This window comes from Vanacampus margaritifer, chromosome 20 (assembly GCF_051991255.1).
Source record: "Vanacampus margaritifer isolate UIUO_Vmar chromosome 20, RoL_Vmar_1.0, whole genome shotgun sequence".
Taxonomy (NCBI): domain Eukaryota; kingdom Metazoa; phylum Chordata; class Actinopteri; order Syngnathiformes; family Syngnathidae; genus Vanacampus; species Vanacampus margaritifer.
The window spans coordinates 17,373,093-17,517,271 of NC_135451.1; the positions used below are offsets into that span (position 1 = coordinate 17,373,093).

General features: G+C 44.0%; 1 protein-coding gene across 2 annotated transcripts; it reads left to right on the top strand.

Moving 5' to 3' along the window:
• Nucleotides 1-24,195: 24,195 nt before the first annotated feature.
• LOC144040445 (cadherin-10-like) lies at nucleotides 24,196-107,435 on the top strand. Of its 2 annotated transcripts, XM_077554626.1 has the most exons (15): nucleotides 24,196-24,287; nucleotides 31,405-31,491; nucleotides 56,882-57,087; nucleotides 57,902-57,980; nucleotides 84,885-85,243; nucleotides 95,831-96,125; nucleotides 98,857-98,976; nucleotides 99,241-99,408; nucleotides 99,690-99,871; nucleotides 101,340-101,593; nucleotides 102,250-102,386; nucleotides 102,472-102,593; nucleotides 103,016-103,124; nucleotides 103,294-103,545; nucleotides 106,828-107,435. In XM_077554626.1, the coding sequence occupies exons 2-15, from the start codon at nucleotides 31,473-31,475 to the stop codon at nucleotides 107,316-107,318; spliced, it is 2,793 nt and encodes a 930-aa protein (XP_077410752.1). In that variant the 5' UTR covers nucleotides 24,196-24,287; nucleotides 31,405-31,472; the 3' UTR covers nucleotides 107,319-107,435. The 2 variants fall into 2 exon arrangements, with proteins under 2 accessions (XP_077410752.1, XP_077410753.1); XM_077554627.1 differs by lacking the exons at nucleotides 24,196-24,287; nucleotides 31,405-31,491; nucleotides 56,882-57,087; nucleotides 57,902-57,980 and adding an exon at nucleotides 77,332-77,543.
• Nucleotides 107,436-144,179: the final 36,744 nt, after the last annotated feature.

The window sequence follows — 144,179 nt, forward strand, 5'->3', positions numbered from 1 at the left end:
TTGCGGCTCCGAATATTTGCTAAACGGCGTAACTCGATTACAGTCAAAAACATGACTTGATTGTGCAGAAGTCAAATATGGTTTGTCATCATCAGGCCGTGTTATAAAACGGAAGCAGGTAAGAAAAGCCGTGTTTTGCCTCCCCAAAGACTCCAGACTGCACGTCGTTGTCGATGTTGTTGATGTCAACACGGGCGGATACAATTGCGTAACGCGGGCGTGAAATGAAAAAGCAAAAAAGATTATTTTGGACATCTTTCTGCCACAAAACAGATTGCACAACAAACAAGATATCAGTATCGTGTTCCTCTAAGCGTGATAAGAAAAGAACATTTCCCACAAGCGAGCACAGGAAGGTAGTCGGCTAAAAATATTCTTTAGCATTCGAGTGTGCGAGAGGAAGGTTGCTTTTTTTTGTGTGAGAACCCGCCAAGCTAATGTCGACTGTCATGACAACGTGGGCTACTCCACCATAGGATGAAGAATGAAGTCCATGTGAAGAGTTACGCGCAATGCGTGCGCATTAAAGATGCACTCGACTTTCAGTAATTGTGGCAAAGGCGCACGATCCGTCATTTTCAATGCCACTTGTTGTCATTGCAAACCGTAGCTTTTCCTTTCAAGCCGGTCGGTTGCTGGAAATGGAACGATTCAATATGATAGCCATTGATGTGCGGCGAGGTTCGAGACTCCTCTGGAATCGTGCATGAAAAATATGGACCCAAAATGGAAGATTGAAAAAGAAGATACATGTAAAGCATGGACCGGAGAAATGACATGAGAAATTATTTTGTGTAGTCTGTATATTTTTCGGGTTTTTTTTCTCTTTCCTCAGGGATGTGATTTTTCCGCTAATTCGCGGAATTCCGCTTTTTTTTTATCTCCCCCCCCCCCCCTGAAAAAAAAATCCGATTTTTTTTTTTTTTGTATTTCATTGTGTATGCACATGACTCCGACAGATAACATCTTCTGCTATAACAAAGACATTTGTGGTATGCTCTAATATGAGTTACTTTTCATTTGGTCATGATACAATTATTTGTTCATGAAATTTGAACTCTTCAACATTATTTATGTGTTAACTTAGTAATCACATTAGTTAGATATATCAGTGATAGTTTTTAAAAGCAAAGGCAGTCCAATGTTTTTGAATGTGACTGATTTTGAGTTGACTAAAACTGCCATTTTATATGGGATAGTTCAATATACATTGAAAATTTATGCTGTTGTTTTGTCTATTTCTTTGTCATGTGAGTGCATTGAAAGTACTTCAAAACACGGAAAACCCATGAGCTCCGGGGGGCTCCGACCCCCTTGTCCCCCCACCAGGGCACTGCCCTGGACCTAGCTGGGTGCCAGCGGCCCCCAGACCCCCGGCTACATTTTCAGATAATTTCACTTTGGTCAAATCACATCCCTGTTTTTCCTTTATTCTTCACATGTAGGAGAGGACGGCATTGCTTCCTTCCCCTGCCAGTCCTGACCGTAGGTCCGAAATTAACCATCGGGTATTATTTATACCAGATGATTAATAAAGTAAAATAAATTAAAAAACAATTGTGTGACTACAAGATCTTTAAAATGACACCGTGTTGATAAAGGCTTTAGAAAATGGACGATTGGAAGATGTTTTCATTACTAGTGATGGCAACTAAGATGAGCTCCAATTTCATGATTTATTCTATTGAGGTCATTCTAAGCGGAGACTTCAGACGGAAATTGTCTTGTGTCGAACCCAAATGAATTCGCACTCTCACGAGGATCATCACGTTGAGTTTGGAGAGCTTAATCTGTGCTTTTGCTTGATTTTGTTTGGATTCAATTTCGTATCGTCACGTTTTCCCTTTTCCCTTCTTTCCACGTCTTGTCTTCCTTATTCCATTTTGGTTTCCACCTGTCCTCTTCAGCCCTGTCCCTTGCCGTCAACCAATCAGCTCCCTCCATCTACTTGTGTCTTGTCCAGGTGTGCCTCGTCGTGTGGTCGGTTTGCTTGTATTTAGTTTCCCTGCTTTGCTTCATTTCTTTGCCGGTTTGTTGCTGCTGCCAGAGTTCGTGTCGTCTTTTAGCCGTTTGTGAAAATGCGGCCTGTCCAGTCTTACGTCCTTGCGATTTTGCGAAAGGTCATCAGTGGTGGCCGAGTCCTGTTCCAATTGAAAGGATGCATATCGCAAGAACGCACGGAATAGGAAATACGTCAGGCGACGTACACAGCAAGTCCGATTTACAAAGCGCTCTTAGGAGGAACGTTCTCGAGTACGTTCTTCGTAAAGCCGTACTTGGCGAGTTTTTTCCGAATTGTTTACATCCGGCACTCTTGCCTTTGCCGAACTGCTTCCGTGCTCTTGTGTCCAAAACCTGAACCTTGACGTCATGTTTTTCGTCAACGTCAACTGATGGGACACCAAGTCAAGGCATCTTGATTCGATTCTATACGAGTAAACTTAGTTACCAGCTCGTTGAAGGAACGAATTCAACTTGTAGGCCGAATTGCATTTGGTCACTTCCTAGCATTGGCCCAAAGTGACACGCAAAGACCACCGCGGCTTGTTTACAGCACGTTGCGGTGTCACTTATGAAAGAGATATGAAGTGGGCCGTGGCGCTGATGGATGAGAGTGTTTTTCCTGTTCCTTTGTGCCAAGAGCGAACACGCTGACGCCATCCTCGCCCCCCCGCCCCGCCGCCGTTGCGAACCATTTCCATTAAGTCGCGGCTGAACCTTTTTCATGATTATACGCGACCTTTACAAAAGGTTAGTTGTAGTGCAGCATCGCCGTTATCATTGTTCTCCCAACTGAGACGAGTCGGTATCGGCCTCACTGACGCTCTAATATCATCGAGTGCGGAACGCTAAGGGGAGGGCGAGTCAAGTGAAACGGGGTCGAGTCCACTCCAAATGTTTATTTGACAGCTATAGTGCACGCTTACTCGTCATATTTTATGGATGATGGATTCCAGCAATAGTATTAAAAGCTCAGCAATGACATCAAAATACTTGGATACAATCCACTCCGTGCTTTTTATTTCTTAAGTGTGGTTTTGCCGAGGGAAGGCGCACACCTGCAGCTTGAAGCGGCGGAACCGCAATTCGGCCATTTGGCTCTTGAGGGATCAAACTTCTGGGACGGAAGCTTTTGCTATCGCAACGGGGGGTTCAAGTTCAGGGGATGCTCATCTTAAAGGATAGAATTAGGCGAGAGCAGGACGGGCTCTCGCAGGACATTCTTAATGAGAACCCAGCTCAGGAACATGGAGTAGAAAAAACTGTTGAAAGTTGAAACTCGAACCCTTGTTTGAAACCCTCGCAAACCCAAACCATTCTTTTTAAAACCCTACTTTGAAACCCTTACACTGGTTTCAAATCTTCATTTGAAATCTGAACCTTTTGTGACCAAATGTTGGAATTCAATTAGATGTTTAATGAAACAGATGCTTGAAGATCATCAATCAAGTTGGTACGGTGTCGTCCAGTCCAGTTAAGGTGTCACAAAAGCCGTGTGCGGTCTGCAAGTCATCAAATGCGGTGGTCACATTTGCAGACGCTGATGTTCAGCATCGGTCCCTTAAGGTGTTACCTGCGTGATTAAGTAAGTCTTAGAGGAAAGGCTTTGTTTTTTTGGAAAGGTTTCAGTTCTTGTGTGGGACTTGGACCAAATACTTTTGCCTTGAGACTTGAATAAGACATGTTTGGATATTGGCTGAGTCTAGGACCGAGCTTCCTACTTGGTCAAATCACAATTGTTAGGAAAGACCTTGCAGCAAATGTTTTGGTCCTTTGAAACTGAAACGGAAACCACGTGTTTGGTCCTTGGTGGAGTCTTGGACCAATTGTTTAGACCTAGTAGAGAGTCTTGGACCAAATTATTCTGATCTTGTTCGAGTGGTGGACTAAAGATTTTAGGACTTGGTTGAGTCTTGGACCAATTGCTTAGACCTAGTAGAGTCTTGTACCAAATTATTCTGATCTTGTTCGAGTGGTGGACTAAAGATTTTAGGACTTGGTTGAGTCTTGGACCAAATGCTTCAGGTCTTTTTACAAGAGTCTGGGATCAAAAATCTGGTCCTTTATTGAGACTTGGACCAAATGTTTCAGGTCTTTTTACAAGAGTCTGGGATCAAAAATCTGGTCCTTTATTGAGACTTGGACCAAATGTTTCAGGTCTTGCTTGATTGTTGGAACAAATGTTACAGACTTTAGTTGAGTCTTGGCCAAAATCCTTCAGGTCTTTTTAGAGTATTGCCTCAAAGGTTTTGGCCTTCTTTGAGACTTAAATGAAATTTTTTTTTGCTTTTGAGTCTTGGAAAAAAATGCTTCAGGTCTTGTTCCAGTGCTGGACCAGTTGAGTCATATTTGAGTCTTTCATCAGATGTTTTGGGTATTGGTTGAGTCTTCTTGCTTCTCGACCAAACCTTTGACTCTAACAGTCGTACGTTATTGGTGAAATGATTGGTTGTGTTTTTATGCAAATCATTTTTCAATGAATGGTTGATGGGACAAATACTTGAAAACGGTCCAAGAATGAAAGATGACATTTTTTGTTCCGCGCAGTCGGTCCTGGCGTCAGCCCATGTGACGTCTGAAGACAAAAAGCTTTGCCGCGTCCGCGCGTGACAAAGCGCAGCCGGCGGTGTCACACTTGCAGACGCCGACGTCCGGCATCCGTCCCCGGAGGTGACGTCGGCGTGATCAAGAGCCGCGACAGGCGAGCCAAAAGCTAGCCGTATGAGCGACGACGCTATTGTTGCCCTCCCGCCATCTATCGCCGCGCTCCTCTTCTCCTCTTCTCCTCTTCTCCTCTTGTGCTGCCGCCACTGAGAAGCTGCCGGCATATTCATGAGGGAAGCATAATTAGCCAGTCAGGATTTGGATGGCTTCCAGATAGATGACTTATTATTGCCATTATTGATTTTTGCCTGCTATGAGCCCCGCTATCTGGGATTAATGCTGTTAGAATTTGGAAGGCCGACACCATCTTAGCACTTAGTCCCGTGATGAATGGTGTTAGGCAAAGTCGTTTGCACTGACACTCACTTACTTCCCTTCATTTTATGTACTTTGCCTCCCTTATTAAGGCTCTTACCAGCGGCTTAATTGCCTATTTAGAATTCTCCTCTTTGTGACCTAGATGTGTTTTATTTGGCGAATGTAATTAAGTTACCTGTAAATATCTTTTTTTGCCGGGCTCGGCCATCCATCTTTGTTATGCACCGGCTCCATTTTGCCTTTAATTAATTTAATGCGTCTGTGTCTGGAAACTATTAACCTCAATGAAACCGGGAGGAGAAATCGGTTTCGATTGTGCCAAAGACGACGCTTGCGTGTTGTCAACTGGCGGGAGGTGGCGGTGGCGTTTATTGCATCAAAATAAACATTTTGCTTTGAGGGTGGCGCCACCTCCCTGCCACCCGCTGCATTTAGCGCTGGTCTTCTTCACTTTTCTTCTTCCTGAGTCGGACATGCATCACCGGTACTTTCAGTTTTTTTTGGTAAGAACACTTCTTCCTCGCTCCTGGTCCCGGAGCCAGAATCCTGCATGTTTTAGACGTTTCCGTCCTCGAACGCAGCTGATTCTAAAGATCGGGATCGTTATCGGGCTTCTGCAGAGCTTGTAACTTGATTGTATGAGGACGGAAACAATTCAAACCTGCAGGACTGCGACTCTCGAGTGTCAGGACTAATGAAGCCTGCTCTAAACCCTCATAGTTTATGCTGGCCAGCATTTTTTCCCCTGGAGAAGACAGTGTGAATAAATGTCATTTGCGTGGGAATAGAGGTCAAATAAGCTAAATGTATCACAAGAAAACTAATGGTCAACTGATGTGGAATCCGATGAGTTTAGGTTAAGTAGTTAGGTTAGTTCCATCCTCCAAGTAGGGACAAGTGCGTTTGAAGAGTCCTCTGGTTAAGCAAGCCGGCGCTCGGCTCGTTCTTGGTTCACATTCATCAGCTAATAATGTATGACAGAAGGCAATTGTGGCTACTTTTTTTATCCCAAGACGACACTCCGTTCGCGAAACGCTAACGCTTAGCCTTTAGCTAACGTTTACAATTGACATTGACTGACATGTCCTCCATGGAGAAGCCATTGTGAATAAATCGTACGTTGGTAGCAGACTTGTCAAGGGTAAACTACCTTCTGAGATGGACAAGGTTTTTCTGGTAAACCAAGATGACTCTTGTCTTGTTCTTGGTCGGCGTTCATCAAATATGAAAAAGTGACGGACGGCAATTGCGGCTACTTTGTGCGCCAAGATTACTCTCCTTCTCTGAAACCTCAACACTTTAACTTTGGATAAAATGTTCTACATTGGAGAACCCAGTTGAGAATAGTTTGTAAGTTAAACTATGAACATCAACAAAACCAATGACTAGGATGTGGAATTGAACAAACGCTAAATCAAGATGACACTCGCTAAGTAGCGAGCTTGGACTTGGTTAGCGTTTGTTCATTATTAAAGTAGGACAGAAGGTAATTATGGCTTCTTTGTAGACCACAATAACATTCCTTTTGCGAACCCTTCGCAGCCGACTTAAGCCCAACATGATGTGCAGTCTTTTTCTATTCATTACGTTTTATACACTGGAGAAGCCGCTGAGAAAATGTACTTTGTGCAGCAACAGAATTGTCAGGGGTCAACGTGCACTCCCGTTTACAGCGAGTAAACAAATCATGTTCCGCTAAGAGGCGCCCCATAATGAAACATGGCGTCTTTGTTTGCGCTTTGAAAGCTGTTCGGGAGCTGGATAAATAAGTGTTGTGAAATGTTTTTTTTTATTTTTTTTAAAGGTGATATTGGCAGTAATGGCCATGACACGTGTAAACAGTCCAAAGAAGGAGGCTGAATGCTCGGGTGACGTTCTACCTATTAAAGTGGTGGCGGGGAATGCTTACTGTGATTTCCCTCAGGCTTTTGTGCTCAGCGCTGACTGAAAATGCAGGGTCAACTTAAATAAAGAAATAAATACATGCAAAATGACAAGCTAGCATTCATGCACAAATGTAGAGTATTGGCGCAATGGAAGGCAAAATCTGCGAGCAAGCAACACTCCAGCCAGTTAAAAGATCCCGTCATTAGCGCCTGACCTTGCATGAAACGTGATTGATGCGCCGCCGCAGTGCAGCGCGACAAGACGATTGATCGTGTCCGACACGCGCTTTTGTGCTCCGCGCTGCAACGCTCGCGTTTCAGTGCGGAGGTGAAACGTTATACGGCCTCATCATCGGTGGCGCGAAAGCGCTTTCATTTATCGGGAGTTGCAGTCTGGATCGCGAGCGGCCGTCCAAAGACAGCTGAAAATTTCTTTGTTGTTTTTTTTTTTTATACATTTTCCCTAACAAAAGAACGGTTTGAACCGGAAAATCGTTTTTGGAAGTTTAAGATGCGATTGCATCAAATCTCTCCACTTTGAAATATAGCAAGATACGAATAGCATTGCCTTTTAATGGCGAGATATAGTTTAGAAGTTCATTCTTATGTTTGTAAAACCACAACAAAAGTTGTCAATGCATCAAACCCTCTCAAACGGAGCTGAACCGTATTGAATCGAATCCCACTGAGTTGAAACAAATTGAATCATTCCGCTTTCAAATGGAACCGTCTTTGAATCTGTTGTAGAGAGATTCACACCCTTATTATTATTATTATTATATTATCGCTGTATTCACTGATGACTGAGTAGTTTACCCGTCAAGGGTGGTGTCCAGTTAAATTCGTAACAACCATACAATAAAATGGGCGGATACATTTGTTCCGCCCCATAGCATGATTTGAAATGAAAATGAAAATGATTTTGAAAAGCATTTTGTATTTATGTGACACGAAGAGCTGATGAGTTGTGGTGCCCAACGTGATCCTTGAATGTAATAACCGCACTATTGTTTCCATTAGTTCACCATTCACGGGTATTTCTCTACGTCATTGGTCATTTTCTACCTGTTTTTCAACTGAACATAAATTTAGATCGTGAAGCTGCTGTTAAAAGTGTAAACATAATGATTTTAAAAATACTTTATTGCTCGATGTTTGGTGTCCATGTAACAACCGTACCAATTTATTTATTTATTTCTATTTATTTATTTATTTTCATTCGATAATTTTACCGATTTGACACGTCATCATCATTGCTCTCTTTTTTTATTTTATTTTTTTTAATATATATATATTTTTTAAATACATTTTTATTTCGTATACGGGTGAGAATGTGTATGTGCATGTGCGAGTGTGTATTCATTAGTTCGCCTAAAACCTATTTAAAAAAAAAATCCCATACCGTTCACCTAAACCGAACCCCGTGTCCGTGTAACAACCGTACCAATTTATAACAACCGGGTAGACCACAACATTCAACAATCTTCTGCGAACAACGGGCTAACTGAACTATATACATATATATATATATATATATATATATATATATATATATATATATATATGTAAGATGAGTTTGAAATGATATTCAAGTGTTGTGGGATGGTGACTTGGGTTATATTTATGGTTGAAACTACAAATGTAGGCAATTATCAACATTTTATGTGGCTGTCTATTGCTTGCAAATATAATAAAATAAAACCGTCCTTTTTCTGGCTCCTGCAACAAACACAACGCGACATACTGTACGGATAATGATCTATATTTTTCCAGCGGCGCGCATGCTTTCATGTCTTTACAAGTAAGTGCGCAAAAAGAAATGATGAGATTGTCAGCACGATAGATCGTGATTTGAGATCTGCGATGCCTAATTGCACATGAGCAATGGACGCCGCCCATGCGTGGAACGAGCAGATGTGTTGAGTCGCCAGAAGCGCTTTGCTTTTGCGTGGGCGGGCGGGGGGTGGGGGGGTGGGGTGGGGTGTCGATGGTGTTTTCTGGCAATCGGTGCTCGCTGCAGGTGCCGCCAGTTGCGGGGGTCCGGAGAAAAACGGCCAATAAACGTTTCCCGCCGTCCTCATCGCACCTCAAGCTACAGGCTATTATTAATCATTTAGCAGCTCTGCCGTAGCGCACAACACCTGCCATCGGCACCGAGCGAGCAAATCTCTTTACTTTGGCCTCCAAAGGTCATTTTTGTCTGACTTTTTTTGTAACATTTGGCTACGCAAGTCACCATCTCACATTTACACACACTAATCAATTTCCGCCCAGCCGGGCGCCATGCGAGCCAGCGCCGCGTATTTTTGTCGGAGCAATTTATAGCTTTGGAACAAACGCAGGAACAATGACATGCTGGGCTCGTAATGGAGCAGTTACAGCGCCTTTATGGGCCATATCGATTACTCATGACAATCACAGCCTAAATCAGCCATTCTTGTCATTTAAGAGCCCTTTCTTTACGTTTGTTTTAATGCGCTTGATTGACATTCGGTCTTACGTGAAGCACGCAACGTGGCGGCTCGGTGGGATCCTTTCAGCTACGACGCTTGCATCACATATTGACAATATGGTGATGTAGAATATCATACTTGATGATTTCAATATGATGTGACATATTTGACTGCACTTAAGTGTCATATATTGCATGCTGAGTGAATAATATGCAGTCATGAAAATAGCACAAATAGCTTCGTGCTACTAGTTGTGATCAAACACTAAACAGTAATTGGGATTAAGTGTGCCATCACATCAATGTCTTTTATGGATCATGCAGTTAAATGGATAGATTTGGTTTACTTCCCAGATATTGTCACCCTAATCCTTAATTGGTCATATTGATATTAAGAACGGAAATGTTTTCCTTAACTCTTTGACTGCCAGACGTTTTCAGAAAAGCATTTTTGACTGATCTTTCAAGGTCCACAGAAAATGATGTGTTTGGACTATGGAAACACACATACTACCAAATGAAAGATTGGACTCTCACCTTTCATCAGAAAAAAAAGTTTGTTATTCCGTTTTTCAGTAATCAACAATAGAAAATGGTTAGTTTCACCTCTTGAAAAAAACGTCTTTTAACGTCTTTGGCACTCCTCCATAGGATTTTACTAAACGTTATTTAACGTTTTTGGCAGTCAAAGAGTTAATTGTCCAAAGAAAAACTTTCAAGGTTTTTTTTTTTCCGTCAATGCGCGTTCATTCACGCTCCGCACGCAAAGTCAACTTTACTTTGTTGGGGGATTTGTCGGACCGCGTCGTACCTCGCCGGGTGTTTTTTCCGATTCGACGGCGCTGACACGCGTGACAATTTGGCGAAGGAAAGTAGACTCGACTTTAGACCAGGTAAAAGCAGGTCTAAGTTGCGACACGGGTGGTCCAGCTGCATTCATAAATATAACGAGCCTGCATGGAACCCTCCGAATCATCGCCAAAATCAGTTTGTCGAGCACATTGTTGCTGTTATCTTTCATATATTTTTAAAAGCACCCACCGACGTCGGTACAACCGGTGGTGTCTCCATTTACTTGTTTTTCCTTCAAAATGAACTTCACACGCAGCGATCTCCTGCGTGGACACCGGCGAGTCCGCTTTGCTTCCGCCACGCAGACTGCGCTGAAAAGAAAGAGAACGAGGGCAGCCGCTCGGATTGGCCGGGAATCGAGCCAGCTGCGTTCACGCCCACAACGGTGCAAATGCTCATTTATAACGGCCGGCGTCGACGAAAATACCAAAAGGAAAGAAAACAGGGCCTAATATGTTTCTTATTGTGTCCTGTATTGTATAGAATATTCCAAAAGTATCATATTGGTAATATCACATGATTTTACGGTTTTGGCCAACCTTAACCGACGCGACCCCTCGACACTTCATGCTTAAGCACAATACAAGTGCACGAGCAAAGCAAATGGATTCTTCTCAGAAGTGAAGATGGCGAGAACCACCGCGGTTAGCTTTTTGTTCTCGAATGTGACCTCAACCTTCTCACTTGTGCACACACAACTATTATTGCAACACCTTCGGACACTGTTGTTGTCCAAATGTGTTTTTTTTTTAGTAGCGTTGGAGGTGTTTTTGAGCGCGACCACCTGCTTGGATCTTCGGCTCACAAAAAGAAGCTGGTGGCTTTTGTATTCCCTTTGAAGCCGCATCCGAGGAGCCGCTAAATAACTGAAGGAATAAACAAGACGACCAAACACGCGCGCGCGCACACACCGAGCGGGTGAGCCGAGAGTGACGCAACAACAAAGCAATCCGACGCTCGTTTGTGCGCGTGAGACATTACATGTGCTAATTAACAAGTTCGCTGGTGACAATGGGCGGCCATTTGTTTTTTTTTCCCTCGGAGACTTCCAGATGAGTTGGCGACACTTTGATCCCCGGAAGTCACCGACTAATGAATTATTGAAGGTTTTGGGCGGCAGGACTTTCTGCACCTGACGTAGCAACTGCATATGTTTGCTGGTTGTTTTCTATTTTCAAATCCTTTTGCTGTTGTGATGTGAAAGAAAGAATGTGAAGCTGACTTGCTTTTTGCTGCCACTAAACTGAAGGCAAAAACCGGACCCTCGCTGGCGCCTCGCACCGACGTGGACTTGCATCTCGTTTGAGTCTTGAACCGAATGATTTTGCTTCCTGGATTTTAAACTGAGTGCAAAGATTAAAGAATTGTGGCCAAAGATTAGCTGCATTATCATCTTTTGACCAGTTAAGGTCAAATTGTCTGAATCTGACGGATGATTGTGTGCTTTGATGTCGTGGTTTTCTCCCCGATATAATTGGTAACAGTTGATTGTCACATCTAGGATAACATTATTTAATTTTTTTTTAAATCCCTTTGTGAGTGCGGTCCGCATCAAGAAATGGTTGTTTTTCCATTTGTTGCAGTTTCCTTGAAGAGTGTCAGTGGGCGGAGTCTCATGTGTCGCACCTGCAGGCGATCATCATCGGTATTTAGTCGCAGGAGAGACAAGACGATTGTCGTCTGCTCTTTTTGCTTCCAAGTTCTCCTGTGATTTCTGTTCGTGCTTTACTCAGCTTTTAGCACGTTTTTTTGAGTTGGAAGTTTTGTCTCTATCAAGGACTTCGTCCTCATCATCCACCTTTTGTGTATTTATTATTGTTACTAATTTACATGTTGACATTTAGTCACGTTTTTTTTTGTATTGATTGACACTCGAATGATCCTTCAAAACTCAAGTTCGACTTTGATTGAGAAAAGCAAACATGCTCAATATTGACATTAAAAAAGAGAAACTGTCGAGTGCATCGCAAAAACGCACACATTTCGGAGCCACAATTTCTCTTTTTGACGCGTGGACGCTAAGGATGGTGTTTTTTTTTTTTTTTTTTTAGAAGTGTCCTCCAAGTCTTATACCAAAAGGAGAAGTGTTAGTGAAAGAGGAATAAAATTATTTGTCCTCTTTGCGTGTTCCAAAACGTGAAGACAGATTTAATGCAAGAAAAAACACCTTTGCAAAAATGAATTTAATCTAACAGAGATCTCTGGACATCATGACATGCTCCAAACATCACATAACAGGTGGAATTTCAGAGCGCCGAATGTGTCTCTTCCGCGTGCAAAATGGCTTCTTATCGTTAAAACCGACCGCCTCTCTTTCATTTGTAGACAAAACATACTCTCTGGGTTCTTTTCCATGAGCGATGGCGAAAACAGAGTCAGGTGTGGGCGTATGTTCGAGACAGACTCCGTTCAAGGACTAAATGTGTTTTCGCACAAAGTGCTGAGAAGGAACTTTTTTAGACTAAATAGTATGTCCCAGCTTAAGGTCAGATTATACCGAAATCAACACCATCTGCTCTGCACAGGATACAAAACATTTTGACAAGGTTAATATAAAGAATTAAAATGTTAACAATGTATAACAATGGTTAATATATGAAATGAAGTATTAAAAATGTTATAATATCTAACATTAGCTAACCTAGCTTCTTGTTCTTTCTCTTTACTTGAGGCCGGAAAATCTCTCAGAGGTCAGTTGAGGTACTTCACAAAAGTCGTTGGTTGAGTATATGTTGGAAACGTTCTTGCGAGAAGACTGTTTTGAGGAGGCTAAGGAAACAAAACACTGCGACTTTCAACGAACCCTGATGTGAAATCAACCTTCGTTAGCGTTGCAAATGCGCGCCCCCCCCAAACCCCCCTCCCCCCCCCCACCCCCCGTGGGTTGAAACGCGCAGCATTGACAGGATGGAATTGAGTTCATCTGAATACGATTTTCAACTGCTTGTAGTTGTCAAAATCCATTCACAAGTCCAGTTACTGAATTCTAAGAACATCTCATCCAAGTAGAAGGCAACGAGCCCCTGCAGCCCCCACTCGCTGCATGGTTTCAATTTTGGCGAAACCCCCCAAAAATCATGCAACCCCAACGCTGGTGTCTTCATTCAACGCGATTCAATCCAATCCGTCTGAGCAGGGCTCGGGTTTGAGTCTATTCGGGCTCCAAATGAAACATGACTCCCAGGAGTTCCAGATGGTTCCTCGGCGGTCATTAGTTCTCGTCATCAATCAAGAAAGGAAGAGAATTCCACTCAAGGGAAAAAAAACCTTTCTGCATGTTCCACGCGTAAAAGCAATAAATATCCCGACACGGCGCGAGAATTCACATTTATGTGAAAATGCCAGCGTGGATACGATGCGGGGACGCCGAAGAGAAATGAATCTTTCATCATCTTGAACTGCAAATACAGCACCCAAAAAAAAAGCTAATGTTGTCAAGCGTTTTATTTATTTGATTAGCACGGCACTCTGTGGAGATCCTTGTTTACTCACCTCCGGAGTTCTGCAGCAGAGAATTCATTTTATCCGTTAGCTGTCAATATGAAAAGTGTCTATTATGCAGTAGTTTACCTGCGGTGATCTCTGAAGGACGCATCGGCAGTCAATCAAAGGGAGTTTATGCAAAAAGCGCCTTTGCTTTGCACTTCCAGGCAAACGCGGCGGAATACCCAAAGAGACGAGAACGCGTCGGGGCGCCTCCGGGACATTCGCGCGGCCTCACGTCCACCCACGGGATGCAAACGCTCTCCCGCTGTCAATCACAATCGATCCAGCGTGTTTGGATCGAGTACACGCCGATACACATGCTTTGTCGCCTCATGGAGATCGTAGCATCCACGCCGCAGAGACTACAATCCGAACCGATATCTGCCAAAATATTTCTTCTTAGCAGACAAATCAGCAAATCACCTTATATATTTGTTTACATCTTTTAAAATAATCGAATATACAACTAAACTATTTACGACTAAAATGAAATTTCTCTTAAAAATACTGATGAATAAAGATAATATTTTAGAAGGAAACATTTTCTCCCATTTCCACATCAAGAAGGACTCTGGTCGGTGCTGGATTTCACTTTCCTTTCTTTCCTTTGCTCCTTCCTCGGGTCTCCTGACGGCCTCACGACTCGGGCTGGAAGTCTTCGGTTTAGGTTCGATTTTTTAATAGGTTTTAGGTGAACTAATGAATACACTCGCACGCACGCACATACACATACTCAACCACATAAAAAAAAAAAAAAAGTGAGCAATGATGTCAAATCGGTAAAATTACAGAATGAACAATACTGAGCTCTCCAGAAAAAAAAATAAATAAATAAATAAATAAAAGATGAGAATATCACATTAATGGCCCTCAAGTAACTGTTTTAAAAATGATCAGCAGTACTGCAGTTTGCTCTTGTTTTGGTTCTGATTGTGGAAATCGGATATAGGGCAGACGGCCACCCCAAAATCGGAAAAAATCCTTAACTATTTGCTTAACAGAAAGCTATTCTTTATTTAATTAACTAGACAATACGATATATAATTGCTTACTTGATTAATTTTAGTGTGCTTCATAAAAGTGGCGTCTTGCATGCTTTCATTTCTCTTTAGTCGGCCCTCAAACCTTCAAACTTTGGACCCCCCTTGTATTGGAGTCACCTAGCGAGACAAGAACATGCTGCCTTCTTTTTGCGTGGCCCGTGACCGGTACTGGTAGCGGAATCTCCGGAGGGATGAAAAGTTGCTCTCGAGTGAGTGACAGGCAGTCGCAGAAGCTGCCGGTCAATAAGAAGCAGAAAACAGCAGCCGGGATCGATGAAGCGCTCGCGGCCGACGGCTGCATCTGGAGGAAAGAAATGACAAAAGGTTGCCGGGTCTGCTCCGCTGCAGCATGAGGATAAAATCGGACCCTCGTAAAGTAACAAATCGGCTCCCAAACCAAGCATTCGAGTCAACATTATTGTCGGCTCTGTGTGAGTACAGACGGCAGTGCTTGCGTACAAGAACCTAGAACCAGACCTTTGGGACCTCAATTCTATGCACGGCATTCAAAATATGTTGTTTCAATCCACGGTATTTTATTGACTCCACAATTGACCCTTAAAACTTTGAAAACGATTATTTATTACGATTAACGCTGATTACCACGCAATACAAACCAACTGACTCGAGTAAGGATAAAGTTGCAGTACGACGAACGGAGATTTCAATGCAATGTGAGATATGAACGATTAAGAAATGACCAATTTGACATCATCACACATGAAAGAAAATTGTGTTTTAAGAAAAAGCAGTTCCCGACTGTAGAAATGAGCAGCAACGTCCTCCCATTCAAGCGAATGCACAATCGAATGGAAGCATGTGACGTGTTTCCAAAGGTGACATCAGCGAGATGGTTTGGGGGGGGGGGGGGGTGATCCTTAATTGGATTTGCACAATGTTCATTTGGAACAAACATGGCCGCTGTCGCTTGGCCGGCGTTCAATGTTAATGGCGTGATTAGCGCTTCCCTCGCCGCGGCCATTTATTGTGGCCCATTAAGCGTGCGCCGCCGCTATGCCCTGCTGACTCAGACGCACTTAGTAACAAACAGTATTATTAAAATGGCTATCAGCGCCAAAATCTATCACCAGGAATGGCCTGTGAGGTCAGAGCCGAGTGGAACCCGAGTGGATTGCCTGAAAGGGGAGGCCATAAATCCACATTCGCCGATTATTAGCCGCGAGGGCCCGCGGAGGCCGCAGATATGAACAATTCAAATAACATTTCAGATTTCTCTTTTTAATCGTTTTTCCTCCCTTGGCTTTGAAAGAAAGCAAATGGCAGCCACTTTATTCAAAACAAGTTTTGCTTTCAAACGGATTCTTCCACCCCAGCATTAACTCGACAAAAATAGAAGTCCATATATATATATATATATATATATATATACTGTATATATATATTATTTATATTTTTTTACAGATAACTCATGAAAAATCGTTTTACTATTTTCCTGTTCGTCAGAGCTTTGGTAGCATCTTGTAGCATCACAGAAAAAAACAAACCATCTCCACAATGTTCATACTTCAGTGTTACTTCGGGCTTTGCGATTAATCAAAATTCAATGACTGCAATCCACAATTACAAAAAGCGGCGTAATCGTTAAAAAAAAACAAAAAAAAAACAGTAATAATCCCTGTTTTTCGGCATGCGCACGAGCCCCGCCCACAAAGCTAGCTAGCCTGCGAGCCTTACTGTACATTCTGAACTGTTAATGCAAGCAAACCATACTTGAATTGAATTTGCATCTTTTTATTTTATTTTAAAATAACTGCTTTTATTAAAAAATGGTGCAAAAAAAACGTTGGAAAATTTCTGTCAGCGTCCGCCAATTTGGTCTACACATGCAAATTAGTGACAAACGTCATCTCTCCTCTTGAGCAGAATATTTTCCCAGGCCTGATGAATAAACAAATCAAATGAATCCAATCCAAACATTACGCGATGTTCTCCGATCAATAGACGGCCGGCGGATTCAGCAGCGTGCCCTTTCCATTTACGGCATTGTAATCGGATTAGCAAAGATTTCCATCATCTGGCCAATCAGATGGTACACGAGCGGGCGTAATGGCGTTTGATTGGACATCAGCGCGGGGCCGTCTGGCGGCGAGCCGAGCCGTAATGGAGCAGATGAGCCGAGCGGCGTTAGCGAAGCGTCTTTCCTCGCTCGCCCAACCGCAATGCAGTTTCGCCGCCGGCTCTGACGATGATGAATTGCCGGCGGCTTATCAACAAGGAGCCGGCGCGCGGCGTCGGGAGCAGCTCTTGATGGCTTGTCAGTCATCCCGTCAATGCTTTTCAATGCTCTTCTAATCCTGACGCGCTTGTGATGCGCTTTAATTCCGCGTGGGAAATATTTGGAGGCAGATTTCGCCGTCCTGACAGCCGAGCTCGGCAGCCGCTCGGCAGCCATCTGATCCTGACGGACGCGTGTCGCCTTGGAGGAGTCTTGTTTATTTCATGACCTTTTCGGTGTAATATGGAGGAGCTCTTTCGAAAAGCCGCCGCACGTCATTTTAAATAAGGTCTCTTGTTGAATGCCGACATTGCCCACGCTGTTCTGATCCGATGATCAGCTGCACACGGTTGTCGGCTAGGACTGTACTTTGTCGTAGTAACCCCCCCCCCCCCCACCAATGAGAATGTTTGACTGTGCCCCCCCCCAAGACTGTGAGTATCGTTGTACACACGTGTGTACAAAAGTTGCCTTTGCTTGAAGGTTCATAATCCCTTTTTACATCTTTGCTAACTTCTGTTAGCCCGTCAATGGCCTTTCTTATCATACGTTAGCATGAAGCTAAGATGGACGTAAACGAGGGCCTCCTGTATTTATTTAAGTTGGAAGTGAGTGTACTTTGAAGTGTGATTTTTGCTTTTGTTGTCTTTTCCAGATGGGGAGCATCTCCAGCAATTCCCGCTCCGCCTGCTGCGTTGTTCCCCTGCCTGTCAATCATCCCACCTGCGCCGTGACACGCCAGCGCTGACGGCTGACATGTGACAGGCGGATCGCTGAGTTCATACGTACGCTTTTTTTTGTTTAGTTTTGTCATGTTGGGCTTTCCTGCTTTTGAAAGCAAACTGGAGAAGAAACGAGCTGCCTTGAAACCCGACTCTGGAACCCGGATCCAGACAGTAGACACGCCCCTCTTTGTCTTGAAACACTGATTTGAAACACACGTTTGCCTGACTCTAAATTTGAAACCATAATCCCGTCTTGAAACCGTAATCGGAAGCGTGAATCCTTTTAAACCACAACCCTACCTTTAAACTCTAACCTTGGCTTCAACCAATGTTGGCTTAAAACACAAATTCTGGCTTGAGACCTTAATTGAATGTATTTTTGTAACCGGGTGGATCCGTTGAGAACCAGTCGTCATTGTCAGTGATGACAAAACCCTAATCTTATCTTGAAACCCTAACCCTGGCTTTGTGACCAAATTGAAACCGAAACACTGACTTAATACCCTAATTAAATTGTTTTACTTCACATTTCACCAATTGAGCAGTTCTCATTTAGAGCGATCCAAAATCCAAAATCAAAACCCTAACCTTATCTTGAAACCCTTAACCCTGGCTTTGTGACCAAATAGAAACCCTAACACTGACTTGATGCCTTAACGAAAAAAAAGATTTGCTTTGCCTTCATTTCACCAAATGAGAAGCAGTTGTCGCTCTTTGACTGCCAGACGTTTTCAGAAACGGGTTGTCGCCAGTGCCAGCCGATTTAAGCATTTTGACTGATCTTTCAAGGTCCACAGAAAATGATATGTTTGGACTATGGAAACACACATACTACCAAATGAAAGATTGGACTCTCATCTTTCATCAGAAAAAAAAAGTTTGTTTCTACCTTATTCCGTTTTTCAGTAATCAACAATAGAAAAGGGTTAGTTTCACCTCTGTTTTGAAACAAACGTCTTTTAACGTCTTTGGCACTCCTCCCTAGGATTTTACTAAACGCTATTTAACGTTTTTGGCAGTCAAAGAGTTAGAGTGACAACCTTTCAAAACCCTCGAACCCAGTCTTGAACCACAGTATTAAAACCCTAATTCGAGCTTGAAATCTCTCACCCTGACTTTGCGACCAAATAGAAACCCTAATAATGACTTAATACCCGAACGCAAATCATTGACTTTGCCTTCATTTCACCAAATGAGAAGCAGTTGTCATTTAGTGATAAGCTTTCAAAACCTTGTTAGTCAATATTAAAATCCTAATGCGAGCTGAGACCCGAACCCTGACTTTGTGACCAAGAATCCTTTACACCGACTCGGTGCCTTCATTGAAAGTATTTAGTTAACGTTGATTTCGCCTCGTAGGTCAACTGAGGACGAGTTGTCATCGACAGCGACGACCTGATAAAACCCTGTGCCGAGTCCTGAAGCCCAATTTGACCACCCAGACCCAATTGGGACCCTAACACTGACTTGAAACCCGAACCCCGTCTTGCACGGCTGGCAAAAATGCTGCTATTTACCCCCAAATAAGGAGCGCGTCATCAATGACGGCCACTTCTTCAAACATGCTCGCTTCTCGCTCAATGTTTTCACTTTCAGGTCAACAAATTGACATCTTAAGAAAAAAAACAACATGAAAGCGCACAAAGTTTACGACGCGGGCGCCGCTAATTGATGTAAAGATTATTGCTGGGCAGATGGGAAGCCGGCACTCAGGAAAATCAATGGATCTGTTTTGTCTTTTCCCGGGCCAGATTAAATTAGCGCCGTCGTGTCCCTTCGCTGATCGGTTTATTTGCGTCCCGTCCCGTCCTCGCCGCCGACGTCTTTTTGCCTAAAAAGCATCCCGGGGCCTCTCGCTGGGAATCGATGCGGCTGATGGAGGAGTTGCTGGCCTGGACGTGACACGGGTGACGCCCGAGTCGGGAAAAGATCCCGAGAGGACGCCGATGCTTTGCGGATGACCGTTCGTAGATGGCGCGAGAGACAATGGAAGTCGCGGCACATTGTGACTCAGCCGGCTATTAAAGCCCGAGGTCACACACTTATTGAAATATCGATCGGAGCGCAGCTTGTGTTTCTAAGGTGGACGCGCATATCGAGTGCGGACGCCGACGCAGCCGCCGACTTCCATTTACAAGCCAAAGTCCAATATTTGGAGCATGAATCTGTAATCATTGTTGCGATCTGCCCAAGGCCTTCACAATCTGTAGTGGGATTAACACATTATGGATCAAATAAATGACTCACTAAAAATGACTTTCCACCAAATATGCATTATTTATATTCCTTTATTTATTTTCACCGTCAATTTTATACATTACCCGTTTTAATAACTCTAAGTACTGCATTTGTACTTTGTTACTTGCCACCACTGAGTGCGTTGGTGGTCACATGCAAACGTTAAATGAAAATCCAATTAGTGACAATTTAGCTTTCATCAGATGCTTTTTTTTTTTTTTTTGATGTGCTCTTGAGCACGCATTTGCAGGCTCCCAACATTCCAAAGTTGTAGAACGCAGCATTCACAAATTGTGATTTGAAAAATTGCTGAGGGTGTCGGAGTGTGAGATTAAAAGTGTTCTTTTTTAATTATTACACATTTACAAGCTGGGAAATGTATTTTTTCCCTCCAAATCAATTAAAAACAACTTTAATGAGGTTGTTGTGTACATGCTTTAATTGTGATTTGTTTATAATGGCTGGCTTCCTAATTTATACTACAGCTCGTTTAAGGTTTTTTTTCAGCAATTTTTATTATATGGGTTGTAAATGGCCTTTGTTTGAACATTTTTGACGCAGGTGACTTCAGGAAATGCCTCTTTTTTTTTTCCACATAAATGTTTTTTCATGTCTTACAAAACCAAGATTTGTCCTTCAAGCTTTGCAAGAAGAAAGAGAGATTCCCGTTTTGGAACACAAACTACAAGGTCTTCTGACGAGCTCACTCAAACCAAACATGCTACAATAACAATAACAATGCATGCGCGCATTCCAGAAGGAGCAGCACAAGGTCCATTGAATTGGAGCAAAAACTGTTCCAAAAACACACGCATTCTATGTCATTGATATCTACGATTGCGTATTTGGGCTACATGAAAATGATATAATTTTTTTAGAGAGGGGGGTAACATTATTAAGAGGCAAATTTGTGAGAGAGAGAGAAAAATTCACAAATTTACGAAAAAAAAACATGACTTTTTGCGTGATTATAAAGTGGTAAATTAGCGAGGAAAAAAAAATGTCACAAATTGACAAGTAAAAAAGTTGAATATTTGCAACATTATGCAGTGGCAAATTCGCAGACGGAAAAAAACTCACACATTTTCTAAAAAAAAATTTGCGGCATTATAAAGTGGCAAATTTGCCAGAGAAAAAACGGAATATTTGCGACGTTATGAACCGAAAATTTTGCGAGAGAAAAAAAATCACAAATTCACGAGAGAGAGAACTTTAATATTTGTACAGTGGCAAATTTGCGCGCAAATAGTATATTAATAGTAAATATGTGCATCAGTAATGAGCCACATGCTGCATCACCAATGATGATCTGATCACGTCCGGCAACCTTCTCTTGTTACAAACACTGGAAGGTGTCGTCCATTTTTCACTGCAGTCAAATAAATGTGAACTTTAAAAAAAAAACAACCTGGCAGCACTCCCTGTGGAACTCCTTTTATTGGAGCAGACTTTCACAGGCTGGACCTGCGCTGTGCCTCCGGTCCGGCCCGGGGATTAATAATGTATATGTGCGCGCCCAAGGGATTAGTAAACAGGGACATTATGATGGAGGGCGAGCGGACGGGGCGATCCATCTTCCTCGCGTAATCATGCGGCGGCGCTCCGGGTACGAGGGGAGGCTGGCTTTGCACTCGCGCTCGCCGGGCCCGCGGTGGCGGCCCAGCTCGAGCTGCACGCGCGCACGCACACAACGCAAGACCCCATCACAGCGGGCCTGATGAATCGCTTTGCCTTGTTTGCACTGCGCGCCGCGCTCTCGCCGTCACAATGGCGGCGGGAATAATAAATTCCCGTTGGTCGGCGAGTGCTGTTTGGCCGGCCGAGAGCTTCCATGTCAACATTCATTAGCATTTAGACGCGCCGGCGCAAAGGTTTACTTAGCAGATGAGATGAACGAGGGCCAAGCGCTCTGCACTCGGAAACAGTCGGCGGGGATTACGGGAAAGTTTACGAGTACGCGCGGGGAAGCCTCGCGTGTCGACATCAAATTGCGCCTCCGTTTCGCTCAACTAAATCATCAACAATTTAAAACTCGATCCCTGCTTTAAAACGCTCATTTTAAGCCCTAAACTAAAATTTCAACACTCATTTAAAACCAAAACCCTTTTTTGAAACTCTAACTAACTTGAAAGCTGATTGCAACTCAGGCTTACTCTTAATCCCGTCTTGAAACCCTAACGATGTCTTTAAACCCTATTTTGAAAGCCCGAAAATCGTCTTGAGCTCAACTTTGCAAGCCAAACACTTTTTGTCAGTCCTGTTGATGCTAACGTAGTCAATGAACGTCATGGATGTCGCAGAGGAGACAATCCAAGGCGTTGTTGTTGTTGTGTCAGCGCCTTTCCAGTTATTAGCACCATCAACTCATGTGTTTCGCCCTTAATTAGTTCATCAATTAAGGCCGAGAATAAGCAGGCCGCCCCAAAATGAGGTTACAGGCGAGATCAGCAAAGTGGCGGATTTCATCAGCGAAGTCGTCTGATAATTAGTCGGACACGAGCGGACGTCGCCGCGCGTTGTTTTATTTAGCGGGCGACAATAAGCGACGGCGGCTTACGCGGTCTCCACGGCAACCCCGTCGCGGGAATTAAAGAGCATCGGTCCCGGTTAAGAGAAAACGGCGGCGTTAATGCGGCGGCGTTAATGCGGCGGCGTTATCGTCCGAGCTCTTAAATGGTTTGTTCTGTGTAAACGCTAATCCAGTTAGCGGAGCATCAAACGAGGTCTCGGCGCTTCATTAAGACTCGCACGCACGCACGCACGCACGCACGCTCATCAGCGCAAGCAAACAGACAGCCGTCGTCTCAAAAGGCAAATATTTCATTATTTCATCAGCCAAAGTGCTCTTCAAACACTCGTTTTGCTTTTAAGGAGGCGGAAACGCGCGCAAACAACAAGATGCGTTCGAAGACCAGTTTGTTTGGATTTCAAATTGTGTCAAAGATGTCGTGTCAATTAAAAAACAACAAACGACTTTAAGGAGTTACGTTGATGTTTTTCAGCAAAATAAGGTTTTGAGGGTCAATTGTTGAACCAATTTAAGATTACGAATTGAATTAAAAAAAAGTGGATGGAATTAAGTGAGTCCAAAATCAACCGTCAGCCGACTTCCTGTGTCATTTCTGGCTTGGTTTCTTGAGACTTTTTTGCAGGTCCAGTTACGACACACCTTCCTACCAAATTTCATGTTGCTCGATCAAACTGGCTTTGGGGGCTGATTTTTTTTATTATTATTTTTAAATGTCCAGCAGTGGATTATCAGGTTTAAGGACACGTCTCCCAAATTTCCTGTCACTGAGCGAAACTGGCTGCAGGGGCGAAAAGAAGCTCAGGAGATGAAGAGGGCAAGAGAGGCCTGCGGGACCCCCCCCCCCCCCAACCCCACCCCCCCCCCCCCCACCCCCCTGTGATGGAGTCACTAGCAGGGAGAGTGTAATTGTTCCTGGAGAGAAGACGCAAATGGGAAGAGCAGCGAGGAACGCCGGCTGGCGTGCGCGGCGCCCGCACGAGACACGAAGAGGCGGCGGTGGCGGCGGCGGCTTCAAAGCGGCTTCCAACAAACACGCGCTTCACTTTTGATATTTGATTTTGATTTGGTTTTGTCTCATGCCAGAACCGTCTTATTGTGAGCGCGGCCGCACAATATGGCGGCTTAATTGAAGGGCTGCAACACATTTATCTTCTATTAGATTAGAAAGCAGCGCCCTCAGGTGGAGGCATCAATTACTACAAAGGGTTGAAGGGCTTCATTGGAGTCACACGCACACGCACACGCACACACACACGCACAACATCCTGCCTGTGTGACTTGTCCATCCATTTTCACTCATGTTGTGGGTCGTGTGCGAGTGGTTGCGGGTTCCACTCTCGACTCGTCGCCAGTCAGTTAAGCTCGCAGTATATCTTCATTGAATGATTATTTCGGCGCAGTTTGTCCTTTTCCTTACTGGAGCAAAACGTGCATCGCGTTATTGTGGATTACAATCGTATTAAATACCTCTGACCTATTTTTCAATAACCACTTTGACTCACTACTGCATTTTAATGTTGGTCATGCTGCTAATACTTGGAGAGCGAAGTAAGTGTTTGTGGAAGCGTTAGTTCATGTGGAAAAAAAGAAAAAATATTCAAAACCTGAAGCTCTGAACCAAAAGGCAGATGTTGTTTTTTTAGAGCTATTTTTTTTTTTATGAAAAAAAAAAATGTTTCCATTGTGAGGACGGCGCTTAGCCAAACAAATCATCATGTCGTCCTCCACAGGAGGAACGCGAACGCAACATTCAAGGAAGACGTCCCGATTGACGGCAGGGAGACGTTTTGACGCGGAGGGTCGAAGAATCAAACGACAGCACGCCGGAAAATGGCCCACATGGTCATTTGAAGCAGGTATGGCTTCTTCATTTGTTTTTTTTGTGGGTCTGCTCATGATAAACTACCAAATTCTTTTAATCTCAAGGGCTGAATCCCCCCCCCCCAAAAAAAAAATGGGAGACAAAGTTTTGGTGCAGGACATCTGAAAATAACACTGAATTGGCTGCTTTGAACCAAAATAGGAGCCATTTTGTGTTCTTGTAATGAAAACCTTTTTGTGGGTCCACTCATAACAAAAATGTCTACCAAATGTCATGTTGCCGACTGAATTTGAATAGAAAAATTGCAAGGTGCGTTTTATGTAAATCGTCAGGTTTTCAAACCTTAATTGCAGATTTCTTGTGTCTTTCTGGGCCTGGATTTTTGTGGGTCTACTTATGATAGACCTGCCTACCAAATGTCATGTTGATAAGTCACAACAGCTTTGATGGCTGACTTTCAAGGCAAAGTTTGGTGAGATAAAACATTTCCACTTTGAAGGCTTCTTGTTTTAGGCGTGCTTCGTGAGAAGTTTTTGTGGCTCTACACATAATTGACATGTCTACTAAATTCCATCTTGCTAAATCAAACGGAATTTTCAAGGTGATGGATGCCTGGAAATTGCAAATATCACCCTAAGAGGGTTTCTTGAAACCAGAATGGCAAACTTGTCCTGTGTCTTTTCTGGAATGACTTCTCGAGACTTTTTGGTGGCTCTATTCAAGCTCGATGAGTCAACCAAATGACATGTTGCGAAGTCAAACTGGCTTTGGGGGGCTGAATTTTTCTATTTCTTCTGGTGACGGAAACCTGGAAATGGCCAACATGGCCTTCAAAACCAGAATGGCAAACTTCCTGTGTCTTTTCTGGAATGGCTTCTTAACTCTTTGACTGCCAGACGTTTTCAGAAACAGGACGTCGCCAGTGCCAGCCCATTTAAGCATTTTGACTGATCTTTCAAGGTCCACAGAAAATTTTGTGTTTGGACTATGGAAACTACTACTAAATGAAAGATTGGACTCTTATCTTTCATCAGAAAAAAAAACAGTTTCCCAAAAAAAAAAAAAAACTTGGTGAGCGTCTTTTAACGTCTTTGGCGCTCCTCCGTAGGATTTTACTAAACGTTATTTAACGTTTTTGGCAGTCAAAGAGTTAAGAATTTTTTTTGCGGCTCTGCTCATGACAGACATAATTTTGGAAAACATTGCAATATTTGGCTTTGCTGAAGAACCCTAAAAACGTCTGCTTCAAATAAAAATAGCAGACTTCATGTACGGCAATGAAGACTTTTTTTGTGTGCCAACTGCTGATAAACATTTCCGACAAATTTCATGTTTCTCAGTCAAATTTGCCTCCGGGGCTGAATTTCTGAGTAATTGTGGTCGGTATGGAGATATTGACGTGGAATATGTTTATTTTCATGTACGCAAGCCGATTAAATGATCTGCGCGTGCCGTCTTCCGGTATGCTTGTTTCGTAGCCGTCGATGTCGGCCAATGACGAGAGGTGCGTGCGTGCGTGCGCCCGTCCGTGTTTGTTTCCTGCTGTTCTGATGTACGTAATGAATTCACAGCAGCCACCGGTGAGTCAGTGCGGATCAAAGAACAGCCTCGAGTGTGCTGCCCATGTCACACACACACACACACACACACACACACACACACACACACACACATGCCAGGTGTTTCCGAGACCACCGCCCCCTCACTCTTGACCATCTCGAGCGAGCGAGGTGGGCCCAAAAATAACCCCAACAAAAAAAAATACAATCCAGCACTTTCACAATGCGCTAATGAGCGTAAGCGATGCTGGCGCGCATTCAAAGGGTTTCCATGGCGACGGCGGTGCAGTGCCAGAGTCATGACCACACGGGCTGAAAAATAAATAAATAAACGGGCGCTACTTCAGCAGCGGCGGCGGCGGATGGGAGAGAATCGGCATCGGCGTCGTTCCCTCCGTCGCCGCTCGCGATTGTGACTTAGCGGAAAACATCCGACCTGGCACTTGTTGCGTTCCAATCCATCGTTACTTTCTTGGAGAAGCTGCAGGCTGCTTCTGGCTGCTCTCCAACGGCCATTAGCTCATGCCGCATTTGCACGACGGGTGCCAGCCAGCGGTCAGATCATTCAAATGGGCCACATTTTCATCTTATTTTGGGTGTGTGATAATCCATATATGGCACATTTAAATGTCTACACGTGCACTGCACTTACGGCATCTTAAATTCATAATATGTGCCTGGGGTTGCCAGATTGGGGGGCCGCTTAGTGGCCAGGGGGGGCCTAAGCCGCTGCGTGGTCTATTTTTAGGCTGGGACGGACCTGTGTTCAACCATCTGAATGTATCTGTATTCGGAGTGGGCGTGGCTTAACAAAAATGGGTGGGGCTTACATGAATACATTATGGCATTTTTCTATTATGAAATTGAAAAAAATTGATATGGAGTTTTATAAGTTTCTATATTTTTTGTTTATTTGAAAACTTGACAAAACAGCCTGATAAAAATTTAAATCAATGATTTTGATCACAAAAGAACTGTTTTTCAAAAACCTTTTTATGAACTCAGGAAATGTATGTGTACCTAAAAATTGAGAATTATTTTTTTTTTAAATGACTCACAATAGTAAAGAAACTATTTACAGAACAAGCTTTTTTATAACCTCGGGAAAATAACGCTGAATATTATGTTGTCATAGCAACACAGATTTATTTTTCTATCGTTATTAATAAATCCTAAAATTGCAAATCAAATATATTTACTTACCTAATTTTCAAACGTATTGACATAATGTAGGCTTAATACTCAAAAAGTAGCATTTTTTTTTAACTGAGCAAGTCCTGTGGCATTATGGGAAAAAATGCTACGTTACAAGCATTTAGCCTACAAATCGGTTCGACCGCGCTTGCAAATGACATTAGAATGTAAACGGCAGCCACAAATGTTGAGTCCACATTGTTAGTTCCGCGCTTCCACTGTCGTATTCTCTTGTCTTGGCCGCCTCCCACCCAACGAAACCGCCAGTTAACACAGCAAACACGCGCTCAGTCCACATTGATTGCAAATGCAAACATCCAAGTCAAGTCGCTCATTTCTATGCGAGCGACGACGCCTTCATTCCGCTGTTGAAACAAGACCACCAGGAGGTCCTTAAAGCAAGCCGGCGCGTTGACCGCATTGCGCTCGGGTTATTCATGGGCCGCTAAAGTGCTGCTAAGGAGCCCTCCGAGGACCGCCGCGACGCTTGCGCATTCACGTGCGGCCCACTTGAACTCACAACGCCGGCCCGCCATGAATATTTCATCGGGACCCCCCGCAGCGAGATCACCCCCCCCCCCCCCCCGGATGCGACGTCACGTTTACTTTTGTTCCGTCGCTATCGACAGAGCCGGATCGTAAGCGCTCAATTTCTCGGACGATCGGGCTCGCTAAACCGCTTCAGTCGGACTTTGGCGAGTGTGAAAGCGGACAGCAAATGTTAATCGGCCTTTAGACGGACTTAAAGGCACCGAAATGTGGTCAAAGAGAAAAAACACGACAAAGATCTGCTGATCTGTTTTTCCCCAAACACGTTTTTTTTTTCTTCCCCGCTCGCATCAACTGAAGGATTGCAAAGATGTCATTTGTCGAAAAGACTACCAACAATTTGAACTGGAATCGGATCGTGGTTCAGATGGAGTCCATCCCAGCTGACTGACTTGACTGGTCACCGGCAGTGGAGCAATCACAGATAGAAAAGAGAATGAGAGCTTTTGAATTTGCCGTACCAAATTTTAAATTCGATTTTTTTTTTCTTAAAGTATCGATCCATCTGCGCATTGTTAACTCATTCACTGCCATTGACGGCTATAAAACTCAACAATTAATTTTAACTATTTCTATTAATTTAAAAAAATGTTATTTTATATTTATATAAATATATATTTTGTACAAAAGTATGAAAACCTAGATTTTTTTTAATTGTACATTTAGAACAGATATAACATGTGTGATTAATTGTGACTTAACTAGTGAAGTCATGGAATTAATTACAATTAAAAATTAAAATTTTTAATTGTAATTAATCGCATGACTTCAATAGTTAACTCATGATTAATCACACATGTTATAGCTGCTCTAAATGTACAATATTTTTTTTTTTAGGTTTTCATACTCTTGTTAACAAAAGTGGATTTTTTTTTTTTTTACTTATAGAAATAGTTCAAATGAATTTTTGACGTGTATAGCCGTCAATGGCAGTGAATGAGTTAAAGTCTCGTCATACTTTGGAGTCGATACGTCACGCTGACCTACCTGGAAAATGCGCATTTAACTAATGAGAACCACCGCCGCCGCCATTAGAAAAACCGTCCCACCGTCACGCCTCAGAAAAAGCCACAAAGAAAACGATGGGATGTTTCTTTTAATCGGGAGAAGGCAAGACGAAACGTATGAATTTTACAAGCGCTCTCGTCCCCAAGCCAGTTATTTTTAGAGATTTTTTTTTTATTTTCGGGGGCAGCTGCAGCCGAGCGCCAGCAGACAGAGGTTTCCAATTACGCCGCAGTGGAGGATGAAACAGGTGGCGCCTTTAATTGCTTTCTGCTAGCCCACCAACGCTAGCCTTAGCCGGGAGCCGAGAGACGCTCGGCGGCCAACGACGGCGTCCAAACTCAGCCCTGAGAACGTCCGGCGGCCAATCCGAGCCAGTTTTTGCATCAAAGGCGCAAAAATAACAAGCGCTGTTTCGTGAATTAGCTCGGCGTCCTTTCGGGATTGCGGAGAACGGAAGCCGTTTCATCTCCAAGGCTCGGCCGGACGTGTGGGACGCTTTCTATACTTTTGGGGATTTTGAAGGAGACGCAATTTGCTGCGCTGCGCCGGCGTCCAAGGCCGGCGCAGCGCAGCATGAATATTCAAACGCATCCATGAAAATGGATGCAAACGGAAGTTTGCACAACCTTAACAATTCCTCATCAGCTGCAGCAAAAGCACATTCTGCATGACAATATGCGTTAACTTGGACGTGTGTGTGTGAGGGCGTGTTTATATCACATCATGGGGACCATTTTCTGGCTTTTTACTATCATTGTGGGGACCACGTGTCCTTGTGGGGCACTGTGTTTTTTTTCCCCCCCTGGTTTAACTGCAACTTGTTGGTCAAGACTTGGTTTTAGAGTTTGGGTTTTAATTTGGGGTTAGGGTAAGAGTTAGAACTCATTTGCTCCCAAAAACGTATCAAAATGTTCTATTTTAAATATTACCATGGTCCCAAAATGTTTTTTTTTTAATTCTAGAGCATACAGAAGGCTTTGATGCAGCCTCTGACCTGAAGAGGTTGCTTAATACAAAGGTAGTTATTACAAAAACGGCCAGCAGGTGGCAGCAGAGTATAAGAGATCAACCAGGGCCGTGTTACAAATAGTCCTTTCCCTAATTGTTTTCAACAGGTTTGTGAATAAAGAATGAAACTTAGCTGTATTCTAATGCTAATTGCTGCAAAACCGAAACCTGATGAAAGAAGACACAAATGTTTTTGGGGTGGGAGAAAATTGACAAGGTTTCGTAATACAAGTCCTAACATCAGGACCCTATTTTGCTAGACAGGCGCATGCAAGTAGCGTAAAAACTGGCACATCTTTATTTAGTCAAATTTGGGGAAATTTGCCAGACTTGCTGGCCATTTTTTTATTAAACAATCCTAGCGCACCTGACAATTTGGTGACAGAAAGTAGATGAGAACTTAGCTAAAAGATGAAAGCTATTTTCTTGTGATAAAATATCTGACAATGTATTTTAACAAGTCAGAATTCAAGAACAACTCTTTTTGCAATATTGCGCCTTTCATTCTGGGGAAAAGTGCCTTTTATCCCCCCCCCCCAAAAAAAAAAAAACGAAATGTGAGTGTTTGTGTGTCCATACTTGTCGGCTGTGCAAGTGGTGGCAGTGATTGCCCCGTGTTCCCATTTGGCCTGCAGCTAATCACTGGAGTCCAGCCGCTAATCTTCAGTATCGCGTGGGCATCAGCAGAAGGGCCGGCAAGCGGCGGGGGGGCGGCGGGGGGGCGGCGGGGAGGCGGCGGGGAGGCGGCGGGGAGGCCGTTTCTTCCAAGAGACTCGCAAACTGCAAACTTCTCCAATTGTTAACCGTGTGGCAGCAAAGCCGATCTGGCGTCAAGACTTTCTGTTTTATCACTATCTAAAAACCTTTTTTTTTTTTTATGTTGCGGTCTGCAGTGAAAGGTGTAACGTTTGAACGTGTATTCCAAAGCTTGTTTAGGGTTTGGAAATGGAAATGGAAATGGAAATGGGAACCTCCGTGCTAGTCGAGCTGGCAGAAAAAGCAAAATGACGCTTTACCCACATGTCCATTATCGGCCAACGAAGTCGGAATCGAAATCTACGAGCTGGACCACCATGAAAGGTCGGCAAGCTGGCACGAGACGCGTCGGCGCTCAGCGGCGCCAGCAGCTGGCCCAGCGGGGCGTCTGCTCCGTGGGGGGGGGCGCTGATTGGAGGGGCGCGATCGACGGGCAACTCTTGATTTTCAGCTCGCTCATTAACGTCCCTTCGGAGGTGATGATGATGTCACAACTGCCTCCGCTTGGCCAACGCGGTCGAAAGTCAAGAGGGACGCTTTCAAAGTATGCTAGGACTTAGATTTCAACAAAAGGTAGAATTTTAAATGAAGGTTTCAAGCCTGGTTGAGTGTTTCTAGGCACAGTGAGGATTTCAAATTCATTTGTAGGCGTTTGAAGCCAGGGTTAGTAACCATGTCTTGAAACCTAAATTAGAAAGCGGAACCCAATCCTAATCCTTGAATCCTAACCATGTCTTCAAAGTCCATTTCAAAACTCTAACCCCAACTTGAAACCCAAAACCCTGTCTTGAAACCTTCATTTAAAATCCTAACCATGTTTTCAACCAAATTTAGAAACCCCCAATCTTGAAACCTAACTTGAAACTGCAACTGGATTTGAAAAGACTAACCCTGACTTCAAATCTTAACTTGAAACCCCAAACCCGGTCTTGAAACTTCACTTGCAAATCTTAACGCTACTTTAAAACGTCCGTCTAAATTTGCATAATTATCCAGACTTGACGCTTGATTTTGAAACCCGAATCTGTGATTGAAAACTTTCTTCTTGTGCCTTTCATTGTCGCTGACACTGATTAGCGAGCAGCAGGCGCGTTGGCCTCGGCACCACCAGATGGTCGCCGGTTCGACTTCCCTTCCAGCTCTCAATGTCGCCGCATCCTTCAGGTAACGACTCACCTCGGCCTGCGCTCGCTAACCTGATTTTTTCTTCTTCTTTTTTTTGGTCGGCCATGACACCGCGTGATGATGGCTGCGCGAGGCCATGTTTTAAATATATATATATAAAAAAAACGCACAAAGATACTGCGGCACCGTCTTCTTGGAGACTGATCGTCCTTTTTGCGTTCGTTCACAATTTATTTCACCTCATCAGAAAGCTTAACCTGACGAGAAACCCTAACATTTGTTTGAAACTCTAATCTTAATTAGAAGCAATAATCCTGTTTTAACAACCTTTATTTGAAACTCTAATTCAGTCTTTAAATCAAATTTCTAGCGATAAAACTAATTTTAGTGTATGATTTTTATTTTTATTTTTTTTACTTTCCTTTTTTGTTTACAGACATTTGAATGAACTTAATATAAAATATATATTTAAGACTTGGGGCTGTGCAATGAATCGAAATTCAATTACAATTTCAATTATTACAATCCACAATTACAAAATCAGCATAATCGTAAAAAAATATTATTAATACTAATATATATATATATATATATATACACGGTTTCCAAAATTGCCCATCTTCGCGTCCTTTGGAAATGTATTGTAAACTTTGCTGAGATTGAGGAGAAATGTTGCACCCGTTGCAAGTGTGAAGAGGACGCGAGGACGCGAGGACACGCGGCGAGGACGTCCTTCCTGCAATGCGGGTTTGTCCTCCCGTCAAGTGTGCAGCCGCCGGATCCGCGGATACGCCGGCTGTGTGTTGGGATTTGGGCCAGGATTGAGCAGTAATGGTTTGCGGTCCCGGAGGATTGTTCTGATGAGGCGCAATTGGACTCATCTGCTCCTTCCATCGATTTGTTTTTGGCCGCGCTTCACTTTTCTCAATTTTTAACGACTTGTGAAGACCATAATTCTATCGAACACGGCCGGGCCGCTTCTTATCCCGGCTTTGTTTTGATCGCAGCCTGAAAGTCGTTTGGGTCCGAGCAAGAAGCAAGAAGACGAGAAGAAAAAAAAAAACAGCGCTGATGGAATTCAACCCATTTGAGGCGGCAAACGCGTCCATGCGGATCGTCGGGCTAATTGATTTTCATGCTGTCACTTTGCGGATGAACCGCGCGGGTCCGCCGCGGTTATTGGAATAATTTTGTGGATTGTTGCATGAAACACAAATGACGTCTCTGAGGGGCATTTTCTCGGACTGCGCAATCTAATCGGATCGATACAAAAATTGCAGCATTGTGCCATCGCAACTGCACACAATTATCTTTTCGATACGCACCCTGCGTTTCAACGGTCCAAAAATGAAAAGAAAATAACATTAAAGCGCAGTATTGAAAAGCGCATTTCGATGTCTGTTAAGCAAACACTACACTTCTTATTATGCTCGGAAATGTTGTTATTGTTTACGGCTATTATCTTTTCTAAACTATATTGATAATGAATCTTATTTTTTTTTATATTTTAAACATCATTTTGGTAATGTTCTCCGTCTTATTTGACTGTTATCGTGTACCGTTTGAGTGTCAGGTCAACTTTTGGCTCCTGGTTTTTGTGATTAAACAGCCACAAGACACAAGAAGCTGCTGTTGTTTTTAGGCGGCAAAGTATTTGAAAGACTTCCCACCGGGGGAAGGCGGAGTACAGCCCAGCTGACGACACCCTGGACTTCCATTTTTGAGACCTAATAGAACAAAAAAGTAGCAGTTGACTTTTTCCTCTTCGGCCGAAGTTCATTAAAGCAACATTAAGTCACGGAGGAAAAGAGCAGCACAAGCGGGGTTCATCCACATTTTCTGCCGCCGCCGCCGAATCCTTGAGGAGGGAATCGAGCGGGGGCCCACAAACCAGGCCGAATGGCGTGGAATCCCCCGCGGACGAGGATTGGTCGTCCGCTCACTTGGTGCACGCGACCACCGATCGCCGTTAAAGACGGGGCCGGTTCTTGTCGGAAGCCGAGCGAGCGCCTCGTCTCCGTCGCCGCCATTTGACAAACAAGACCGAAGGGACGTTTTGGTGTAACGAACGGCGCAGATGTGAAGACGGGCAACCCACATCGACTTGGACTTTCCCTGGAAAACATGAAATGTGTTCTGTATCGGAGGGAAACCGAGGACTAAAATGCTAATCCCGCAGATACGCACTTGAAAAAAGAAATTTGGGCTTTTGAATTAATAACATCGTTTTTTTGCTTTAAGATGACTTTGCCACAAATTTGCATGCGTATCAGATTTGATTTGCATTCCTGTGATCCGGAGAATGTATTATCTGCCCGCGATTCAGCATCTCTTATCTGGAGCGCTCCCAATCAATGGAGAGCGCCGCTGAATATGGATTAAGGATGGATATCTGAGGCGGCTCAACTTACATGAACTGCTTTACCCGCCAACTCTTTTATTCATATTTGCCTTCGTTAGACGGACCGAGCGGCCTCGCAACGAGCCCTTCCCTATCGGAGGGCGCCGTCGTTCCCAACCTTTCCTGAGCTCGGCCCGGGCGCATCTTTTACATGAGCAGAATCTGATGGCACGCCACCAAACAAAAAGTCACATCAAAACCTTTCCGCAGTCTTTTAGTTCAGTTGACTTTGTGGAATGTTTTATCGGCGGCGTTTCACACACGGTCCGGCAGCGCTTTCATAGCGTTCCAATCGGGACTTTGCAGGGTTTGGCGGCAGCGTGTCAGTGGAGTGTTTTGACTAAAAACTAAAACGGTATCAACTCAAATGAACATCTTTCTTTTAGGGCTAAAAAGAAAAATTCTGAAAAACTGATGAAATACTGCTAAAATAATACAGAAGAACTGTTGCCTCACTAAGAGTATTGAATTGTTCTGATTGGTACGCAGTCCCATTTTTTCGATATCGCTCGTCCCGATTTGCGTCGAGTTCATCCTCGCTGACTTGGCTCGAAGTGCCGTACACTTTGGACTTGATGCTTTATAGTAAGGGGTACCAGAATTTCAAAATGGAAAAAACTGCTACATACTACAGTTTAGCTGGAAATTGAACACATGGCAAAAAAAAACAGCGGGACATCGGAACGGAACTTGCGTAATATTGGGACAAATCGGGTTGACGAAATTTGCCGTGAGTTGGAATGCGAGCCGCTACATCGTGATAACTTACATTGATGTTTCTGCATTTGGCAATTTATTATTATATTATATTATTAGTATGGGATTTTTTTTAATGGGCTTTAGGTGAACTGATGAATACACACACGCTCGCACGCACGCACGCACACACACATACACACGCACATACACTTACTCACCCACATACAAAAAAAATATATATATATATATATATATATATATATATATATGTGTGTATATGTATATATATATATGTATATATATTTAAAAAAAAAATTTTAATTGATTTGTTTGTTTTTAAAAAAAAAAAAAAAAAAAAGGAATGCAAGGCTCAAAAAACAGGGAAGTCCCAGACCAAACGAGATGTCGGGTCACTCAAATAAACCCCGAAAAGAATCCTTAAGTCTGCAAAAAGCAGAAGTCGAAAATCGATCGAGAGTCACATTTCCGCATTTTTTTTATTCACTTAGAATGATCCGTTTTATTTTCCTGAGAAATCTTGGAATGAGGTCATTTCACCCCCAACAACTCTGAACATTAGGATTCCAAGTTGCGTGTGGACTTCCAAACCGTCAAACCAACAAGCGTCTCCGTCACCGCGAGGACGCCGCGCCGATTCCAAAATATGCCGTTTCTCTGACAAAAGGCAGACGGGGATATCGCGCCGGCTGATAAATGATCCGCAAGTCAGGAGGATCTCGGAAGAGATCGCTTCCATTCTGCGGGGCGGCAAAAGCGGCAAAAGCGGCAAAGGCGGGAGTGTCAGCCTTTTCGCAGGCTGACTGATTTGGACTGCCAGCGCCGAGAAGCGATGAGGACCTTGCAGATTTATGATACTTTTTGCCACCGCGTTAAATATAGACTTTGAAACATGGCGCTCACAAAGAAGCACTTTGAAAAGCCTTATCGGCCGCAAAAAGGATTCATGGAGGAGGCAAACCGCAGTCCCAACTTGGTCATTTATTCTTACGGGAGCCGACGCGAGGCTGAAAGTCAAATGAAATGCATCGAAAAGTGGACGACTGGAAATTGTGTGTGAAGGCGGAACCGCTGACTAAAAAAAAAAAAAACATTCAAGCATGTGGAATCATTTGGAATGATTTGCAATGATACTGAATGACATGAAATGAGCTGAATATGTTGACGTTGGAATTTCTTAAAGTAAAAAAAAATAAAAAATGGCATATTGAAAATTGTTCATAGGGTAAATTTGAATAATCAGAATAATTTAAACTCTCGGAATCTCTTATTTTGAATGTGCCAAAGGAAATGAATGGTACATAATGGGGACATTTGGGCCTCGATTGGAATGGATGCTTGAATTTTCAGGTGAAAACGTTTGAATTATGGGAAAACTTTTGGAATACAAAAAAATTGTTGAAATTGGAATGATGCGAATCAGATGAATGATGTGGAAGGAGAAGTGTGAGGAATACAAAATATGTACTCCCCTAACTTGTGGAAAAATAACAAAACATGAATGAAACGCAGCAGAAGTGAAACATGACTGAAAGACTCTTTAAAACATTTCTTAAACGCAGCTTAAGACCACTGAAAAACTAAAACCTACCCAAGAAGTGGCCTGGTGTCTCGTGTTGACACCGAAAGCCCCTCGCATGATTTGTTTGACAGTTTTTGCACCGCAAACCTTAAACGATCTGAAACACTGGCCAAAAAAAAAAGCCGAAATAAAGATGAAAGAAAGCCTGCTAAAACATCAATGAAACAAATCGAAAATAAACCTGAGACGCGACAAAATCCCTCTTCAACCACAAAAACATCTGCGAAAGTGGTCAAACATGGCCGCAAGACGACGTCAACACGCCGGGAACGGTCCAAGCTTCGTTGCCGCTCGTTGGCTTCGTGATGAGTCGTCCTCGCTTTCTGCTGACTCGTGGCGGTCTGAGACACAACGTCGCCGATGATGCTGAAGACCGCCAATGTTGCAACGTACCGGATCCCCCCCCCCCCCCCCCGAGCCCGCCATATTTCTTGGATTTGGATCACGCTTTGACATTTGAATCTCTGCTTTGCATTATTTATCAAGACTGAGACGTGCAAGCGGAGTCTGCGCATCCTCAAGTTCAATTCTTTGAAAATCCCCCTCATTAACCCCCACCCCCACCCCCACCCCCCCTCTAGGACTCTATTTCAAGCATTCCCTGCGTTAGAATGGTGAAAACTATTTCTGTGTTCATGGAAGTAACATTTCTAAAATGACATTTTCATCTTGCAATAGTCTGGATTAAACAAAAACGTCTTTTGTCCGACAGAATGAGATGATTTTTTTTTTTCTCATACAACTATTATTCAAGTGTGTTGACGTATGTTTGGGTTCGTCCAAATGAGCTCCAACATTCGGATCCGTGGCCCAATCGACTCAAAGTGGACCAACAAAATGAGGCTGTGTTTATTTCCCAACTTGTGACCTCGCTCGCGTTTCTACGTTGAGTGGATTTGCGGCTTTGTCCCCTGATTTTCTTCAGGACAAGACTGTCATGTGTCCGCCAAACTTTTGAAGAACTTTCACTCCGTTCGTCCCTGGCCCGATAATGGGAAGCTCATCGGTTCCCACGTCCAGTTAACCTGCAGATTACGAGACAAACGGTCCGGCTGAAGGTGGACTGCAGCAGGTGATTCCGCCCTTGCATCCCCTCAAAGGTGCGTCCGTGCGCTCGGCCCCGCGCACGCTTGACTTTGATCTTCAAAGCCGACCTCCCTCCCCGCCGCTGATTGATGGATGGCCGCAGCATTGGCGCCCGCTTATCCGCCGGGCGGGCGGGCGGGGGGGGGGGGGCTGGATGAATGAAAATGTCCTTTATCACGCGCGCATCGGCGTCGTGAGGAATCGTCCTCTCGCGGCCAACGCATTTCTCCCCACGCCAACGCTATTGATTAAGCCCCGGCTGATTTGGGCGGCAATTATGACCTCATCGCTAATCAATCTGGTCCCGGGAGACGGCGCACAAACACGTGCGAGTGTCAGTTATCAGCGAGGCTCAGGGATCATGAGAAAGTTTGGAGGCGCGCTAATGGTGTCATTGGGGACGGACGGTATTGGCGTCTCGTGTTGTGTCCCGGCTGTGATCGGGCAGATTAACGCGACAAAGATTAAAGACGGTCAACGAGCAGGTCCGCCCTCCTTGATGACTTTTTTATTGGCCCGCCTTCATTTAAACGTGCCACTCAACTCGGACTTGGGATTCCTTCTCATTCTCGTCTTGTCCGCACTTGCAGCCTCGTCTCAGAGTGAGATTTGACAAAGACTGAATTGATCAGGGTGACGGTTTACAAGACAAGATTCTTGAGGCATTTTTCCCCGCCGGCGTTTCCGCTTGGTCCGATGCCGCTCTCGCAATTGTTTGTAAAGTTTACTGTTGGCGGTTTTGCTCATCGATTGTTTGTCGCTCGTGTCCCGTCACCGCAAGGACTGAAAGTCCTCGCGATATTAGCAGACACGATATATCGTCGGAAGGCCAAGACTAGGAAAAGACTGATCCAAAACACCAAAGGATCGACATCACAGGAGCAGGATGCGACTCCAGTAAAACTCCAAAAGGCTCAATTCAACCATTGTGGTCCTCAACTATAGAATAGTCTGCAAAAGGTCCGCAGAGTCTCTAGAGACACTTTTTTGCACCTTGTTTGGGGGCCAACCATGGTCAATCCCAGTCACTGTCTGTGGGTTGTCATCCCGCTCAGTGTGGATGAGCTCCCTTTGGGTGCTTTTCCTCACATGGTTTCTCTGTGCCCCACCATGCCTTTTGACATAGTTCTCAGGTTGTGTGTGTGTGTGTGTGTGTAGGCGTACTCATGGCGATGTTGGCGGCAGCGGCTGGGCTTTTTTTATATATTTTATTTATTTTTTTATTTAAATAAAAATAAAAAAATATTTTAAGTTTTTATTTATTTTTCATTTTTTTCTTTTATATTGTACAGTTGCATTTTTATGTATAAAAAGTGCTCTATAAATAATTTTTGATTTGATTTGATTTCAAACTTCTTTCTAACTTTTTAGTCTGAATTTTTTGGAAGCATTTCTCACAACAGCGGTATATTTATCATGAATGCCCACATGCCTTTTACGTTTTTATTTTCTCCAGTACCGTGTACATGCTACGTTTTGTTTATCAGTTTGATGTCTTCTTATTTGTTCTTTTCCTTTTTGTACGCCTAGAAAAATCCAAACGTGTCCGTTTGCCACCTCATTTCAAGTTGGCAGGAAATTGATCCCCGATCTCAGCTGGTTTTGCAGCACACGGCGGGCGACGCCACAAAAGTTTATTCAAGACTTTTACGCGTGACTGAACGACGTCCGTTTAAGCACGAGCAGTTCTTAACGCCCGTGTTGTGTTTTTACGCAGCAGCAACGGCGTTAATAATATCATCGCCATGGAAACAGACATTTTTTGCTTGAGCCAGCGTTGCCGTGTGTTCCTCATGCCGGCGTAAGGTTGCGCGCATTTGTTTGTTCTTTTCAAAGGTATTTCTATATGTGGACTGTTTTTTTTTTTTTTTTTTTTGGTCTGCGTCCTTGCGGGACGTGAATCCACGCAGTCATTATCCGAGGAAGAGAAAGCTCCGTGCGTCATTGCTATTAGGCGTCTTGGAGTTGGGGGGGCTTGTTGAAAGCAGAGGGCAAAGCTGGGCGGGTGCATTTGCCGGAATAAATCCATTCATTAAGGAGGGTTGGTGTGGGGGGGGGGGGGCTCCAGTTGGGAGGCTTTCAAGTGCCAGGGCTGCTTATAAATATACATTTCAACAAAGTAACCTCCTTAACAATGAACTTGTGTATCATCATCATCATCATCACTTTAATAAACACCTTGCCTGCGCGCACACACATCCACGCGTGGCCTTGTTAGCGCAGCAGCACATTATTATTAATACATGTTAATTCATGCTTTGTTTATTTGACTTGGGAACTCTTGGAAGCGCGTTTCGTCACAACACTGGCCATGAAGTCAGATGTTCCCAAAATATCAACAGTCCCGAAATCCCTCATCCAACTTGAGGGAGGAATGAAGTGCAAATACTTGATTACTCAACCGAAATGGATTTTTGAGGTATCGCTACTTAAGTATTTATTTTTCAGACAACTTTTTTACTCCCTACATTTGAAAGCTGATATGTCATTTCTATTCCTTGTCCAAATAGGCTCGTTACTTTCGTCTTTGTACCGCGGTCGTGATTTTTGGTTGGTTTTGATGGATTGAGGTCTTCAGGACTTACAAGGAATGTCAAACGGGCGCGGCAGTGACATGGAGGGGTTCGGGTTTGCCGTAGGAAAATAATTGAAATGCACGCATACCGTAATCAGCAAGGCCAGGATGGAAACTGAAATCTGGCAGTCCACGATTACACTTTCCATGGTTCCAAATCTTGGAGATCTGCGTCCAAGGTCTCAGGATCGAACCACCGTCCCCGGGCATGGAGTCCCTAAGCACAGCCGGGGGTTTTGGCCGTCTCGGTTTTTTGCTACTTTACGGCGGAAACGGACAAATTTGGAATTTTGGACCAAACCTTGGAAAGTTGGATTTTAATTTTTATGATTTATTTATTTTAGTTGTTTGTTTGTCAGTTCACAACATTAGCAAAGCTATGGGAACAAGTCATTCAGAGTCATTAGTCAGGTTTCCATCCAATTGTTTAGAATTTGTAAAGCGAGTTTACTGAAAATGTGCAAATCGGACGTGCGACTTCTGCCCGTTTGCATCTGTTCTTCTTGTGCAAATATTGAGAGGTGACTCCGCCGCTGTAGGTGGCGCTATACACCTTAGAGATGTGATCCACCAGTCATTTAAGAAGACCAGGAAGTGACTGCGCCGTGCAATGACATTGTAGGAGTTTGCTTTTGTGATTCTTGATCAACTTTAGTGTTTTTTTTTGCTGTAATCCAAAATGACATATTTGCTTCTTTAATGAATTCCAAAAAGATTTCTGTATCGTCGTCGTTTGTCGTCCGCCTTTGCTTTGTGACCACAAACGTATGTGTGACGTCATGTCCGGTCAAGACCTGCGTTTCTTGGCAAAATCTGTTTTCATAGCCCAATATTTGCATTTTCTTTGCGAATTTTAGGCCCTTTTTCGAATTTCTAGCGTTTCCATTCCGTTTTATTTCCGCATTTCTTGAAAATTCGATTAAAAACGTGTGGATGGAAACCCCACTATTTTGTGAGTATAAACATATGCAGAAAATCAAATAATAATAATAATCAGTTAAAGTTGTCAAAACAGGTGTATAATGAACAGCAAAAAATATAATTTCAGGGTGTGTACTTTATTACATTTATGAAAGGAGTACAAATCAGTACTTGCTTATACCCAAGTACAGAGTTTGCGTACTTCTGCCAGCCCCACCGGGATTCCCGCCAACACCCCCTGGGGAAGAAAAAAAAATCAATATCATGGCCGGGAGTACGAGTTGGAGCAAAGCCGTTGAAGTTAATGAAGGCGCTGAGATGTCCGGAATGTTTACTTGCCGTGTTCTCCCAAAAGACACTTTGAGGGATTTTGTGCGCGATTGCGGGTGTAAATGAGGTCCGGATTTGGACGGCGCGGCTGATGTATCACCGCGCTCAGCCCAAGCGACACGCTCACCTCGCCTCGCTCCGCTCTTTCAACACTTTTAATAAATTGGCCCGCTCGCACTCCACCTTGTTGATGGATGGAGCCGGGTCGGGATCTTTATCGGACCGCGTTTACTTCGGCGGGACGGACGAGCCGATGCGGACGTGACGCTTTTTAAAGGGCCAAACGTTTGCCTGCGGTCCGATCGTCGGCATCCGGTTTTTATGACGCGCGTGTTGATTGTCGTTTTCTGCGCTTATGCGACAAAAAAACATCTCGTGGGTTGAAGGCCGCCAATTTCAATGTCGACATTTGCAAAAAGTTTCAAATCATCAAATGACTTGAATGAGATTGTGAAGTCATTTGGCCGTTGTTGGCAGTGCGGTGAAGGTCACATCCGAGCGGCGGCGGCGGCGGCGGCGGCGTTACTAATTGAGGGGACATCAAATCTAAAAATGAGATTCAACGTGTTGCACCTCAAGCGTCGGGTTTGATTGGACCGCCGGCGTCGCAGATGATTTTTGTCAGCCGTCAGCTGCTGCGTGGCAGATGTCACAGCATCGGTTGTCATGGCGATGTATTGCTTTTCCGAGGGGAGCGCCAGGCCTCAACTTGCCCGACTGCTTCCTTTGGGATCGGAATGCTGCTCCCGTTTCCTTTTGCTCTTTCGTCTGCTTTGTCTTGACTCGTATTTCAGATGTTTAAAATAATTGTGTTGGGGTCACCAAACTTTTTGATTCCACGGCAACTGATTGGCGCAAAGGGCTACCAGTTGCATACACACTTCTTAAACAACAAGTTGGATCACGTTGCATTTAATAACATGTTTATTTTGTTGTTTTTATGTAGTTGTTTGTGTGTTATTTTTATTTATTTTTTGGTTACCATGTTGAAGTTGTGGGAGGGAAATGTCAACTCGAGCAAAGTTGGCTACAAAAATTGGTTGAAAAAAAAATCTCGAAATGGGGGGCGGGGTCTGAGTTACCCGAGTAATCGATTGGATAATCAATTCTAAAAAGATTTGTTCGGGACAGCCCAAGTTCCGGATGAATACCAATATGCAGCACTCAATTATTTTCATACATCCATTGTTGGCATTTTCCAATTTCCTCGAAAATCACAATGCTCCATCACTGGCGAGCCGGTTTTGGAACAGTTGGTGACGCCTGACGTGTTCATATTATGTTCTTATAGCAGCCTAGCATTTTTTTTTAAGCCCCCAATATCGCTCGTGCTGAGGAAGCAGATCACGACCAATCAGGGCTCAGTTTGCTGACCAAACCCAGAGAACAGGTGAGCCATGATTGGTCGTTACCTGCTTCCTCAGCACGAGCGATGTCGTCTTCAGTCGACAGCAAGTGGAACTTTTGACTGCTGAAAACGTCTCAATGAGTCGAGTATCCCTTTCGGATGTTGGCCCGACTTTCCTTTTCGGTCCCCAGTTTTTTTTATTGTTTTTTGGTAGATTTTGACCTTTTTTGTTGTCTGGCGTTCATTTTTTATTCGTTGCGGTCTCTGAGGCCATACTTGGGGGCTCGTCCGGGATTTGTTTTATGACCCCCATGATTGATTTTTGATTGAATCTAAAAAGTCGAGCAGCAACCGAATGATCAGCCAGGTGCGCTTTCATTATGCATGAAAGTGAATAAAAGCTTCCCATTGCACGGCCGTTGCAGCATCGCGGGGATTTCTCCTTCGCATTGAAAGGGTCCGCGTGAATGATAATCAACGACACCAAAGGCCTCGCCGCCACTCCCGCCGCGTCTCGGTGAGTGATGGCGGCGGCGGCGGCGGCCCGAGCGCGCCGCTGATGTTTCACCTTCAAGGCTGACCTTGTGATGTCGATTCGCCCCAGATAAAAAAAAGCTACAAGCCCTTCTGGACACCCGGCTAAAACCCGCGCCCTCCTGCCCCTCCCCTCCACCACCCTCCCGCCCCTCCCCCTTCCCACTCGCCAAGGACGCGTACATCATGTCTTTACTGGCCAGGTGATGCATGGCTCCTATAGCAGCTTCCATTTATTCTGAAAGTGTTGAGAGGCAGTCGCCGCCGCTGTGAGCGCCAGCGCACGCAAACATGACGTCAACAATACTTATCGTTACCGCTAATGATGATGACTTATTGATTTGGTGGAAAACGTTCATATCAAGCCTGAGACTCGGCTGTCTTCATGACTAATAAAAAAAAAAAAAAATGGAGTCGGTTCTGTGATAACCAAGACAATCGTTAATCATTAAGAAATAAGAACGTTGATTTCCATTTACAGCCATCAATAGAGTAGTAGATGATTATTAGTGTTGTTCCGATATCGATACTGGTATCGGCAGAGGCCCCGATACCACATTAAAACAGTGATATCGCTGAGCACTAACGAGTAACTCATTCTGACGCTAAAGTAGCTTGACTTTGGATGCAGCATCTTCGTGCCGAGCGAAGAGATCCTATTGGCCCTTGAAGGCTCTCAACCAATGGCAGGACGGCTTTTTCATGTTGAGAAAACAGCGGCCGAAACCGCAAAGCTGGGTTTGGGAAAAAATTGATTTCTCGGAATCAATTATTATCACCTGTTTTTTTTTTCGAACCCGTGCTAATGCAAATGTAATCAAACGTCCTCAGGGGGGAGTTTTGCTCTTATTTTTATTTCCAACTCCTGCTAGATGTAATATTAGTCTACACACATCAAACTGTCGCCGTTGGCTCTTGTGGCCACTCTTGGCCAATTAAAACACGTGAAATATTTTTGTTGTCAAATGGCTTTCATTCAAGATTCAACACTTAAAAAAAAAAAAAATCCAAATGACATTTGTTGTTTGTTTTTTTTGTACAAGGGAGTCATTTCTTGTAAGCTGCTTAGTTTCCAAAAGAGGCCGTAAATGGCTTACCGCACTCTAATGAGGTAAATGAAGGAGACGATTGCAAAGCACAGCACTGAGAATACAGCAAAAATAAAAAATAAAATGATATAAAAATGTCTAGGGTTGTTTTACTACTTTCATATTGAGCAAACTGCAATCTGAAAGGTTCAACCAAATAAATATGACATCATTTCTAGACAAACACCACAAGAGAACTCAAAATCAAACAAGGTCTGAGGTGTAATTTGTATTTCTACGGTTAGAGTCGTAAGCGTAAACTTTCCAACAGTGAATTCCAACGATGAATCGATTATCAATCCGTCCGTCCGTTTCCTGAACCGCTTATTCCTCACAAGCGTGCCGGAGCATATCCCAGTTTTCTTTGAGCAGTACGCGGGGTCCACCCTTCAACTGCTTGTAATTGATTATCAATCTAAAAAAATTTTTTGGGCCATCGATTACATTGTTTCCATACCTTGTCCAAATGCTCGGAATCGGAATCATTTGCAAATGATTCCAGACTAAATCACAAATTGAAGGCGCCAACACGGAAAGTTTGTTTATCGTACAAAGACAACAGGAAAAAAGACGTATGGCTCGGTGTCAGGGGAGGAGGCGGCGCTGTCGGGGTCGTGATGGTGTGTGGGTGCCGTGGGTGCCGTGGCGGGGAGGGATGCTGTACCGCTGCAAAGACACACTCAATGCTTGAAATTCATTAGATATCCGCGGGAGACAAAGCACTGACAGGTGTTTATGCAAATCAGCCGCCAATGGATTCATCTCGCTAATGGTGAGAAGCGGCGGCGGCGGCGGCGGCCACAGAATGATGCGGGCGAGGAGACGCCGGCCCACTTGTGTCGTCGGGGAGTACATTGTGCCACTTCGCGCACACACAAACACACAGTAATTGTTGAAGGATATCTGTTGTTGCGAGAACATATGGCGCATCTTTTAAAATTCAATCCTATGCATATTTTCTTCTCGTTTTGACACTTTAATGCATTTTAATGGCAGGTGGCGCTCATTTGCATATTTTTTTTGCTCGCCTGAAATGAACGTGACATTTGTAAGTGCTTCAATTATCTTGGCCCCTTATTAAATATTAAAGTTATGTAAGCTGACTAGCTGGCTTTGCATCATTCATCATTCATATCAGTTCAGACGGAAAACAAACAAAAGGTCAATCTAAGACTGATACCGACACGGTTGCTATAAAAAAAAAAAAAACATCCTTGAATACAAAATGGAGCGCACATGAAGGGATAAATCGAAAGCGCGCTGAACACTGAGGCGGGAACGGACAAAAAGGAAAACTAGATGGTTTGGAACAGATTCTGATTCAAGGTTTGAAATTGAGGTAAGGATTTACAGGGATTAGGATTAGATCTAGGGCAGCGATTCTTAACCTGGGTTCGATTGAACGCCGTGGGTTCGGTGGAGGTCAAGACACACACCTTTAGATTCCTAAAACCATGAATAGATTCATTTATATATCTCTTTTCCCCATAAATTCTTAAGAAAATAAAAATGTAAAAGCAATTTTTTTTTTTTTAATCTTACTGTTTTCTTGAAATGTACTGTTCACATGAATTTAAAAGTATTTTTCTCACATTTATGAAAGACCTGACTTATTATTATTTTATTACTATATCAGATTTTTTTTTTTTTAAGAATTGATTATTAAATATATCTTTTTTCCCCCATTAATTCTTTAAAAAATAGCATTTTAAAATAGATATATTTGTCTTACTATTTTCTTGGAACTTACTGTTCACGTTCTTACGTTTAAGGGATTATAACACGTGTTACTTTCATTAATAAACTAAATCATTTGACCAGTTACTTAATATTTGTGGGGTTTTTATCATGTCCTTGACATTTAAGAAGAATTGATGTGCCGTAATTAATCAATATTGGATTGAATCGGAAGTGAATCGAATCAAATGGGGGGAAAAAAAAATCGAAATCGAAATTGAATCGATTGAACTGCACTTTGCACTTTGAATGCAGTCAACGGCATGTTATCTCATCTCTTTTTTTTTGAGTCATTATCAAAGGATCCGAGCAGACGACTGGAATAATGACATCATTTTAGTAACAACAATACACCATTAAAAGGCGGCCATATTGCCGATACTTTTGAAAAGCAGAGAGAAAGTGACAGAGTTTGAGAAGTTCCCCCGTCACGGTGACATCAATTAACAGCAGGAGCCTGATGAATATTCAGCCGCGCTTTCATTTCCTGTCACATGGGAGCAAAGTGGCGGCCGTGCGTGCGTCTTCCATCTTATTAAGGACTCATTGACTTTGATCTTCGCGCGACTGTATTTGTTGCTCTCTCTTTTTTTTTTTTTCACGTTCACAAAACAACAAGTGCAACGGGGAAGCCATGTCAAGCGAGTCGAAGTCGGAGAGAAAAATTCACAGCCGTGTTGCAACGTATCAGCGTCAAACTCGCAAGAATATTATCTTAATTAGAAACGTCAACGTCGGCTCCTTGAGGGGAACTTTGCTGGAATTCATTTGTCGAAGAATAAAGCGCTTATTCATCAGTGTTGAACGGAAGGTGGACGGCGCGATGGTGGGACGGCGCGATGGTGGGACGGCGGGACGGCGCTCCATTAGTCATGCTTAAATCCTCTTCCTGTCTGGCAGCAGAAAATCAATCCAATATTTTTGAAAATTGCGCCCCTGAAGCCAGATTCATTTGGTCTCCAGAAGAAAAGACACCCAGCAGGTGCTGGATTTCACTTTCCTTTCCTTTCTTTGGTCCTTCCTCGGGTCTCCTGACGGCCTCACGACTCTGGCTGGAAGTGTTCGGTTTAGGGAAACGGTATGGGATTTTTTTTTTTTATATATATAGGTTTTAGGTGAACTAACTAACACATTTTCACCCACATACAAAAAAAAATAAAAATACAAAAAATATATATATATATATAAAAAAAGGAGAGCAATGATGATGACATGTCAAATCGGTAAAATTACGAATGAACAATACTGAGCTCTCCAGAGAAAAAAAAAAAAAAAGAAAAGAAGAAAAGACACAGGAAGTCGGCCATTTTGGTCAGCATTTCCGCTTCCCTTTGACAAGCTTTTCAGAGAGATCTTGAATCTGGAAAAGTTTGCGGAAGTCCTAACCTTGCTGTTTGTTTACTGAGCGATGGAATGCAGTCACCTTCATCCTGTTCTCAGCTAGTGAGACTTTTGGAGGTCAAAACAAACACTAGGCCAAAACTGTATACAATCAATGTCTAATGGCCGATTTCTTTTTGTCAACGTTGACACAAGGAAGGGCCGTACCATCGAATCAATCATATAAAAAAGAAGTGAACACAAAGTTATCTCCAAGTATCTTCGGCCGTTCCTACTTTCAGCAAACACCTTCTTTTTTTTCTTTTTTGTTCTCCTGGCGATGTAGCGCTAACGAGCTACATGCCGTTCCCGCGCTGCAGCGAGAGCAATGGCCGGGAAGGCAGCACAGACGCGAGGCGGCGTCCGAAGGGTTAAAACGTTAAGGAGGAGCACATGGCTGCCGGTTGACTTCACTCTGACCCGCCATCGATCCGCCCTCTGCCAGTTAGCCGGGCCGCGCCGGTCCAGGGTGAGGCCATGCCGAGGAGGCAATTACGGCGAAGAAATACCTTTTTCGTCATGTTTAGCCGGCTTGCACGCCAATTATTTTTGCGCTGTAAGCATTTTAGGTGTCATGAGGTACGCGTGCTGATGAGATTCAATACAACAAAAGCGTTGGTCTTTATAATGTATCATCATTTCTTTGTCCTTATTCTTCATCACACGAGGACCAAAAACAAATGACAATCTTCCCCTGAAGCTAGTTTCGCTTAGCATGAAAATTAGCCGGCATGTCGAGCAAGATTTGGAAAACACGCAGGCAATCTGCAATTGAGATTTAAAACAGACGTGTCCGTCAAACATCGGCCTCGCGATTCCCTTTCAAATTCAGCCCTTCAGGCATGTTTATGATTAGCAACGGCAAATTTGGCAGGCGTGTTTAGAATAGATTTGGATTCAAATTGACATCTCGGCAAAATGTTGTCAAATTTGGCAAATGGTGAAAAATATTCATTACAAAAATAGATTCAGATCAGTTTGCCATGACAACAAGAAATTTGGTAGATTCTTTGTCAATCATGAGGTGACCCACCAAAAAGTTTCAAGAATCCAAGACTGAAAAGGAAGTCGGCCATTTTGGTTTGAAGTGGCCATGTTACTATTCTTGAATATTTTGTTGTTGTTGTGAAACTTGTGCGACTTAATCCATTCCATTTATCGTTTTTGACTTTGGACGGCGATTTAAAGCGTGGCCTTAAATGATCGATTTGCGCCCCCAAAATCTAACCATTATCCTGGGTTTCAAAAAAAATAATAATTAAAAAAAGACTAGAGGTTTTCATTGGGGGGGGATTTTGTCCGATTGCAATGCGTAATTATGAGCCGTTGAGTCGTTTATATTTTTCATGAAAAAGTTTTCTGAAGGCTTCATTCCCGAGAGCTTTTCATCTTAAGACCGTTTATTTCTGATAAAATGTCAAAAGATGTATAAAAGACTATATTAGCCGCTAATGCTTTTAGCAAAGGAAGCCAATCAAAGCCGCTGTCCGATCGTGTCACAATCGGTAAATAAACGACAGCGACGCCACCAAAGGCTTATTTACGTCCGACGTGGCGCGCCGGAGCTCAAAGGAGACGCGTCGGCGTGGCGCTGACAACGGCGGGCTGATGAAAGCGGCGAGAAGAGGCGCTGGCGACATATCGGATGGCCACGTTGCGGAAAAATAATGACAGCCGTGAATAAATATAGACGCGCTTGTCACTTGGGGGAGGTCATCGCGTTTGTCGGGAGAGAAGACGTCATTCGATTGTTGGTCTGCGGAGAACGTCAACAAAGGGATGGAGGAGGCGTGAGCGCCCACGGCGCGCGGCGTGCAGAAATCAACACGTCGTCTCCTTCTTCTTGATTCCCGGGAGTTTGCGTCCAGCCGCTCTCCTCACGCGGCTTCCGTCGGGCCTGCGAAGAAGCCGCGTGACGGCAAACAGCGGCGCTTTCACTCCTTCAAAATAAACCGCAGTCGTGTTCTTGCTTTGTTTTGGCGGCTTCGTCAGACGTTTCCTGATGAGCGATCTCCACTCGCAAACGGCTCGTACATTTAAATGCTGTGGCCCGGTGGCTCGGGTTCCAAAAATGTTGCGCAACCTTTTGTTGTTTGGAAGTCGGGTTACAAGCCAGGACTGGGGTTCAAGTTCAAACTAGGGTTTCAAGTCGGGGTTATGGTTTCAAACGAGTCAGCTTCGAGGTTCAAATCAGCGTCAAGGTTTCAAGTCCATGTTTCGAGTTTTAAAACAGCATCAGGGTTTTAAGACATGAAAGTGGGGTTCAAGTCTGGGTTACGGTTTCAAAGAAGGGTGACGACGACAAGTCCGCCGTAAGGTGTCAAGCCTGTGTTTGGGTTTTAAACCAGCATTGGGGGTTCGAGTCAATATTAAGGTTACAAGCCTAGGTTAGGGTTCGAGTGTGAAGTATGGTTTCAAACAAAGGTTTGAAATCAACGTGAAGGTTTCAAGCCTGAGTTACGGGTTAAGTCTGGGAAAAAGTCTCAAATAAAAGCTTGGAATCAGCATTGACGTTTCAAAACTGTGTTAGAGTTTTAAACCAGCTTTGGGGTTTCAAGTCAGTATAAAGGTTGCAAGCCTTGGTTAGGGTTCGAGTCTGGGCAACAAAGGTTTCAAATCAGCATTATGTGTTTTGAATTTGAGTTAGACTTTCAAATTAGGGCTTTGGGCTGGATTTTTTTCCCCTCCGAGTGAGGCTAGTTGAAGTTTCCCGCGGCTGCAAAGTTGCTTGTTGAACTTGGTGGGTGACGTGGGTGACGTGCCTGACGGCCGATTAACTGCAGTTGAGGCGCATTCTAGAAAGAATGGCGCACGTACCGTGAGGTGGCGCTGACGGCCCCCTACCGCCTTTTGTTATTTTTGGGGCTGCTAATATTTGACGGTGGCAAATGTTGAGCTTGACAAACTCCCGTCGCTCGCAGGCGCCGCTCGCAGCGGGAACGTCAATGCTAAAAAAAATGCTGCAAAAGGACCAACAGCACGCCAGCGAAACCATCTGTTGTAACAGCAGGATCGGGAGACGGCGCATCAAGGTTTCATGACGGGATTCGGGTTTCAACTCGAACGTGAAAGATGTGGTTCAAGGCAAGGCAGCTTCATGTAGCGCATTTTCATAAACAAGCTAACGTCACAGAACATTTACAGGCAAACCAAGACGAGATATTTAACAGCCAGGAAGGGAAATAAAAAGTCGCTTACTAAAATGACTAAAAGAACGAATAGAGAAATCAATTAAGAGTCTGCTGCTGCGACAAAATCAGAAATCTCGCAGCCAGTGAAGAAAGGCCCAAAGCCTCGTGGCTAGCAATTAGCATCAAGAACAACAATGGCCGTTATCTTGCGTGATGTCGGCTTCCTGGAGGCCGCGTGCTAATGAAGGCGGCGCTAAACGGCGCTGATGTTTTTGGCCGGCAGTTCACACTTCCTTGCCACAAAGACGACGACGAATCCTGAAGGAACGTCGTCGCGCTGATGCAAATCGCGTTAATCTTCTGTTAGCCGTCTTGCTCTCTCGTCTTTGTTGGCGGCGGCTGACGGAACGGCGGCGCCTTCGCGGAGATAGCGGCCCGCTGTCTTCTGTGACGGCGCTGCTAGGTTGGCCACCAGGTGGCGTTATGACAAATTTCTGACAATAAATGCTTGCAGCTTTAATTATTATTCTTTTTGTTCATATGCATAAGGTATTGTTTTTTTTTTACACATATTGGATTTTAATTATTCATCAATTTTATTGGAGTAATAATTAACTCTTCATCATGTCTCTATATAATAAAAAAAAATAATGGGTGTTTTTTCTTATCAATAGTTCAATCACATTCGTTCCTACGCCTCCCACTAATTACTTTATTATTATTATTATTATTATTATTATTAAAATCACCTTTCAACTCTAATAATAATTTTTCATGGACACACTCATTGTCTAATAAAACACGACGTACAATCCCACGTTAGACTTTGAGAAAAACAGTCATGCAAAACAGTGCGAGGGATTGAACACAATCAATGTCAATTCTAAACTGCCGTCTGTATGCATGAATGTGCCCGCTGTCCGCGCCCGCTGTCCGTGCCCGCGCTCCGTGCCACACGCGCATACGCACTGCTTAGCTGAGATGGGAAATAATATAGATCGGTAATACAGCAGATGTGGCCAATCCCACGTCTCACTTATTTTCTCTCACGCGGCACTCGAGGATGAAAAAAAAAAAAGAATCATAAATGGCGTCGAAGCATCGAACCATCGCACGGAATGAGAGTACATATGTACATCGTGAAAATCGTCGCGCAAACGTCACCAAGTTCATAAAGTGGACTTACAAAGATGACGCAACATTTCAACCACACAAGGGAATGAACCCAAATTTGAATATAAAGGTAATTCCTAATATAGCCATTGTTTTAGTCATATGTTTTTATATCTGGCTAACATGAGCCAAAATGAAGTAAACATTGGGCTAACACCAACATTGGAACATTGAGAAACTATTGGACTAACTTTGGCTAAAATCTGGTTAAAACTATTCTAAAAGGGCTAATATTAAGCTAAAATTAGCCCAAGGCTAGAAGCATTTTAAAATGAGGCGAATATTGGTTGACCATGAGTAAGAGATGAAACATTAGTGTAACACTGTTTTAACATCAGGATAACGTTTAGGATCATGTAAAGCAAATATTGGGATAGCATCTGGCTAATGTCAGGCTAACGCCGGCCTAACATTGAGCTAATACTCGATCAAATTAAGGCCACTAGGCTAACAATCAGGCTAACAATGCTAATCCACACAATCTTAATGTTGCGCTAATTCCAGCCAACGTTGGTCTTAATATGTGGCTCACATTTATTAAAAAAAATAAAAAATTATAGTTAATGTTTGGATAATATGGGGCTCATATTTATAAATAAGAATCCGTTAAAAGAAAAAGTTTGTCTTCCATAAAAGTGAAGTGAAAGTTGTAAACAAATAATTGCTGGCCTTCACCTCATCAGCGACTGGAAATACTCGCTAGACGGCCGAGGTTGAAGGTGGCCTCGGCGCGTGGGCGTCGTCTGACAGCATTTGACAGCTGTCAGTCTTCGTCAGGCTTTGGCGCAATTCCACCCGTGCGAAACCTCAGCTGCTTGGCCGGCGTTTTTATTTTCACCGGCAAATTGATGGATTCGCGCCTCACCTGTTCCCTTCCTTCGCCTGGTTAGCGCCCTAATATGATTGGCCGCCTGCAACGATGCACCGTGACGACTTCTTTAGCCGCTCATTAGCGCTAACCAATGTTGAGCTGTAACCATTGTTAGGGTTTGGGCCGACTCTCTCGTAGTTCCAACATAATGCATGATATTAAAGTCAATCTCTATCGGAAATATGACATATTTTGTGGGGATAAATAAAAAGTCATAATTCTTCAAGAAAGTTGTGTTTTTCTTCTCTAAGATAAACACATTTACAAGGGAAGAATTTCTTATTTTTTAAAAAAGTTTAAAGGAGAAAAAAGACAAGGCAAGTAAATAAAAGAAAATGAACATGTTTGAAAATGCCAGATGTTGGAAGAAAGTAAAAAAAAAAAAAAAAAGTGCAAAGGTTCTGTCTTGATGGCCCGTTTGCGCTAGCAAAAATATTGACATTTGAACAAGAACAACTACTGACATTTCTGTCATTTCTCTCGCAAGTTAACCTTTTCTAGTGTGTTTCCTCACATTAGCGAGTTTCTTAGCCAGCTTGCTAACCTTAAAGCCGCTTTCAAAGTGGACAAACTATGAGAAGAAATGCACTTGGAATTTCACAAGAAGTCCCAGCAGTCCACATGTTGTGGCGTCACAACATTAGTGAAATACTTTTATCAACTCAAACTCCGCATGCAACTTAACCTCGTGGCAATGTGCCCAAAATACTCATGTTGCTATCTTGCTGTGTGTTAGCAACCACACTGTTAGCATGGTACCATCTGCTTCTCTCTTTTCCGGTCATTAAAAATCAACACGATTTGCAAAATTGAATATACGAAGAAAGCGCTTTGTTGTGACGGTTACCGTACGTGTAACAACAACAACAACAAAAAATCGTTCAATTGGATATCCGTCTTGTAATAATAATAATTATACCTTGATTTACAAGATCATTTAAGCCAAGCCTTACCTCGTAAACCAAAGTATGACTATTCAAAAGCGTCTCTGCTAATAGTGATGTTGTCGTCGGGTAGATTTGTCTCGTCTTGCCCTCCCACTTGATGTGTTAATTCGCCGCCTGTCTGTCAAACTAATCTGCATGCTGACCTTTACTTTTGGCGCTTGTCATGTGACACCAGTTGACGTCAGATAGGAGCACTATAGCGCTATATTATCTGTTTATATGAAATTATATTACGTTTCATGGCCGCGTGTGAGCGTCCTGCTGCGTCCTGCATTTCCATTCAGCGGTCATAACGCAGATATCATCTTTTGGTTATTGGGATATTCGGCCATCGATTATTTGTCAGCTTGTCTCAGGATGCAAAGCCTGAAAGGCAATTTCATTAGCTCTAAGCTCACTTTGCCACGTTTAGAAACGAGACATGCAGGAAGCTAATAAGACGTCAAACTATGACGCAGTTTAATTGCCGGGAAATCTGCTGCCGAGACGGAATAGTCGCCTGAAAACGAAGCCGAGCCTCATCGGAAACAAGGGTGCTACTCTTAAATAGCATGAGGCTAACATTTAGCCACAATCAGGCTAAAAAGAGCAAATATCTGGCAAACACAAAGCTTAACCCGACCTACTTTGTTTACTTAAGAACTTTTAAAATACAAAGTAACTCATACCTGTTAGCTAAAGTGCGGCTAACGCTAGGCTAACATTAGTACAAATGAAGCAAACATCCGGCTAACATAGCTAGCTACATTTATTATTATTCCTGTGATGTAGATTATATACAGTATGTTCACGCTAATACACTCATATAGATTATGAGAACAACCAACAACAAAAAATAACAAAGTTAACGCCAGACTGACATTGTGCTAATATTATCCTAAAACTGGACTCCAAGTCAAGCCACTTTAAAATCAAAAAAGTCTTTATAAACTTTTGCTTGGTAGAGTGCCATGAGATTTTTTTTTTCTAGTGTCAAATATGTATCGTATCTGTCTTGGATTGTCGATGGGAAAGAAATCCGGGAAAGCTGAAATAGTGAAGGCGATGTCCTCAAATTCCCACTTTTGCGAATGACAATCTTATTACACTTACAATCCCGTACGCTATTATTTTAAATGTAATAGTGTGTGTTTGCGAAATGACTTGTTGCTCCATTCGATTTCGTTGATGGAGCGCGTGTCAAAAAGTGCGGCAGGCATGTGCTCGTCTTCGTCAGCCGCTAACTGGCTTCCTTCATTAGCGACGTGACAGCGTCGCCGCTCGCTCGGCTAAATTGCATTCCAAATAAATGTCAGCTTGATGTGGAAAAATAGAACTTTGCCGTCAGGTGAGGGTGCGACACGTTATTTTATTAGATTTTTTTTTTTTTTTTTACATATTTCCTGCCGCCGTAACGTCAAATGAATTTAGACGCGCGCTTCCATAACCACGGTTGACATTTCAGGAAAATACAGATTGTGTGGGGGGGGTCAAGATGACCTGTCAAAGTGAAAATAGGTGTGTAGGCTGTGTCTTAATGAGCAAACAAAAGTGACATGGATGTAATGTCTGCATTGTGTGAAAGGTCCATGGCATGAAAGTTCTCATGCATTTACAAAATGTGATTTATAGCGACGACAGCGTAGTTTAAATGTGTTTGAATTATACAGTGACCCCTTGACCTATCATTTTAAGTTTGCAACTAGTCAAATATTTAATTGGGGTACGTATTTATATGTGTTTTGGTCTGCAATGTTTATTATTGATATATTTTGGTAATGGAGGTTTGGATTGCCCCTCATGCAAAAAAAACAAAACAAAAATAGGCATTGAAGTATATTGACCCCCCCCAAAAAAATTTTTTTTTTAAATCTGCTAATATGTAAATTCGTGGGAGCCAAACCACAAGTATGTGGTCCACTGTAGTAGAGGAAACATGTTTCTAATAACTTTTTTTTTTATTAATCAGGGCCTTTGGGCCGCCATTTGCCCATAAGGTTGTCGTTTGCTAGTCTGCTGTTAACTTGATTTCTTTCTTTATTTTATTGTCAGTATCGTACAAAACCCGAACCAAAACCGAGCACTCCATGTAGTCTTTTTCTACTTTCCAATGAACACCAATTAGGCTGCTTTTGGCAGACCGCGCGTACCCCTGGACATGCCCGGTAGCGGCGGGATAATTAGGCTAGCGAGTCCAGGCTCGTTCGCACGTTGCACCGCCGGCCAGGAGGAATTGCCGGCGACCTTTTAAGGAGGAATAAGAAGCAGGTATGAGATTGGTAAAAGAGAGGGAGCGAATGAGGAAGAGGAGAGAGGAGGGGGAAAAGTTTCCAAAAGGGCAAAATAGCCACAGGCATCAGACGCTAGTGGCAGGATGCTTTTAAGAAGAAATGGTAATACTTGTGCTCTAAAAGTCCATCGGCCTCCTGGAAGAATCTCTTACGGTAAATGGGATCGCAGCTGGAGCTTCCGTGGGGGAAAAAAAAAAAAGAGACCACAGATGATAGAGAAGCAGTGTAGAATAAGAGCACACACACTTGCCAGCAAGGTGCATATTGCTGCGGATTCCCACATTTAGATCATTTGATCGTTCCAATTCGACATCTCGGAAGCTGTCACGCACACCGGCAAGATGGCGAAAAAAACGGCAAGAAAAAGGCAGCTTTGACAGGCCGTTTAGAAGAAGCGCAACACAACGGCAGCCTGCCGCTCCTTCGGGACCCGCCGCCAGCCCTCCTTCGTGGTCAGTAGTCAACGTGCGGGTCCGAAGGGGCGGGCCCTGCCGCTGTCAGATAAGCGGGCCGGCGGACAGACGGGCCGCTGGGATGTGAGCAAGATGGCGGCTGTTCTTGTTCTTGTTGTTGGGGGTCCAAACGTGATTACCAGTATTTTCACAAGAAAAAAAGGAAAAAAGGTCATTCTCATCAGATGCATTTTTTTTTACATGAAAAAACTATTTAATTTAAAAAAAAAAAAAAAATTATTGACATTTTTTTCTCAATGACTTCTTACCAGGTGACTTATTTCACAGCAAGATATTTCAAAATAGCACCGAGTTTCCGCCAAGTCATTAAAAAGCATTAAAAGTCATTAAATGGATTTGGCTAAAATAAAAAAAACATTCAACAAAATTGTGAATTACCGTTGATGAAAAAAATGTTTGATCAGCTCATCAGAAAGCTCTGCATGAACGTGCTAACGATCCTGTTGATTGGAATCAGCTGCGTTGGAGCTCGCAAACAACCTGCAGGACTCTTGAGGACCGAGTGGAGTTTGCCTACAACTGGTTTCAACTCTTAAAAATGAAAACTCCCCAAAAAGGATGACTTGCTTTTCATGCAGTATAATTAAGACAAAATTCAGCTTCCTTCTTGCGTTAGTTTTTTTTAATTTTATTTTTTACTTCTCAAAAACATCGCGAGAAGGGTCCCAAGGGGCGGACCCTGGTTGTCTCAGATAAGCGTGGCGTCGGAACCTTGGGGACGCCAGCAAGATGGCGAGCGTTATTGTTATTGTTTTTGGAAACATGAGTGAGAGTCAGCTGGATAACAAGCAGCCCGCTTGATTCAAGTACTATATATATTTTATTTTAAAAAGCCGACTAATTGGCAGTGTGATGTTCTTCACAGACGACACGGCGGCGAGACTCGCGCGGCATTATCGAGGCGCCCAGGCGGACGTCGGCGGCAAACATGGGCCACGCCATCAAAGGCCGAGTCGGCGGACTGGGAAAGGTCCCCGCGGCCGCCTTATCTCCCGCAGCCACTTGGAGGCCGCGCCAGGCTGCAGCCGCTGGCCAAGCTCTGATGTCAAGACAAGCCAGCTGCGTGCCAAGGTGGGCAGCACAAGAAAGTCAAGCCACTCGCAAAAGGGGGTCACGGGCGGGAGTGGGGGGGCGAGTGCGTCTTTACCCGATTAGCACCCCTTGCGATGTCCTTTCGCAGGTTTACGGTCGCCACGGCAACCAAAGACGAGCGCTAGCAATTCAGTGCATTTTCATCCAATACATGTTTAATTAAAACTAAATGTTTGCAACAAAAAAAATCGGATTTCTTTATAATATGAAAATTGGTGATTGATTGGTGACATGGAACTAAGTTGAAGTGAGAAGGAGGAGCTTATTTTGCCGCCATTTTGTGGCATCAAAAGGCAATTGGCCCATTCCTTCCTCTGTGGCAGTGCAGGTGCGCTGGGAGGTGTTGTTTGGTTGTTGTTTTTTTCCAAACTCATACTGTGCTCCTCCCCAGGTCCCCCTCTCTTTTTCATTGGTTTTTGGATGGGATGTTACTGTGTTCAATTTTGCTGTACCTTGTGGTACAATGACAACAATTCTGACATCATTTTACACAGCCGCTAATTGCACGCACATTTTTGTTATTTTTCAAGATTTTTTTTTCTAAACAACAAAAAAATATCTTACCACTTAAGCGGTTTTGGGGAAAAAGATAAACATTTTCTGAAAATAGTCATGCAATTATATTCTCCAAAAGAAAATATCAATTAATTCTAGTAATATTTTCCCCTTCTAAGATTGCAAAAAAAAAAAAAATCTCTAAGGAAATATCTTCTTTTTTTTTTTACAAGATTCTGACATTATTTCCTTAAAAAACACAAATTGATATGAAGAAATGTGCTTTATTTCAACAAAGCTTCCCCGTCCCGCATTGTGTGTCTGCTGCGGCCTCATCATCATCGCCATCTTCATCATCCTCACTGCATCCAGCGGGGGTAAGTTATTTTTGAAAACGTATTTGCTTGATTATGCAGTACGGCGGTAACCCTTGAGAGCGCGAGCTGATTAAAAGAGGAGACGTCGGGAAAAAGACAACAAAAACAAGAACAAGAGAAGAGGAGGTGCGACACTTAACGCTGAAAAATTTCAAATGTATTTAGTTGAACCCACACAATTACCTGGTTTAAATAATGCTAACAGCCCGACGTGCAACATGAACTGGCAAGGAAATGCGATTAGGCTCGTTATGATGCCGCGTAAGCCAATGCGGGACCTTTTGATTTTAGCCTAATTAATCAACTACATAAATGTCAAAAATGTCATGTTCTTATCAGACTTTTCTCATCTGCCGTCAATTAGCATTCGCTCAGTATGCTAATGAGCGCGCACGTTTTGAAGCTATCCTACGATTAGGCCTCCTTTAAAGCTTGGCTTAGCCGCCGTTTGACTTTAAACCGAATGAAACGTGCATGCGGGGTGCTCTCTTTCCTGATTATACGCCACGGCTAGGAATGGCGCGTCGTCGAGGCCAAACAAACACAATTTGGCCCATTTTTACACAACCGATGGGGAAAATGCTAAAATGTACTATTTTAAAATGTGGCTACATTATTCAATTTTGTTTAATTAACCCGCCTTTAAGGCAAATGCTGAGTGGGCTTCAGACAGCAGAGTAAAACAAAAAAAGCAACTGTGATCTGTGATGACATCATCTGCAATCTTGCACTTCCTGACAAACGTACTTTGCAGCTATTCTTTCAGTCCAGAATTTTTTTTTATTTTTCTTCTTCATTATTCTGACAACATCTGTAATCGTCCCAATGAATTCCACATCAAAGAATTCCCCTTTAGTTTTTTTGTATTGGTATCGTTATTTATTTGTATTAGCCTTGTTATAGTGATAAAACTTTATCTTATTTAATGATTAATTTTAGTATGATTATCAATTTACCACATGCGGTCAGATGTGGCAAATCCAGGTTTAGAAATTAAAAACCCTGCCACAGTTTAGCTTTGGTCCCTGGTGCTAGCCAGCTAGCTAGCTAGCTAGCAGGTAAACAAGCACCATAGGAGCTAGCTAGGTAGCTAGCTAGCTAGCACCTGGGGTTAAAGCCAAACTGTGGCAGGGTTTTTACTTTCATGACCTGGATTTGCCACCTCTGATCCAGTATCTGGTGAAATCTGTGCTCCACACTTCAGGATGTAACTGACTGCAAAGGATTAAATTATACTATTAAAGTAAATAAAAAATATGATCAGACAAACCAAAAATCATTGAAAAGATGTGGTTTCAATGCAAGAAGTCTTTAGCACATTGCATGTTAATTAGTGACAGACTTGTTACCCCGTCGGGCCTGAGGTTCACATAGCATGTGTTGCTATTCGGCCTTGGTCGCCGTGACAACCCGCCCGTCTGAGGATTAGCGCGTCCAAGGTCATGTGTGATGAACCTGCTACGACGGATTAGAAGACCAAGAAGTCCAGTGCGAGGCTCAGTTTGCGGGATTACAGTCACACTTCTGAGGCGGCTCGTCATTAGAAAGAAAAAAGGAAAAAAAAAGCTCTTAATGCGCGCCACCCGCTGCGTTCGTTAAAATCATCATGACCAAATATGGTCAGAGTCCCTTTGAAGTCGGGAGACGACTTCACCGACGCACTCAACTTTTATCAGGCGGATCAGAGTTTGTGTCGGAGTGATGAGCGTAGTGTGACGCCCGCCCGCTGTTATCGTCCCGTATGACACATTATCAGCGCCTTAGCGCAAGATTTGAAATGATGACATTAAAAAAAATACAAAATAAATCTGACAGCAACATCTTCTTTACTTTCATGTCCATAGAAGTTCTAAATGAAGCACACTTGCTTATTTCGATTCACAACATTAAAGCACTATATTTATACACGTCTATTTTATTTACAAAAAAAATGGCAGAAAAAGCCTACTAGAACATCTGAACTTTATTTTGTGTTCATTAATCAGAGGCACTTGCTGACTTGTTACCATGAGTTTAAATGTTTCATTGGTTCACACAGCCTCAACCCCAGTTTGAAGAGGGTGTGCACATTTATGCAACCCCACCTCAGTTGCTTATTTTTCCATCTCCTCTTGCAAAGAATGAATTTCTTTCCACCAGTTGAGTAGCTAACGAGCGTGTTTAGTATGTGCTTTTGCCCCATCTGCGGCAGATTGTCGTTTAATGTGTCAGCGCAAAGCGCTTGTGTCGTTATTTACGAGCGCGAGCGTCACAGCCTGCGTACACAAAACATCAAAACCAAAACGTTTTCTCTTCAAATCTCCCAAACAGAGACAGGCTGCCGCTCGGCAAACAAACTCAAGGAAGGAACAAATGAAGTGACGAGGAGTGAGATTAGTGCAGCACGCATGATGGATGACGGCCATTTTCATTCTTTTCTTTCACGAACGTTCAAGGTGCTTCTGACAAATGCATTCCGCATACTCGTTAAAGTACATTCATCACATTAGTACAATATTACAAAAGCATCGTTTGAATTCATACAACTAAATTTTTGATATTAACAAAACCAAGTTCATCATATAATTATTAATTTTGAGTTCATTTAAAGTTTCTTTAACGCCGCTAAGTCGCAACGCAGCAGACACGTCCACGCTAGCTAGCTAGCTCCCTAGCCGTCAACCAAGCACCCGGGGAGCTAGCTAGGTAGCTCACTAGCTAGCACCCGGGGCTAAAGCTGTTTTTTACTTTCTGGACCTGGGTTTGCCACCTCTGCACTGGATTTCATCCTCTGCCTTTTTTTCAGTAAGCTTCAGGTTATTGTCCATCTGCACTGTAAAACACTGTCCAACGTGTTCTGCCGCATTTTGCCTGAAACGCTTCAGATTTCATCAGATTTCGACATCATAAAGCTTAGCATAGTTCAAGAGGAGTTCAAGAGTGGCTTGGCCTCAAGATCCTTCAGTTTCTTGGCTACTGGTTGAAAAGTCCACATTTCAGATCCCTCAAAAGGTTTTCTGCATGCCCTGCTTGCCCTGGCTGATGTTTCGGGTCATTGTGGTGCTGGACGACCCACTTTCAGTTTTCCTTTTACACCCGATGGCTTTGTTCGCCGGCATGTCAATGCAGTGACGTCGCCCTTTGCAGCAAATAACTGCTGGTGTCATCATGTCTGACCTGCAAAGGTGCCTGCCACATTTGTCACACCTGTGTGCGCAAGGCGTGCAGCCGCCGCCGCACAGCCTTTGTCACATGCTAAATAACACAAGCCTTTCTCACGCCGCAAAAATGACGGCTTTGGCTGGCATAAAGCTGGATAAACACAATCTTAATGTCAGCGTTTCGTTCACAGCTCTTCCGTTAAATATAGGACAATCTTTTCATTGCTACTGGCTGGAAATGGGTCAGGGCGGCAAGCAAACGTAATCATGTAAAAAATGATAAGGCTCGGAAATAGATGAGGCGGACAAATAAAAAGACTTTCTGCAAAAGGCCATTTTCCTCACGCAGCCCGCATAGGAAACACCTTCGCCTTCATTTAAAACACAAAAACACAAAAGTTCAATACACAACTAAATCCAACCACTAATTCTCACTGTGTAAAAAAATCAATCAATGTGAAACTTAAAATCCTTGTAACTTTTCCCACATGGGCCTTGGACACGTGTTGAAATGCGAAGCACAAGGAGCGTTGGTTGAAAATATTGAAATGGACACTTCCTTTCATAGAAGCGGACCTTTTGTTTCCTCACGTCTTTTCTCTTCTTTTTTTTTCTGTGACAATCTAAAGAGGAAGGCTCGAGTCTACACAATTAAAAGTAATAATAAATAAGCTCAGACCTGGGATTCCTGGAAATTGCAAAATTGATGATAAACATGTTGCTTCTTCTCAGGCGTCGCTTCTTGAGGCTTTTTTTTTTATTGGTCTACACAAGGTAGACATGTTATGTCTAAGTAAAACTAGCTTTGGGGGATGAATTTGCAAACCTTTTATGTGTTACGGCCAATTTGTGTACATATCAATGTCTGCCCCCATACCATGAAAAAAAAACGACATAGAAGTTGAAGTTTGCTTTTGAAGGACATCTGAAATGAGCCCAAAATGGCCGACTTCCTGAAGATTGTGTCATGGCTTCTCAAGACAGTTTTGTAGACGAATGATAGACATACTGACCACACTTCATGTTGGAAAGTCAAGCAGGCTTCATTTGTAGGACAGCTAGACAACATGACCCTAAAAACTGCTCATGGTGGACATTCTGTATCTTTTTAGGTCTGGCTTTTTGAGACTTTTTTGTCGGTCTACTTATGGTAGACATTCCTAGCAAATGTCATGTTGCTGAGTTCAACTGGCTTCAGGGGCTGAATTTTCAATTCATTTGAAAGACCGCTGCAAATGGCCAACATGACCCTAAAATGGCCGTTTCAAACCCAAATAGTGGACATTCTGTATCTTTTTAGGTCTGGCTTTTTGAGACTTTTTTGTCGGTCTACTAATGGTAGACATTCCTACCAAATTTCATGGAGCTCAGTTGAACAGGCTTCAGGGGCTGAATTTTCAATTCATTTGAAAGACCGCTGCAAATGGCCAACATGACCCTAAAATGGCCGTTTCAAACCCAAATAGTGGACATTCTGTATCTTTTTAGGTCTGGCTTCTTGAGACTTTTCCGTTGGTCTACTTATGGTAGACATTCCTACCAAATTTCATGGAGCTCAGTTGAACAGGCTTCAGGGGCTGAATTTTCAATTCATTTGAAAGACTGCTGCAAATGGCCAACATGACCCTATAAAATGGCCGTTTCAAACCCAAATAGTGGACATTTTGTATCTTTTTAGGTCTGGCTTCTTGAGACTTTTCCGTTGGTCTACTAATGGTAGACATTCCTACCAAATTTCATGCAGCTCAGTTGAACAGGCTTCAGGGGCTGAATTTTCAATTCATTTGAAAGACCGCTGCAAATGGCCAACATGACCCTAAAATGGCCGTTTCAAACCCAAATAGTGGACATTTTGTGTCTTTTTAGGTCTGGCTTCTTGAGACTTTTCCGTTGGTCTACTAATGGTAGACATTCCTACCAAATTTCATGCAGCTCAGTTGAACTGGCTTCAGGGGCTGAATTTTCAATTCATTTGAAAGACCGCTGCAAATGGCCAACATGACCCTAAAATGGCCGTTTCAAACCCAAATAGTGGACATTCTGTATCTTTTTAGGTCTGGCTTTTTGAGACCTTTTTGTCGGTCTACTAATGGTAGACATTCCTACCAAATTTCATGGAGCTCAGTTGAACAGGCTTCAGGGGCTGAATTTTCAATTCATTTGAAAGACCGCTGCAAATGGCCAACATGACCCTAAAATGGCCGTTTCAAACCCAAATAGTGGACATTTTTAATCTTTTTAGGTCTGGCTTCTTGAGACTTTTCCGTTGGTCTATTAATGGTAGACATTCCTACCAAATTTCATGGAGCTCAGTTGAACAGGCTTCAGGGGCTGAATTTTCAATTCATTTGAAGGGCAGCTGGAGAAGGAATGGCCGCTTCAAACCAACATGGCGGACATTCTGTGTCCTTTCAGGTACAGCTTCTTAAGACTTCTTTTTTGTAGGTCTAGACATTCCTAGCAACATGAAATTTGCCGAGTTAAACTGGCTTCAGGGGCTGAATTTGAAAACATTTTATTTGTATTTTCTTGCAAACTGGAAAGCCTTGAACACGGAGCTTTTCTCGGCCCATGAATACGAAACGATGAAGGAAATCCAATTCCAATTGGGCTAATACACGGTGACAGCGCAGAGTGCGGCGTAATCGCGCAAGTTGCTGCTAAATAGCAGTCATTTCAGTACACGGAGCCACATTGACCTTGCCAATCATCCGCGTCATGTGCACTCTTTGGGGTCTGCCGCATGCGCTCCATCACATTTTGATTACTGACATTAAAAGTGGGACTCAAATGTGAAGCCGCGTTCGCCTTCTCAACTTCAAAGTCACTTCATCAACACGATAAAACTCCCGCATCCAATCTTTGTCATTACGTCCGAGTACATCCAGTGCGGAAAGTTTCCAATGATCCATTTATAGATTAATTCAACTTGCCAAGGCCTTTGTTATCAAAGTCTAATTGACTCATTAGAACATTAATTGCATAAATTAATGGTGTGGAGATAGTCGTTAAATGATGAGCCGGAGTTTAAACAAAGAGATTCGTTTTCAGTGCGCGTTGAAGACAACAACAACCGCAGTCTGGTGGAACCTTATTGCCACAGACGCTCATTTCCATACAAACAATGTTACACCCTTTGACACTCTTCAATGTTTCATAAATTGATGGCGCTGATGAGTCGCTGACAGCGTCAAAAACAAATGAGCGCCCGCAAACAGGAAATGGAGGGAGGGAGCCGCTCTTAAAAAAATGGAGCGTAACGTTAAAAACCTGAGGGAGCCAGATCACTGATGACGGCCATTAGCTAACCCCCCCCCCCACAAAAAACAAACGACAACCATGTCAGCATTTTTGCAGACATAACTGTCATTTGTGCAGATGGATGACTCGCTCGCGTTCTTTGTGAACAAAAAAAAAAAAAAGGCTAGCGTGTGACATTAAATAACAAGTACAGTGCAATAAATGGATTGCTGTGCATAATATTAAATAATACAGCGGTGTAACACATCCATGACCCTTGTGAGTGTTTTCATTCCGCATTTGCGTATTTAGCTGCTTCTTCTGTTCAACAAACAGCTGAAGGAGCAAAAGTGAGGGTCGGGTTTAATTAGGCCTCTTTGGCACTTAAGTAGGTCGGTAATGAGTGTTACTGTGACCTTCCTCCTGATTCTTCATCTTCATCTTCCACATCGACCAATTGAAGCAAGTTAAGAGCATCACGTCACACATTGTCACGTGGACTCGGCAGAGCCAAGACAGTATTAGAGTAGGAACCATTTTGGACAGATTAGGCCTTCTTCCGCATCAAAGTTAAAACATTTAACTGTAAATATACAAATTTATGAATTGGCGATTTTCAGTTATTTTTATTTTTTTCATGTGAATGTGCTTTTTTGGTCCTAAAATGAGATATCATGGTTAAGAATATGAGAAATTTCCAAGGGTGTGAATCATCGAAAACATGCTAAACGCTAAGCTAAGCGCTAAGCGCTAAGCTAAGCTCTTTGAAATCACAAACAAAGATCGTACAGAGTCAATTAACAATTAACTACATTTTAGTGTTTAACTTCCCATAGCATTGCTTTTCTAAATGAACGAGACAAAAAGTGTCACGGACGGAGCGAGCTATTGAACTCACACCTTGAGCTTATTACAGCACAAACTGTCATTTACTCTTCTCCATTCCAAGTTAATAAGCTTACACATTAGGGCCCTATATTAACATATAATAGGCTGCTGTGTGTGAATGAAATGATTTTCATTTATGCCGACAGATTATTGTTCCTTTCTGAGCGCGTCACAAGCGTGTGAGCTTCCAGTGCAGTCAACATCACAAATTTGTCGACACCATTTTCAAACGTAAATGCTTCTATTTTTTGAAAATATTATATGATAATATTGTATTAAAATATTATAAGTAAACACTAGTTGGGTTTCCATCCACCCATTTGCATTAGAATTTTCAAGAAATGCGAAAATAAAACTAAATGAAAACGCTAGAAATTCGAAAAAGGGCCCAAAATTCGCAAACAAGTTTTTCGGCTTCGAGGGGGTGGATTTTGAAGCGCATCGGAAAAAAGGAAAATGCGAATTTTGTCTATGGAAACCGATTTTGCGAATAATGGCTGGCAAGACCGGATGCGCGTTGCACATTTTAACCGGATATGACGTCACGCGTACGTTTGCAGTCCCAAAGAAATGGCAGACGATAAAGCGAGGCATGTTTGGGGGACGACCAAACAGAAATCATTTTGGAATTAATCAAAGAAGCGAACATTAATGCGATTTTAGATGGAAAACGGCAAACAAACGCTACGCAAACGACATACGAGCATACGACGTCCTCGCGCGCCGCTTCCTGGTGACACGTCCGTTTTGCGCATTTTCAGTAAATTCGCTTAAAAAAATCAAAACAGTCGGATAGAAACCTGAATTCTGCTAGTGGTAATTGTAATCCATAACAAGTGACACCGATTATTAGCCCACTTGCCGTCACTGTCCATGAATAGCGGCTAACAATTTAGCCGCTTAGCAGCCAGGCAATCATCATTTGCTCTCCTCCATGTTAGTCAACAGGCCAGACCTGCTTTTAAAGGGAAACACACATTCAACTTCACAGATACTACAGTGTGGAATGGAACGATGGCGACACCAAAGCTTTGGGGGGAAAAATGTCACAAAATAAATATGATGTCGCTGCTTAGAATTTAGCGATCATTGCACAGTACGGTCGCCGTATCGTAGCTTTATAGAATATAAACCGGAGATTTACAGTAAATGTGCAATAAAAGAATAGTCAATGTCAGTTTATAGCAGGAGATGACAAAGTGTAGCCACCATAAATAGCTGCTTCCCTTTAATATATAAACAAAATAAACGAACTCATCTCGCTTCAGCGGGGATTGACGACAATGATGATGATGATGAAGAAGAATGTTTATTCCCAGACTCCTCCCCTGCCGTCCACCGGTCTAAATCACGACGTGCCTTAGATCACCGCCGGCTTGGCAATAATTGATATGCAAATGAGATGCCATCCATTAGCCTGTGGCGGGCGACGTTGAGATTATTGGAGAAAACACAAGCGCCGCGCTCGCACCTGCTCTTCCTGGAAAGGTTCCCCCCTGAAGACGTACGCCCGTGGCCGCACATCCGGGCTTTTACGCGCCACCTGGAGATGTTTTCACAGATTGAGCCGCACGTGCGGCGCAACCCGACGCTGCGGTCGTTGGCTTCGCTGCCGTCAGCGCTTCAATTTCATTGAGCAAAGCGGAAAATCCGTCTTCGGGCGCACGACAAAGCCGAGGTGGCCTCCGCGGGGCGTGCGCTTGCTTGGCTAAAATGAAACTTCTGTGACCACAAAATATCTTCTGTCAGACGTCTGATTGACATGAAATGTGGCAGGCCTGACAGGAGGCACAAAACTTGAATAGAAACCTCAGAGGAAGGCGGCCATTTTGGTTTGAAGAGGACATTTTAGGGTCATGTCGTCGTATAGGGCAGCATAAGACCCGCTGCAAGCGCATCTAAAACATGTCTGCCATCTAGGGATGATTGGTGATATTGCAACTACAGTCCCCTATTGTATATTCGCAGTTTGGCACACTCAAAGTTTTGTTTTCATTTATTTATTTATTTTAAGAATATTCTGGGTTTGCGAAAATGTAATTTCCCCCAAATTGTTTTTTTTTTTTTAATGAATCAAAAGGCCACTCGGAGTGTGGTCATCGCACCGATTGCTGCGAAATTTGAAGTGAATTTGAATCGTTCAATTTAGTTGTGGGCGGGGCTTGATGGCAAAGTTGGATCAGTGGCCATAAAACACAAAGCTGTTGATATTAGCTGCAATTACATATAAAACCTTTAATTGAGTGCTTTAAACACTTTGTTTACAAATTCTGCTCAAATTTGAAGTCTTATTAACGTTTGCAACATTGAATAATTCAACAGTTTTCCATGGTTATTAAAAAAAATGATGATGAGGTGCTTTTCAAATAAAGTTGAGTTGACTTAATTATCCTTTAAAATTGACGCTAAATCCGCTGCACAGAGCCCAAAACAATACTGCTTTATTATTTTCACTAAAAATAAAATAATAAAAAAGAAGATACATTTGTTTGTGAAGAAACATATTGTAAATTGTCCAGCATTGGGACATTTTGCTGACTCATCTTGGTCACATTTAATCAAGCGAGGTCTTTAATTTGCCTTCTTTCGGCGGCGTTTTCATAGATTTCGCGACTTGGGCAATTGTCGCCATTGACAACTTATTGATCGACTCGGGAGCTGATCAATGGTCGTGAAGCGGAACGATCATCTCCGGTATTGATCCAACAGGAAACCCGTCTACCTTTCATCAGCCGTCTGCGACGCTCTCGAAAGGGTTTGCCGTGCGGTGACATCATCCTCCGACTCTTGCATCGTCGCCACCTTTGACAAATAAGCATTTGATTGAAATACGTTGGAGACTTTCTTGGCAAATCCCCCGAAGTTCTAAAATGACTGTAATAAATCTGTGTACCAGGAAAATATCCGATAATCAGGACTGCTGCTGGTTTTGATTGGAAGGCGGCGATGCCTGATTATCAATATGGACAATATGTGTACCAGGTCATAGAGACGTCCAATAATCTGGATTTTTGCCGAGTCATCCGATAATCAGGTTTTTGCTGACTTTGTCAGTATGGGGGTATCAGACCAAAATCGATATGTTTGTAGCAGACTGGAGAGAATCTGATAATCGGACCTTTTTTGATTTTGGCCGTAAAGCGTAATTAGGCTAGCCGGATTATTGGTACGTGTTTACCAAGCCAATGAGACAATCGGGTTTTTGCTGACTTTGACTGTGATCAACATACAACCAACAATGGGTATGTTTGAAGCAGGCTCTTAAGAGACAGACAATATTTGGGCTTTTGCTGACTGAGGATGCAATGTGGGGAAGCGGCTTTAAAGTCAGACCGATTATTGGTATCTTTACTGTACAAGGTTTATGACTTGAGAATCTGATCTAACCTTTTCTGATTTGAATCGGGTAAACCTCGCTAAAAATGGGACTCGATGATCGGGATCTGTGTACCAGGTTAGAGAGGTCAGATCATAGTCTGAAAATGGGCCTGATGATTGCTATGCCAAGAGCAAGATAACAAGCAAATGTTTGTCATGAGTCCTATTTGGGCTCAAATGTTCAGTAGTCACATCCGTGCTACGTGTCAAAGTCGTCCTCCAAATGATGTATATTTTCCTATTCTTCTTGTTAGCAGCAGCAGGAGAAAAGACACACACACAAAAAAAAGGTGTCTTGAACTATCTCCTCATTCGCAGCGATTCATTGGAAAAAAAAATCAATTTTCCAGCTTAAACACCCTCTTAGTGCGGCGGGGACAGGAAGTGGAGCAGCTATCCATAACGCTGATTAAAAAGCCCGAGTAAGACGAGCGAGCGTTGCCTCGGTTGTCTTTATTTCAAGTCAGACGGACGCACAAAAGCACAAAAAGCACAAAAGCCAGCCGCTCGCCCGCCGCCGCTTTGTCATCATAAAGTGCGCTTGCTTATTATGCCGCCGTCTTTCTTCTTTGGCTTTTTTTTCGTTCCCTTCCCAGCATCGTGTTTGGCCCCTTTGCTAATTGGCGAAGAATTAATGAAGCCGAGCGAGCGCTTCCTCCCTTGCAGTACGCCGACGTTTGACTGAGGATCATTTGCGCGTAAGCTTGAAAAAGGCTGGAATGAATCACGTGCGGCTCATTGAGCGCGTCCGCAACGCATCCGTGGCGACGCTGGCGAGCGGCTTTGCCCACTTTCACGCAGTTCGACTACCCGGAGCGGCACACAATCAGAAAGCAGGAATCAGTTGATACAACTTTCTGATTTTTCTTTTTTTTTTTTTAGAAAATAAAAGATTGTGCTGGGCTCTTTTTTTCTTGGCCATAAAAGTCCTGAACAAATCAAATAAAAAGTATATTTCGTGACTGAGAAGAAAGAGCTCGGTCTTGAAGCGGCACACGGCTGGTCAATAATTTCTCACCGATTTAATATTTGAGGCTTGGGATTATGAGAATTTAATATTTCAGGTGTTCCCTGCCTTCTTCTTATTCTTTCTGTGTGATCACGTTTATTCAAAGCGCACACTCAATACAGTAAAGAAAGTTTCAATGAATGCGCATAGAAATCTGTCGACCTTCAGTACCTCCAACAAGGTTAAGAAAACCACTCAGGTATTTCGTTCTTGGTGTCGTGACAGTAAGTTAAATATCACTTGAGCAATTATGCTATGAGGATCACATTATAGTGTGTACGGAACATTAAATATAGTGTAAATGACAGCAAACTATTTGCGACATTACATTAGATGTGCATTTTCGATTCAAAATGGCCGTCCTCCTCAATCAATTTGGAGTCACTCCAAAGCCAACTAAACACTATTATCATGTTAAATATTGCTATATTTATGTATTATGATTGCAGTTTTACATGTGAAATTGTTGCAGCAACGCAAATGGGAATTGCAACGTTTGATCCAGCCTGAGAAAATAAATGTAGGTGTGCCTAATATTGTGGCGGGAAGCGAGCATGCTGGGATTTTTTTTTTTTTTTTTCTTCATCCAACGCAATCAGCGTGTCAAGCCGTTTATCAGCATCGCTTGTTGATGAAAACATGGCCCGCCTATTGGAAAAAAGCATCCTGGTTTTCTATGTGTGTGTGTGTGTGTGTGTGTGATAGAAGAATGGAGTTGTTGAGTGTTTGGATGAAAGGTTGTGATCAGTGGAAAGTCTCCAGCTATTACTTGTCTGCCTCTCAGTAATGATTGGTCATGTCTGCTTGTTGTGAGTCCGTCACGAATAACAACGCCGTCTAGTTTGACAGATTTGATTTATATCGCAATATTTGATTTATTATTTTTTTTTTTTTTATGTGCATGCGATAGTCAGGATGCATGTCGGCGCTCATTTTCCTTCCCACAGATACTTTTTTTTTTTTTTTTTGCAGTCATTTGAGCGTGTTGCATTTTGTGCTCTTGGACAAAATGCCCCAAACAAGCATCGAAAGAGGAAAGCGGAATCCATAATCATTTGATTTCATGGCCTGCAACCTCTATCAATTTTGCCATAGCAACGCATTTTCCATATAATGCTCCGGGGGCGAAGCACGCGACCGCCCGTGAATAAAAAAACAGCAGAAAAGACGTGTCAGACTGAATATTCAAACGCGATCAAAGTAGCTTGTGTCTTATTTTGTTGACACGCTGCGGATGACGTTTAGAATCAAAATAGTGTCATTTTTCTTTGAGTGACAGTTCTCTCACATTAACGAGCCCTTGTTCCATGTGGTGTTCCCCAGGGGTCCGTTCTTTGCCCTCTACTGTTTAATTTATCATTTAGACCGTGCATGCTCCCACTTGGCGGAATTATGCAACATGGAACGTGCAATACAAATCAAATTGACATCGACTGGGATAGAAAAAAATATCCAGTTGAGTCGTTAACGTCGACACTGAGCCTCCTTCACCAACAACTGCAATAAATAAATACCATTAAAAATGCAATTCATGCACTTTTCAGAGGAAATTGTGTCATTTTTTTTCATAAGCACTCAGCAAAATGCTTATGCAGCTTTCGACATGGTTGACCAAAAATAATCAGTTGTTGCATTTTTGTGTATTGCTTGGACAGAAGCCTCCTCCAGGCCTTCAAAAAAAAAAAAGAAAAGAAGATATTTTATCTTTTGGAATCCTCATGCAGCGCTTTTCTTCTGCTCACAAATGTCACAGAAGGCTATTGGGGACTTGCGAGTACAAATCATGCTGTAGGCGTGTCCTGAAAGTCCACTCAAATAAAAGCTGCTAATGCTGCATTTGTATCGTGACATTGTCACGATCTGATTCTTGTTTGCTTTGGTTTTGGTTGGATTTTGTCAGGTTTCCCATTTGCTAATGTCTCGTCAAGGTTTATCATGTCCACCTGTGCGTCTCATCCGTCCCTCGCGTCATCCAATCAGCTCCCTCCGTCAGGTGTGTCTTGTCCAGGTGTCTCTCGTTGTCTCGTCACTTTGCGTGTATTTATGCTGCAATCGAGGATGCCCGGAAGTCCAATATATCTGAGATGTTTTTTTCCCAGTTCCGACCTGAAAGCATTCGAGGCGAAAGTAAACAACCAAAATGGGTGGATAGTGATCAATAGTTTTTATTGTGGCGGTTGTGGCTCAGGGTGTAGAGACAGTCATAACCGGAAGGTTGGCAAAAGCTCAACTATATTCTTTCTGTAGGTCTTGAGAGACGTTAAAATGCGCTAAAATGGTTGGCAATGAGGAGAACTCTGCACATGACACCAAACGGGCTTCAGAGTTCAATCAAGAACTTCCAAACAACTGCAAAGAAAAACTGGCTGGGATCCAAGAACGCCAAAGTCAAAACACTGAAAAACTAGCAAATGGTAGAAGAAAATGGCTGAATTACCAAAGTTATACAATAACATTCTGACGCAAACCGAAAGATCAAGTTCAAAATCAGTTTTTGAAAATAAACACTGGCCTCAGGTTGGACTCTGAAACGGCGCCACTTGACAGCCGCTATAGCTGCAATTCCAAGTGTAGTCAGACAAATGGATGGTTGGCTTAGAAGCTCCGCCCATTTTCTACCAAACTCATACTGGAGTCTAGACGGGAAATGTTTGTTAACATTCTCGACTGGTGTTGCACCAAATCAACAGCAAACTTGACCCATCCCAAAATGGAGGAACGAGACCACACCATTCAAAGAAAGACGTTTCAAATCCGCGTGTGCATCCGGCAGCCTCGCTACGTCGAAAGCTAATACTTTGGTGCTTAAGTGAAGGCAGCAGGAGGTGAAAAAGACACGAGATATCGTAGGAAAGGCCCACATTTGCATTCTAACGACTCAGCACTCAAGCCCGGCCAAAAATGTTGGAAACGATGGAGCTCCATCAAACGCTCGGCATCATCATTAATTCACGCAGAGCAGAGACTCGCTGGGAATCCTCAAGAGAGCCACGCCAAAAACCCGGGTTCCACCAGTAAACTGCCGCTCTCAGACAAATAAGACCTCAAATGATATGAGAGGGAAAACTGCTGTTTCGGCTTTTTCTATCAAAGTTTGTTTTGTTTTTTTATATTAAAGTGAAGAAAGTTCAAGAGCTTGCCAAAACCAAGTCGAACGTCATCAGTTCTTTCTTTCCACATTTAACTGTCCAATTACATTTTGTGTGATGGCACCGTATTTATTATTCATGTTCAAATCAAGTCAATCGTTATTCTTGTTAACTTTCTGCTCAGGGCCAGTTCCAAGATGGCTGGCTAACTAATGGCCCAATTTTAGTCGCTTCTTCTTCTCCTTTTAAACTAATGGTGACTTACATCTCTATGGTGTATAGCGCCACCTACAGCGGCGGAGTCCCCTCTCAATGGTCGCAAAAGAAGAATAGATGGAAACAAGCATGAGTCGCATGTCCCTTTTGCACATTTTCAGTACATTTGCTTAAAAAAATGATTGGATGGAAACCAGACTAATGTCACGTGTGACTGCAATCAAAAGTTCCCAAACGCCATTAAACATGAAAACAGAGACCGGAGTTGCCGGTACACTCTTAAATGTCCATTAACGTCCACCATCTCCACACTCCGCATGTCGTCACTGTTTACATTCCAATCAGGCCTCATTCAGATTGAAGCCAGCGTTCGATGACACGGCGGCGTCTTCCTATCAGAATGTTGATTTCCTGCAAACGAAGCCGCTGCCAGATGAACAAAAGCGAGACGTGATCAATTACCTCCCAGCTGTTGTGTCTCCGGATCCTTCGTGACCGGCTGCTTAAGAGACACTCCCATGCTTGTCGCACATCAATAACCCAAATGCTGACACCGACATTGTTCTGGTGTGGCAAACAGTGGGGGTTCGGGGGTGTGCTGGGGGCCTTTGGCGGGCCGTGAGCGGGGAATCAGGGAGTTAATCAACGGGCGGAGTGACTACGGAGGTGAAAAGCAGGTGACGCTGATGGGAGCTGACGCACAGAATTGGGAGAGGATCAGGAGACGGCGGCACTTAAGGAAGCTTTTTCCTCAGCCTGGAAAACTTTGATTTCATTTAATGGAGTCCTCATTAGGACGAGGGGATGTGGGGGTGCGTGGTAGCAGAAATGAGAGCCACTGGAAATCAGATGAGACCCTTGGAATTTACTGTCATGATGTGAGAGTATTTCCTCAAACACAAAGTGTGTTACTGCTTGTTTGTCTCTGTGTAATTAACGTCCCGCGGCCTGAAATTGCAGGCGAATTTAAACCAATTCCACCAAGAGATACGCAGAAAACACTCACGCAATCACACAAACGCCAATTAGAAACCCTAACCTGAATTTTAAAAACCACACTCATTTGAAAGCCTAAATCTAGTTTGAAAACCTCATTTGCAAGGCTTGCCCTAGCTAGAAACACCAAATGTTGAGTTTGAAACTTCAACCCAGACTTGGAATCCCTAATATGAAAGCCTAACTCCAGTTTAACACTCAAACGGAGGCTCGAGACCCCAAAGTGAAATCGGACTTGTAGAAACCCTTTTTTGAAAACGTTATACTCTTTCTAAACCATAACTCTCTCTTGAAAGCTCATTTAAAACTCTAAAACTGGTTTGAATCTTAATCCTGGTTTGCAAAAACCTGGTTTTCTAACCCTAGTTTGAAATTTTAACCCAGATTTCAAATCCCTCATTTTAAAGCCTAAATTTAACTTAAAACCCAAATTGAGGGTTGAGACCCCAAAGTGAAACCCTATCTCTGGCTTGAAACCCTTATTTGAAACCTCAACCCTGCCTTAAAATTGTCTTGCAACTGTAGTTTCTTTTAAATGGAGTCCTCATTGGACTTAAGTGGGGACGAGGTAACAGGAATGAACTTCACTGGAAATCAGAGGATGATCAGAATTCACGTCGGCTATGTGAGCGCATTTCCTCAAACACAAAGCTTGTTGCAGTTTGTTTGTCTCGGCGTAATTAACGTCCCACGGGCCCAAATCGCAGGTAAATTAATACTAATTCCACCAAGAGATACACAGATGATATCAGATTCACACGCACATGTGGATGTCGGTAAACACGGCGTGCCCCCGTTACTAGCACATCCCAGCACCCTCCCAACACCAACATGCCAGCTCATTGAGGCCCCGCCTTCTTAATCTGAGCGCGAGGGAGAGAATGATGAAGCGCGAGCACTTGGCTGCCTATCAGATGGCGGCTACCTCGCTGCTGCTTCCCATGTTAATTACTTTGGCCTGTTTGCATTTTTTATTTATCTGCCGCAGCTGATAATCATGAGCGAAGAACAGACATTTGCCTCGCTTAATTACGTGGTGGCCCAAAGCCCCCCTCCCCCCTCCCCTCCCCCGAAGAGTGAAACCTCAACCGTACTCAAGGCCAAACACCTCACTGAAATTGAAAGAGTCCACATTAAAGCTCTTCATGTTGGATGATGTCAGTGGGAACTAGTGCGGGACTAATACATCCGTCAAGATCCATATTTATATACAGTACAGTATATGATATATGCGTGTGTGTGCGCTTGTTTGTTGTGTAAATCGGCTCACAGTCAAGAGCGCGACCATCACATATGACAGCGAGGCACTCTTTAAAATGCTGGATCAGCACCGCACTGTGTGCGTGTGGTGCCGGTAAGCATCCAACATGGAGCTGAGTGTGTGTGAGAAGATGATGAAGAGTGCCAAGCAGGTTCCTCATCGCACGGCCGATTCCAACACGGCGGCCTTCGGTCAAAGGAAGCAGATTAGACGAGGGCTGCCGAGGGTTTCGAGAGGAGTGGCCCGGCGGCCCGGCAGCCCGTTTCATGCAAGAGTCCATCCCAGACTCAAAACCTTAACGCTAGTCTAAAATCCCAAGCGAGCCTTGAAACCTCAACCCCAGTTGGAATCCCTAACCAAAACACCTTCCTTAGTCTTAAAACCGGAACCGTAGATTAAAATCCTAACCAAGGCTTGAAGCCTTCATTTGAAACCTCAACATTATCTCCAGCTGTGTGGTTGCGAATTGGCTTAAAATATTCACCATGATATGCAGACATTAAGTTCATCTACTGGTAAGAAACAACGTTTTCAAAAGCTCCCCAAAAACCTGGACTATATCTTGGGCGTATGATATACTACAGATCAGGACTTTTTTCATGTCATATCTCTATTAATAAAAATCAAACATAACTTACAACCTTCCTTTTGGTGAATTCAAGCTAGCGTCCAAAGCATACATACGAGGGTCTCCTTAAATCCCAACTGGCATAAATCCACAGAATCTACCTGGAGCATGTGGAGGAGACCACCCATACTCTATCATGCCTTGCGCGTCCGGAATTACCCGAGGCGCTTCCTTTGAAAGGTCAAGGCGGAGGTCAGCAGCACATTTCAAAATGTAAATATTGCTCTGCAATCATCTGACTTTTGGCTCGTCCCTCTGGCAATGACGGATGCTGACAGCACCAAAACACTCATCACAGGTCTCAGTCGTGATATGCTGGAATGAGCCGTCTATTGTACAAATCAAAACTGAAAGACCCAATAGTAGACCACATCAGTCTGTCTGCCTATTGTACGGATGAAAAAAAAATCCATCTCTGCTGAAAGCCTAACTTGAACATGGTAACGTAAAGTCCGCCACGCTGCAAGACTTCTTTTAAATGTATCCAAGATTGCCTGAAGTTAACATGTCATTGAAAGAATCCTGACATCCAGACTGAGGTTCTCTTGTAGACTACTTTGAGAAACTTCTCAAGATTGTGGCGCAACTAGCTGCAAAGTAGGACTACCCTAACAATCCGTTCCAATATTTGACCGAACCCCCTCTTAAATATAAATCTGACTCCGGTGCTCCAGGGGGACGGGACTTTGTAACCGGGTATAGAGGGTCATGGTTGGATAAGGGAGGCTGACGGAGACCTTTGCCTGACCTCCATAAATTGGAACTTGGAATCCTGGAACTTGGAATTCTAACTCCCAGGGCCAGATCGAGCAATGCTTGGAACCGGGGGTCGAACTGTGCTGCGGTGGAATTTACGTTCATTCCCAATAGATAAACCAACCCCTAACCTGAACCCTCAGCCTACAAGTAGTGGCTTGGATGTGCTACATTTGAACCTTGGTAAACCAAAGGCCAATGGGCCGTAACGCCTCAAACTGCCGAGCCTTGTGACAGTGGCAGTAGAGACAACTGAAGGTTTTGGTAGAGGTTCTGAGTGTTGCTTGTGAATCATCAGAGGCCAAGGAAGCGGTTTTTCAGGCTGTGATAGAGGATGGACCAGGAAAAAACAGAAATGGACACAGCTACCACTGATTCCGCCAATTCCAAGAAATCACTTGGATTCAGAAGGGCCGATCCAAACCGTAACTCCGTCGCTGCTCCCTGGCATGTAGGGCACCGCGCTCCGCTCTGCTCCCCACCTCCACTTCTCCCTTCCCTTCCTCCCTCTGTGCTTTATTTACTCCCACCCCCCCGTTTGCTTTTCTTTATCGCCAACTAGTGAATGGCAGCCAATCAGGAGCGGAGTCGCCTCGGCTTCAGCCTCTGTGACATCTCGAGCCAAAAGTGATGCGCCGCTATACAGAAAGACAGAAGGAGGGGGGAAGAGAAGAAAGTACAAGGGAGGGGGAAAAAGGGGGAGAGGCCACAGTGAGGGAGGGATGGAGGGAGGAACAACGCACAAGGAGCTCACTCTCTCTCTCTCCCTCTCTTTTTCTCTGTGCGCACATCCATACACACAAACACTCGCGCACGCACGCACACGCTCCCGGCAGCTGAGCCGTTGTCAGTCTTGGAATGTCGTCGCTGCCGGTGGGAGTCAGATGCTCGGCTGCTAAGTAAGCACCGCTGAGGAGGAGGAGAGAGAAGCATCGCCTCATCCCTAAGGCAGGCTAGCGCAAGTAAGAACTATACTTGTTGTTGTTTTTCTTGTTGACGCTGAATCGTTTCCATCCTTGCATCGTCGCAACTTCAAAAGAGCCAGACTGGCAGAATTATGAAGTCATACGATAGATTTAGGAATTTTGCGGTGCGCTCGCCTGACTTCGGCGCAGGGAGCTTCAGTTCAGTGATTGTTTGTCCTCTTCTTCATGTGCCTTGCGATTGACTGGCGACCAGTCCGGGGTGTAGTCTGCCATTTTCCCAGGGTCAGCTGGGATAGGCTCAAATTCCCTGCGAGCCGGAATAGAATAAGTGGTCGGGAAAATGGATGGTCTCGGACCGGATGGTGCGATGGCACAGTCAGCTGGCTTGGGCTCAGTTCACGTTTGGCGACAATGTGAATGGTCGTCCGTCTCTATACGTGCCCTGAGATTGACGGGCAATCAGTCCGCCTTAAGTCATCTGGGATCGACTCCGGCAGATCGGAAACAGACAACTGGATAAATCTCTCTTTGACTAACTTTGCATGCTGCACAGGTTGAATGGCTTAGTTTGTACGGTTGTTTATCTGTGATAGTGTGATTGTACCGCCACAAGATCAACCCCCCCCACCCACCCACCCCCGACCCCCACCTCCACCCTGGCCAAAGTGATGCGCATGAGGTTCGTTAAGCCAGCCTACATAGCGGCATGCATGTGAATATCTCCCAGGAAAGCCTATCACTCACTCATCTTCCATGAGAAATCATCTTCCTTGCGGAGGGAGACGGATGATGCATCCTTTCAGAAGGAACAAGTGCGCTCTGGTGCAGCTTTTTCTTCTAATAATAAGTGGAGTGGATTTTTTTTGCGGATCTCGACAAGAAAACGTGCTCGGTGTCACAATATGGCTTTGGAAGCACGAGCACGGCTCAGTGAGCTCCGGCGGAGGCGGCAGTCGGCCAAGCAGCCTCTCTCGGCCGGCCGGGGTGCAAAGGCAGAGAGGAAGACGCCGGAAGGTCGAGGGCTCCACCAAGTGGAGAAGAGGAGCCGCGTCATCCCTCATCATGCGGGGACTTCTACTTAGGTGGTCTTCACCGAGCCCTTCCGTGCTCTCATTGCACCAATCACTAAAAACTCATCAATGAGGTTTTTGTCAACAAGTTGATCTGCTTTTTGTCCATCGTGTATGTAGTACCTGATTATACTTGTTACAGTAACTGAACTAGATTAATTGGCTTCTATTGTTGGTCATGTTAGGTTGCCATGTAAAAAATTAATTGGAAAGGGGGGGGGGCAAAATTAATCAAACACTGATATTCCATTGTCCTCATGATGTAGTTTTACGTTATGTACAGTAGTCTTTGTTCAAGCAAGCGTTTTTGTTTCTAACATGATGAAATGTGTAAAGATCACTTGATTGTCTTCCACCATTTGCGTTTTGCTCGCTGTTGTCTTTTATTTTAGGACAAAGTCGGCCATTGTTAGTTATAAGAACGTTTCGTTTCTGCCCATAATGCACTTTTACAAACGTGCCAATTTAGGACATGAACAAGATTTGATCTCTTTGATGTATTTAGTCAATGTCAGACACAAGAGGGTTATGTTTTTCTTTTGCCCTTAATGCAGTATTACATACATGGAACCACGAGCATGATTTTTTAAAAAATAAGATTGCCATAAATACATTGTGAGAAATGAAACATTTTCATTTTCGCTAGCTTTTCTAGTCTTACATACAATTAAACCTTTTATATGGTACCTTTCAAATCCTTTCTAATTATTTGCATGTGAGACACTTCTACTTTTTGTTGTTGTTGTCATGGACCGATAGATCAAATACTGACGTGTATCAATGATTTTTTTTTTTATCTCAGCATCTTTTAATATTTCCAAATTTTGGGGCCTAAATGCAAATGACAGGCTTCCAAATGAAGGATTTGGGCGGCCTTGGTGGAGGTCAGCTGCTTGCTGTTGAGTGCATGAAACATCAAGCAAGATGCATTTTAATTCTAAGATCCTCCCTGAATTGGTTGGCTTTCATGTATAATCATGAACACACGGCATCTCGAATGATGTATCTTTTTTTTTTCTCTCTTCTTCATACGCCGTTCACGCGGAGGAAACGTCCGCTCACACACTAACGCACTTTGGACAATTTATTAGCATTCATAAACCATAAAGTGCGCACTTAACTTTCATGGCATAATCAATTAAAGAGTGCGCTGGCAGCCTTTAAAGGCCGTCTTCGGCAAAGTTACTCACATGTTGAGGAGCGGCTCCTCGGATGCAACGTCGAGTCCATAATTTGGAATATTTAACTCAAAGACTTCCTGGTGATGATCACAGGGGAAGAACACGGTGATGTTTTTAGGGCTAATTACTGCTTAATGAGGCTGTTCGCCACTATAATAGCTAATTATGCCGGAGTGTTAATCGTTTATTAAGCAGTTATAAGCATCTCTAGAGGAGTTAACAGTGTTATTAATGTATCATCATTCATGTACGTGTGATTTATTTATGATAGTTATTAAAAAAAAAAAAAGTGAAATTGGATAAAGTTCCCTACATTTTGTATGCATTTTGAGCCTGCCCAATATATTGAGCTCAAAAAGCAGCGATATTGATGTTACAACATGTATGTGATACATGTGGGCGGGGTCTTCTTGATTCTAGATGGTTCTAGAGGAAAATGTTCCGTTTGATTGGAATTCGATTGCATTCAGTCTCTGGCTACAATGTTGGGTACGCTCTGGCCAATCCAACGGCAAGGCTGAGATGTTCATTAACATGTCACATACATGTTACTTGTCTTGGAATAGCCTAGTCAACTGATCACATGACCTTGTGTCTATGTTTATAGGTATTTAGTTGCCTAATATTAGTTCAAGACGATCCTAGAGAGTACTGGAATTTCACAATGGGAATATGCCTCAGATTATAAAATATGGATCTAAATAGTAAATACATTTTGATTTGATCATGATTTTTGCTGTCACTAAACCACTTTTTCTACAACCACTATAATAAACATATATATATATATATATATATATATATATATATATATATCCAAAAGCAGTAATTTTGTGGATGTTAGTGTGCCTTTATTTTTGTCCTTTAACTACTTCTGCATTTCTTGACCGAATCAAACCATTCCAACTTCAACATGTTCCAAAAATTCATGCTTCGCGGGCTATTACTTTTCTCATTCCTAACATTCAACGTTCTACAATTTCCCATTCTACATTCAAAATGTTCAGTTCACCTTGGGAATGAGTTTTAACATTCCCACAATTCCCACGTGCCAAAAATTCTATATTTTTCACTCACATATTGCACATTTTCACCAAATTGCATATAATGAAATCTCATTCAATATCATTCCACATCATTCAATGCTTGTATTTTTTCACCACTACCTTTCAAGAACATTATACATTTTTCATTATATACCATTTGACATAAGTCCATATTTTTCAGCATTTCACCTCATTCATAATGTTTTTATTCATTCAGCTTTTCAGCATTCACATGCAATTTCTCCAGAAAATGCTTCATCGAGTTAAAACTCAGCTTTACCATCTCTGTTCCGGCAGAATTTGCCGATTGTGGCGAACCCCATGTGGCTGGCGAGTGGCGTCACAATTCCCCGCCCTACAGTGCTGAGTGACGTTTCTAAAAGTGCTTAGTGTCTTAAAGTTTGGCGTTGCGGCTGAAAGCGAGCGTGTTCAATTACGAGAAGCATACAAATGCCCGGCGAGGCGTCTTTCTCCCCCCTACCCCACCCCCCCCCCCCCCACCTCATGATGAGCAGCTAGTTTACGTCTGATCAAAGAGCTTCTTATTCAGCAAAACAAGAATGTATAATTCTGCAGATTACACAAATGGAGCGGAGCCGAGCGCCTGCCAAGATGCGTCTTAGCACAAGATTAAGGATAACAAGCGCAGGACGCCACTTTAAGAGTGCACTCGCTCTCATTTGGTCCCTTCACATCCCAAGTTTTTCTTTTCCTGCCTTTGACTTAATCTAGTCATAAACAACTTTTTAATACTCCCGCTGATTTTAATAGGCTGAATAAGTTAATGCAGCTTGAGTCTATAGGATCTGGCAAGGCTTCCGCATGCTCGCTCATCCCTTAATAGGGTGTTTGGAAGAATCCCGACGCGTGATGGCCGCACCCCATCAAGGATTCATATCCAGAATGCTATTAAAGCCCAAGGACGGGCGGGAATGTTAATTAGAAAATGCAATAACAAGCGTCAGGCCAGATTAATTGCCAGGCGGCGTTTTCCTGATCTGGAGAAGGCGTGCGTCACACTCGCCCGTCCGCATAATGGAGAAAATAAAATTAGAAATAGAGACAGGATCATCAAGCCGCAGATAATGTCAGCTCTCGACGGGAAAACGTGTTTACCTTGCGAAACCCGCACGGCCGTCCGTCTCATCGAGACTCCTCGGTTGACCTCGAAAACACGTACGTGTGCTACTTCTGGATTCTTCAGAAGTTCAACTCTAGGAAGTTATTTGAGGCTTTCAGGATTCTTCAGAAGTTTGGAATCGTGCTTACACGCAGTTCCACAAAATTCCACCCCTCACTATGGATGGTGGCTCCTTCAAATTCGGTTTCCTTCAGCCATCTGTTATTTTTATACAGTTTATCCTGCCAGGGTCACATCAGGTGCTAAAGATTGCTTGCAGGTCCGTTTTATGCACACCGTTACCATTGCCCCTTTGTTGTTCTGGGAAGAGTCCTCAGGATTTCATCTCCTCTGTTATTTTCCATTGTTTGTCCTGCTCAGGGACACATTATGACTTGCAGCCTATTCTGAGACGTGAAAGACTGGCCTCATGTCAATCATAGACCATGAGTCTGATCCTGATACTGTAGGAGTACTACAATGCCACCAATAGTCCTTACTAAGGTAGAGGTTTGAAAGAGTCCTCAGAATTCTGCAGAACTCCACCCTGTTTTTGTTTTTTTCGGATCTGTGAATCAGAACAGTACCAGTGGCCCTTCTTTAGACTTAAAGTGTTAAAAAGGCCATCAGTTCTACCCTTGCTACACCTGATCCTGTTCAGAGTCAGAGCAGGGACAGGATCCCCTTCCGCATGGTGAATTATACCCTGGATTGGTTCCCAGTCAATCTCAGGCTGATTGTGGACGAAGCCGTGAGTGGGACTGTTCCCACATCGAAGGCTTCCATGTCAACCATCTTTAGACGGATACAGAAAAACCTCAGAGTGGCAACATTCCATCCCGTTCTTATGACGTCTTCACATTCTTACAAGTTCCTACAGTATGAATATTTTTTTTTCAGAACCCCCAAGATTTTATTTATAGTTCTGGTCAAATTCAATATGTACATTCTCCATGCGGATTATTCCAAAGTCTTGTGAAAAAGAGCAACGTGGAATGGGTAGTCAACTTGGACTCTTGATTTTCCTGGCCTAACTGCATGAAAATCATGAGTGGCAAGATGTGACCAGGATGAGAAGTTAGACATCCAAGCCTCCTCCCTCTGTTGAAAGCTTTTGCCACTGTCCGATAATATCAACAGACTTCGGCGGCATTAATCCTGGAAATATTCACTCTTACTGTCGTGTGTAAAATATTTTTGATTCTACGGAGGGAGTGGAAAGGATTGCGCTCCGAAAAAGTGTTCCCGGTATTCCAATTGTGGGCCAAGTGGTCCAGTGACCTTTGAGTCCTCGCTGAAGAGCTTAAGTCACAGACAAGTGAGCACCCCTGAAGTACGTACTGCGGTCTGGAGATGTGGCGAACAGACTTAATGGGCTCTTTTAGAAAGAGAGATTTATTACAATTAACTTCCTAAAAGACCATTAATTATTCAAGTGCGGCCAAATTACCTATCAGGTCCAAGTCCTGGTGGGGATTCAGAGAGGAAGAAGATTGCCAATATTAGGAAATACTTTTCATAAGTCAGGCAGGGTGATTTGTCTTGGATTGCATCGTAGTGTCAAAGGAGCGAAAAAGGAATCGAAGGGATTGACTGAAAGTAATGAACGCAAGACCAAATTAGCTGGAAAATTCCACCGGTGAGCGACGCGATTAATCTCAGAGTTGCTGACAGAGGAGCTGCGGTGGGATAGTTTGAGGCCAAGAAAGCAAACTCAACTCACAGACGGATGAATTAGGCCCGTCGCTCGTCTGCTCGCAGGCCCGCTTTGCATCTGGGGACGCATTAGGCCAGCGTGGTTGACTTTGCTAAGTAAATACAAGCATCATGTGTGATGAATGCGTCTGACTCAACGTGCAAGGTATCGATGGGCGGGCGCGGTCCGGGATTGGGTCGCATCCCGCCAGCCGCAGCAACACTTAATTAACCTTCTTAATGAATTTACACAAGACGGGAAATTGCTGCATTAATAAGACATTATTTTACATGGAAATGACTTTTTCTGTCACGCTTAATGATATTTGCAATTTAACAACAACTCATTACGTGTACCTACGCTCAAAAGTGTGAGGAACATTTCAGCTCTTGATAAAATGCAATGCAGTTGTAACAACTGCAAACCAGAATAACAATAATATATTCATCCATCCATTTTTTTTTTTTATAGTGCTCATCCTACAGTGAGCTGTCGTCTACTGCAGCTGAATTTGGGAGAGGAGCAGGTTACACTTTGAACTGGTTGGCAGCCAATCTCAGGGCAGACCATTTTTTTTCCCGCCAAATCCCCGCACTGCCTACAACAATAGATTTTGCGAAAATGAATACTTCCATTTTGATTGTCTACAAGTGTGCATTGGCAGTTGTCTGGTTTATGTATTCAAATGCACTGTATTTACAATTTGTTAAAAAAAAAAAAAAAAAATAGATTTTTTTATATTAGAATCAAAATTGGAGAGTCAAAATCAAAACACAGTTGACTACTGGACAAGAATGCTTGAATTTGACAATTTAGTACTACTGCAGAAAAAAAAAAATCTTCATATATGTGTATATTTTATATGTATAAAATCTACATATATATGAATATGGATCAGATTTTCACCTAATATAGGTGTTTCTGGAGCATAACTCCCAAGATGAATGGGCCCGATAATCCACGTTTTCCGAAGCATACCTGCACATCTAACTGTACATTGACCTAAGATGATGCTGTAGTAAAGTCAAAATGACAAAAAAATATCTTTATACAAAGCATTTCTAGGCCGCAAATATCAAAAAATACAATAGAAAGAAGAAAAAAAAACAGTAAGATGCTATCTGAGCGTGAAGTTCATTGCACGGTCCTTAACCTTGAAATGTCAGAGATGTAAACTGAGCGCCCCCATCGTGTATTCTCTTCTCCTCGATAACGTCCCCACACATTTGTAACTCAAGTTTGTCGTTTGTTTCCCCCCCCGCAGGCGTCTGGTGTTTGGGATCGCCGCGAGGAATACAATGTGTGTTGTTCTCACGCTATCTTGCAGCCGTCGTCAAGTCCCGACTTCCTCTCCGTAATTCCCGAGTCGTCGTTCCAGAAGCGTCCGCCACCCCCCCCCCCGCCGACTCGGATACGATGCTCATCGGCCGGCTGGTCCTGACGCTGTGCACCCTGTGGCCCGCCACCGCTCTGCCCCTCGCCGAGCCTGGGAATACTGGGAATGTGTTTGCGATGCAAGAGAGCGACGGCAGGATTCTGCAGCGCTCCAAGCGAGGATGGATGTGGAATCAATTCTTTCTGATGGAGGAATACATGGGAAATGATCATCAGTACGTCGGCAAGGTAACGTGCGCCAGTAGATCGGGTGCGACCTCATTTCCGAACGCCGCGACTCCATGCCGAGGACTTTGATTGGCTGAAACAGGAATGGACCGACACAATGCTATCAGTTGCCAAAGAAACTTACTGAAGTCTATTTTTTCATCAGGTTGAGACGAGTCACAAGTCAAAGTCTCGTTTGGGCTTTTTTATTGAATATGAGCATTTTGGAGCCAACAAAGATAATTAGCTATTTATTGATCAACTCATTGAGTTCAAGCAGGCTAGTGTCTCTCGGCCGAGCCTAACGACTATGACATGTTTTTGCCATGAAGAGCTTGTGCTCCAGGAGCCATATTTGTACAGACAATGTTAAAAATGTCCTAATTTAGCAATCGGCTCGAGATCCGCCCTCAGACTCGAGATAGACGAACCCGTTGACGTCACCTCCAACACTCATGAGACACGAACCAAGTCAAATTTGGCTAGTACTCAAATCGAGACCCGACCCAATCCTTGGCAATCCTGAGGGTGTTGATTTGATAAGTATCCAGACGCTCCCCGCCTTACGAACGAGTTACGTTCCGGACGATCGTTCGTAAGGTGAATTTGTTCGTAAGTTGCTTCAGTGCTATATTTTGTATTATAATTTATGTTTAAAGCCTATATAAGTATATTGAAGGTTTATATAAGTATGTTTAAGGCTTGTACAATTAACCTGCATTGGTTTGTACTGAAAAAAACTTTTAATAAAATGGAGAGAATTCGTACAGTACTGTACTACGTATGTTAGAGAGAGAGAGCGAGAGACACACACACAGTATGTACATGTACGTAATAAGATAAATAAAATGAAGTTGAACTTACTTTTGGAAGATGTACTCGATGCTTAAGGAGATGATGGAGGAGGAGGAAGAGGAGGATTTTATACCATGAGAGATTCTTCGTCGTCGCTGGAATCGGCTTCAAAAGTTATTTCCTGCTTCATGGGGACCGGCGTTTTCTTCCTCCTCCTCCTCCTCCTCCTCCTCGCCACGTTGCTCAGCCTCCAATGAGCTCTCACGGCGCCAATCGTCGGTATTAGCGGCGGAGAGAAGCACTACGCGCAATACAAAATCGAACTTACAGCATCTCTTTCCGAACATTTTTCGACATACTGTACACGCAGACATGTTGGTATGTACCGTTGTTCGTAACTCGAATGTTCGTAAGTAGGGGAGCGTCTGTATATGTATACTTATCATATGATCCTTGCCCAGATGATAAATTGGGGAAAATGCTTTATATCACACCTTATCATTATTTTTCGGTATTTATGATTCTTTTGGTGCAAAGAATCATCGTTTCCTAATGAAGTCTAATTGGCTTTAACTTAAAGCTCCAAGGTGATTTATCGGGGGCTTCCAACAAAGAAGTAAACCTCACCAAAAGGTCTTAGGAACCCGGCACAGAATTGAACATGGAGTGTGGTGACCTTAAGCAAGCCCTTGGAGGATATTGGCCAAAACGAGAAGCTGCTATGTGAGAGCGCATGCTTCCTAGGCTACACCAGAGAACTCGGACAGACACGTTGATCTTGATTCCGTCTAAACAGATCTGGCTGAGGTCTTTTATTTGATAAAAGGCTGCCCAGGACCTTGACATTTGTGACGACGCCATCTGGCAGTAGCTGCGGAGTTATTTCTACTTGTTCTAATAATGTGCAACCCCTTTCCGTTCTGATGGTTGAGTTGACTGGCAGCTGCTGAGTGGAAGTGTTTTATTGAACATTGCTGACTGCAGAGGTATTAAAAGACTTTTGTTTGACATGAGAAAGTTAAGAGCGAGCGCAACAATGGAGCAACTAATCAATCACTTGTGACCTATCGATTTCTCAAAAATAAGACTTGTCTGCCGAGGCCCTGAAAAGCTCCTCGAGCTGGAGGAGATCTGGTGGAGGGCAGCTCGCGTTCGATTTTCAGAGTTTGTTAGCTAGCGCGGCTGAGCATCAGACACAGCGAGGTCTCGGGCCAATTGCGGTGGTCTTAAGGATCCCGAGATTGATTCCACCCAGCAGCTCGCGGCTCCGCATGGAAATATGAGTCAGACAAATCTCGCCACTTCCTAAACTGCGGTTCGGCGCATTTCCCGCTAGCGACCCCCCCCCCCCCCCACCACCTCCAAAAATGATGAGCTGTGAGACGCGTGTGCTCCTGCCGGATCAGAGACGGGGGCTGCTGTCAGCCGGGCCGGGCCTGGCGCAATAAAGACAGGTGTGATGAGGAAGGAAACGCTACACTTATCAACTCCGGCGAGGCAAATGCGGTGACTGTCGACAGGCAATTTTCTCGGAGGAGGCTGCCTTTCATCACGCACCTCATCCTCGGCGGTAAACAAGTGTGCCGGGGTGAGCCCGCGGGGGGGCTCTGACAACTTCTTCTTTGCTGCTGCTGCAGCTATCACACTGGAAGCACACACACAAATGGATTGGCGGGGAGGAGGAAGAAGAAAGCGTATCAATCAAGCGGGCGGATGAAATGCGCCTTGTTGTGTTATGTGATGCGGCGGCAAAGTAAATGCCAAGTGTGAGGCGGGTTATCGGTTGATGCGGCGGCTGCCACGCGCCTCGCCTTGATGTTCCCCGCAGCCGCATGACAGCACGGGCTTCATTTCTGCTGTCCAATATCCTTCATTATTCCGCTGTCAGAAAAAACACGAGACTGTAATGAATTGCTGAGGGTGCGGCGCGGGGGGGGGGGGGGTCTTGGGGGTTGTGTTGGGCGCCGCTGCATACGTATCACTAATTTCGGCTCTTCGAGGCGGAAGCGAAAAGGACGCAGAAAGCACTTAATGGCGCCGTCTTGATGGTCTAACTCGTAAAATGATCATTTTGGGGTATTGGCGACGGGAGGGCCTTGTTTGTTTCTTGTTCAATCAAACCCCGAGCGACGGCACCCGCACGCTCGCTTAAAAGGTTGATTTCATGATTGCGGCAATCAAATGCCACGCAAAGAAAAGGCAAAGACAAAGCTCATTCTTTTGGAATGGGAATGAATGCGCTGGTGAGACGACAACATGGAGCAGTTTTGTCGGCAGTTTTTCCTGAAAACGTGAAAAACTGAATCAAATACGGATTAGAATAGAATTGATTTGTTGAACTAAGACTGTAGCCAATTGTTAGCAGCAATGTTTAAGGCGAAAAAAAAAATTGGGGGTGTCAAAATATGGTTGAGGCCATTGTTTTAAGGGGACAACAGTTACTTGATGGTTTCCATTTAGCGTAAATGCAAGTTTACTCAATGAAATAAATGGAACTGCCATTATACTCCAAAATGTTTTTGTTTTTTTTAATATATAGAAATAAAATGATTTCACTTTATGTTCGTCCGTCCGTCCGTCTTCTTCCGCTTATCCGGGGTCGGGTCGCGGGGGCAGCAGCTTTAGCAGGGAAGCCCAGACTTCCCTCTCCCCAGCCACTTCAGCCAGCTCCTCCGACGGGACCCCAAGGCGTTCCCAGGACAGCCGAGAGACATAGTCTCTCCAGCGTGTCCTGGGTCGTCCCCGGGGCCTCCTGCCGGTAGGACATGCCCGGAACACCTCCCCAGGGAGGCGTCCAGGAGGCATCCGAACCAGATGCCCGAGCCACCTCAACTGGTTCCTCTCAACGTGGAGGAGCAGCGACTCGACGCTGAGTCCCTCTCGGATGACCGAGCTTCTCACCCGATTTCACTTTATGTTCACTCAACTTATATCTTTTCACCACTTTCCTCCCTACAAATTTCCGTGGACATTCAGTAGGTCGCTGCAGTTAAGAAATGAATTCATCCCCCTTGGCTGGCATCATAATCTTTATCAATTGAGTATCGTCACGTGAACCATGCACAAACCTCGTTCATGTTTTTCCATGATGACGTTTTATTTCAATGGGCATAATTCATTTGGCCGCCTCATTCTTTACTTTCTTTGGACTTGCCACAACTCCTTAAATTGCGAGAGATAAAAGCACGACAATAAAAAGAAGATGAAGCCAGAGTTGGTGTGAGCTTATGAGAACAAAATGTTTTGTAGAGCAACAGAAAATTGCTCACGCAGGAACATGATAGTGGAGAATCGAGCGTGGGATGAGGCGCTTGTGCCCAATGGACTGAAAAACATACAATAAAACTTGACCTAATCTGACGTTGAACCGTAACGCAAACAAAAACCTGACTCGCGTTTACTGTACGCACAGAGGAGCATTTAGAAAGCGGTTCCAAGAATATTGTGTTCTCTGACAATATCAGCAATGAACCGACCCGGAAAGATTCGACTCTTTGACTACAAAAAACTGTTTCTATCTTATTTTGTTTTTTAGTACGAGTACACGGATTTCTGACCAAAAAGCAGAGAAAATGAGCCAAGCAGATTGATGGAAATCATCTATTTACGGATATACGACGATTAAATGTGCCCTCGGTGACACTGACTCGCCGCATGACTCCATTGAAGAGCAAAATGGTGTCATCTTTTCTCATTATCGTGCGCGCACTTTCGACTCCCTACCGCGACGCATACTTCATTCGCTGTTTAGCCAAGGGCTCTCAAACTTGTGACCCGGGGCCTCTTGTGGCTCACAGGATGATAGTTTGACATCAAATGTTCATCTTTTGTCACTGCCATGGGTGTGTTGCTGTTTTTTTTAAATCACTTATAGGTTGTAGGGCTGGAACAGTTTTTGAAAACCGTTAAATCCAATTGGTTGAGTAGTTTCGTTTCAGTCCGTCCCAGATCCGTTCCAGATCCGTCCCAGATCCGTCCTAGATCCGTCCCAGATCCGTTCGGTCCTTTCACGCAGCTCTTTTTTTCCTCCCTTTATGAGCGCTAATCCATTATGGCGCCGTCCACGACTACGGCGGCGCCTCATGTGCGTCATATCCTTCCAGCGACGCTGCAGCCAATCATATTGCAGCGGGGCGGGTAGAGCGAGTTCTCGGGTTTCATGACGCGAGTGTACGCTACGGCGCTAACAGCGTTTAGCGTCCTGAACCATCGCTCATCGCTGCCAAGTCTTTATTAATCCAACACAAGATTTGTGGTACATGAAACGGACGTCGGAAATCGCCATGTTCACGACTGAGGTGTTTTATTTCAAACGGGAGTTTGGTTAAAACCGAGGTCCAAGGATAATCGATGATAGCATAGCACACAGCTAACCGACACTCGTAAGCCTCGAGGACCATAACGAGCACATACGTCCGGACACTTTCCGACTTGCATTTGTTATGCCTGCCACTATATTCTACTAGCATGAATAGATTAATAATTGCATAATATACGCTCGTTTTACGTTTTACTCCAATACATAATTCTTTTTTCTAAAACTGCATACAGAACTGAACCGAAAACTGTGAGCACATAGCTGAAACCCGAACCAAACCGGGGAATTTGTGAACCGTTACACCCATAATAGGCTGCCATAGCTCAAGCTCATAACAGCTTTCGCAAAATGTAATTCTGAAGTGGAAAGGAAAGGTTTCCTGTCACACAGTCCCAGTCTTGTCTTTTTCAAAACCTGCCTTGAAGAGAAAGGTTGGCGATGAGAACCTCCAATTTCAAGAAGAAAAAAAAAAAAAGTAACGGAATGTTTAATTTGTTGAGAACGGGCAACCCGACACGTCTTGAATGCACAGAGGAAGTCGCGAAGCGCAAGAAATCAGACATCATTAATCAACGGGACATGCTGAGGAGGATGCAAAGTAGCAGGGAGATGAGAGAGGAGCGGGTCACCAATCTTGTCCTGAAGAACCGTTAATGTTCTGAACTGCGATTAATAACGACTGAGAAAATTGGACTAGTTGTACTTTTTTTTTTGGAGGACTTGAATACGGACTTGAATATGCTGGTCAAGCAGCCCAGAGACACCGAGACTCTTTTGCAGCAGCAGCATCCGCATAAATGGAGTTTAAGACCCTTGGGTTATACAATACGGAAGCTGCGTCCAAATTTGTAGGCTGCGTCAACCAAGGGTCGAATTCGAAGGTCGCATGATGCGACTCCGACCGCATGCCATTGTCCGAATTTACGCGGCCTTCGAATCTAGCCTTCGTTTCCATGGTGACAGGACCTGAGCGAAGGCTCCTTTGTGGACGCCAATAGCGAGGCAGTACCTTCAGTAAAGTCCCTCCCCCGGCCTGACGCTGGCTGTCGATTGGCCGTTTGCGAAGATTCGCAACCGGCTGCATTTCTGTTTCCGCTCCCAGAGGACACACGCGCTGCTGAGCATAAATTAACTGAAGGCCCGTCCGCGTTCAACACGGTTAAGGCGAGCCAGCCTGTGAAGAGTCCTACAGAAGACACAGACGGACATACTCGTAATCGATGTCGACGTGTGAGATTCATCCCCTCGTTCTGTTCAAAAACTGCGTTTATCTCTAATCCAAAGCGGTGCAATGCCCCCATCTTCAGAGATTTGTTAGTCATTACAATTGTTTACAAACCTCAATTTCATAGACAAGCTGAGCAAAACCGTCTTTCACGTCTGCCCATTGACAAACATACTTATACTTAGTTATAGTCGGTGGCAATAAACGTTTGGATTTCAGTTCAACGGCAGTGAATGATTTGAGCGGAGTAACAAAAATATTTCTACTCGGTTCCTCGCCGGCAGCTCCTGGATGGAAAGCGTAAACCCATTCAATCCCATTTGAAGTGACTTTGGCAGGGCGGCTAATAAGTGCGATGGCTGACTGTGTGCAGCTGCGGCAGCCCACTTCTAAAGCCGGCGAACACTTGCAATGCTGAGCAATACATCCACAAACTTGACGCGAGCGGGGGCGAGCGGGGAGCAAAATCCCATTAAGGCGCTGGCACCTTCCATTGTGCCCTGCCTCATAAAACCCTTGCCTTCATAAGAATTATTACTATTTCATTTTAGCTGTGTTCATATTTTTTTGCCAGCCTTGAGATGCGGCGCCGGCCTCGCTCACCACTTGAAAGAAATATAATATAAAGAAAGCAGCCTACAGCGACAGCGAGGTCCAAGTCGGACCTGCGGAGAACGCACTATACGCCGCACTGTTTTAACGGTAAAGACACAGCGAGAGTAATTATTCCGTCTCCATTCTGCGCCGCTATCTCCTCGCTGCAGCAGCGAGCGACACGGAGCGGAGGGCTGACAAGAATTGCCAATGATTTCCTCGCTTTGCAGACAATTCCTCAGTGTTTGTGCGAAGCAATTTCACTCATCAAGGCTCTCCTCTGTGCTTGTGTTGTACGGCCATGAAAAGGTGTTTTTTTTTTCTCTTTCTTTTTCAAGCGGAGCCAGCGAATGTACGCAAATACGCCGCTGCCATGCTAACATTGAAATTTCCTGAAGCCGCGTGAAAAACGCTTCATGTAAGAGGATGCAACGTGTTTCTTGCGCTGGAAGGTTTCGTCCCTTCGGTTGCCTGCTTGCGACGCGCAACTGAGCTTGGCTAATGTGGCATTAACGCAATTCGTTTTTGATTTCCTGTCACGCTTCCTCTTTGTGCAATATACACGGCCACTGGGGGTAAAAAAAAAGAAAAAAAAAAGAAAACGTGTTGGTTGACATTCAGTAATTAGCACAAATGTAAAAAATGAGCGTCCGCGGTAAACGGAGTTTGAAGGAAATCTAAACTGGATCTTATTTCAAATTCAGGCAAGGAATGCAATCACACAAGACATTTGGTCAAGCTCTGATCTTGTAGATCTGACTTACCAGAGTTTCCAGTTCTCTAAACAGCATCTTCCACCAACATGCAAAGGCAGGAACTTCAAATTTTTGCTATCTGAAACATGTCTTTGTAAGATACATTAAAAACTACCAACAAAAATAGCCGACTTTCTGCATCTTTTTGGGTCGTAGTTAGTTTACACTTTCAAGAAATGCGGTTTTGGAAAATGGATGGTTGGATCCATACGAAAGTCAAACTGGTTCAAATTTCGCAAATTAGCCTCTTTCGTTTTTAGCATTTGTATAGCACAAGAGGTTCCAATTTGGTAGCAATCGAATAAAAGGACAAATTCCTCTTTGTAGTTTGTGTGTATATGTTCAAATCAGACCTAAAATGGTGGTTCAAACCAAAATGGCAGACTTCCAGAGACTTTGTTGCGGGTCTATTTATTATTATTATTATTTTATTTTTTATTTTTTTTCCAGGAGAGCTCAGTATTGTTCATTCGATTTGACATCATCATTGCTCTCCTTTTTTTAAAAAAAACAAAACAAACAAATAAATTTAAAAAAATTAATAAATGTTTTTTTTTTTTTTTTTAATATATATACATATATATATACATATACACACATATATATATATTTTTTTTTTTGTATGTGGGTGAGTATGTGTATGTGCGTGTGTGTGTGCGTGCGTGCGTGCGAGCGTGTGTGTATTCATCAGTTCACCTAAAGCCCATTAAAAAAAATCCCATACTAATAATATAATATAATAATAAATTGCCAAATGCAGAAACATCAATGTAAGTTATCACGGGTTGCGGGTCTATTTATGATAGACATCAGTCAACACAATTTTCAAAAAGTCATTCGGTTGAGTTTGGTGTTTGATCACGAGACATCAAACTTTGCAGCGATGCTTCGATGACAAGAACGGTTTGTTTTGCTATTTAGCATCTTCCAGCTGTCTATTAAATGTGGTTCAAATTGGGTTGCAATTGGCAAGAATCTTGAGTCCATCATTGAAGGAAGCCAAAAATAACCAAGTTGGAACGGAAAAAATGCTTCTTCCTTCTCTTCAGCCATGGCCTCTTGAGACCGTTTTTTTTTTTTTGTTTTGTTTGCCTACTAAATTCCGTGTTGGTAAAGATACAGAACATTAGGCTGTAAACAGCCTGGCGGCATAGCTTCCCATTATGGAAATAAGCCCATGACAGCTGATGGAAAATGCTACCAGCTCCTGTCGACAATAACGGTAAAAATGTTGTCCTGGGAGTTGATTGTTGCGCGGCGGCCTGCAGGTCGTAACAAGGTGCGGGCGCTTCGTGGCAAGCGCACGCGTGGAAGCCCATTTAGATGCAAACAAATTCCTGCCAACAGCTCACCGCTGTAAAGCTGTCACTCACAGGCCCCGCCTTCGCGTCTCCAAGACCTCGTAAATCCCACGTCCTTCCAAACTCGCAAATAAGGCCAGTGGAAGATCCGCCTGGCAACAATATTTTTTTAAACCCATTTTTATGCGAGTAACTGAATCTTTTTTTTCCCCGGGAAGTTTACGAATGCATTCCGCATGTCCAAACCCAACTTGAGCTGTTGACCTCAGTCTTCTCGGCAGCTAACAAATAATTAGCTTCCTCGCAGCGTGGCGACATTAATATTAACAAGACACATGGTGACGTACGACGACACGTCATTAAACGCACTCGACGAGCCGTCTAAAAAAAGCCGCTAACAGATCCACGAGTATAATGAGCTTGAATCAAGCATCTGTCACCGTCTCCTAGGAGGTGATGGATAGGTCAGAGGTGACTAATTTTAGCCGCCGCTGCAGCCGCAGGTCAGCTTCTAGTCGTTTCTCAACCGCGCAATTCGGAAGATAAATCCAACACTGCGATTTGTGAAATATGTCACAGGAGCTGCTGGGACACTTTAGCGTGTCTTGGCGGTTTTGGGGAAGAAAAATTGAACGTTGTGACTTGACTTCTGTCATGACAAAACGCATGGAAATGAGAGCTTGAAGCAATCAAAGCTACATATAAGAAGTTCAATCGCTTAATTTTGCTCAAGTTGACAAAAGGATGCTGGTGGTGGCAAGAAATCCGCGTTGGAAGCCACAAGGATTTGTGGATATGTTGCGAGTGTTGATGGGATGTTTAGTGTGTCTCGGGTTGTCAAACGTCTCCTGTTGAATTTGGTGGGGAGGAGAGACACACACAGCAAAGGCTATGCAGGAAGTTGGCCATTTTGGGTGAATTCCAGGAACCTTTATTTAAACAAACTCCATCAAAATAATTTGACCAAACGTGAGGAATTTGTAAGCAGTGTACGGGGGTCTACGGTTTGATGAAGGAGTTCTGTTACGAGAGGGACTTACGCCAAATGTGTTGCCAATACCGCCGAAAAAGTTTCAACTCAAGGTTAGCGTTTCAAATTAGGACTTCATCCCATTTAATTCCCAATGATTGTGTTGTTAACTTATAATACGAATACTTTACAGCCTCGACTTCGGTCATAAACAAGCACCGAGAAGAAGTGTTCCATGTCCTTTAGCAACATGTGCTAATGTGACAAAATGCGAGATGCATTTGAGCTTTGCTACGGAACAAAAAGAAGAAAGGAGAAGCGAAGCATAAAAAGCTCTTCTGTGGGATTTTATGGGACGTAAAGTGCGCTTAAAGTGCAACCGCCGCTGCCCCCAAATTGCCGTTGCATCGATTGGGTCCGATGCGGCCGTCCGATACAAAAGGATAAATGACTCGAATGGTTGACTGCTGCAAATAAGTGTGGGGAAATGCACTTAAAAACGCCGTTGAGTGTGGCTTTGGAGTGCAAGTTATGTTCTGCGGTCTGACTGCTTCGGTGAAATCATCACACAAAAGATAACAAAAAAAGGGCCAAGGCTGCAATCGTCGTATTCACGTCTATATCTAAAGTCGTCTGTGTGTCATTCCCAGCTGCACTCCAACATGGACAAAGACGACGGCACCGTCAAGTACGTCCTGACGGGAGAGGGCGCCGGCACGCTGTTTCTGATCGATGAAAAGTCCGGCGACATCCACGCCACCAAGAAGCTGGACCGCGAGGAGAGGGCCATGTACACGCTGCACGCCAAAGTGCTGGATCGAAACACCAACGAGGAAATGGAGCCCGACACCGAGTTCAACATCAAGATCCACGACATCAACGACAACGCGCCCAAGTTTGAGCGCGACATCTACTTTGCCAGCGTCCCCGAGATGTCGGACGTCGGTGAGTGGATGTTGACTTGGTGTCAAGATTTGGTGTCAATGAGTTGGGCCAAAAATAGATCGCTGCAATGCGTACTCTACACGCTCGAGACAACGTCAACAAAGTAGAGTAGCAGTTGCTGAAGTCGATAAAGAACCAGAATTGGTTTGGGCCAAGAAGACACAATCAAAGTGTCATACAGATTAGCAAAGCAGCTGGCAAGGAAAATCACTTGCTTAAAGTTGACAATAAAATCAACCTAAATAAATCTGAGCAACACGTTGGTGAAGTCCAGTGGAAGTTGATTTGACTTTGCTTGAGTCAATAAAAGTTGCAAAAAGAGAAATAAGCTATCCTAATATTGCGGTCGCTGATGTGACTCGACACAAGCTGAGCTTTCTCGTGCCACATTTTGCTACACTGGGGGGATCGTTGCCAAGCTAGCATTTAGCCTTTGTTAAAGCAATAGCGTAACACAACAGGATTCAGCGTACATAATCCGCCCTTTTATGAAATGATTGTAGCCTATATTTGTTTTTCAGCGAAATTGTAGCGTCCCGTGTTTTATTTTGAAAATCTGGTCACCTGAAATTGTTTTAAACCAAAAGTAGAAACAATCAGATTCTAATCCTTACAAGCGAAAAGAAACACTTATTGCTAATGTCAAAAGGAATTCAGCTAAGCTAAATCCGATGTGTTGAGTGAGCGTCTGCTTTTCTTTCATTCGTCTTTTGGTCTTTGCTCCCTGAGCAAATACTTGTTCAATGTGTTCAATTTGCTCTGCTTTAACAGACTCAAAGTGCAAACAAAATGTACCAGTGTTAAAAGTTGCTAGTTATCGTCACACACGGTGAATAGCGCATGAATGAGCATTTTAGTGTTTCTTCTTTCAGACTTTACTCCCTGATGAAAATCATATACTCTGTGAATGAAATTCATTTCACTTCAACAAGCGGCAAGTTTCTGAAAAGCAAATCAATATTTAACGTACTTTCCAGTGAACTAGGACGAGGCAACGCAGCCCAATCGTTTTTGTGCTCAGTCATTAAACGGTGACGATAAACAGAACACAAAGCGCTGGAGCTCGTTTAGTCGTCATGTGATGTTCTATTCAAGTTATTTGTGTTTGGTCAGCCTCATTAAACATTCACAACAAGCCCTGTCATTTGCCTTTTTTTTTTTTTTAATAGGCCTTCCACGCCGCGCGCTTTATGTTCTGATTGTCACTCTTTCCAATTAAGGATTTGCTTGGTCGCATTGATTTCATTCCGTTTCGAGTATAAATAAACCAAATGGCCCGAACGTAAGCGCTATGCCTATAAAACATAATGCGGTGTCAGATGGAAAAAACATTCTCAATTATGCGGCCGCAAATGAATACAATTGAGCAATCAGGAGGTCAATCAAAAGCCAATTATCTGCGCGGCAAATAACAAAAAGCCTTGTTTGGGGGATTCATGACGCTGGCTAAAGATGGGTCAATGTCGCCGTTAGTCATCGGGCCGACTAATAAAAGCGCTTGGAATGAACACGGCGCTTCATCAAGTCAGCCGGCCATGAAGAGGCGGCAGCCATCAGTTCTGGCACTAAGTGGGACAGATGTTCAAGGCTTCATTAGTATGCGGCGAGACTCGGCGACCCCAACGCTACGCGGCGGCGGCGGCGGCGGAGGAGGTCTCCGGAATGCCAAGGACGGCATTAGCCACGCGGCCTTGTGGAGGATATGGAGCCGCAAAAGGACACCTCTCTCTCTCTCTCTCTCTCACTGGCTTTTATTTGTATTATTTTTTTCCCTCTCTGCAATAGACAACCTTCATTACCGCTCCGACCGTGACATTTCACCGCAATAAGCCCTATAAAACGGTCTTACCATTAAACTGCAATGTTATGCGTAGCCGACATTTAGCAGCCTGTTAATGAGGTTGTTTAAGGGCAACATATTGCAAGGTGGAGTCTGCCGGACTTGAGGGTCACGTTTTTTTTTTTTTAAACTTTACTCTCGAAACAAACACTTACACTTCTTAATAGACTTCTTAATAGATATGCAAAACGATCCCGCTTCCACCCCACAACCTTTGCACATTTATCCTTTCTTTGTATTTTCCGCCAGACAAAGAAATCAGACAGTCACGCACTCTGTGTGTCTTTATCACTTTGCTAAGCTCTAAGCAACAAAAGTCTATCTCAGGTTTGACTTGACAGGTTCGACTTCTTGTCACCCGGGTCTCTCCGAAAAGTACGACGGCGTATTGGGGCCGCGTATGAAAAAATATTTTTTTAGAGGGTGCGGAGGAAACCCCCCACAAATTTGTCACTTTTTAATTTGCGACTTTGTAAACACGCAAATTTGCAATTTTATCAACTTCATAAACTCGCAACTCATACATTTATGTTTCCAGAATTATTATTTAGCATTACACATACATTTTGGTATTTTTTTCCGCTAAAGTCGCTAAGTTGCTGCTCTCCGTCATTCACTTGCATTGACCTAAAGTATGCTAGCTTCTGATTGGTTCGTGTTAGTCAGCTGATCAGGAAGTGCTGTCGCTCGAAGCTGCCGCGTATGACGAGTAAAGTTGAAATAATCCGCTTTAAATGATGTGTTGGAAAGTTAACTATGTGGTTGGCCTGTATTTGGTTTGAAAGAGTTCGGTGGGCCAAGCTGCAAATGACTTACAAATCGTAATTGATTCACGTCACAGTATAATAAATATCACTTGTAATACACCACAGCGCTTGTGTTCTTCAACAGGTACTTCTGTGGCCACCGTGACGGCAACTGATGCCGACGACCAAACGTACGGCAACAGCGCCAAGCTGGTCTACAGCATTCTGCAGGGCCAGCCTTACTTCTCTGTGGATTCTGAGAACGGTACGAGGAGCAGCGCAACCGCCGCCTTCTGCTCGTATGCGGTCTATAAAAAGGCTTCGTTGGAGTGTGACGGAACATTAAGCTGCATCCCGCAGAATGAGGATTTCTTCCTCCCGTCCTTAAGCACCGCTAAAGACACGTTTTACGGCACTAACCTTGCAAATCCGTCTCTTAAAACACTAAGCTAATTAGGAGGAAGACGACGTCAAGTCGGGAAGAGAATGTGGCAAAGACGACGTTTTTTTTTCTGCTTCTTCTTCTCAGGCACCATCAAGACGGCACTACCCGGCATGGACCGCGAGGTGAAGGAGAATTACCAGGTGGTGATCCAGGCCAAGGACATGGCCGGACAGATGGGGGGCCTCTCGGGGACCACCACGGTCAGCATTACCCTGTCCGACGTCAATGACAGTCCGCCCCGCTTTGCCAACCGTAAGCATCTTCTTCCAAAGTGTTACATACGTGAAAGTATTTTCAAAATGTACCGTATTAAGTGCTTGATTAACTTTAATAAATGAGTCATCATACGTAGAGAAATCATTGTGGGTGCAGATCTGGCGTCAGTGTCGAGGAACCCTCTGACTTCAGTATAGCGTCCGCTCCTGATATTTAGCATGACCATTCTTGACTGTTCTACCTTTTTTGGGAGATTCCGCCAAGCCCCTTCAAACATCAACGAGTTAATGTCGGCAATGATGTGAAAACTGTTTCAGACTCCTTCCGCATCACCGCCATGGAATCCACAGAGGTCGGCGGCGCCATCGGCCGCATCAAAGCCGACGACCCCGACGTGGGCCGCAACGCCGAGATGGAGTACAGCGTTGTGGGAGGCCACGACAACTTCAACATCGTCACGGACAAAACCACGCAAGAGGGCATCGTCGTCATCAAAAGGGTGATTTGGGCTTTTTTATGGCTCGTGTGAAATCCAATTAAGGCTCGGGCCCGGACCCCATCAGATCAAAATTGCAATTTTTTTTACAGAAATCCCTTTTTAAAGCTTTAAAGCTTCTTCTCGAAAAGTAGAAGCCAAACGTCTGTTTGTCAGTTTTTGTCAAATGGACCATCCTAACAGCTCTCCTGCTAAAGTCTAAAAATGGGGAGTGATAATTACTTGAAAAAGCCTAGTAAAGGTTGATACACTCAGAAATTCTAAGTACATTTTACAAGTAAATCCCGCCATTTGATATATCAAATATGAAATATCAAATGGTATATAAAATGTCGGGAACGTGCGAGCTCATCTTCATCCGTCTCTGCGGTCTCCGCCCCACTTATGACGGATGTCCTGTTGCGGTTGTCAGCCATTTTGGCCGCTTGCGGTGAGCTCCGTGGAGCTGCAACGATGAATGTTTGAAGCCAATGCTCAGCGACGACATGCGACAAACGCTCGACGTCGTTACGGCACATTGATTGGCGGCATCGAGAACCAATCGTTAAGATAATCCAACCGAGAGACGCGGCGGCAACACATCGTTGAATACACTAGTGTTGAATACACTATTTGAAACTCACTATTTTCAACTTACTTTATTGTTATAATAACCGTAAATGCAGCGGCAGTTGTGTATACGTAACAATCCGATGAGGCGACTCCGGATTTGTGATTTCCAGTCATGACAGCGCCGCGCGGTTCACCCGAACCGCGATACGGCCCGCCACGAAAATGAGTTTGACGTCCCTGTTTTATGCCATTTGAGAGCTGCTATGATCTGCACCGAGGACGCCTTCCATCCGCGAGGAAAGTCTGGCGCGACGCGTGCGGCGGCACGCGGGAGATTAATGTGCCTGAGACGCTTTAAACCCCACAAGAAGATCTGCTTAATTCACACTTTCTCCCCCGAACGAATCCTGAAGCGCTGCCCAGGTTTTAAGAATCTGCTGGCGTTATCACGCTTTTCTCGCTGCAATATTACCTTGTCGCTTTTTAAGTTCCTGGATGGCATGAAACTGAGCGTCTTGCCTGTGTGCTTTCATTTAGCTGAACTTTTATCAGCTTTCAGGTCTCCAAGTGAGTAAGTTCCAACGCACAATCGCAGCGTTTTGGATTAGAGAGAGCTGCCTGATAACATTCATTCGCATGAGAAAGGATAAATGACAGAATTTGCTTTAGAAAGTGACATTTAAAAGCAGCTATATCCTGGGCCTTTCAACCAAATCATATAAAAGGAGTCTTTTGCCAGAAACTCATGGTTTTCCCTCCAGATCTTCCCGATTAGCATTCCTCACTCTGACTTGTGACTTCCAATTGAGAGCGCGGCTGAGATAAAGGCCGACAAATGGAAACGCCGAAGTGCTTATTACAAGTCCTGCGGCGAGATTCCTGACGCCGATCCCTGACGCCGATCCCTCTCATCCCGCAGGCGCTCGATTATGAAAGCAAGCGAGACTACGAGTTTCGGGTGGAGGTGAGGAACACGTACCTGGACGCCAGGTACATCCAGGGTCTGCAGTTCAAGGACTTTGCCACCATCAAGGTCACGGTGGAGGACGTGAACGAGCCGCCCGTTTTTGCCCGCAACCCTTACGTCATTGAGGTGCACGAGGACACGGCCGCCGGCAGCTTTGTGGGGATGGTGGCGGCCCGGGACCCCGACGCCGAAAACCAAATGGTCAAGTACGCGACACACTCAAAAACGAAGCAACATTAAACAGATGCCGTATGTAAATTTCATTTTACTGTGGTGCCTTGAGATAAGACATGAATTCACAACATAGATGTTAATTAGCATTAGCATTATGCTAGTTAACTTCAAGTTCTTGAGCTTAGCTTAGCAGTAAACTTCAACTGTGAGTAGCATTAAACAGCATGTAACATCTTTTTTGGAGCGCTGTTCACCAAGAGATCCGGACGTGGTCGTCATGCGTCCCAAACTGGGCGTTGGCATCGAAAACACGTCTGCTACTTTGAGGAAACAGCAAACGCCACACTTTAGCAATCATTGACAGCTTTTGCGTATGGATGAAGTCAGCTCAGCACGTGCCATGCGCTACCGTCGGCTCAACCTTCACGATCTGAACAGTAAAAAGAACGGAAGGGCATGCATTGCAAAAAGCGGCAGAAATGTAAAGCTGAGCGGCAAAGCAGCCATCGCAGCCCCGCGGCTGTTTCCTGTTTGGCAACGTGACACAAAAGCAATGGCAGTAGATGATGCTCAGACGCTCGCGGCGTCCAATGACAAAATCTTTGTCCCTTGGAAACGAAAGATGTGGCATGTATTAGTGGTCGAAAAGTTTGGTGGCACTAACGAGTTTCTGGCTGACTTGGCGCAGATACTCCATCGATCGTCACACCGACCTCGAGAGGCTCTTCAACATCGATTCGTCAAACGGCACCATCACGACCCGCAAAGCTTTGGACAGGGAAACGTCCAAATGGCACAACATCTCCGTGATGGCTTCGGAAATGAGTGCGTCTTCTCACTTCTGCCTGTCGCTTATTTCTGTGTGCTACTAACGAGCCCTGACCATCTAAACCGCTTGGTTTGCCGCCAGACAACCCGCGTCAGGTGGCCCGCGTGCCGGTATTCATCAAAGTGCTGGACGTGAACGACAACGCCCCCGAGTTTGCCATGTCTTACGACACCTTTGTCTGCGAGAACGTCAAAGCGGGACAGGTACGTTGTTAACGAGTGACAAATGTTGAGCAGAAGCTCAGCATTGCACATTTTAGCAGCTCAAAGACAAATTTCACACCGAATGCGCAAGTCTCGTGCCCGGCGGGGAAAAAGTAAAGTCGAGAGAACAAACAGCAGTCCTGACTGTCATTGGGCAAAGCACCAAAGCGGTTGGCAGCGAAAGCGGTCGCTCGCTGACTTTGAGAGAGGAAGAAGGTTGCTGTTAGCACGTTAGCGCGGCGCACAGTCGCCGGCCGTGTCGCCGTCCAAGAGTTGTTGTTGTTCGCAGCGGAGCCAAACGAGAGGCGGCTCATTCTTTAATGAGCTCGTTTGCAGATCGTCGCGCTTGCTGTCATCTTTGGATTTTTAATTCCCCAAACTAGCTTTGCGTTGCTAATACTTGTTTGGTTTCTTTCAAACAGTTGATTCAGACCATCAGCGCAGTGGATACGGACGAGCCCCTGGTCGGACACAATTTTGTCTTCAGTATAAAGGCAGACAATCCAAACTTCACCATAAGTGACCAGGAAGGTTAGAAACTTTTGTGACTTTTACTCTGGATTCTGTCTCAGCGTCAATAAAACTCCAGTCATGTGGTGACTTTAACAAAAAAATATTAGCAGTCCAGCTTGGCCGCGGCTTATGACGAGGTTATCAAAGGTTCGATAGCAATTCCGTGCTCTCCATCCTCATCCCGCAGATAACACCGCCAATATCCTCACCCGGCGGGGAGGCTTCAGCCGGCGCGAGATGAGCGTCTACTTTCTGCCCGTGGTCATCTCGGACAACGACTACCCCATCCAGAGCAGCACCAGCACGCTGATCGTGCGCGTGTGCGCCTGCGACAGCCGCGGCAACATGCAGTCGTGCAACCCGGAGGTGCTGCCCTTCTCCGACGGACTCACCACCGGCGCCCTGGTGGCCATCCTGCTCTGCGTCGTCATTCTGCTCAGTGAGTTCGGCCGTGACAGACTTTTGCAACCATGAAAAGCTCTGTCGTCACAAATATGACGCTTGGCATGCCAGCGTCAGATGATAGAAACAAAATCGATTTTTCTTTTCGATCAAAATGTTTCACAAAATCAAAGACAACCATTCGACGTAGTCTGTTTGTGGTCAGTCGCACGCTTGTGTCTTTCGAAGCGACTGGATTTGCCACAAGTGGACTTCTATTAAGCTGTAGAAGCGTCTTAACTCTTTGACTGCCAGACGTTTTCAGAAAAGGGATGCCGTGGGTGCCAGCCGATTTAAGCATTTTTGACTGATCTTTCAAGGTCCACAGAAAATTATGTGTTTGGACTATGGAAACGCACATACTACCAAATGGAAGATTGGACTCTCATCTTTCATCAGAAAAAAAAAGTTGTTTCTACCTTATTCCGTTTTTGAGTAATCAACAATAGAAAATGGCTAGTTTCACCTCTGTTTTGAAACAAACGTCTTTTAACGTCTTTGGCACTCCTCCATAGGATTTTACTAAACGTTATTTAACGTTTTTGGCAGTCAAAGAATGATCAGTGGAAACCAGATGGACCTGATTTCATTCATGGCAAACACGAGTCAGGTTTCCATCCAATTGTTTTGAATTTTTTTAAGCAAATTTACTGAAAATGCGCAAAACGGACACGCGACTTATGCCCGTTTCCATCTGTTCTTCTTTTGCGACTATCGAGAGGGGACTCCGCCGCTGTAGGTGGCGCTATACACCATATGACGTCGTATGAGGTTTTTTTTTTGTAATTCTTGATAATTCTTTGCTGTTTTCCATCTTCAATTGCATTCATATTTGCTTCTTTAATTCATTCCAAAAAGATTTCTGTTTCTGTGCGACGTGTATCCGATCTTGCCAGCGGTTATTTCGCAAAGTCGTTTCCATAGCCCAAATTCGATTTTTCTTTTTTTTTTTCCCCGATACGCTTTAAATCCTCTCCCTCTAAGCGTAAAAACTTGTTTGCAAATTTTGGGCCCTTTTGAATTTCGAGCATTTCCATTGAGTTTTATTTTTGCATTTCTTGAAAATGCAAATAAAAATGGGTGGATGGACACCAAACTACTGTGAACACTGATGTGGTTTCTTAAAAAAAGACTATTTTTATGTTGTCATTGCAAGGCGTTGTTTGAACAAAGAATGCATGAAATCCATTTTGGAATAAGGTTGTAACGTGGTAAAAATGGAAACTGCTTGGTGGGCCAAAAGCATGGAAGAATTTACTGGTCATTAGGATCAGAGTACACAAAAGTTGATTGGGGGCCAGTGAATATGCGAGGGGTGGGGCTGATGTCCTGCCAAGGCTTTGAGCGGGTGAGAATTCTGGCAGCAGAGTTCTGGACATACTGGACTTGCAAGGCACCCTGCTTGCAAGATGAGTTATCGGGGCACGGGTGAGGGTCTCGGCGACAATGATGGATCGAGTCTCGGATTGTTTTTAGGGAAGAAGGATTTAAGAGAATGGTGAAAGGGGGTTGATGTGAAAGGAGAGGTCTCCAACCTACAGGTGCTAACTGGTAGCCTAGAAGCTAACTATTCTATCAATTTTCCTTCTCTTGATTTTCGCATTTCCGTGAGTTCTGTTTTTTCCAAAAAGAACCCAACTATGAGTAAAAGAGTCAAGAAATTAGTCTTTTAGTGTAAAACAACTCATAAATATTGGTCAGATCCTTTACTTGGATGAAGAAACGGTGTCATTTTGTATCAAATAACCCAGAAAGTTGAGTCGAATTGACCCATAAAGTGGATCGGTCCATTTTTGATCCGTAATTGGGTTATTTTTGACCCAACTGATACAAGCTAATTATTTGACCAATGTTCCTTGACTTTATTTCCCAAATGTGTCTGTTTGCATACCAATGTCCAGCTTCCACACACCTGGGAGAACTTTCCATGAGAAATTGGTATCGGTTTGGAACAACAACTATTATTCAGGGTTAACCTTTTGCCAACGAGCGACTTTGGTGTACTGCCAGTTGAACCCGACCACTCTCCCCAGCAAACGGGTTTCGCGCTTAGCAAAATATCCCGCAGGCCTCAGCATGGGTCCGCCCGTTGGACATGAGAACTGCGTGTGTCCTCCTCACTATGTCCCCTTCTGTCGCGTCGGAGAACGCGGCGGCCAACCCGTCAAAAATGATCGCAAGGCGCCGCTCAAAGCAGCCACCTTGCACCCCCGTATGACCCGGCGCGCGCCGCCTTGTAATTAGCACCCTGGCGGGGAGGCGAGTGGGCAACCGCGCCGCCCGCAGTGAGGACATAAAAGGTGAAGGACTCGAAAATTCAGAGATTGTTTTCCAGTCTGACTCAGTAACCGCTGACTGCGTCGCTGCTGCCAGAAAACCGAAAGGCGATTTGAGAGGTTGCGTGTCGGCCGGCATTAAAAGTATCCTCCGAGCGAGGAGCATCTTATACAATCGCCGAGCCATTCGAGGGAAAATAAATTAAAAAGCTTTCTCACTGAATCTTTAATAATAAGAGGCAAAAGCCTCAGGCGGTGCTGAGGATTCATCAATGGCAGCAAATGTGTTTTCTGCTCTGCACTTTAGCTCACTGCCGCTCGCTAATGCCCTGCTACACCGTAGCATGGATGCCATTTACCCTTTCTCTCCTTTCATGATTTATTTAAGCATGTATGCACACCTTTCAGGACAATTAGACTAGTGTTGAGCAGACACATTGAGGGTCACCAGAAACGTATAAATATGTTCTATTTTAAATATTACCAGTGTCCCAAAGAAATATTCATGCCATTTTTATGTTTTACATATACAGAAGGCTCTAATGCATCCTCTGAACTGCAGAGAGGTTGAAGCAATGGTAGTAATTACAAAAACGGCCAGCGGGGGGCAGCAAAGTATAAGAGATCAACCGGGCCCATGTTGCAAACAAGCTGTTTTTCCCCAAAGATTTGTGAATAAAGATGAAACCTAGCTATATTCTAATGCTAATTGCTGATAGAAATATAGTGTTTATTCCTGATGATAGAAGAGACTCTAATCTTTCTTTCAGTAGGTTCCATGTTTTTATAGCAATGTGTGGAAATAGTAGGGAAATGTAGCATCAGCTATGTTAGAGTGATGATGATTTAATCCCTCCATAGACTTGTCTAATCGAAAAAGGTGCTTTGCTGCCCTCTAAGGGCATTTATAGGCAATATAATATCAGCCAGTTTTGTTTGTAACTTTGTTGGGCCTCAATTGGAATTGTTCTTCCCACTTAGCCTTTCCTATCGCTTCTGTGCAGTGATCGTGGTTCTCTTCGCCGCCCTGAAGAGGCAGAGGAAGAAAGAGCCTCTGATCATCTCCAAAGACGACGTCCGGGACAACGTGGTCAGCTACAACGACGAAGGCGGCGGCGAGGAGGACACGCAGGCCTTCGACATCGGGACGCTGCGCAATCCAGAGGTGATGGATGCTAACAAGCTACGCAGGGACATCATCCCCGAAATGCTCTTTTCCTTTCGGAGGACGTCGCCCATAAAGGGTAACACGGACGTCAGAGACTTCATTAACGGGAGGCTCCAAGAGAACGATTCCGACCCCACCGCTCCCCCTTATGACTCGCTGGCCACGTACGCTTACGAAGGCAGCGGCTCGCTGGCGGAATCGCTCAGTTCGCTGGAGTCCGCCGCCACCGAGGGGGACCACGAGTACGATTACCTCAGCAGCTGGGGACCGCCGTTCAAGAAGCTGGCGGAAATGTACATCGGGAAAAGCCCGGATCGGCAGACCTAGAAGGAGCCCGACCCAGGGTTGGGATGTTCGTTAGCAAGCTAGTCAGACGCATCCTTTGTCCTGCTAGCCTGTGAGCTAGCAAGTCTACCGTCAGCCAGAGGTGGCAAATCCAGGTCCAGAAAGTAACAAGTAAAAAGCCTGCCACAGTTTGGCTTTAGCCCCAGGTGCTAGCTAGCGATCTACCTAGCTAGCGATCTCCCTAGCTAGCTCCCTAGCCCGGGTGCTAGGGAACTCGCTAGCTAGCACCTGGGGCTAAAGCCAAACTGTGGCAGGCTTTTTACTTTGTGGACCCGGATTTGCCACCTCTGCCGTCAGCCTATATGTATCAAGTTAATTATCTGTTTATGACTGATGCGCTAGCTAGTGCGCTAGTCCACTAGTTGTCTGTTTGACTCTCACACGTGCACGTGCGTGCGCACACACGGCCAACGGGGGAAACAAACTCAACAGTTGACTGTCCTGTTCTTAAAGTTGTACTGTTTTCGGTCATGATAAGTAAAGATGCCTTTTGACTTTTAGGACTTTTTTTGTGAAGCTGGCGTGGAGATGTGTTTTGTAACCGAGCAGAGCGATAGCAGTATTGTATACACTCGATGTTTAATGGCGCCGGATTGTGTTTGGGAGCCTGATGGAAAAGTGTACATGTACAAAGTGTTTTTAAACATTCTCTACTATAATCTTTGCTATTATTTGTCTGATGAGAAACGGTCGGTGCAGTTACTTTGTCAAACTGGAGTCATTTCATTATGTAGGCGTAACATGTAACCAGAAAGTGTACGTTGTAGGAAAACACTGGATTCATGCTGCTTGAATGCCGAGTCATATTGTTTTATATTTATATTTTTATATTTATTTTCATAATAAAATGAAGACAGAGTTGCTTCTTTCTAGGGTTCTTTAGGGCTGTTCATTTCCACGATTTTCAGTCGAAGAAGTAAAACACGGCGCGTGAGAATCAAGATTGATCCAAGTGCCATAAATAAGGTCCAAGAAATGTTGCAACTAATTGGACCTCGGTGGCCACCGCTGAGCTTTAAAAAGAGAAGGGGGAAAAGGCGCCTGCCTCTCCTCGGGGTTTCGATCTGGACGCACCATGTGAGTGCATGATTAAGCAGAACATGTCGCGTTTGATGTGAGAAATCCATTTGCATGTCACATGGAATAAAACATGACACGTGACCCCCAGTGGCGAAGCAGCTGAGGGATGTCGGAGCGAGCGGCGCTGGCCCACATTAGCAAGAACTTCACTTGATGAGATCAAGAATCTTCTTCAACCATCTCGAACCTTACATCAGGCATTTACAGTTGCATTTGCTTACGCGAGAGGCCTCAAAGGTTCGACTTCAGCCTAGCAAATATCTCCGTTGCTCAAGCGTCGTACCGGCAGCGGCAGCCGCCTCAAAGCCTCAAATGTTTTTGGGCCGCCTGCGGACTCACCGGAAACAAGCTCGCGCTTGGTTATTTGCTGCTCGTTTCACGCTACTAAAATATGCAAAGTGAAATGTCGCGACGCGGCCCACCTGCGGCGCTCGCTCGTGTCTCGTACCTCGGCTATTTTAAAAGGCCAAGACAACATTTGCCCGCGAGATTTCATCTGATGTCAAATTGGAAGCATCGTGAGGTCGCAGCTGGGTTTAGCATACGAAAGGTCGATCCTCAAAAACGGAAATTGCGTCACATCAGGTGAGCACGGGTTCAATTCGACTTTGGGGCATGCGTAAGACCAGGAAGCGTCGACTTCTGTTTGGTGTTTGCATGTTGTCAGAATGACCCGTTTCCACATACAAAAAAAATATATATATATTTATATATATATATATATATATATATATATGTGTGTATATGTATATATATGTATATATATTTTAAAAAAATAATAATAATAAAAAAAAACATTTATTAAATTTTTTTAATTTATTTGTTTTTTTAAAAAAAGGAGAGCAATGATGATGTCAAATCGAATGAACAATACTGAGCTCTCCTGGGAAAAAAAAAAAAAAAGAATGACCCGTTTCCAAAACCTTTCCAATTCTGTGTCTCAAGGCTGGAATGAATTGCTTTCTATTTGTGTCCATTCCTCCACGAAGGTCCTGACATAAGATGTGGATCCATGACATGTTTGTTGCCTCTCAGTGACGGGTTCAATCCAGAGAACTTCAAGTACCTCTGCCTCGAACCCATGGCCTTCCAAGACTACAAAAATACAAATTATTTGCAAAATTGATGGTCTGATCCCCAAATGCATTCAAGATTCCACTGAAGAACATCAAGAACAAGTTCTCTGAGAAATTCCTTTCCAACCTCATGCCGGTCTCTCTTCCAAGTGGCAAAAGGATGCAAAGCGACAGCAAACGGCGACTCATTCGGCACATCCTTTAGTCGGTGGTCCGGATCTTTTGGCTGGTGGGCATCTGCTCCATCTGCGAGTCAGCGAGCGTCCCGACACCTTCCTACCGCACGTCGCGTCAAGGTTTTCAGGAGGTGGGAGTCCCGTGCGGGACGTCCGCAGACGGCGTTTGCCTTCGCACCTGCACATGCGTTGCCGACGGCGGCCATGTGCTCGCCCCGAGATTTGGGACTTCCCGCTGGCGCCGAGCGGAAGAAGCCAAACATGTACTGAATGTGTTTGTTGTTGAATTTCTAGCTGTGCGTCATCTTGAATAGGCTTACAGTTAGCAGATCGGCCATCCTGTGCTCCGCTTGAGCAACTGTTGCGGAGAGAGGGGCGATGGACCGAAGCCGAGACGGTGGCTTAGCGGAATCCTGGAGGGTCAAAGTGTAAGGGATCTGCAATGCGCCTCTCGCACTCACATCTCACATTCACCTTTAATTCAAGTATAAATCAAAAGAACGACATTTTGGAGAATGCTGATGAGATGATCATTTGAATCAACTGTGTTGGAGGAGGGAAAGAAGAACCAAAGAATGAAAACGCGTCCTCTATTTACATGACTTCAAGATGGCAGCCCCCATTGAAGGTATCAACGATTTTAGTTTTAGATCAGGGGTCACCAACTCGGGTCCTGGAGGGCCGCAGTCCTGCATGTTTTAGACGTGTCCCCAAATGATCATTTGAATCAGGTGTGTTGGACGAGAGAATTAACAGACAGGATGGGGGGGTCCTCAAGGACTAGAGTTGGTGGCCCCTGTTTTAGAGAATAAATATGTGGCCAGGTGATATCTTCTTATCGGTAAATACAAATCTTGTAAATAAAAAACAAAACAAGGATGAGTTCCAGCAGGAATTTGAAGGGCAAAAATATCATTTCCATCAGAAATGAAGCCCACACTATCGACTGAGCAAACGATGGTGCGTCAGGCTTGAGATGGCCTGGTGTCCCAATACTTTTGTCCCACATTGGCACGCATGTTCTGGACATCACAGGTGCAGCGCGCAGTCGGGAAGCAGAACGGCGCGCAAGGGAGTAAATCCGAAGGGTCCAGATGGCCTTGCAGGGTGTGACTTCAAACCGCATGAAGAGCAAACCTGCCCGCAGCCCAGGTCAGCGTCCCCAAATGGCCCCGCGCCAGGATGATCATCACGCCGCAACTTATATTTTGCTCGCCTTCGCGCTCGCTCTCGGCTTGAAAGCAATTTCGGTGCGCAGACGTGGCATGAACATGAAAATCAATGAGAAAGGCGAGACGGCCTGTTCCCTCGCAAATGACTTGGGAAGCACAAAGGCATCAATGGCGACGATATGTACCGACGACTTCGTTATAATTGCCAGCAAAAGCAATTGAGAATCGCCATCTTGACGAGCAAACAAATTGTTGCATGTTCACGGCCCTTCTGGATTTTTTTCTGTGGGGAAATCGAAGTGCCGAGATGAAATGGGCAACAACAAAAAACATTGGATGCATACTGCCCGCGCTCGGCTATTACTCTGTCAGAGTGAATCAAATCCGAAGAACGTACGGCCGTTTGCGCCTCCGTGTGGGGTGTGATGGACAATAAAAGCTTTGACCGAGAGAGCATTTTTGCTTCTCTTGTACGTGTAAGCCTTCAGGGCCTGGTTTTGTTTTGTCAAGTATACAAAACGTTGCCGTGCCAGCAATCTTCTTCTTTGACTATCTGGCGCCACCTCCTGGATGATTGAAAGCACAACATGTTTGTTTGGCCCTGAAACCCTAAGCACGGTGAAACCCTCCCTAACCTAACTTAAAAAGCCTAACATTGCCCAGTAGCCCCAATTTGAAGTCCAAACACGCTCTTTGAAACCCTAATTCCAAACCAAATCCTGACTTGAAACCCTCATTTTTATTTCCTGATCAAGACTCAAAACCCTCATGGTCTGGAATTGTTTCAATACACGTTTTTTTAAGTTAGGGTTTCAAATGAGGTTAAATTCTGTGTTACTGTATGCCTTGTTTAGGATTTCAAATTAGGGTTTCAAGACAGGACTTGGTTTGGAATCCTAAGCAAGGCTTGAAACCCTAATTTAAAAAAAAAAAAAAAACAGAACACAAAATGTTAACCTTATTTGAAAACTTAACACAGACTCGAAACCCTAACTTCAAAACAGAACCTTGACCTGAAACCATAATTGCAATTCAAACCATGGAACACCTCATTTAAATCCCTATCAAAAAAATAGAAACCTTATTTGAAACCCTAATGTCTACATTAAAATGTCTATTAAAGTCTATGATTATGATCACATCAAGTATGTGCATGTTTCCGCCCCTTATTGCAACAAACACCAAGTCTTTGCACCCTAAGCCTGAATTTGAAGCCCGAACATGGACTGCCTGCCTGCCAGTTATTTTTCATCGTGTTAACAGTTGTACGTTGACCAGCAGAGGGCAGCAAAGCTCTTTGTTCATTTTGCTTCTTGATGCTCGCAAGCACAAACCTCAACTCGTCGACGCTCGTTTGGCTTTAATAAGTAAAATGTGATGCAGTAATATGAAGATGACAGTAAACAGCACTCAATGTCCTCCATTATGCAGCTTTGACTTTAAATGGGACAAACTATAAAGTCACCTTTTAATAAGGAAAAGGGGGGAAAAAAACAAGGCTTTATTTTCTTCCTGTGCCCGATTTACAACTCACATGACTGGAGATGATCTCATCTGTCTTGGAAGGTTAAAAGAACGGCAAATACATTTGGAAAAGTACCGGGCCCACACAGGCCCCATAAGACGACCTTGGGGCCTCATCAAGTGTTTTAACCGCAGCGGCGAGAAGCAGCTTCAAAAGATTTACAAGAAGCGCAAATGAGACGATGAGAATGTTGGTCGTGAAAGGAAGAACATGTTGGACGCGTCCTAAACGCAGCCTGGCAGGCTGCTTTACACTTGCACGGAAGTCTTGTGAGACCTTGTGGTCAGCAAAATTAAGAATTGTAGGCCACTGTTGCATTATGTATCGTTTTCACATTCACACTGGACATAGAAAATAGTGTGATTTAGTACCGGCAACAAGATTAAGAAGTACTGCAAAACACTGTAAAACAAGTGAAAACAGACAATTTCTTTCATGAGGACTTCTCAGCTGGTGTGCTGTCGTATCATTTTGAAATACTCTCAATGGACATGTCTGCAGTTCGACTTGTTGTGTGTTTTGGTTGACTTTGTTCGGATTCCATTTAGTTTTGTGTGCTCGTTTGTTTTTCATCTCCACCTGTTCTCATCAGCCGCCGCCCTTGTGTCAACCAATCAGCCACTTGCGTCTTGTTCAGGTGGGGCTCTTGTCTCGTCAGTTTGCTGTGTGTTTAGTTGCCTGGGCGGGTGCACTTAGTTAGCCAGCAACACCTGTTCTCACGGTTCCTCAAAAGAATCTTGTTCATACAGAAACGTATCAAGAAACGCGTGTGTCCAAAAGAAGACGCTGTTTAACAGCTGCAATGTATATGCCAAGTCTGGAGTGGCGCTGTTGCGCGCAGCCACAGGGAGGAAAGCATAAAAGAAGAATCAGCGAAGAAGACAAACCACTGTTCCAAAAGAAGACGCTGTTTAACAGCTGCAATGTATATGCCAAGTCTGGAGTGGCGCTGTTGCGCAGCCACAGGGAGGAAAGCATAAAAAAAGAATCAGCGAAGAAGACAAACCGCTGATCTGAATAGACTTTTGAAGCCGCGAGGCCGCCATATTACTTCTCCTAAGAAAGTTTTCTCGGCATATGATCTTATACATTTATTGACATATAAAGACATACAGTATACTACTGTTATCCGCCATTGTTGACAGACTGGCGGTTCGCGCGCACTCACGCGACAATTGGAGCTTACGTCATCAAACTGGAGGAGTATTCACATTGGAACGTATGGAGCTCGTCTTGGAAAGCCCGGTTCCAAACGTGATCGGGTTCAAGCTCCGAAGCGGCGCCGCCGTGTGGACGTTTGAACTGCTCAAACGGTAAGAAACTTGTGCGGATACATTGAAACGGGCTTTTGCGTGGATGCTTGTGGAAGTTGGGGTTGTTGTTGGCTCCCATGACGTCAAGTTTTCCTTGTACTTTGTTGTGGTTAGTGTTTGTTTGCCTCTAATATGGTTTCCCATCCAAATGTTTGGACTTTTCTGAGTGAATTGAGTGAAAATGTGCAAAACGAACATGCGACATCTTAAGCCCATTTTCATTTGTTATTATTTTAGAAATGTTGTTTGTGTGAGGAGAGAGCGCCATGAGATGACATCATGAGTTTCTCTGGTAAAGATTCATGTTGGGGTCATTTATGTGACGTGGTTTCTGGTCCTGTCATTGTTTATTCGCAAAACCTGTTTCCATATCCAAAATGTGCATTTTCCTTTTATCAATACACTTCCAAATCCACACCCTCCAAACGTAAAAACTTTTTTAGCACATTTTTGGGTCTTTTTTTGTTTTGTTTTTATTATTTCATGCCTTTGCAGTCAGGTTTATTTTCGCAATTCTTGAAAATAAAAATAAAACTAGGTATATGGAAATCCACAGTGTTGCTTTGTATTGTACTGTTTTTGGTAGCATTAATTAGGTCTTTTTCTTTTCCTGAATACCTGGGTTGCCTTTTTATTATTATGTTTCTTTAGATACAGTCTTGTCTCATTGCAAATAAGATTTGGCTTACTCGCCAAAACCATGTTAAAGTCAGGATTATCTAATATTAAACTGTTTTTCTGCCATCTTGTAAATGGTACTTTTATCGCTCGTTTCCACCTTTGAAGGCCCTCAAAGCGCTTTTCATCCGTTTACTCATTCACCTTCTGCAACTGGGGGCTTTCTGCATCACATCAATATCATACCGGTTCGGAAATTTTTCGATTATCTTCCAGAGGTCAGTCACCGGCTCATCACCCATCCAGCGCTTCGGTTAAGCGCCATTCTACTAAGTGTGTCCAAATAGGGTAATTCCATGTTCAATTAGGCAGGGCAGGCACAGGACATTCAACACAATGTCAATGAGGCGCCGCTACGGGCGCACCATCCAGTTGACAGGCAGTCAAAGAGGCACCAGATAAGCTGCTGTACGCGTGGCGACCGAGGCCACGGCGGCCATTGAATTGCGGCGGCGTCTTGGTGCGTCACAGCTGATCGCTCGCTGACAGACAAGAACGGCTCGTGTAATTGAGCGTCTATCGCCAATCCCGGATGAGGACGCCCACTGGGCCCGGCGAAGCGCCGCAGTTTTCCTCGGGCAAGAGGCCAGCCACTGCAATACGGTGAGGGATGAAAGGAGGGCAAATAAAAGGGGTGATCGGGCGCCGCGCGGAGAGCCAAATATCTTTCCAAAAGGACGCCGTGCCAGGAGGCCGACTTCAGGCCAGGTTGCGCACGCTGATAAAAAGCTCGGCGGCTCTCCTGTGGCGCCACGTAGACGACCCACAATGCAACAGTGGCTTCAGGTCCTTCCATTGACACGCGCAGGATGATTCTCCAGTCATTCCGAAATTGGGCGACTTAGACTTTCAGGCACCAAAATAACAACAAAAATCCCCAAAAGTTTAAACCGCGCTTTACACGATGAGGATTTTTCGGCCAATCAACGAGTTTGGAAAATAAAGATCAGCAATTCGATCAGAAGATTGAGCACTATATCTATTTTAAAAACTTTTATAACGTCGTTGAGCCAAAACATTCAAATTGCTCACTTTTCAGGAGACACCAAAAATCGGCATGTTTGTGTAATCATTAAAATTGCATCATCAAAGACACCAAGCTATTTTCATGTGTGGACTGACCAAAGTAGAGATTTTTGGAAAAACATGAACTTTGCCAAATTGTGACTTAGGAGGTTTGGCCCGATGATATTTACTAATACAGTCGACTGCCGCCATTCGCGGGGTTTAGCGACTAGCGCGGCCCACAAAATTAGCAAAATCGGCGTCAATTGAAATCCATTGAAAAGAAAAAAAAATCTTCAAAAAATACTGATAAACAAACAACATGTAATGTACTTCGTGAAGCCAATAAATGATGTCATTGATTGATTGGGCAAATGAAAACACTACAGCCGATCCCCGATTTTGCATAAAATGCTAAATAAATAGCATCCGATTCCGATCGGTGTACAGCCGAGTCAAAACAAATGATTTTCTTTCAAATGTTTTGTTAAAAATCACTTTTAGGAAATTGCGTGACGTGCACACAGTTAAACGCTTTTTTTTTTTTTTAAGCAAACCAAAGTGGACACAATTGACCAGCGCGGAGCCCACAAAAACGAAAATGGCCTCGGCCAATCACGCGGCTCCTCCGCCGGCCTTCACCTCCACTGGGCCGAGCCCTTTCCATAAACACGTCAACAGATTGACCCAAAAGCCGTTTGGAGCTCGTGTCCTTTGGTTAACATTAACGCTTCATGAATGTTTCATGGCGGGCGTGTTTGGCGCAGTCGGGGGGGACGTTCCAGTCGAGCAAAATAACCTTCAAGTGTCACATCTGACGACCTGTCAATAGAACATCTGGATCAGCACTTTGGAACGAGCGGCACCGCCTCCCTCTGTTTATATCAGCGGCGGGACACGATAAGCGCGTGTCGATACCAGATTTATTGAGGCGCCGCCGTGCGCTGGACATCATGTCGCGCTTATCTGGGGAAAGCGAGGAGGCGTTTTGGGAGGAGTGCGGATATTGTAGGCTTGACCTTGGCGGGCTTTTTCGCATGCGCCGTGTTATTTCCCGCCGGGATCAAGAGGCGAGCGCCGTCGTCACCTTTTGTATCCAAACGTCCACACGCTGTGCTTCGTTTCCAACCGAGTGACGCCGAGACAGAGCGCTAATGCTAATGGGCTTTGCGTGACGTTTTAACAACCGCCCCAAACGATAAATCGGCGGTGGAAATCCTTTGTTTGCTTCTCGTCCCACCGTTCAAAGCAGCTCTCAATCCAACCTGGTGAATAATTAAGGACAAGAGTCAATATATCACACAATGGGACAAATTGCTTAGCGCCAAAAAGAGGACGGACGTAAAGAAATGTGATTGGGCGGTAAGACGCGTCCGTTCGGATGCCGCCGGCCGCCCAAACAAAACGAAACGCGCCAAAAACAACAGACGTCCTCTCAGCGCGCCGCAATCCAAGCAATAACATCTGCTGTCTTGAGCGCCACCTTGACGGCAGCTGTGTTGATGCCTTGCAAACCCCCAAAGAATATCAAGCGTCAAAGCGCTTTCATTAAGACGGGACCGAGGTTTGCTCGGGCTCGGACGACTTCACGCGTGCTTTGTCGACTAACTTGCTGGAAGCTTTGTCATCACGCTCCACTCGCTGTGATCGCATGAGAATGTCTTGGTGAAGCAGCATGTGGCGCATTGTTCAAAGTTATTTTTTTAATGCCCACTGTACATGCTTTTGTATCTTTTTTTTCTTTTCTTCATAAAAATAAACAAGAGCGTTAAAGTGGAAGTCAACCTTAACTCTTTGACTGCCAAAAACGTTAAATGACGTTTAGTAAAATCCTATGGAGGAGTGCCAAAGACGTTAAAAGACGTTTTTTTCAAAACAGAGGTGAAACTAACCATTTTCTATTGTTGATTACTGAAAAACGGAATAACGTAGAAACAAACTTTTTTTTCTGATGAAAGATGAGAGTCCAATCTTTCATTTGGTAGTATGTGTGTTTCCATAGTCCAAACACATAATTTTCTGTGGACCTTGAAAGATCAGTCAAAAATGCTTAAATCGGCTGGCACCCACGGCATCCCTTTTCTGAAAACGTCTGGCAGTCAAAGAGTTAAACATTTCTTGAGAAGAATATGTTTTACGTGACCTCACGAGTTTAAACATGACATTCTGATTCATATTACATTTATGGAATATGAGTTATGAAGCAAAATCTGCCGTTTTTATCCATCTCAGGAGGCGGCCATTTTGCCACTCGCTGTCGACTGAAGATGACATCATGGTTGCTCAGGTAACAAGTTGCAACCAATCACAGCTCAGCTTTAAAACACAGGTGAGCTGTGATTGGTCATTGGCTAATGCCGCGTTCGAGGACGGTCAGAAGTCAAAGTTTTTCAAAGAGTTCAAACCAGGAAGTGTGTACGGGAACGCCCCCTTGAACTCGGAAGCTCCGCTTGCGACGGACGACAAGTGACGTCGCTCTACAATGGCGGCAGACCGGGAATGGTCAAACACAATTTACTCGAGTATTAAACTAAAGAGCTTTCTTCATTCATGAATATTCAACATACGTTCGCGTAACACAACGTACGTGACCGTATGCCGCTGATGAAATAAGATTAAAAAAATAATAATAATAAAAGCAAAATTGCAAGAAGGCAAGTTTGCTGGAGGTCAAAATGAGTTTTGAGGACCAAAATAACAAACTATTTATCACTATCCGCCATTTTGGTTGTTTACTTTCGCCTCAAACGCGTTCAGGCCTGAACTGGGGAAAAAAACAACTCAGATTGAGCAACTGTGATGTCATCTTTAGTCGACAGCAAGTGACAAAATGGCCGCCCCCTGAGATGATTAAAAACGGCTGGATTTTGCTGCTTAGCTCATTTGAATCAAAAATGTTTCCTTCACATTCGCAGGTTCACGCTGGCGTAGTTGAGTCTATAAAGTGTGAAAAATGTGCAGTGTAGTTGTCCCTAAAAAGACACATCTGGACTGTTTATTGCAGCCGTCCATTTTGTGTGTCACTTGGCCATCAGCGAGAGTACAAACCGTTCTGCTCACCGACCGACGGCTGTGCGGCGTCAATCAAAAGTCAACGTTTTTATCTTTGTCAAGTCAAGATTCTGATCTTGGATCTCATTCGATCGCGTACCGTATGGACTCCCTATCACAGACTTCATTTTCGAACTCGCGATGGCGGCCATGTACATCCGCGTCGGACGGCGGACGTCTCCCATTTGTCCGTCTCGGCAGCGAGTCGGCCTTTTGCTCGTTAAGCGTGATCCGATATCAGGATCGGGGATTGGCCGCAACTTTTCTTTGCAAAAAGTGTATTTTTGCGCTGATTGCGCCCGCAGCCGGCAGCACCCGGCAGCCCCGCCCCCCCCGCCCTCTTGAGGTCCCGGGGCACTCTTGTAAATTGGACAATCAGCGCTGCTATTTTACGGCTTTAAGAGCGCAGATGAAAGGAAGGACACTTGAGTTATCATCGGGATAATGGAGCCGCCGCCTTGCACTTTGCAGCCAATGAAATGGGACCGCGTTAATTAGGCCTCCCATTAATTAGGCCATCAAGGAGAAAAGGGTTACGCCTCAGCGACACAAGATTGAATTATCGGCTTCCAGAAACAAAAGGCTTTTGTGTTTTTGGCTCTTTTCGTGCAAGCGCCGCGGGACGACGGGCTTTTTTCAATGTCCTGACAAATATTCAGCCCAACAAAATATGACGGCACGCAGAATGAGAATCGCTCCTCTTGTATGATCCATTCCGTTTAAAAACGCACTTTCTGATCCCGGACCGCAACCTTTCGTCGCGTTGGACAAAATCAAAGAATACTTTGTCTTAATAAGATGAAAACAGAAAATTTGACAAGGCTTCAGAAAAGAACATTTTGTTGGAGGTTCAAGTGCTCTAACAAGCTCTTGAACGTCTTTCCTTGGAAACACAAAGTTCAGGAAAAAACATTTTTCATTTAGGTCTGTTTTTTTTTTTTGATTGGCCAATTAGATTTCAGAAGGTTTAAAATGAAAATTAATCGATTATGTGACACGTAATCAATGATTAAATTAATCGACAGTTATTTTAACAATCGAGGAATCCTTTGGAGGTGTTTTCTAATTGAAAATTGACCTCTGATCTTCGGATTTCAGCATATCAGCAGCAATTGTTCACTGATTTCATGAAAGAAGACGGATCATCTTCTGCGTTTCATCTAAATAAGACATTTGCAAATATTCGTTTTTTACTTTAGAGAACAAGAACCAAACTGCTAACATGGTACATCAGGCCACCTTTTTTTAATCACAAAGTATGAAATAAACAGCGATCACCGGTTAATAAACAGTAATCAGGGTGAGAAATATGCTTTTGTAATACATTTGAATGCAAAATGAAAATGAATCGGATTAGTCAATTAATTGAATCATCGATATATGAATCAATTCTAAAAAAAAATATGCCATAGTGACAGCACTAATTATAACGATTCCAAAATATTCACAGCAACAGTCCATTTTCCAAATCACTTGCCTATAGAAATCAAGGCTCATTATTGATTTAGTAATCTCGAAATCCAAATTGTATAAATGTTCCATCAGCTGCCAGCAAAGTACGGCTAACGATGACAATCGAGAACGTTCCTCATATTAAAACGTCACATAAAACATGTTCATGCTTCCATGTTAATGATCTTTTTTTTTGGGGGGGGGGGGGTGGAGATAATCCAACGTGACAGTCCGAATAGTGAGAGGCCTGGCGTGCATGTACACGCATGCCGGGTGGGTGGGGGTTGGGTGGGGGGGGGGGGGGGTCGTCACGGGAGGATGCTGTGTTTATTTGATGGGAGGCCTAAAGGGTCCACTAAAGGCTGGCCGCTCCCTTTATGTCTTTGCTTTACGAGGCCGCAGGCAGACGCTTTATGGCCAACACGTCAATGAGCACGGGAGAGTGTGCGTGCGTGCGTGCGTGCGCGCGCGACCCAGCCTGCAAACTTTCCAGTGCGCCCAGCAGCGGGAGTGGGCGTGGCCTCATTACAACGTGCGTCTCCAAGCGTTCCGCTGCCGCTTTGATCGCGTTGCAGGACACAAGAACGCGCTTGGCAAATCCCTTTTCCCCCTGCAATTGCATATATGTAAATATATAGTCTCCTTTTTTTAATTATTATTTTTTTAAAGATGCGCTAGGGGATGCAATTATACATTAATAAATAGTCTAATTTCTGCCTTGTGTGGTTCAGACTGGAAACACATTAACATGAGCTCATTAAGATCCTTAGAAAGGAAACGTCTCATTAAAAAAAAAGAAATCCTAAATATTAAAATATTCCTCTTAAATTGCAGTGCTGGTTGCACGAGGTCTCTTTCCACACAAATAAGTCCAAGCCTTTAAAACATCCACGTTGCACAACTTGTGATTTTCGAAATATCATTTGGGGCAAAAGTGGAGATTTTCCTTTTGTAAAACAAAGCTTATTATTGTCACGTGTTGCTACGGTGCCGATCCAACAACTGACCTGCCGTGAGGGACCGCCTGTTGCTTTGTTCAAATGTGCTTTGATGCAAAACACAAACACAAAAAAAATCACTCGGAATCAGTGGGTTCGGTTCGGGTTCGGGTTAGGATTGAGGAAAATGACTATTCTGGATTATCCTCTTCCATGAACCAAGAACTGGTCATAAGGTAAAAGCAATGACGTAAAAGTGAGGACTAGGTAAGCCGGGCCGTATTTCTGGTGAAGGTGACGTCATGGGTTAGTAAGGTTGAGATTACTGGTTCGGGTGAGAGTGTATGCGTGGACGGTACGAAACTTGTGAGGATACATCGAAAGTGGCTTTCGTGTCAAGATGAGGATTCCTGGCGATTCAAACAAATGTCAAGCTGGCGCTTGATATTTTGACAGAATCCTCCAGGGATCGCACCTTAACCGCACCAAACTCCGCCTTTCTCTCGTTGCCACGTGACAGCGCGCGATGAGTGCGCGGCGCGCGGCAGGCACACGTGATCGTTTGCTCGTGATGGTAATTAATGAGCCTGTTTATGTGAAGGTGATCTGCGCCGCTCTCGGCCAGCTGATCGGCGACTTTAATTTGTTCTCGGGGGAGAGAAGGCGGCGACGGGCGGCCGACGTGAGCGGCGACGCTAATGTCATCCAATCGACGGCTGCGAGTGGAGAGTCAAAATGTGAACTGTGTGGAAAGGAAACGATGTTGTCAGGACTTCCCTCGCCTTCATGGACGTTTTACCGCTCGGAATCTCAAAATTACAACCGATTTCTGTTCATGTGCTTTTGTTGTTGTGGTTAAAAAAAGCTGATGTACTCTTTGCTCGTAAAACCCGACGATGATGGCAAATAATGAGTTGTAAAGGACAGAATATTGAATTGTGTATGCTACGTGATTGTGTCGATTCTAAAACAAAGCCGCCTTTCACGAATCCTTTCGGCGCTCTCCGCCATGTTGAAACCTGAAAAGCTCTCGTGGCTCGGAAACTCGGCTATCAAAATAAATTCCCAGTTGTCCAGTGGCAAATACGACACCAGGGGGCGTTCACGTGCCATTTTCTACTCGTCATGTGCTATTTACTAGTGATGGCAAAATGAAGCTTCATGAAGCATTTGCGATACTTTTTGACTGCTCTAGATGGTGCTCTTGGTTTAAAGATAAAGGCAAGTGCAATAAAAATTGATTACATTTGCATTGCATCTTTGACTCATGAGTGCCTTCTTGAGGAGTCAAAAAGTATCGCAAGTGCTTCATGAAGCTTCATTTTCCCATCACTACTATTTACCATCTTTTCCACAGCACACGAAGGCAGCGTTACTCTTCTTAATCCACCACGTCAAAATTGACTTGTTTTGTTTTGTCGAACGTGATCAGAAGAATCGGAGAGACGGAGAAATGCTAGCCGGGCCTCTGAAGCAAATTTGGAATCTGAGAAGTGAAAGAAGCAGACCGATTGCTTATATCTGAACAAAAATAATTCGCAGCAGCCATAAAAATGCATTTTGGCCATTTCCTGTTGTTCTTCAAATGCAAACTTGTCCTGAAGATTTTGTCCAATTGCTGCAACTCTGCTTCTTTCACTTCGGTTGTTTCTATTTCCGTCACATAGTCGGAACTCTGCTGGAAAAGCTCTCCTGGATGTTGTGCGCACTTTGCTCTCTCACGCCCACTCCTTCTACTCTCGTTAGTGATGGCGAAGAAGGTGAAAACTCGTATCATACACACCCCGGCACCATTTGTACAAAAATAACAATAAGAGTTGGATGCAAAATCTATTCCAGCATGACGAGAGGTGCGTTACAATCTCACGGGGTGGACCAAATCCTCCAAATGTGTGACCCCAAACTTTCGCCCGCGTCCTTCCCGGCGGCCCGTCCAATGTTGCAGCAACTTTGGCGTCCTCGTCCTGCGCTGCTATTGATTGCGGCGGAGAGAAGAAGGGCATCTTTAATTGTGCTCCAAATAAAGCTCCCTGGACTTTGCGCTCGTCCCTCAGCTCGTTGCCGGAGAGCCAAGGATTAATTAAGTGCATCTACAAGCGGCGGCGTCGAGTGCGCCGCCAGTCAATGATTATCTGTGACGGGCCCTCGCACCCGAGAGGGCCACGCCGCCCCGTTGACACCGCGCAGCCGGCAGACGCTGCTCTTTGTTTTACTTTTCAATAAAAGTAGACTGGAGTGTGATGGGAAGATTTGTTTCGCTTTGCTTACATTTGGTGCTTCTCGGTCATTAAAGGGAAACCCCAAAATGTTTGTACTGTAAGAAACCTGGGAAGAACGCTGCTGTGTTTGTGTTAACCAAAACAAATGTCGAAAAAAAGTGAAAAATGTTTCGAAGAAGCAACTTTGTGGGTGGGATGGGAAACGTCTTGACCGAAGACTTCAGACATTTAAACGTCTCTCAGACACAACATACAGTGACAACTTGGAAATAAAGCCTCATAATAAAGTCTCAGGTATACAGAAAATAGAACCAAACTCGGTCATTTTCACTCAAAATGCAGTTCTAGGGTCTCCCATGCCAGCATGCAATGAACAATTTTCCATTCGTTTGAACGAGAAACTTTGTCATTAAGACCAGAAATTCTCTCGTTAGAAAGAGAAAATGTTCTCATCCTAATGAGAAACATATTTCATTTTTTTCCCCCTGTGGGCTCCATAGGGGCTTTGTACATCCATTTTCAATCGAAAACCTAAAATTTGAAAAAAAAAAAATCATGCATGAAATTATAGTCTGTCCTTCCTTCCTTTCCTCAGTCTCTCCTTTGGTCTCTTGAGGTCTCCCTGATTTGTTGGAATTTCGATGTCTCTGGGGTTGCTGAAGGACTGAAGGTTGGTGGCCTGCTGGGTGGCGTCTGGTCGGTGCTGGATTTCACTTTCCTTTCCTTTCTTTGGTCCTTCCTCGGGTCTCCTGATGGCCTCACGACTCTGGCTGGAAGTGTTCGGTTTAGGGAAACGGTGTGGGATTTTTCTTTTTTAAATATAGGTTTTAGGTGAACTAATGAATGCACGCACGCACATACACATATTCACCCACATACAAAAAAAAAAAAAATACAAAAAATATATAAATAAAAAAAAATTTAAAAAAAGAGAGCAATGATGATGACATGTCAAATCGGTAAAATTACCAAATGAACAATACTGAGCTCTCCAGAAAAAAAAAATAAAATGCATGAAATTATTATCTTATGCATTTCTCTTATTTTCCTTCAAGATCTGTGGACAGTTCAACAATACTTGTATTAGATTGATGAATGGTCCGTCCGTCCGTCTTCTTCCGCTTATCCGGGGTCGGGTCCCGGGGGCAGCAGCTTTAGCAGGGAAGCCCAGACTTCCCTCTCCCCAGCCACTTCAGCCAGCTCCTCCGACGGGACCCCAAGGCGTTCCCAGGACAGCCGAGAGACATAGTCTCTCCAGCGTGTCCTGGGTCGTCCCCGGGGGGGCCGATGAATGGTTGGTTTGAGTTTTTTTTCTTTCCATATTGCACACAATAAATCCACCAAATAAAAAAGAAAAAAAAACTAATACTAAAACTAATTTCAAATGAAGCATTTGGAACAAAAACACAAAACAAAAATCGAATAAAAACGGACAAATCCGCTCTGAAAACCAATTCCCTGTACTACTCTCGACAAACTGAGGACAAACACGAAAGAAATTGGACGGACAAAGAAAGTAGTACGGCCTTTTGATAACTTGACAGCTGCTGCCTGGCGTTAACTAAACACCGAATCGCCTCGTGACGGCAAACATGCAATTTGTTGACAGTTACCTGGAAGGGAGACGAGCCACCTGCTTTTCAACACGCCTAAAGACAAATACAAACTTGATCATCACCAACTTTGAAGAGAGAGTGCAAAATAAGCTTGGCCAATGAGCCACGTGCTGCTTCACCAAGACGAAAGAAAGCGACGTCATCCGATCACATGTAGCAGCTGCGCTGGTGAGTTTCCATGAGAAAAAAAAAACACCCTCATCAGACAGCTTTTAATATTTACGGTCGCGTAAAGTCTTGAGTGTGACCATCACTGCAAATATTTTCATCCCGTCGCTGCTCGTGTGTCAATTCGTGTTTCCCGCGCGATGCATCATCCTGGCGTTGGCAGCAGGAGCGGAAAAGACACGGCCTTAAAACCGCAGCCGAGCAGTAATTCAAACCTCTGCATTAGCTAATGATGTTTGACAAGCTGTGCGATAAGATTCACTTTATTTCATTCTCCCGAATCGCCCCCCCAAACCCCGCCCCCCCGCGCCACAACCCCTCCCCCCCTCCTCGTTTTAATCTGGGAACATTATGCCTGAAGCGCGAGCATCATATTTCACCTTGAGAGCGGCCTCATCAACCGCAGGAAAATGAAATTTCACAAGATGGACGATTTGGGCCCGGAAACCAACTCGCCGTCGCATACCTTAACGCGGGGGAAAATGAGCGGAGGGATATCGGCGGCGGGTGAGTGATGGCGGCGAGGCGGCCTATAGACAATCTGTCCCGTCGTGTAATATCTGTGCAAATGGTAATGTTAAAGGTTATTGTCACGCTCGGCTGCTGGCGGCAAACACAACGTGGCTGGCTGATGGTTAAGTCAAGGTGTTGGGAGATGCGGTCTTGCTCGGTGGCGTTCTCCCAAACCGAAAAGCTCTTCTGTGCCCTTCCCAGCACGCCAAGCAAGGAAAAAAAGGATGCCCCCAGTTACCTGCGGAATATCAACCTCGACGCTGAATCATTTATTTCTTTTTTTTAAACCTTGAGAAGATGGTTTTGTCTCCTGGCATCTTCCATTTTTGTGGTCATAACGCCGCCGACGTCGCGGGTGCAAACATTGCTGTAATTCTTTATGGCAACACTAATCAACCTCCAAAATGTATTTGTCAAAATCCCAGGCAAGAAAGGGAACACAGTAGAACGATCCGGCGACGTGTAATTACACAGCGACAACGTAGCTTTGAGTTTGACCTTACGCGGGGGTGATGAATGGCGCCGGTCGCGTCCGTGACATAAAAGCGCCGTGCCGTCAATGTTTGCGGACAACTGCGAGCCACGGGGTGATTAATCATGCAACATGCGGCCGGCACAGCTTTTAATTAAACAGAAAAAAAAAAAAGCCCACGTTCTTGCGCCTGTCCTAGGGCACGGGAGCGAGGACCGGACCGAGCCGCAGCGCTTGGCATCGATCATCGCAAGCCTCGCTTTTGTGAGACGACCGGTCTGAACTTTATCAGTGGGGAAAATGCGATCTTCGTTTTTGTCACGAAAACATCGCTCTATGGATTCATTCGGTCATTTCTCCATGTTTGCCATTTTCATCAAGTAATCAAAAGTCGTGAAAATGTCAGTGAGAAACATTTTCCGGCGCGCTATTGATTGGTTTGCGGCTCCATTTGTTTACGCCTTAAAAACACAAATCACCAGAAAATGTAGTCAATATTAGGAAGCCTTGCGTCTTTAACAATAATTGAACTGACTTTTACCTCGATTCTTGCTGCACTCAACTGACTCATCTGTTCAAATAAGTTACAATGTTTTCCTAAATTGAACCAAGCTGAAAAACACGCTCAATGGCAAATACTTTTGTCAGGTGCGTATAGATTTTCAATATCAGGCTGAAAAATGAAATACATTTGTGAGAAGGGCTTGTCTTTTCATACCACTGGTTGTTTTAACCCAACCAGTTTCCTATGCACATTCACCGAACCCGTCTTCAATTGCAAAATATTTTGTTTCTCAAATTGAAGACAAAAGTTTGGGGTTTACTGGTGAACACAACGAACAGGAAGAGTAGCCTTTTCATCCAATCCAAAGAAAGTATTGCGTTCTTGTCTTCCCCATCTTCATGCATGTTCCTTTAGTGTTGGACTCGATTTTCACTCAACTCAACTCCATATTTATAGAGCACCTTAAAACAACCACCGCCGTTGAATCCTGTGGAGCACCGAACGTCCCGTTGTGCATGTCAATTTCGTCCAATCGCTTTTTGCTTTTTAGTATGAAGTGATTCAAAACGTAAACAAATCACACGATGTACCATCACAACGGTCACAGTTGACAACCGAGTGCACCAAATTCTCAGCATTTACGAATTATATGACTCTGGTGTGGGTCTTGACCCCCACGAACCCTTTTTGAGGTTGACTCACCGAACCCCGGGTTCGACTTAACCCAGGTTTAAGAACCACTGTTTTCGACCGAACCTTGAGATGCTATCATTAATGTTACATTCACCCATTCATAGCAATACATCACTGTAGTCATTTTTTTTTTTCCTTTATGAAAAAGATAATTCTAAAATGCGGTGGAGGAAGATCAACCCCTTGGCGCGTCGCTCCTTTTCTGTCGACTGCAAAGCACTCCAGTAAAGAGAAGCCGTTAAATCCATCGATTTATCCCATCAGCGCTTCACCTTTCGGCACGGCGGAGGGTCAACTCATCTCACGGAGATGATCACTCATGTCAAAGTGTTCCGACGAGGGCAGCCGGCATTCCTGGAAGAGGCGGGAAAGCTCCCGGCCATGTTGTAGGTTAAGTTACCGAGCCGAGGGGCGTAATTGCATCAAGCCGAGCGCTGTGCTGTTCCTGCCGTTGCTAGCATGACACCTGTCGGAGCGGCGGGCGGGCCGGCCGGCAGCTGCGGGAACAGACGGCCTCGCTATGAAGAGAAAGTACGAGCTCCTCGCTTTGGGTGACCCTCCAAACCTTGAGGCAAATTATTTACAATCAAAGCGCCGTGTCATATCTGCTTAACATTCCGAGTCGAGCGTTGGACGCCAAAGCGGCGCTGAATGTCAACTGGAAAGACATCGGGCGCTGACGGGAGGAGCATCCGGCAAAGATGCTGGCTGCAATATAAAAGTAGTGCAAGGCAGCAGCTGCAAGCGTCTCTCGGGGAATTACAAGATGGCAGAATTAAACGTGTTGACTTTTGTTGTCAGGAAGCAGCAAATGCGCCTTTTTTTAAACACGAGCAAAGAGAATGAACATCAACCTTGAAGAAGTTGGCTTATCAGACATGCATCCGAGTACACAATCACGCATACAAGCGCCGGCATGAAAAGCCCCTCCGGCGCCGCCTTATTTGCTTCATTCACTAAACTCTCACATCCAAGCTTCATGCATATATTAATAACGGCGAGATATACGAGCGATGGCGGGGCGAGACCGGCGTGATAGCGAGTTCCTCGCAGCCAAACAAGCCGAGCAGCACGGAAACGGGTCCCACGATAACGGAAAGATTGATGAACCCGACGGGCTTTAAAGCTGCCGGCCCGTGCCCTCCTGACTTCAATCACAGGAAGACAAACACGCCGTGTACTCGGGTGCCGGCCCGAATCTGTTACCACCGAGTCATGGAAGTTCCGCGGGTGGGAGACCAGCTCAGATTAAGACCAGCGGGATGCGAAGTGTGACGATGGCAAGATTGTAACGCAAGTCACGGATGGTGCGAGATTTCACTGATTGGGACGGATGACAACGGTTGGTTAGGGTTCAAGTACGGGATTAGAGGTTAGGATATAGCGGTTTGGCTAGGTTTGGGTTTAGAGCCCCTAGGGTTCGGATTAGGGGTTTAGGGTTCGGATTATACCCCAAACCCTAAATTTAGGGGTTAGGTTAGAGGGGGTTAGGCTACAGCAACAAGTGTACGCTTGGGTTTAGGGAATAGCGGTTAGGGAAGGCGCTCGATTGGGTAAAAACGGGTCTTATTTTTAGTGACAAATGTGTTTTCCAGAAAAATATTCAGGTAGAAAAATCATTGAAAATAAATTGATAAAAAGGAAGTGGAATGAGGCAAGATAGGAAACTGCCTTCCGTCGCTTCTTTTTGCCTCCACTTTAAAATTAAGTGCTATATAAATTTAATTCAATCGATGGGCATAACACAGAGACACGCTTATGGTGAATAAAATAAGTGCTTTAAAAACAAGTGCTCCAATTCACAGTAAGTGCTATAAGACAAATAGTTGTAATAAATAAAGTCCAACATGATTAAAAATGCACACAGTAAAATGGATGATTAGTAATTACAATACGTTTGTGTTGTCGTGCCGTTAGTAAGATCAAACGTGACTACATGTTTTTAAAAATAGAAATTTAATTAAAATAGAGCAGGAGGGGAAAATTAAAATTGATTAAGTTTCAATGATTTGTGTCGGAGTTGCTCGCAGGTTCCGGCTGAGTTATTTTGTTGTTTGTAAAACATGTTAAAAATCAACAAGTTGCTGATATAAAATGATAAAGAGAAAATAAGATAGCGGACATACTCTAAAGTAAAATTACAGCTGCAACACTTTTCTTTTTGCGGCCATTTTTCATGAGCTGAACTCAAAATCCAAGACATTTTCAATGCACACAAAAATCCCATTTCTCACAAATATTGTTCACAAATCTGTGTTGGTTGGTAAACACTTGCCACTGGCTGTGGTATAGCAAGAATCTCATTAGACAGCATAAACGTGGCACAGGTGGGCCTTAGGCTGCCCCACAATAAAAACGTGCGGTTTTACTGGGTTGGGATTTGGTTTTGGGATTCGGATCGGAGGTGGTTCGGGCAATAGTTGGGGTTTGTGTTGGTAAAGTTGTGAGTGGCGGTTCCTCCAGAGCTAAGAAAAACAAAGAAGACACCACATTATACCAAGCTTTCTTTTTTGGACCATCAAGTTGTTGCCCAAAAAATAAACAGTAAGAAAGGGGTAGGGATGTGGTTAGGGAATAGAGGTAGAGCGCCGATAGACAAACTGCTGCCTTTTTTCCTCCATCTACCACCAGTGTCTGCAATACAATATTATTATAAAACAATGGTGTTCTTCCAGACGCATAATGATCACTAAAACTGTCAGGAATGCTCGGAAACTGTGACGGGTAGGCTGATAAAAAAAAAAAAAAAAAAAAGAACTTGTGTTCATTCATTTTCCAACGGATGCAAGCAAAAGGTTCTTAGCGAGAAATAAAAAAGAATGTGAGGTCAATTAGTTGAAAAGGGTGAAGAGAGCGTGTAATGCAGGGATGTGATTTTTCCGCTAATTCGCGGAATTCCACTTTTTTTTATCCCCCCCCAAAAAAAAAAATTTAGATTTTTTATTTATTTTATTTTTTTTTAGTAGTAGTTCATTGTGTATGCACATGACTCCGACAGATAACATCTTCTGCTATAACAAAGACATTTGTGGTATGCTCTAATATGAGTTACTTTTCATTTGGTCATGATACAATTATTTGTTCATGAAATTTGAACTCTTCAACATTATTTATGTGTTAACTTAGTAATCACATGAGTTAGATATGATGATATTCTCAGTGATAGTTTTTAAAAGCAAAGGCAGTCCAATGTTTTTGAATGTGACTGATTTTGAGTTGACTAAAACTGCCATTTTATATGGGATAGTTCAATATACATTGAAAATTTATGCTGTTGTTTTGTCTATTTCTTTGTCATGTGAGTGCATTGAAAGTACTTCAAAACACGGAAAACCCATGAGCTCCGGGGGGCTCCGCCCCCCTTGTCTCCCCACCAGGGCACTGCCCTGGACCTAGCTGGGTGCCAGCGGCCCCCAGATACCCCGGCTAAATTTTCAGATAATTTCACTTTGGTCAAATCACATCCCTGGTAATGACATTGTTTTAATCGTCTGATTTCGAGACGCTGAGAAATGTGTCGCGCTCTTTGCCGCGGTTGAAACCCTCCAGCAGTGGCGAGCTGACGGGAAGCTCCTCAGGCACGCGGGATGCCAAATGTAGTCCTGTTGTTTGCTGGAACAATAAGCAGCCGACTGGCCCCGCAGCTAATGAATCCGCTAATGACGCCACAGAACGGAAAAAGTGTCAACGCTGTTTTTTTTTTTCTTCTGAAAGCCATTTGCTGATTTCATGCTTGCACCCACGACACATTTCCAAATGGACGAATTGTCACACTGACTATAATAAAGTTGATAATTGGGCCGACATGGCGCAGTCGCCACTGCGGGACGACCCATTTGGCTGTTCCGGTTAGCCTTTGTCAAATTTAGCCATTAGCCGCAACCACAACTCATTCCGAGGAACATCCCCAAAAAAGCTGCAGCGCTTTATTAGCATAATATGGACCGCCATCGAGCATCAATCTGCGCTCATTAACCCCCGCCCCGCTTAAAGGCCGGCCTCGCAACACTCAGACCCGCCTCTCGACAATAAAGCCACCAATTGCGAGGACAAATAGGACTTCTCTGCTCATCCAGCTTGAGGTGGGAACGTTACGGCAGATGGTGGAGCGGGCCGGAGGCGCGTGACCCGGCATACTGATGCACCGCTAACAAGCGGAGGCGTGAGATCGCCAGCGTCGCAGCGAAGGCGGCGTCCGCGAGCTCCACTGCGCCGTGCTCGGATTTAAACACGATCTGATGATTGCGTTTGCTAATTCGCTGCTATCGCTTACATCCCGCTCACATCTGGCTGCAATCAGGGATGGGCGGCACACGTGAAATGCAATAATGGCATGTTAGGGCTTGAGTGGGATCTCATTTCATGCAAGGCCACTCGGCAAATTGTTGCACAAGTAATCGCAATCAGCAAAGTGCTTTTATCCCTTTGACGGACACGAGCTGCCTCCCATAAAAATCGCAGTTTATTGTCGCTTTTCATTGACAATCTTTGTCGCAAGCTCGTACTCGATGCTCTCTGAAAGGGTGGCACAATGTCCCAAATCTCTGAGACATGTCATTTTTTTTAACATGAACCAAACAAAATCATTTCACAGTTGGTTTAAACATATAATTATGGCACTGGGACTCAAACGAGGTACACTTATCTGCACTTAAGAAAGTCAGACATCTCTTTACACTTTGCATAAATTTAGTGTAATGATAGTAAACACTTTGATTGTAAGGCACAAAGAAAAATGCCAGAAATCGTAGCTAAGCATGCTCACTGAAAATAAATAATGCTGGGGAACAATTTGAAGAAATAAAAATCTGTTGAGTTAGATTTGTATATTGATTTAAACTGGAATTGGCATGCTGATTCCAAATGTGGTCTTTTTTTTTGGGGGGGGGGGGTACCCCACATTAGCTATAGTAAGACTGTAGTAAGACGAGATGATTACCTTTGGACTCATCTCCAGCTACATGGCTACTTGTTTCAGCAGTCACAATTGTGTCATTGATATGCGTGGCTGAAAAACTTGATGTGATGGAGAACAACTGAGGCCAGTTTTGGATTCCATACTCAAAAATGAGGTGAAAATAAAAATGGTGTTCTCCAGTGTAAAATAAAATCATATACTAGCCTAAATGTATCCTCAACTTGAAAATATGTCACAGTTTCAACTAGTAGCGCCGAGAGTACGGGTACAATTTAAATATATTCGGAAAATAAAACTCAGCATATGTTTGAAACTTTTACGAGGTTCTCCAGTTGTCCTGATTTGCGACAACCAAATGAAGCGGGAATCTTATCATTCCGGATAAAAACACTTTTGAATGTCACCACTCCTGACAAACAGTCGTGAGCCCGAAAGGCGATCTTCTGTGGCCAAGTGACCGTCTAGAAATGACGTCCAGTTGGCCTTTCTGCTGCCTAAAAGTCTGAGCTCGCCTTTACTTTATTTGCAGGCTGGAGTAAAAAATGACCTTGCCGTTGTTAAGATAAACAAATAAATGTAGCAGCTGACCCTGAACAGGAAGTGGCACACATCACCCAGGGTGCCCTCTGCTTGGGCGGTTATGAGCAGCGTGACAAGTTGGCCGTGCCACAACGTGCCCTGGTGTCCCTGCTGCCACTTCCACTTCATGACATAAGGCCGCTAATCAAATTGGAGACACCGTGTAGTCACCGGGAACCATACGGACACTTGCAAGGACGCAAAAGTCTTGGCCTCAATGAGCTCGCCGCACAATAAGTGTTGGGACACGAGCTTTCATCAATGAAAGAATCCATCAGTGGTTATTTGTACCTGTGTTAAGGCAGTTTGGAAGTTAATCTAGACATTTTGGACAATCCCAACATTGTGGGAACAGTTTGGCGACACTCCTGTAAAAAGAATACAATAGAATGTATTTTTCCATACAGTTTTTGTCCATGCAGTGTATTCGCAGGAGATTTGATGTCTAAATTGTTTTCCCGACATCCACCAACAGCCATTAAAGATTCACCCGTGTGCTGTCATTCGACACAATTGCCAGCCAAAAGTGCAGGAGTAAGCACTCGTTTCCTTGTGTAGGATCCAAACGTCAGCAATCAACATTGCAGCATACGCGGACCTTAAAAGCTAGCGTTCCTCCTTTTACCACTTTCTTTTGTTCTTGTGGAAAATGCAAAAGGGAAAATGTCCCAATTCTAATAAATGCAAGCTTGAGATTGAAATTGGACTAATTCACATTGACAATAATAATGCTTTGATTACGAGTCAATCATCTGAGCATGATGAAAATGGGGTAGGCGGAAAAGATCCTCAAACTCTCACAAAGCTCGGCTGTATTTTCCCTCCAAATAATCCAACACGGAGTCTTCAGAGGTGTCAATAGCGAGCCGGCTGCGGCGTCGTCAACATCATTAAGGGGAACTCGTGTAAGCGACCCTGAGCAGCAGTTTAGCGTGACCTTGGCTTGGTCGGCTAATCAACAACCTCAGCGTAAATAGGAGTTCTGGGGGTCAACCTAAACGTATTAATAGTTGGCCCCTCCGATTGTTGTTAACATTTGTTGTGTTATGCGTGTGTACACGCGTGACGCCGGCCTCGGAATGACGCCTCCGCAAGGCTTACACTGATAAGATGTCTCTTGGGTGTCTCTTGGGGCTTGTGCGTGTTGGGGGCTTGGTCCACCTTTTGAGGAGATATCGCACTCCGATCTGTCCTATCAGCAATCACCGCCGCCAAATGAAAAAAAGCGCCGCCGGGCAAACAAACTCCATTAATGCATCGAGCGGCACTCAATAAGACAGAGATGTCAGAACGCATCGATTGAGGAGCGCTTTTCTTTCAGTTTTTTAATGACGCCTCGGCCAGGTGGTGGCGAGAGATTGATTTTATTAGGCGGGGGAATCATTTCAAGCATAATTGAATGAAAAACAATTGATTACTGACTTGGGATGCTGATGGAAATGTTTATCTCGCCAAAGGAAAAGAGGGGAGCTTAAAATAAAGCGAATGCAAATCCCGTCCCAGAATGCTTCAACATAATTCGTGTGCTTAACCCTTCTCGCCACAAACATTCCAATCTTGTCCATTCTATGTACTATTCAGTCTATCCAGCTATTTTCTTCAGTTCCGCATTAGGGTCGCACTTCAGCCTTTACCAGCTGACTGGCTGAGATGCAGGGTAGACCCTGGACTACTCAACGGTCAATCGCAGGGCACACGTAGACAAACAAGAATTCAAACAAATATTCACACCAAATTGCATGCTTTTTCAAAGTTGAATGATGCTGGAGTGTCTGGAGAAAATTCAAGAACTAGTTTTGGAGTTTTTGAGATCGGTCTCGGGCTCAAGACCGGTCTCTTGATATATAGAGTGTTGGTCTTGTCTTGGTCTCAATACTCTCTAGTCTCGACAATGTCTTGGTCTCGGTTAGAGACTATATGGAGTGCTTGAGATCGGTGTTGATCCCAAGACCGGTCTCTTGAAATGTATATAGTCTTGGTCTTGTCTCAGTTTCGACTTCCAAAAGTCTTGGTCTTTTCTTGGTCTCAATACTCTCTAGTCTCGACAATGTCTTGGTCTCGGTTAGAGACTATATAGAGTGCTTGAGATCGGTGTTGATCTCAAGACTGGTCTCTTGATATATAGAGTGTTGGTCTTGTCTTGGTCTCTATGGCCAAAAGTTTTGAATACTCTCTAGTCTCGACAATGTCTTGGTCTCGGTTGGAGACTATATAGAGTGCTTGAGATCGGTGTTGATCTCAAGACTGGTCTCTTGATATGTATATAGTCTTGGTCTTACCTCGGTCTCGACTTCCAAAAGTCTTGGTCTTAATACTCTCTAGTCTCGACAATGTCTTGGTCTCGGTTGGAGACTATATGGAGTGCTTGAGATCGGTGTTGATCTCAAGACTGGTCTCTTGATATATAGAGTGTTGGTCTTGTCTTGGTCTCTATGTCCAAAAGTTTTGAATACTCTCTACCACAATGTCTTGGTCTCGGTTGGAGACTATATGGAGTGCTTGAGATCGGTGTTGATCTCAAGACCGGTCTCTTGATATGTATATAGTCTTGGTCTTGTCTCAGTTTCGACTTCCAAAAGTCTTGGTCTTTTCTTGGTCTCAATACTCTCTAGTCTCGACAATGTCTTGGTCTCGGTTGGAGACGATATGGAGTGCTCGAGATGTAAACATGTTACCTCGATTGTTTCAGAAACCGGAATTCTGACCTTAACCTGAATATCGACTGCATGTAAACGTAGTCACTGCTTCTTGGAGTCAATAGTCAGCGAATCAGTCCTTTACATGCTGCTTCCTGTTATCAGGATATCAAGCATGAGCTGATTTCTCTCACGTTGCCCAGACTTGTGAGGGCAAAATATCAAGCAAATAAATGACCCGTATACGTCCTTCCACTCGGGCTCCTCGCTCGTCCGCAGGGCCACCTTGTCGCCTGCGATTAGGCTGAAGTGAGACGCGCAATTACAAAGACAGGTGCTCGCTTCGTCTCGTTACTACCAGCGCGACAGGATGAGCGCTGTCATGAGCCGTCTCCGGGGAAGACGGACGGCGCTTCTGGAGGAATCGACTGTGTTTATTCCCAAAAAGGAAAACTCATTTCCTGCTAATTTAATGTGAGTTTGTGCTCGGATATCAGGAGGTCTTCTAGAGTTCATCCCAGTTTGAAGTTTATTATCATCGCGTAATCCACTTTCAGGTAAGTTTGGAACATTTGAGCAATACCACTGATTTGTGACATTATTGTTCTACCCTTAACCCATAAAGAGACAACCATTCATAACAGGTGTCAAACTCAGGCCCCAGGGTCCAGAATTGGCCCACTGCATAATTTTTTGCAGCCCACAAGTGCGTCTACGTCATGTTTCTAGCTAAACGTTCTTTTCAATTCGGCAAACAATCGTAATGGAAATGTTTTTTTCCTTCACTTCTGATTTGACATTCAATTAGTTGATAAAAAAATACAAACACTACGGGGGCAATTGTGCATACGTACATATCAAAATCAAATATAAGTCATACCAGCCCTCCATAACTAAAATGTGAACCGCACTTTCCAAACAAACTTTCAAGGTGATTTTACAAGAGCCGCATACCACATTCACGGCTTGTTTTAGCTACAGCAAGCTTTGCTTCCAAGGACCCAATAAATATCCATCTTTGCTGCTAAATGCTGCATTTATGTTCCAAGTCTTTATGCCGCCTGGGAAGGTAGCACTTTTCCTGCCGATGAACAACTTCCTGCCACAGCTAAAGACGTTGACGTTTTGTGACAAAAATATACATAAGAAGCAAAACTCGGCATGGGCGAGGCTGACTGCAGATTTGAAGCTAATTATCGTTGGGTTCATCCAAGTCCTTTCACATGTAAGCATCCTATGATTCAGTATTAATAACTTCAAGTCCATTAAAGCGCATCAATGGCTATTGAGAGTTGTTTTTTCCTTCTGGTGCCGTCTCATCCGCTGCAGAAGAGAGAGATGGCGCTGCGTGTCAGGCTAATTTGACAAGGTGGCGGCGTCACTCATCATAACCCGCCACCACGTTTGCATCGACACGGTTGGAAAGCTGTGCCATGTTTTGTGAACGCGCTGTCAAAGGCGAGCGGAATCGATAAAAAAGCCTAGCCCGAGAAGGGTAAATGATGTTCTGCTTGACAGAGCCGCACTTGTGGGACCGCCATTTTATACGGCGTCGCCTCGGCCATCATTAAACCTCTCGTTGCCCCCACCCCAACCCCTTGGTGTGCTTCAACCGGGATTTCTCCAAGACATACTCTATCTGCGCCTCCAACTGCTGAGCATCTCTGCAGACCAATTAGGAGGCTAATTCATGGCCTGCTTCTTGCTGCTGAGGCGCTGATGGCAGCGCGCGGATTGTTTGACCTCTGAATCCACTCAGCTGCGTTGAATGCACAGAAATGAAAAGCTTGTTGGCAAGCGATGGCGCGCGTTCGCGAGCCAACGCCGCTTTGGCCGCACAGTAAATAGACTCCTCCGGTGAAGCGATCTGGAGTGCGCTCGATCCATATGGCCCAAGAACATTCATTACCTCGGCCGAGCCAAGTGTGCCGTTCACCTTAAAAGCGGCGCAGTGTCTTTAGTGGAGGAATTTGTTCTGTTTGCCTCGCAGGCGAACGCGTTGATCTTTTTCAGCTCCTGTTCATCGTCATGGAACCGCAGTTTCTCCAAGGCTTGAGAAGTGGACGGTCCACGTACTATGCTGGACTGGCTGAAAACCTGAAAACTGGACTAGACTGAGGGTGTCCAAAGATCAGTTAAGGGTGGGGGGATAAAAATAACCAGACTAATTATATGAATAATTTCTTCTGTTTAACAAAAAGCCAAGATGTACAGCATGCTGTACTTGGTCGGTCACCCCTCATCTACGATGTCATCATAGTCAGAGTCGGAATCGGAATCATCTTTATTGACCATGCATCTAAAAACACACACGCTCACAAGGAATTTGTCTCCAGTAGGATCAACTGCAAGAGTATTGCAATAAAAAGTAACTACGATAAAGACATGACAGTACAGAGTCATTACATAAAAAAAACAAACAACGTTGAAAGTCATCAAGCCAAAATAAAGTGACCAGTAATTGCGGTAATTACAATACAAGGTAAATATTTAAGGAAACAAACATAGTTCAGTGGAAAGTAGTATTTCATATTTGATGGATGAATAAATAAATTAAACTTTCATTAGCACACTTTGTGCCCAAGTAGCATGGAGCTAACTTTTTTTTTTTTTTTAACTTAAGTCAACTTGTGTCATCTGGTTGTAATAAAAAGTTTAATCAAGATTTTTACTAAATGGGAAAAAAAAGTTATTCATTTCTGTGATCTCTCCATAACTCCCTAGATTTAATTTCAAATCCGGGTCTCCGATTGCAGATTTTATCTGTGAACTTTCTGTTGCATCATTCATGAGCTTGAGGAAGGAGGGGTGTGGTTTCTTTTCTGCCGCTCTCCTGTGATTTTATTTATTTAATTTTTATTCGTCTTGCAATTGCCATGTGACCAACGTGCAACTGTACTCGTAAATTTAATTAGCATTTCAAACACACAAACTGCAACCCGTTGTGTCAATCTGAATCTCATTAGTGGTCTCTGTAGTAAAAAAAAAAAAACATTCTGAAATGCCTTCATTAACATAGGTATGGTTGTTGTTGACGCCATTTCTCCACTTTTTTTTTTTTTTCAAGAAAGTGTTTCCCAAAGGGACTCATGTTGTGTCAGTGGGAAATTTGGTTGCTTAGGACTGGAAAAATACTTTTGCGCACATCTATGCTACGTTTGTTGTTGTCAAGGCTGGTGTGAGAGGTCACTTTCTTTCTTTTGTCGCGTAAGCAACAAATGATGAAGTTTGGATTGTAAAAAAAACGTCCACATCCTCGCCATCTTGCTGGTGCTTTTTTTTTGCGCTTGTACAATGGACTACACGATCCTAAAAATAGTTTCTGCGCTTCCCCATTGTGAATCTATCCAAGTGCTGTTGTGATGCTGCTCGACTCCCACTCAACTCCATCTTAATGTACACGGCTTGCGAATGTACCGCCCGGTTCTATTTTGTGGCCGGCAGACTGTATTGCCGGCGTGTTTGTGTGCTGGCGCTTTGCTGACAATCTCCAAACTGCTCCCTCCTGATTCAGTGCCAATGAACGAGGTCTTGATCACCAAAATGGATCCCAGGAAGGCCACCAGCTGCACTCGTTATCACCGCAGGCTTTAGAAAGGACTCTTTTGCCGTCAGAGCTGTTTGGCAGTCAGTCACTCCACGACCGCTTTATGTCGTCTTTGCCATTGAACTGCCAACTTGATCATTATATTCGAGTAGTTTTTGTCTAGCCCAAACGGGATCTGTACGAGTGTTTGAGGTTTTAATGTACTCTGCCCTTGTTCCCAGTTATGTGGGAACGCGTTGGCCGTATTGGCCTGTGGCATTTCTAGGCCACTTGTGCTTTTATTTTATTTGTAAATCGGGCTCAAAGACAGACGTGTACGAGATCTCTACATTTGTTTTGTCGTTGTAGTTTTGTCACGTTATAACTTTCTCTAATTAAAAGTGTTCACCTTCAACATTGGTCCAGTCCTCTGTCACACTTCTTCTAAAAGAGTTGTGACAGCTCATGAAAAAAAGAAAATAAATCACCATCATGAAGGGCTCTTTCAATTTCATTGAGCACGATTGTTAAGAGATGACACGCAAGCAGTCTTTTTTTCCCCGGGTCTCTGTCCTCGAATGTCTTGAATAATTTGATTACAAAACAATCTTGAAACTAAATCTCTACCACAAAGCGACGCAAGGGATCATTATTTCCACACGGACTAATGTTACAGCAGTTGCTCACACGGCTCCGTGTAGAAATTAGTTGGCGCAATGTCAGCAAGAGGAAAGAGTCCGTAAAAGACAGATTGGAATTGTTTGACCATTAAAAAAGACGATAGTTGTATCACAACAAGTCTCCAATCAGCCAAACAGTAAGAAGAAAACTCGGCTGATGGCAACAACTCACGAAAAGTAACACAAAATTCAAGCGTTACACTATGATTTGCTGACACCCACGTCACTCACCTGTACAGGCCCCCACCTTTCAAAGCCATACACACTCAAAAGTCACAGAAAGCAGAGCAGGACTTCAAGATGGCAACCCCTAGTGGACAGAAATAATAACTGCACCTCACCTGTATGTTGTTGTGGTTGCAGAATAGCGGTGCCTTCAAATTGCCGGCTTCCAATGTGGATTTCGAGGCTGAATGTGTGTAAGGGGATAGTGACAAGCTAGGAAGTAGGGGACAAACCCTGACACACACTCACTGGCCAAGACGTACACGACAACATCAGAAATTTCTGTCGGAAAGAAATCGGCAAATAAATGCCGTCTCGACACGTTTATGGAAAAGCGTATAAAAGGGGCATAACAACATTTATGCTTGTTTTTTGTGGAAGTTCGCTGACTCGTCCACACGAATACCCAACGCTGAGAAAAGCACCAGGGGGGGAAGGAGTTCAGCAAAGCAGATAAGTGATGGATTATAGGAAACATCTGTTTGTGAAATGAGACAGATGCCCTCACAAACTTTACGACTCATCATAGCAGCTTTCATCATCCGCTGATTCACTAGCAAATCAAATTGTTTTGTTTCCCCCACCAGCCCCGGGGAGGTGGAGACCATTTTTCCACAATAAATACTGAGTAAAAGACTTTCAGTTGGGTTTTTCCCTCGAGCGTCCGTTGTGGCTGGTCGCGGAAAGGAAAGCATTTCGTAAAAAGAGTAAGGCACCGTAATTCCTAATTGTATACGGATAATGAAAATACTTTTGGGTGATTGATAAATGTTCCCTCATCCTACCAGGTATCAAAATAGTGTTGTTGTTGTTTTGTATTATCTTGTAGAGTGTTTGAACCCTTTTGCCAAGTGACCTCTAATTTGGAGGCACCACCCACCATCTTTCCAATCTCGACAAATTCGCCAGCTTCCCAAAAATGTAAATGAGGAGCAGCCTGTCCCACGAAGAGACCAAGACGAACAATGCGTGCATATTAATGAAGGCATCATTACCGCGCGCACAGCTACGGGAAAATAGCAAATATTTACTCCTAGCGGAGCTCCGTCACCGAGACAGTTATGACCCATTTTCTCGCAACCCACGAGTAAGACGACGAAGCGATTTAAATGTCTTTCCTTGCCAATAACAATGATGAAAAGCCAGCCGCAAAAAAAGACACGTGCAGCAAAGGTCCCTGCAATGTGTCTTGATGAAGTCAAATAAAATCAACTCAAACAAGATCGCGACTGCATAATTTTAAGAAAATTACCATACAGTGTGTTTGTGTAAAGTAGGTTACGGATGAGACAAGGCGGTTGTCCACTGGGTGGGAATGCTAATAAGGCTTTAAAAACACGGCTAAGTGCTACAAAGTTGGGTTTCGTCAGTATTAGGTTTCAAACAAGGCTTTCAAGGGTTAGGGTTTTAAACTGGGACGTTTGATATCACTTTCAGACCGATACCAGCACCAGCATTCACTTTTTGAGTACTCACCAATACTGAATAATGTTACCGCTAAGAATTTGTATTAAACATAATCACAAAAAAACGGTCAACATAGAACTTTGTTGTTCGCCGATGTGTTAGTCTGCCATAGCGGAACGCAGACTACTGCCGAGGAGGGCTCATTTCAAATCAAGTTTTTTTCCCTGATATCAGCACTTTCATTTCATTTCAAGAAAGGCTTTGGATTTCAAGTTGAATGTTTCAAACCCGGCTTGAGTTCGGAGTTAGTAGAGTTAGGGTTTCAAATTAGGCCGTTTGGGGTTTTAAAATAGTGTTTCAGGAAGATATGTATATGGTTTCCAAAAAGTTTTAGGGTTTTATGCCTAGGCTTGGAAAGTACAATTCCAAGCCAGGGTCAGCGTTTTAAAATAATGTTTCGGTCACGTGAGGAGGAGAATTTGAACCCAAAAGTAGAAAAGTACAAGTCATTATATACGAAAAAATACTAAGTAACAACAGAGATCAGGACATGGAAGAAAAGCAGACGTTGTGATGTGTCATTCAGGAACTAGGACCCAACTCCAGCCTTGCTCAATACTATATGACGGAATAAAGGCCTGTATAACAAAATCAGTGTGACAACACCCAATAACCAGCAACGGGCCCTGCACGGCCCGAAACAACAGTTTCAAAACAGGTTTAAGGTAGTTTGTGGTTTCAAAATACCGTTTAAATTAACTCTTTGACTGCCAGGCGTTTTCAGAAAAGGGATGCCGTGGGTGCCAGCCGATTTAAGCATTTTGACTGATCTTTCAAGGTCCACAGAAAATTTTGTGTTTGGATTATGGAAACACATATACTACCAAATGAAAGATTGGACTCTCATCTTTCATCAGAAAAAAAAGTTTGTTTCTACCTTATTCCGTTTTTCAGTAATCAACAATAGAAAATGGTTAGTTTCACCCAAATGCTCTGTTTTGAAAAAATAGTCATTATACTAACTAGATCTGCTTGATACTTTCAGCACAGCTGGCCAAGGCTTTCCTCCACCCGTTTCCCCCCAAAAAACAAAAAAAAACTTGGTGAACGTCTTTTAACGTCTTTGGCGCTCCCCCGTAGGATTTTACTAAACGTTATTTAACGTTTTTGGCAGTCAAAGAGTTAATGGACTCTGGTTACTCATTAAATTGATCATGGATATAGAGTCTATATCGTCGTCAAAATGTGTCATTAAATGCCTGTGTTGTGCTTTTAATTGGATCTGCGTGGCTTTTATTCCACAAGGAAGAGCCTGAAGAACGTCTGACTGGATTGTGATCATTACCATCACGCCGTCAAGTTTAGTTATGTGAATGCTAACATCAGAATTGAAGTGAAGTATAATAGCCTTTGCATTTGTTCACGCACACTTCTGTGGGAGAAGAAAGTTTCCCCGCATACTGTCGAGTTGGATCCTAAAATAAGTATCGCGACGACGTCCCTTTGAGACGGGCCGTCACTTTCTATTTAAAAGTGCAAGACGTTCGACAGAGAAGTGTGATAAATTGCTTATGTTCCATTTAAAACGTTGAATGTTCCATCCTTGCATGCGCTTCGAGTGCGAGCAAACTTGTGACATAAAAGAGATGAGGATTTAAGAAATTGTATCTGGGGAGGTCCTCTTGTTTCCGCCGCTAGCGCCTGACCCGCCGGCGCTTTGGCTCGCCGCTCCTAAACCTAAGCTCATTATCTCAAAGACTTCAAGTGAAAAGTAAAACCACCACCGGCCCGCGTCGTCTCCGCCGAATATCTTTCATTGCTTTGTCGTCTCCAGAGGAAGAAGCGACGCTTGTACAGGACGAGCGTGTAAATGCGAAATCAATTAGGAGCAACGTCGGGTCTCGACACTAGTGACACTTTCCGCATTTAAAAAGAGTATCAAATGACTTGAGACAAGAAAAAGAAAAAGTTAGTCCCCAGATTTTTTTCCTCATTTTTCCAAAAACAAATTATTAACACTGAAAAAAAGAGCAAAGAATCCCAGATGAGCCCCCAATAAATGGGGTCTCGGGTTAGCTGCATAACATAAGGGGAAACCTCTCGGTCCCCGAGGACAACATGTACAAAAAGAAACTGTCCAGGCTATCAAGCCTTTTACAATCGTCCGTCCGTCTTCTTCCGCTTATCCGGGGTCGGGTCGCGGGGGCAGCAGCTTTAGCAGGGAAGTCCAGACTTCCCTCTCCCCAGCCACTTCAGCCAGCTCATCCGACGGGACCCCAAGGCGTTCCCAGGACAGCCGAGAAACATAGTCTCTCCAGCGTGTCCTGGGTCGTCCTCGGGGCCTCCTGCCGGTAGGACATGCCCGGAACACCTCCCCAGGGGGAGGCGTCAGGAGGCATCCGAACCAGATGCCCGAGCCACCTCAACTGGTTCCTCTCAACGTGGAGGAGCAGCGACTCGACGCTGAGTCCCTCTCGGATGACCGAGCTTCTCACCCTATCTCTAAGGGAGAGCCCGGCTACCCTGCGGAGGAAACTCATTTCGGCCGCTTGTATCCGGGATCTTGTTCTTTCGGTCACGACCCACAGCTCGTGACCGTAGGTGAGGGTAGGAACGTAGATCGACCGGTAAATCGAGAGCTTTGCCTTTCGGCTCAGCTCCTTCTTCAACACAACGGACCGATACAGCGTCCGCATCACTGCACTTTTACAATCGATCGCAACAAAAAGGGGCCAAAAGCGAAAACGTATTTATCAAGTATTTACAAGAGGATTCACAACCGGGTTCAAAAATAAAAGGCAACAAACTAAGGATTAACCTTAAAGCTAGCGAATACAAAAAAGCAAGCAAGCAACTAACTACAAAGAACTAACGCAATCCCGAAGCTACTTTCAGAAATTTGAACCGCTTCGGCCTCACCATCCAATCTCTGCCCACCACCGCCATAGTCTCCGCAGACCCTGTTTAAAGAACGCTCGCACGCACACGCAAGCAAAAGACCGTCGGTTTCCAAGTGCACGCCTACGCACGCTCACAAAATATACTCCACAACACTCATCACATCTCCAAATACGGCCCCAAAAGTACTTTCAACAAGAAACTCTTGGATTGGACTCATGTGACGCCAATGTATCCTCGTGAGAGTTCAAGCAGAGATTCAAACCCAGATCTCCTAACTGTGAGGCAGACGTGCTAACCACTAGGGCGCCATTCTGCCCGT

What these genes read in the sequence shown, in the direction of transcription:
- LOC144040445 (XM_077554626.1), top strand. An exon ending in CCTCACTGCATCCAGCGGGG is followed by an intron (nt 57,981 to 84,884) that starts GTAAGTTATTTT and finishes CCCCCCCCGCAG; the next exon opens with GCGTCTGGTGTTTGGGATCG. An exon ending in TCCGCCCCGCTTTGCCAACC is followed by an intron (nt 99,409 to 99,689) that starts GTAAGCATCTTC and finishes AAACTGTTTCAG; the next exon opens with ACTCCTTCCGCATCACCGCC.